Source organism: Mercenaria mercenaria, chromosome 11, assembly GCF_021730395.1.
Source record: "Mercenaria mercenaria strain notata chromosome 11, MADL_Memer_1, whole genome shotgun sequence".
NCBI lineage: Eukaryota > Metazoa > Mollusca > Bivalvia > Venerida > Veneridae > Mercenaria > Mercenaria mercenaria.
In genome coordinates this window covers 47,086,194-47,230,372 of record NC_069371.1, presented here as the reverse complement: position 1 = coordinate 47,230,372, position 144,179 = coordinate 47,086,194, and the positions used below count along the sequence as shown (strand labels likewise).

Sequence of the window (144,179 nt, the reverse complement as noted above, 5' to 3'; positions counted from 1 at the left end):
AAGTATATTTTTACAGACAGAAAGGCCATTGAAAATGTTCCGAAGTTTATTTCAATTTTCAAGATAAATATGTTTGAATTTAGACTACATGTTAAACTTTGTACCATCAAAAAAGCCGCTGCAATGTTTGATGGTGTATCTTCTAGGGATAGTTCCGAACGCCATTAAAAGTTCATCTTCATCATTTTGATACTGTGAGTTTTCATAATGGAAATCATTTCATTTTACTAGTACAAAATTGAAAACTGCCAACAACAGCCGGTTTTAATTAATCAAATTGTTTAGAAAATAAAACTGTGAGTAATATTGAAAGATATATCGATAATATATTAAACAGAATATTTCAACTAATGAGTTTATGTAATGCATAAAATTAATGTAATGTCAATTTCGATGAGTTAAATTTTCAAAGAAATGTTGTTGGCAACAGTCTTACTTTGTACATGTACAATCTTTTGTCATATATTACACATCTTATTAAAAAGTCTAGCAAAACTTTTCTAATGTGCGAGGATAAAAGTTACGTTAAAAATAAACAAACGTGCTCAACTCAAATGCCTTGAACAGAGAATATCATTCTTAGTTGATGGAAATTAAATACAAAATATAGCTATTTTCCCTAAAAGACTGTCATCTGAAGATTCTAGTACTTTTCTGCCTAAACTGTCTATTTTTGATCAATATGATATGAATTATCTTAGCTTATAAAAGTTACCTATAACCTTCGAGTCGGAGTGATTAACTCCGCAAACTTCGAATAAATGTTTTCTTCCTCTCTGTTTTTCGAAAAGAGTTATATCCAGTTATGTCGCTAGCTAGCTTGTTTGTGGTTGTCGGATGGCACTATCTAGAAATTATGCCGTGCCTTAAAAAATGAAGTGGCGCGTTTGCGTCATTTTACATCTATTCAAACCGAAAAGTCATATTATTGATATTTCATGACCGCTAGTGAAAAGAAGTTTCAATGTCTGTACTCAAATATCCTACGTTTTGCGATTGGAATCTGTGTCTTGATTTTGCATAGTAAAGTTCTTATGAGTTATGTTCTTGTAGACCTAACTGCAGATAGGATTTGAGAACACTGATACAGTGATACTAGTCTTGGAAATGAAAAAGTACGCTATTAATCGTTATCTAGATAAGCAGGGAATTATTTTGTTGAAAATATCACTATAATTACGCAAACCATACTTTGTGAATGTCACAATGGTGTCAATTTTGTCGAATGCATTATGTACGACACGTTTTACCTGTTTAATCTTTTAAGTCAATACATTTAAGAAAAAATAAATAAATCAACCTTTGCTTTTTGCTTTCTACAGACATTATGTCGATTCTGTACCTGATAATAAAAGCACTGTCTGTAAATACGATTCCAGTGAAAAAAGAATCAATTTGAATACTAAAATTCCACAGACAAAATACAGATTCTTTCCTACATAGCTTATGAAACCAATTAAATGAATATTACGTACTTTGATCCGAAGTAAATGCGTTTACACAGTTTCTACTTGCTCTTGTGGATAAATGTGATACATTTAACATTATCTGCAAAAATCAAATTAAAATAAATTGGATTTCACCATTACTTTTAGAATCAAGACGTACAATGGAACAAAACCTGCCAGACAACTGCCAAGATTAACATTTGTGTTTGAGGCTCATTGAAAGTGAATTCGTAGCTTTCTTTCTAATTTTAATTTTAAAGATACAATGAATTGAATTTTTATCTGTTCGCTGGCAATTGTGAAAATTGTTTTCCATGTTATTTCCTTTTAATTAAGCATTTCTTAGCACGGCTTCGTCTTGTTTTAGTGCAAATTATTTTGAAAAGAAATTACCTAAATAAAACCCAAGAATATACACAATGTAGACGCAACAGGAATAGCAAAAAAAAAGCAGCTCATTGCAAACTTCATAAAGACGAAGAAAACGACAACATGTACAACATGTTAGGGAAAACAGAAGGTCGCCACCTCGGAACGATACAAAACATCACGTCAGAGTATAACGACATGGTGTATGTTTCTGCACTTAAATTTTACATTGTGTGTAGTATATAACAGCTATATTTAATGGACTACTATTTACCTCATGCATTCGACCTTTCCTGGTATATTTAAAAAAACACAAGGTACAGCTCCGATTAACCAGGTGCTACGTTAAGTCAGATAGAAACTTTTTCAAAGGATATTTCAAATTGGGACTTTAACATTTATTGAGATCCTACATCCCCACTTGCAGACGTGCACTCAACAAATCTGCATTTGCGCCGAATAAAAACAAAAGTCTAACCAGGGTGAACGATGGAATTATAGTAAAATAAAGATAATAATATGCGTCCTGTAGGTGCTACGATGAGGATCGAACTTAAAATATATTAATTAAGAACCTAAATAATGAAACGTTAAACAAACACACATATTTCTTGATAGAGTTTAAGTGGATTAGTCAATAAACTACTGTGTAAAATATCTCGGGTAGATACCAAAACACTTTGTAATTTGCAACGGTTACCATAATATATCAACGATCCACACAGGGGTATCAATTCAACATGTTGACAGACCAATATTAATTATGTATCATTTACATCATATCATGACAGAACAGTCGATAAAATATGACCAGTATTTAAATTACAGATCCTGAGATAGACATATAACAAACAGTGTGCTGATTTATCACGCAAGAATGATCCCTTGTTAAGTAGTTTGCGTTTGCACCGTCATAATTGACAGAGATCTTTAAACTTTTGCTGCCATATAATCCATAGACATTCATTGTAGTAGTGTCACGGAAATGATTGCATCGATTTGCATGCCATTTGCATCCAGACAGAATTGACAAGTGGATGTTCCAGAACAAACACAGAAATTACTTGTACATGACGCGAAATGCAAATAACATCTAGAACTTAAGAAAATTAAAAAATATATAATGTTCTGCTTATAAACATTCAGATGCAATCCGTCGAACAGTTCTAACTGGCTGCCATGTCCTTTAATCCAGCTGCCCAATCTCCCTTTGTAAAACAATAGCACGACATATTTAAAAGAAAAAGATGTAAACAAGACCTATCTGCATTTTGCAAAATAATCGTTTATATGTTTTAGCAATAAAAGGATGATAACATCACGTGTCTTACAATGACGTAAGCATAACTTCAACACGTCAATGTGTTTTTTTTTTTAAATTTACATGCTTACGCTATCATATTTTTTTTAATCGTTTATTCTAACATATTCGTTTAAAGAATTGCCGATTATCTATATTTTTACTTCTGCATTCACATGCAATTCCGTAATAATAAAATTAATCTTTTGAATTCTTTTCACAAATGTTCATGATGCATATTACTACAGTATTCCAGGAATCCACTGAAATATATGTAATAAAATATTGATATGATAAACAACACGTACACTTTTTACTTTCTGAAAACTGATATTAAAGTATATACATGTAGCTGAAGAAATGCCGTTGATTTCGGTTTATAGGGTTCAACATCAAGTACTAAGACAGAAAGGAGAGGAATGTTTATTATAGTAAACTTACATGTGTGTTGTAGGAAAGCCTTAAGCAAAATCAGATGGTGTTGAAAATTGATGTCTTCGTGCGTATGACCAAGCATAACATTTGATTGCGCCAAGATGCTAAGTAAAAGAGATTCGCAGCTTGTAGGCGCTCCTTAGAAAGCTGTATTTGGAAAGTCACCGGAAGGGCTTTAACATTTCTTTACAACAAAATAATACTGTTGTTTTGTGGTTGTAATTAGTCTGATGGAATATATCCTAGAAATAACTTTTAACGTCTCCATCATTGCACGCAAATTGTACGTGGGATATGTATTATTTTCCATTGATTCAGGAGACGCTGAATTGTCATTTGTCCACACACTTTGTTTCATGTCTTTTAAGTTATTCTGACAACAACAGATTAAGTATTATCGTAAGCTTGTTACATAATATATATTGAAGTCAGACATACTTTAAAAATTATTGGTTTTAATTACATTTAATCGTAATATATACCAATTCGCATTTAAGTATAGAAACACTATAAATACCATACAATTACTTTATCGACAAGACGTTGTAGTAGTAAACTGTAAAAAAGTATGTTTGTTAAATTCCCATGTAACATAAAATCGTCTTTAGGCTTCTCAGGAAAGTGTTCTGAAAATTGTATATAAGTATTGAAATCTTTAGCAATATAAGAAAATACCTTTATTTTTTATGCAACGCCTTTACACAGACACGTTGACGCCTACATTTCAAATGTGTTTGGCGGCAATGTCTCTTGCAGACGTATAAATAAAGATATACAGTTTAAGTTAGAATGCATTCATATCATAATAGTCCTGTTACTATCTTGTTGAAAGCATTTCTGTAGCTTCTTAACTTGACCGATTTCTTTAGTTGGTAATGCTGATAAATAGTATATTGCACTGTCTTTTATATCAGTTACACCAGTCGAACTGAGTTTATGTTTTTTTTGTGTGTCTTTTTTTATTGTTGATAATTTCTTTTGCAACGACACTGGTCTTGTTAATCAGATTTTATATTTAAATATTATTAATTTCAGTATTATTGTGTACACCCATTTTACAATTACTTTTCATTTTTCATGTATTCATTTTGATAAAAGTCGAATGTCATTGTCTAATAAACAATTTCAGTAGCCACACATCGATTGCTTAGGATTTATCAATAGAAATCAAAATGTAACTGTCTGTCGTCTCCACTTTTTGATGAATCATATTAACAGATATTCGATAAAGCTCAGAAATAAAAACAAAGAAAAATCAACAAATTAATGAGTTTCTGGCCTTGTTACGTGTTATCTTTGTTAAACAGACATGCTATGTAAAATACGTTACCACCATAAGCTTCAACATTTGTTAAGAATATTTAATGTATTCGTTTATTTTGTTTAGGTATAACTTTCATTATGGGGAATTCCAACAAAAACATCGAACAACTGTATAGACACATTAAAAAGTACGAATAATTTTACCACCATAATTTCCAGATATAAGCTAGCAGTCAGTTTATTCGAGGCAGGTTGGTCTTTATTGTGCCTTTCAATTCCTCGAAATGACAAATATCATTGTAGTAAGTTCTATCAAAATCTTCTTATGAAATAAATGGCATTTTCTTAAGCACTAAAATCGTGAAAACAATTAAAAAGAAACGTGATATAAAGTAGCAATCAGAGTAATTAGACTTATTATCTCAACTTTCTCATTAGCCAACAGGTTAATGTAGATTTTCCAAAGAGAAATTCTAACTGGTTGCAGAGATATTTAAGTAAATGATTTCCTATGAACTTGGACATGAGACACGAACATCCACTTACTCCTTAAACTCCCTAAACTCTTTTGTCGTCTAGTTCGAAGGCGATTATATTGAATAATCATTGTGTCCGTGTAGTAGGGAAAAGAGGAGTCACAAAAATTTGATTTTGTCCTAATATATTAAATTACAGGAACATTGATAACACATTCCACTACTAACAAGATGATTGTATTATGAAATTACAATCATGGTTATTAAAGCTTCTCTTTGGCAAATGTGTTTCTGTCCAGAGTACCATTTTATTCTTGGTTTCAATTCTTTCAACTCCAGTATATACTATCCTGCTAACAAAATTAATTTAAAGACCAAAAATAACGTAGTGACCTACTTTTCCCCAACATAAACTTCATGTCATGAAAACCAGTCCTATATTACTGATATAATACAGCTATACTACAAGGTGAAAAACAGCATTTTCGTAACTAGATACTTGTAATTATCATTTTCTTAAACTTTTGCACATCTTGTAAAATTACCATCATGGAAACACAAAAGAATACATTTTTTCTCTGACTGGTCTTTAAACAAGCGCATAATTTAACGAGTATGATAGGGAATATGATGGAACATAGTTACATGCAAGTTCACAGCATAAAGCAAATTTTCAATAGTTTGCATTTTTCTGAGCCTTTGATTAAGTATCATGTTTTTATTATCTTTTAGGTAAAGAACATGTTTATTATAAATTTATGTTAACTTCATGAGTTTGCTAATAAATATGATTTTTTTTTATTGTATTATGTAATAGTTTTGTTTCATAGTAAACACTTATTGAATGACTTGCCGGTCAATAGTCAAAACTGTTGCTCGAATTAGAAAGACGAGGGTCAATAGATTTGCTATTGACCTGCAAACCACGCAGTAAGTGTTTCATTACATGACTTCAGAAATTAATCTTTTCAGTTTGATTTTTAACTTTTCACTTACTAGCCAAGTAAACATGTTCTGAATATAGAAAAGTCATTTAGCTCAAAAATGGACAGGTGATTTTTATAAGGAGCCGTGTAATAATATTCAACAGCCGACAGAGATACATGATGTTTTTTCATCGAAAGTTACCATGTATTTTAATGACTGATCTTCCGTGAAATATGTTGTATTTATGTGAATAATCAATTGACATAAGACAAGTTAAACACAATTTCTTGCATTTTTGTTTTCTGGCAAGTTATAGTACAGTACAATGAATAAATCATATGCTCGGAATACCTCTTTAACGGATTTTTTTTAAAATATTTCTATAAAATGTATATCAGAGAAAACATTAACTTATTAAGAAGCTAATAATAAAACATCAAAGTCATTGAAGTATTTTTGATTCAGCCAATTCAATCATAGACCATAGAGCGAGTATTTTAATTGGCCGCTTCCTATGAATTGTACAAGGAGATCGCTACCAAGGTGCACGATGTTACACAAGGATAAACAAATTGTCACCTACGTCTTGATCAGTTTAAATAACGTAATTTATATGTGCCATACATTATGACTCTGTTGTCCTATTTTTTGTCAGTTGACCTTCCTTTTGTCTACAATAAATCAGGTTTTTTCAGTGGCACTAAATTGTATAGTTCGAGGACCGTTTAAAGCAGGACTACTTGTCTGCGGAAAGTGTGTAAAGATCGCAATCAAGTTCTTCAATACAAATAAACGTTTACCGTCAGACACAGTTTGAGCATATACATAAATAATGACATAAATGTTTTGCTTCAAGTTGATAAAATTAATGTCAAATAAAGCATCTTTTACAACCTGAAGGCTATAGACAGAAAGCATTTGAAAATGTTGTGAAGTTTATTTGAACTTTCTAGATAAATACATAAGGATCTAGACTATGTGTTTGTATTATCAAAGAAGCCGCGACAATGTTTTGATAGAATATCTCCTAGGGATAGCTCCGAAAGCCATTAAAAGTTCATCTACATTATTTTAATACAAGTCGAAAACTGTGAAATTTTATAATGGAAATCATTTCAGTTTACTAGAAGATTGATAAATGCCAACAACAGCCGGTTTAATCAAATTGTTTAGAAAGTACAATTGTGAGTTATATTGAAAGATACATCGATAGTGTACTAAATAAAATGTTTCAACCAATTAGTTTATGTAATGCATAATAAACAGCATAAATATGTGTCAATTTCGATGAGTTAAATTTTCAAAGAAATGTTGTTAGCTATAGTCATATACTGTACAAACAATTTGGCATATATTACACACCTTATTACAAAATATAGCTGTTCTAATGTGCGAGAGGAAAAGTTACGTTTAAAAATAAACAAACGCCATGAACAGAAAAAAGATATATTTAGTTGATGGTCTTTCTGTCAAATTTATCATGTTCGTTTTTTTCCAAAATACCTAATAATTTATTTGAGGTCTTATATCTTTATAGAAAAAAAAAACATTCAAAACGAAAATGGAAATTAAATACTAAATATAGCTATTTTCCCCTAAAAAGACATTTAAAAATTCTACTTCTTGTCTGCATAAACTTTCTATTTTTAACCAATATGATATAAATTATCTTAGCTTAATAAAGTTACCCATGATGAATAATTTCGTGGCAACAAAGTAAAATCTACAGATGTTTTACAATTTGCAATACTATCACCACTCCCCTTAAATGCAGATCCTCCTAGATTAACTCCGCTAACTTTGAATGGGCGTTTTATTCATCTCTGTTATTTCGAAAGCTGATGTGATTATAGAGTTATATCAAGTTATGTCGCTGTGGTTGTCGGATGGCACTATCTAGAAATCATGCCGTGCCTTTAAAAAGAAGTGGTGCGTTGCGTCATTTTACACCTATTTAAACCGAAAAGTCATAATATTATTGATATTTCATGGCCGCTACTGAAATGAAGTTTCCATGTCTGTACTCAGATATCCTACGTTTTTCGATTGCAATCTGTGTCTTCATTTTGTATAGTAAAGCACTTATGAGTTATGTTCTTGTAGACCTAACTTTTTGAGTACACTGATATAGTGATACTAGTCTTGGAAATGAAATCGTCTTCTAGCTAAGCAGGGAATCATTTTGTTGAAGACATCACCATAAATTACGTAAATGATACTTTGTGAATGTCACAATGGTGTCAGTTTTATCAAATGCATTATGTCCGACAAGTTTTATCTGTTTAATCTTTTAAGACAATACACTTAAGAAAAATAAATATCTCAACCTGTGCTTTTTGCTTTCTACAGACATTATGTCGATTTTGTACCTGATAATGAAAGCACTGTCTGTATATATGACTTCAGTGAAAAAAACAATTTGAATACTAAAATTCCACAGACAAAATATAGATTCTTTCCTACAGAGCTTATGAATTAACCGATAGAATGAATATTACGTTCTTTGATCCGAAGTAATTGCGTTTACACAGTTTCTTCGTGCTCTCGTGGATAACTGTGATACATTTAACATTATCTGCTAAAATCAAATTAAAATAAATTGGACTCCGCCATTACTTTCAGAATCCAGACGCACAATGAATTTAAACTGCCGATTGCCAAGATGAACATTTGTACTCGGAAGTGAATTCGTAGCTTTCTAATTTCAATTTTAAAGATACAATGAATTAAACTTTTATCTGTTCGCTGGCAATTGTGAAAATTGTTTTCCATGCTATTTTCCTTTTAGTTCAACATTTATTAGCATCGGCCGTCTGGTTTTGATACAAATTATTTTGAAAAGAAATTACCTAAATAAATACCAAGAACATTGACGCAACAGGAATATTTAGTTCGTTCCAAAAAGCAGGCCAATATGTAAAGGAAAACACTATGTCGCCGCCTCGGAATGATTCGTGACAAAACATCACGTCAGAGTATAACGACATGGTGCAAGTTTCTACACTTAAATTTTACATTGGTTGTAGTATATAACAGCTAAATTAAATGACTCTACGGTATTTAATGGACTACTATTCACCTTGTACATTCGACCTTTCCTGGTATATTTCAGATAAAATATATATATAACGCACGGTACAGCTCCGATTTACCATGTGCAACGTTAGGCCATATACAATGTAGCAACGTTTTTTGTAGGATCATTCTAATTGGGACCTTATCATTTATTGTCACTTATTGATACAAGCCCTACATCTCCACTTCCGTACCATACCCGTAGTTGAGCCCGTTACAAGAGTAATGTACCTCCTGTCGGTGCTACGAAAGAAGTAAGGATCGAACACAATGTATGCACTTGAAATGTATTAATTGAGATCCTAAATAATTATATGTTAAACAAACCATACTTCTTCATGATTGGGTTTAAGTGGATAGGTCAGTAAACGACTGTGTAAAAGATTTCGGGAAGATTTCAGAACACGTCTGTGACTAGCACCATAATATATAAAAAATCCCCAATTCAACATTTTTGAGTACATCAGCAAATTACCTAATGTTATTTATGTTCTGGATTAGCAAATTCGGTATATTGACCGAACTATATTAATTATGCATCATTCACATTATATAATGACATAAAAGTCGACATGATATGACATTTATTTAAATTACAGATCTTGTATTTGACAGATACCAAACAGTGTCCTGATTTATCACGCGAGAATAAACCCTTGTTAAGTAGTTTGCGTTTGCAGTTGCACTATCATAATTGACAGAGATCTTTAAACTTTTGCTGCCGTATAATCAAGAGACATTCAATGCAGAAGTACAACGGAAATGATTACAACGATTTGCATGCCATTTGCATCGAGACAGAATTGACAAGTGATCGTTCCATAACAAAAGCAGAAAAAGACTTGTAAAACACGTTACAACATGACACGAAATGCAAATAGTTGAACCGTATGACATGTAGTATTTAAATAAAATTACTGAATATTTTAATCAATCCGTTTTTTTTCTGGCTTCCAAATCCTCTGATCTGGCTACCCAATATCTCTATGTGAGATGAGATAGAAAAATATGTATAGAAATCCTATCCTCAATTTGCAAAACAATCAATTATAGGTTTTAGTAATTAAAATACGATAACAAAACATCACGTGTCTTATCATGCCGTAAGCACACCTTCAAGACTTCAAAGTGTTCCTGAAATAATAAAAGTTACATGCTTCGGTTAGAGTCATTCCTTACGCCATTGCCTTTATTTTAATATAAAAGGAATTTCCGATTATTTATCATTTGTTTCCTTCCACATTCAAGTATAATGCCGTAAAAGGTAAATTGATATTTTGATATTTTTCACAACATGTTCCAGATACATTTCATTTCACTATATAGTGCGTTTCATTTGACTCTGGCTTATGCAAATAATGGTAATCTCAAAAAAACGAGCAAAATAGGTAGAGTGGTTACAGTATAAGGTAGATGACCAGTGAATAAGAAATCAGGTTGCCGATTATACTACGTCACAAAACCCCGTCCCGACATGGTCGATTAAAGTGGGCTATGATATTACTCGAACTGACTGTAAGGTCCTGGCAAAATCCCTGTATAATGTTTACTAATGGCTTGAACTACTGAACACTCGAACAAATTTTGCCGGTCCCGTCAAATTCGAGCAAACGAAGTTTGACTGTATTCCAAAAAACCAACTGAAAGGTGATGTTATGAAATAGTGATACTATGGACAACATATACAGTTTTTACTTTCGGAAAATTGATATTAATATATATGTCAACGGTTTATAAATGATTAAGTCGGTCCAAGGCATATGATTTCAGTTTCAAACATTCAGTTCTCATATACAGGTATCAGGTATACTATTGATAAACTAATGGTCTGGGACAGTTCTCTAAAATTGTCATGAGTTAAAAAGATTTAAACTATATCCCATGGTGTTTAAAATTGATGTCTTCGTGAGTATGACTTAACATATCATTTGAATCACAATGTTACCCAGTTGATTTATAGTAAAGGGTTTAGATAGAAACTGAACAGAAACTTGGAATATGCATGCACACAAGCGAGGCAGGTACATTACTCTGTGCCGAAATGTTAAAAGCGCATTACACAATAAAAGATAATTCACAGGTTGCAGACGCTCCTTAGAAAGCTAAATTTGGAACGTCGCCGGAAAGGTTTTAACGTTTCTGTAATACTATTTGTCTACAACAAAATGATACAATCGTTCTATGGTTGTAATTATCGTGATGTCTGATAGAATCTATTCTAGAAATAGCTTTTAACGTCTCCTTTATTGCGCACAAATTATACTTGTTATATGCTTTATTTTTCATTGATTCTGGAGACGTTGAGCTTACACTAGTCTATATGTTTGTTTGTTAATAAACTACCTGTTTCTATATCTATATTTTGTTTTATTATTTTACTTTGAAAACTGCATATTCAGTAAAACCGTACGTACGTTATGTTGGAGTCAGACTCAGAACAGTGAAAATTATTGGTTTGAATTTGAGATCCCTTTTAAAAATACATTTCGGTAAAGTGTTAGTATTATATTAGATAATAGAATTCATTCCACTCCGCAACTAAATATTAAAAAAATACTACCACAAAACTATTTCTTTAAGCGTCTAAGAAAATGTAACTGAAAGTTATATATAATGACTGAAGACTTTCGTCATATTAGAAATGCGTTATGATTTTTATACAACGTGATTAATTACACAGAGCAACCTTTGTTTTTGTCTTGCTTTTGTTGGGTTTAACGTCGCACTGACCCCAAAAAAGTTCATATGGCGGACTTCCAGCTTTGATTGTGGAGGAATACCCCAGGTGCCCTACCGTGCATTATTTCATTACGGGCGGGCACCATGGTAGAACCATCGACCTTCCGTACGCTAGCCGGATAACTTCCGCACATGAAGAATCAAAGCCTTTGATACACATTCGATTGAGCAGACGTACATGTATTAATAAACATATTTTCGACCGTTTCATATGTGAGATATGATACTCTGCTTAATGGTTTATTTGTTCCACTGAAACTATCTAAATTTATCTTGAACATGTCGAACATATTTCCTATTGTTCACTTGCTTTTTTTGGTATCGTTACTGGGCAGCATTCTTTATTAAATGAAACTTAGAACTTAGAGTGAAACACAGGCGAAATAGTAGATAAAAAATATCGTTTTGATTTTTTTTCCGTACTGGATGTTTCTTTATTTTACTGACTACTTATTCAACGAAAACTTTCTTTCTTTGACGATACAAATAGGCATTTGTCATTACCTACGTATGCTAGGTTTAGAAAATACATGTTCGATGATATACAATGTCATATTGTATTTTAAATTATTTTTACCATGGATAAGATAAGATAATTAGAATGTCTGGGGCCACTGATCGCTATAAAATGTAATGTTTTACTCCTATTTCTTACATATTTATTTAAGTTTTACTATTGGTCAGAGTAAGATGCTCATATTTCTGTTGGACAATTTGGGTTGCATTTTTGCCTGCTCTTTTCTCCTGACCTGTTTCAACTGAAATCGCAGGCATGTCGCTCTTATTCTTAGTGGTAATATCATTTCTCTGAAGAGACAAATAATGAAAACATGTTGGAGATGCCAATATTTATAACCATCTGAAAAATGGTTTGCCCATACCATGACTGCCGCACTGCAATGGTGCGGCGGCTGTAGGGTTGCCCCGCGATGATTGTTCAATATCCGTGCGATTTCACGGGTTCTGCAGCAAGCGGCAAATTTGTGGCAGCTATGCGAGGGCCGGTCGAAGGTCCCACGAGTCTACAATCCCGAGGCGGTTTCTTTTGGGCACCATGCGCGAGGCTTCCTAACGATGTCAATGCGGAACTGTGTAATGCCACCTGCGACATGTCTACGAGCTTATGATGTTATCAAATATGTAGAACTTTTCGCTATACAAAATCGTTGCGGCCGCGGAGCTCGTGAAACCATACGATATTCGCAGTGTATCCTCCTGCCTCCGCACGGGAAGGAGGTTATGGGCAGTCTGAGGTCTCTGCAGACGCATCGTAGGCCAAGTCTGAACTAGGTATTAGCCCGATATGACTAAGGCTTGAAGTATTGTGTTCGGTTCTAATTTCATTTTTTTCTGAATTGAGACCGTCATTCTGCACTAACACAACTGAACCGATACCGAGGCGGAGCACTCGTAACTATACTTTGCAAGCTAAATTTAACTGTATATGTTCATTGTAACAGAGCGACAGTCGCTCGATAATTAAAAGGTTTGTAATATCGTGTGTGGTTCTCATGATTTTGTCCGAGACTAAATTTGAATTTTGTGTTATATTACTACATAATTGTCACTAAATGTACGTTTATATCATAGACAATATTACCCGATATTACTTTAAATAGTAATATCTTGTACGTTTCTAACTTCGATTAGTGTAAAATTGCATTTTTATCAAAATAAAGACCTTTATCTTGTCTTAACCACTGAACCGATTCGGCAATGAAGCACCCCAAACTGAAGTTCAGAAGTTTAATCGATAGACTTTTTTACCAGATATTACTCTGATTTGTAATATCTTGCTCCGTTCTATTTCCGATTTTTGTATAAAAACATTCCAGTTGTGATCTCCATCCTGCCCTAAGCTCTGAGCCTATTCGGCAGTAATGCACCTCTTATTGAAGTTCTGAAGCCTAAATGAATAAGAAAGAGTTTTGTCACATTAGCCTGATAATACTAAGGCTTGTACTATCGTACGCGGTTCTAACTTTGACCGGTGTAAAATTTTAATATTTGTCCAAATTGAGAGCGTCATATTGCCCTAACTACTGAACCGATAAGCATATAAACAATTTTAATCGAAGTTGAAAAGCTTAATTAACAGAGATACTTTCATTGCAATCAAGCAACAAGTCTTCAGAAAAATTAGCCCGATATTACTATGGGTTGATATATCAGGTGTTGTTCTGACTTTGTCTGAGATGTATGGATGACTTCAGAGTTGAGACGTTCATACTTTGTACATATGGTGTTACCGTAAATAGAGAAAGAAAGACGTTAGACACAGTGGCCTGATATTACAGAGTTTAGTAATATTGTGTGGAGTCATTAGTTTGTCCGGTTCTAAATTTCAAGTTTTGTCCAAATTGAGACCGTTCTCCGTATGACCATGATTACTAAGGTTTGTAATATCGCGTGCGATTTCACTATTGAGACCATCTTCTGTACCAACACAACTTAACCGATACCGAGGCAAAACACACCTAACTGGACTTTGCAATGTGAATTCAAATATATATTTTCGTTCTAATTTTGTTAGTTTTGTCAGATGCTAAATTCGTGTATTACGTTCTATTGCAATATAATTGTCACTCTATATACATGTATGTGTAAACTATGTTACCACATATAACTTTGACTTTTAGTATATCTTGTGCGTTTCTAACTTTGTTTTGAAAAAAAAAATCATTTTTATTTAAATTGTCACCTTCATCCTGTCCTAACCATTGAACCGACTTGCCAATGAAGCACTTCCAATTTAAGCTAAGAAGCTTAATAAACAAGTTCATTTTCATTGTAACTGAGCAAGAAAGATTATTGTTACATAAGGCCGATATTACTTAGGCTCGTAATACCTGTGCAGTTCCATGATAGAGACAGCCATCCTGCCCTTAGACAACTGAACCGTTGTCAAGGCAAAACACATGTAATTGTACTTCGCAAGCTGAATTCAAATGTATATTTTCACTGTTTTAAAGAGACAAGGACTTCAGTCATAGTGACCCAATATTATAAATGCAGGTAATCTTGTCATCTTTCCTAACAGAACTGAATCGTAACACTTAAAATTATACTTTGCAAGCTGAATTTAAATATATATGTTTCATTGTAATGGAGCAAGAAAGACTTATGTCACATTGACGGATATGAAATAGTGTGTGTTGCTCCTTTTCCTGTGTAAAATTTCAATTCTGTCTAAATTTGATCGTTCATTCTTCTCTTACCACAGAACCGACTCGGTAGTAATGCACCTCTAATTGAAGTTCAGAAGCGTAATAAACAAGTAAATTTTCATATTGTAATTGAACAAAAAATACTTAAGACACATTTGCCCGATATTACTTAAGCTTGTTATGTTGTGTGCTGTTATTTAGTCTGTTGCAAAATTTCATTTTTTTTTTTTCAAATTGGAAACGTCCTCCATCTTACTAAGGCTTGTTATATCGTGTGCGGTACAACAACTGAGTCATCCTGCCCTAACATAACTGAATCGATGCAGAGGCGTAATTATACTTCGCAAGGCTGATTTTAATGTATATTTTCATTGCAATATAGCAACAATGAATTCAGTCACAGCGGGCCGATATCATTTATATAATTTAAGGCTTGTAATATCGTGTGTGTTTCTCTTTTTGTCTGATGCTAAATTAGAAATTATTGTTATATTACTACATGATTGTCACTATATTTATACAAGCGCCTCGTGGGATCCACGTCTGGCAAAATCTACTTGAGCTTAATAAAACTTGGCAGGTCAAGGTTATGATACAGTTACGCTTTATCATTGCTTTCCATAGTGTTCTATTGACATGTGTCTTGATATAAACGTATTATGTAGGCTTGTTATATTATGCGTGGTTCTCATTTACTCCAGTGCTATTTTCTTCTCTCTTATGTTTGACAGTTATTCTGCTCTCACCATTGAACCAATTCGGCAATGCTGATTTTAGTTCACAAGCTTAAAACATATATATTTTCATTATAAAGAAAGCTAAACTCCATACTGCCGTAACCACTGAACCAATAAGCAGATTAGCAATTTTAATTTGACTTCACAAGCCGAATATACAGAAGAATGGACGCAGTGGTCCAGTGGTAACACTGTTTGACTACGAACCTAGGGCCCTTCTTCTCCAACTAGAAATTACTAACATCGGGATGAGTCCCGTTTATTGGTGCTTTATACCTTACACTTTGAGCGTCGTCTGTATCTTGCACTATCCTCCTACTTATGTTACTTACAGTCTTCTACTAGAGAAGTCGCCTATATAAGTTACCGGTTGCGGCTATAAATAAACTCATACAAATATACAGATACATTTTCATTGTTATAGATCTCAAAAGACTTCAGTCACAGTGACTCGATATTACTAAGACTTGTAGTAGTGTAAGTAGTTCTTCCTTTGTCCAGTGATAAATTTTAATGTTCGTCCAAACTGTGACCGTCATTGTCATTCTCCTCGAACCACTGTACCATCGAAGCACTTGTAAACGTTAGGCATCTTAAGATAGTAATTCAAGCTTTTCAAGTTAGGTTGAATTATAGAAACGAAATGTCAATTGAGTAGCTTTACTGTCCAACCGTTTAATACATGTGTCTGTTTAATACTAATAAAGGTAACTGCCACGGCAAGTTCAACCGTATTTGAGACGAAATCATTTTTTTTTCTTACTATGTTACATTTTTGGGACTACTGCAGACAGTTTTACTTTGCCTTAGTTAATGTAGAAAAAGCTTTTTTTACCCCTAAACATAATAAAACAAGAAAATATCTATTAAACCGATGGATGCACGATAAGCATGTATTGGACTTAACTGTATAGGATACCGATAGTCTGACTCTATTGCAAAAGCTGAATCAAGCCAGCATGGTGAAATTGTTACATGACAAGAGGTAGTGTGCGCTCGATTCTAACTACTATTGTCTTCTGCATTATTGTTGACCTTCTACAATGTACCGGGTATTTGTTACTCTGTCATCGGTTAGTTCACAGAGCCGTGTTAAAGCTAAAATCAGTAATCCACGATTCGGATATTCCCATCTTCATCTACATCCAGCGAAAGTTCATATACTTTTTTTTTATCCATAGTAATCTGATTTGCATTCCTGATTGAACAGAAGCGCCACTTTTCAATACGCAACATATGTAACATTAAATATGCCTTTTCGTAGCATACAGGGACATATCATTAGGCAGCATGCGTCACATTCTGATTTGTTTGTGTTCTCTTTAATTATGCTAAAAGATCTCATTTTGTCTTTGTAGCTTTACATGGTCAATAAAATCGAAACACCGCACCTTAATTGAATGTTTAGGTCACGACAATCGATATGAAGGCAATAATATAATGATCAATTTTACAAACTACATGATTTTTTTTTATCCAAAGAAATACAAAATGTACTTAGAAATATTACGGTAATAAATTATATATATACAGTAATATTATTTAACTGAATTTTTCTGTCAAATCTTTTCGGAAGATCGACTTGTCAATTTAATACGAAAACTGGTGCTTTCAACTAAAGGAATTCTTACAAATATAACGATAGTAAATACTATATGTACATTTGAAATTTGTCTGCCGGATCTTTTAAGATCGATTCGATTTCAAATACGAAAACTAGCGCTTGCCAAATTAGTTTTGCGGACCGCTATATGAATTGCGACACTGTTACAAGATTTATGTACATCACTGTCTAAAATTTGGCTTGCTATATCAGGCGCTAGCCAACTTCATTTTGAGGACAGCCCATATATTTACATTACCATGTACAATCTATCTTGCACTGCCATTGCATGATTATAATCACATTCATATTCCTTTTAGGACTCCGACTGGTATAAAGATTTCGACGTCAATAAAGGCTTTTAAAAGTGTAAAATTCTAAAAACGAGTACAAATCAGGTCCGAAAATTAAAGAGCAGTACATCTTTATTATATATTGCACGTATGACCAAATCTTTATATCGTAAGATACAGGATGAGACTATAAATGCATTAGGTGTTACGTTGACTAACATTTCGGTCACATGGCATAATCACTATAATTATACTGTATAAAATATCAATTATGTACATGTAACTGTACCTTCTTTGAGTTAAGCTGATAAAATCTATGGCCTGGGCTCCCAGTGTCAGGACCACAGATCACTACGACTTTCAAAAATCAAAAAGCTTCATGATATGGAAGTCGTTCGAAGCTAAATGCTCTTGACAAATGTATGAAACTTTTAAATCCAGACAAGCGGTGCAACCTCAATATTTTATAAAATTCGCATATCAAATTAGAACTTCTTCTGTGTGTTTCAATAGTGGGGTACTGGTTAGGAACCAAGGCAATCCTTGCGTGGATCAGTGCTACACACTGGGCACGTTAAAGAACCAGGCTGTCTATTCGCAACGAGCTAGGCTAAGTTAGCCGGACAAGCCTTATCTGATTTCTGATCTCTCTGTTGTGGGGGCTTTATCTCTCTCTGTCCCTCTGGTCAGACCGCTCTGTGTACTAGTAGAGGATGAATTATGCGCCCTGTGTGGCTGCATTTGAACTATGTAAAGCGCCTTTGAACGTGAAATTGTTCATGAAAAGGGCGCTATATAAATCTGGTATAATAAATAAATAAACATTATCTATGGTATTCACTGATTGAGGATTAGCACCACCATATCAATATACAACATATTTTAACATTAATATAGATACATCTTCACAGTATTCAGGGACATGTCAATATGCAACATACAAAACATTCTAATTTGTTTCTGTTATCTTTCTTGCGTTCTAAGATCATATTCCTTAACGTTTGGCTATGTCTACCTGACAAAGGAGAGTCATTTAAATCGACTCTCAGTATCTTGATTATATGTTAAGGCCAAGGCTAGGGAAGTGTCAGGGAATCGATTCATCCATTCGATAATTCTATAAAAAATTCCTCCAGTTTAATCCAATCCTTACAAATATAACTCTAAGAAATAATATAACATTTGAAATTCCCCTTCAAGATCTGTGCTGAAGGTCGACTTTACAGAAAATACGGAAGCTAGCGCTTGCCAATTTCATTTTTGCGGAACGCTGTCTGAACTGCGGTAATGTTTTAACATTAACGTATATGACAGTCTACAATCTGGCTCGTATTTCTCTTCATAGTAATCCGATTTTTGCTCAATATGGGTCTTCTTAAGTTAAATTCTAAAAACTATACATATCAGGTCCTTAAATGTTGTAAAGAGCAGTTTATATTAGCTGCATGTTATCCGTAAGAAACATATTATAAATAGATCAGATGTAGTAATGGAATCATTAGATTCAGTGCTGATTCAGAATTTGGTGACGAGGCAAAATCACTGTATAAATCAAATATCAATGTATGAAACTTTACTTTCATCGTGGTAAGACGATAAAATCTGTGACCTGGTTTCCTGGATGGCGTCAGGACTTCAAGTCAACACGCTTTAGCAAAATCAGAAAGCTTTATCATATAGATGTAACTTGAAAGCTAACATGACGCCCTTGACAACAGTTTGAAACATATTGCATTTAAATCCAGACAGCTTCAAAATATGGTGAAAATGAATGAAATGTCCGTCCTAGCGGTGCACGACGGAATCTTCTAAAACTAGTATATCAAATTAGAACCTTTTTCTGTTTGTTTAAATTGAATGTCTTAACTCATATGTTACAACTATGATACGGCATATTAGAGCACACCTCGTAGCATGCTGGATCATGTCAATATGCAATATGCGAACATTCTGATTTGTTTGTGTTCTCTTACGTTCCGTTTTAAGAACAAGTTGCGACTTTGTACCTTCATTTTGGTTCATATTTATCTGCAGAAAGATGGTCATTTAAATCGAATCTGGGTAGCTTAGTTAAATATTACTGTCATTAATATTTCTATGAACAATCAGGTAATTGACTTCGATACATTAATTGACATCGATGCATTCGATACTTTTAATTTTTCATCTAACGCAACGCTACAGATATAACCTTAATAAAAATGTATGCACATTTGAGATTTCTCTGCCAAATTTTTTGCGAAGATTAACTTAACCAAAAGTATAAAACTTGCGCTTACCAATTTCATTTTGCGGAATGTTTTCTAAAATTCGGCAAAGTTACAACATGTAAGTACATCACTGTCTGTAATTTCAAATTGGTTTGTTTTCTCTTCAAAGTAATCTGATTCTCATTCCTTTCTAGTTTCGGGCAGGCGTTTTGATATTTGGCTCCACGTAAGTCCTTCAATGAGTGAAATTCCTAAAACTATACATATTAGGTCCTTAAAAGTTTTACAGAATAGTTTATATTTGTGGCATATTATTCGTACATATCATAGTATGATAGTATGACAGATGTCGGATGTAGTAATGAAATAATTAAAGTGTTGATTAACACTTTGATCACAATGCGAAATCACTGTTTTATATCAAATATCAATGTATATCATGGTAAGGGACGGACGGGGATCTGGGTTCCTTGACGGCGTCAGGACCAACTCTAACGTTAAACAAAATCAGACAGTTTCATGATATGGAAACTATTCAAAAGCTAACGTGGCGCCCTTGAGAACAGTATGAAACATCATGATATGTATGCTGTTTAAAAGCTAACGTGACGCCCTTGACAATAGTATAAAACATTTTGCATGAAATAGTTGTGGTTATCCTGTTATACCTCACCGATTATCGTCGCTTTTACTGTGTAAAGTCGCATTAAGCCCATATTTTTAACCTGTTATTGCCTTTAAATCATTGAAAAGAAGTGCGAAAAGATCTTATAACTTTATCATCATATACAGATTGATTATTTTCGCGTCTCTTAATTCTAAGTGTGACCTTGACCTTTGAAATAGGAACCAGGGGTTTGCGCATGGCACACCGTCACATCGAGGTTAACATTCATGCCAAATATAGATTGCTCAATGCATATCAAAGTTATTGTCCGGACAAATAGATCCGGACGGACGCACGCACGCATGCACGAACGCACTTACTAACGCATATACACCGAACAGCCATTTGGACGACGATGTATTCGCCTTCCACAAGCGGGTTTGGCAAACATGATGGGTTAAATTCGTTGTGTCTATTTCATTAGTACAATCACAGTCCTGACATTTCTTATTTACAGTATTTGAATAATTATAGAAACAAAAAAAAGAAAAATCAGTTCGGACCATCTTGACATGGCTGCTGGTCATATCATTACAAATGTGTGTGATATTTAATCTAAACAGTTTATCCATTTTCATGTTTCGTCATTGCGTTGATGACCAATATGGACACTGATGACAAATACCGCTGCAATGCAACCTGATCTTAAGAACTTTAAATGCAACACGCGCTTAAGCTTCCCATCAAATAGGCCTTGAGTTATTTGGCGATTGTTTCTGTCTGTTTTGTTTTTAATCGGTTCAATGTTTTCACATGATTACTCTTTTAAATCTTTTACTGTGAAGTTTTCAGCGCTTTTGTCTTGCGCTGAGGGGAGTCTATGCACTACATATAGAAAATAGAATAATCAATGTGCGTGTATGAAAGTAAAGATTATGCACAAGAAGTTAGTTTTATCTGTATGTATTAATTTCAAGGAACAGTTGGTTTTAGTTAAAATTATTAGTATAGTAAATGAATATAAAGGTATGGTCACTTGCACTGATATGAACCTTTTCATGACAGATAATGTTTAGCAATGAAAGGACAATTAAAGAGATTTTGCTATCATACTGTGTTAACATTAAAAGCTGGATGCTTTAAACAATTTGCTGTTAACGTATGTTTTAAATTAAAACGGCACGGTTGCACTCGTGAGCCACATCTTGTTTAATATACAGTATTTTGGGCTGGGCCTGTTTTCTTAATAATCATAAAAGAATCTGCTTTATTATATGTTCTAAAATAACCCAAATTTCATTGGCCGAAACCGCTCATCGTCTTTCAAAATATATTTCATGTTTAATGGTTAGTGTTTTCCCCCTTAAACATGACATTCTGAAAATAGAATGGAAGTTTCTTTCAAACATTTAATATGTTGCAACAAATATTTGTTACTTATTCATAAACCTGAACCCATATAATAAAACAGTTATTGACTCTTGAACCATTGGATATGTTGTGATATTCACCGGAAGAGGGTATGTTGACCTCGGCATTGGCCGAAACCGCTCATGACCTTTCAAAATATATTTCATGTTAAATGGTCAGTGGGTTTTCCCCATTAAACATGACTTTCTAAATATAGAATAGAAGTTATAAACAGTTATTATTACTTTCAAACATTAAATTTGTTGCAACAAATATTTGTTATTATTCATAAACCTTAACCCATATTATAAAACAGTAATTGACCGTTGAACCTTGGATATGTTGTGATATTCACCGGAAGAGGGCAATATTATCCTCTTCCGGTAAATATCACATCATATCAAATGGCTCAACAAGAGTCAGTATTTGTATAGTATTTTATAGCCAACATGTTACCAATTAAGCATGTTAAGTCTATAGAACTATGTACAGTCTTAAAATATTTGAAAGAAAATTTAATGATTACTAGTAACAATGCTAACGATTTGCCACGCGATGTTAGGGTAGTCAGTTCTACATCTGAAGGAATAAATTTCCCAGAGAAATGTGTTTAGTACATTGACAATACTAAAATCAATGTGTATATCTGATGTTTTCTTTTGACATCAGACTATATAACATGTCATTGTTTGACATTTATTCTGAATACTGATCTGATCTAATACATACCAAAAGTGATCTGTTTATGAGGCTAGAATAATAAAACAACGCACATTAATAAATTAATTTGTTGTTTGTGATTTAGTGTCATTATTGAGTAGGAGCTTTAAACTGTTGCTTTCATGTAGTCAGGAGATATTTACTGTCACACTACAGTCTGAACGGTTGAAGCAACTTGCGCGTTATTTGCATCCAGTTGTAGAATATATTAACCTACGGAAATAACAGCATTAAAACAAGCTGAAATAAAAAATGATCAAGTAAACCACATAACGTCGTATAGACTTATTAAGACAGACAAAATTTAAAATACTAAAGTTATTTCTATGGAATGAGCTAAACTTTTTGTTTGCCCTGACATTTTGTCAACATACAAAGGCTATCGTAAAACTTCCGTTCCAAAACTTACAACTTTCAAAAGGTTGGGTTGTCATCTGTATGACCATAACAGGATGAAAAGAATCTAATCGTTTTTTTTTATCAAAACTAGTACTAACTGTTGACACTTCAGTAACATCTATAAAGATATCCTCCGGTAGCATAGAACGTAATAAAATGTACATGTTTCAGCTGAAATTGTAGTACATGTTATAACTCTAGAAAACACTTGCTATGAATTGGCAGGGGCGGAGGAGGGTGCGGGTGGATGTCCTGAACACAAGTATCTGTGCTGTCAACTGTAAGTTAATATTGTTTAGCATTGTAACACGAACTGATCATATGCGGCGATCATAAAACATGTTTCGTTACAAATTCAGCATGTTTTAAGAATACACTTCTCTATTAATGCTCTGAATACTACAAGATTGGAAAGACAGAAACTGACACTGGGAACACCTCTTTGCGCTTGAAACCAGCTTTGTATTCTGCATGCCCTTGGATCCAAAGAAATACAAAACGCTCATGTTCTGACGTCAGAATATAATATATATATATAAATTATATATATATATAGATATTTCGAGACAGGACTTCCATAGCGACGTGTTAGACGCATGATGCGGTTTACAGAAAAATAACAAGCGTATTATGGCCGATATCTTAAAGTATGTTACATGTATTTAAATAAACTATTATAATATAAAACGTCAAATATGTGATAGAAAACACATTTAAATCAAAGCCGCCTAAATCCCAAAAACTACAATAATAAACATCTGAAAAAAGACAATTTTTTATGTATTTCAAAATCGTGTCTGTGTGTGTAATTATGTAGAATATATGGATGCACTTATTTAGTAAAAGCAAGTCCTGAGATTCTATCGGCGGATTAGTTTAGCTTTCGGTTATCATGGTGCATTTCCTTGTTTTTGAAAAAGCTTTAGATCTAATTTCTATTGAATGTTTTACATTTTTAACGAAATGTATATATTTTTATAAATGGCAATAATTGTCAGAATGCACAATTACCGTTCAACATATTGCTAAATACACTTAATTTAGTGTAGTATTCATATGGGAAAGTACGATGTATTTTTTCAATTAACAAATACAGTGAATATGCAGGTCACATTGTGGCATGACCGAAAACATATAACATAGACTGACGCAGAAGGCACGGGGTTGACAAATAAAAAGGAAATACATAAATTTTAATTGTCTTAAAGCGAAAGAATTTTTTGTCTCAGTACCGTTTCATAGTGATCAGTGACCAGGTGTAGTAATTATTCGGTTCACTGGTCTCCGCCAGCCTGTGGTAGAGACAGAGCGGGTATCTATTCGCATGGAGTTGTCCCATAGAAGGACAATTGATCGGTTTATAAAAGTTATCTTTTTCTCATGTTAGTTGTCTGTAACTGTATCATTGACAGAATGGTTGCAGCCGCTTTGATTGATATCAGGGGTGGATAGGTAGGTGCTTAACAGTAAAGCTGAGTCGACTTTTATTTCCAATTGTCAGTTTCTCTCCTACCCATCTTCTAGTAATATTGATAGTAAAGGGTAATTGTTTTTAAAACATACTGAAATTGTGATGAATTATGTTTTAATAGTATGATAACCACATATGGTCTGTTTGTGCTAAAATGCTGAAATATACGTATAAGTGTCTGTGACAAGAAGGTTGTTCTGAATCTTGCCGACATTGCCTAAGGTCGTCAGTAATGTATTTCCGATCGGTTTTTCTAAATGAAGCCAAACACCTTTCACAGTTTCCTTTTAAAACTTGACAGACTTTGCCTAAGTCAATTGCACTTTGCTTAGCCTCTAAGGCCAGTTTTGTCGCAAAATCAAGTCAAGCATTTGTCACTTTGAAAGATTTTGATGGATTGCGCAGAATAGTATTCAGACATATTACAAATTACACAAGTATGTTTTTCGCATTTTGATGCGCAGCATTGTCTTTTGCATTTTCGTTGAGATTGTAAGATTTTACAAACTTGTAATTTCGAATTCAAAATGATAACATAGTTATATTAGTTTGAAAAGAAATGTATACAATGTAAAAAGGTTTCGATAGTTGGAGACTGGCTGCGTTCTTTTTTTCGAACGTTGTTTTTCGTAGCTTTGTCATTGCTGTGTGTACATGCTGGACGTTAAATGCATTAGGTGACATCAGCTTATTAATATGTTAAAGCTTTGACAGCAAGCATCTGCAGAAAAGCGCGCATGCGTTTTCGTCCAACCTACTTTCAGACAGAAGTTTTAATACCATCGCATGGTTTCCGTCTTGCCTTGCACTTTTAATTTTAAAAGCTAATTCATACTGTTTCAGTGTATAATGGTCTTCAAAAAGAGGAAGTTAAAGAAGTGTTTTTACTCTTACTATATTCATGGATGATCGATGTGGAAGAGTTGAACTGTTTAAACATGTCCATGTTTAAATCTAACAATGCCCGAGATTCCTCATATTAATATACTTAGTTGATTGCATGGCAGAGTCACTGGCCTTACGAGATATGCTTTGATATAAACATTATTATTACTGTTTTATCAGCATTGAGCTTGAGCATGCTACAATGCATCCTTGATACGTCCTCGATATTGAGCCGTACCATGAGAAAACCAACATAGTACATTTTCGACCAGCATGGATCCAGACCAGCCTGCGCATCTGTTGCTGAATAGACTGTGTAAAATGGTTTTGTTTCTTAACAATTATATAGATATGACTAGATTTTTTTAATTATTACTTTATACAATTCATATTTAGGATCAATATGTTCTTAATTTACTGTATAATGATATTTCGATTGAGGAAATAAATCACTACTTTATATTCATATTTTTGGCGGTATTTTACTTTTGACGACCATTTTGATTACACGGTAACATACAATATATGTCAATAAATAAAGTATGCAACCCATACAGATCTTACAGTGTAAATATTTAGCGTTATTGTCGGTTATTCTAGACGTATTTTGCATGATAACAGATTAAATTTGGATTTGGGCCGCCAAGTCGACCATATTGGATATTACAGCAACTTCGTTTCGTTTTGGTATTCAGATAACACTCATTTCTATTTGCTTTTAACACAGATAGCACGATTTGATGAAATTAAGTCACCATATGGCTGCACTACTAAGGAGAATCGAGGTACTCTCGAAACGATAGTAAAGAGCTGCACAGATTTCACGTTTTATATACTCAAGTTTTCGATGGTATTTCAGAAAGCAAGAGCGGCAATAAAAATACAACTAACGACTCGACGAAAAAAGAGAAAGCAAATGTAAAAGTAGCTCTGCCCTGAACTATGGCGGATGATTTGTACCATCGCCCCACCGAACGTCCCTATGGCGCTTCGACAAACGTCGCCCCGCCGAACGTTGCCCCGTCGAATGTTGCCTCGAAAACGTCGCCCCGGCGAACGTCTCCCCGCCAAATGTCGTCCTTTTGCCTTCCGGATTGACACGATAATATTAATTAAATTGGAGATAAAATGTAGTAATTATGGTGGCTGATTTATGCCTTTTCGATATTTCTTTCTTGTCTGGTGACAAAATACATTTGTTTAAAGTCAGATATCATAGTTTTCCTTTTGCCTTCAATCCAATGCTACTTTAGTAGCTGAATGATATTAAGAAGAAAAAAAACTCTGTTGCTTGTGCCTTTGTGAAACGTTTTTCTTTTTATTCAATTTTTCGGTTCTCTAATTTTTCTATAGAATAAACAATACGTATAAATAGTTACTACAGGCAGATGATTTGTTTTCCTTCAGAACATAAGACGTCCTGCAATTTTATTTTTACATTTGAATAAAAGGAAAAGCATCAGCAAAATGCCATTCAAACACACTGTATTCCAGACGTGAAAAATATTTAACGACTGTAGAAAATGAATATATGTTAAAACAGTGTACAAAGTTTAAAAAGAAAACAGATCGCTTTAAGATTTTTAAAACATACTGTCTACAAGAGTTGCATAAAATCAAAAGAATTAATGAACTATCGCATTATCCGCGTATAAAGTTCGAAACCTTGCATATAAAGGATGCACCTTGATTAAAATAACTCATACCGTATTGTTATCAAATCGATGCTTCGATTTGTTCAATTTTCATGTTCTGTGGCCTCTTCTTGTTCCTGAAAAAAATAAGCAACACATTTATTACTGATGTGAACAATATTTGAAGAGAACAACTACAATTATTAATCAGAAGTTTAGGCTACGTAAACTTAAATTTAGTTTTGAGGCATATTCAAAAATGTATATAAATTATTTTAGATAGCCATACTTATATTACCTTATTGAATGGCTTGCTGATCAGGCCTCGAGAGAATAATTTTGACTATTAACAGCTATTCAAATGGTACACGGGCACATGTCTAAATAACAATTTTATATTGCCATAAATGCCATTTTAAACGTACAGTAAGGTATACAAATGAAAACTATTAATCAGATTTTAATTATATGATGAAACAGATACGTTTTGAAAAAAGTATTATATACACCAGTGAGTCCAAACTTTTATACGTTTGGTATACACATCTTATCCAGGGTTTGTTTTAGTACAAAACGTCCGTAATGTAAACCGAACATTTAAACTGGTGGTTCTTTAACGCTTCTGTATTAGGTAAAATGATACTATTTACATAGTATAAATTATACAGTATATCACCGAGTGTTTATATCGTAAAGTGTTAAACGGGGTCGTAACAGTGTTGTTTGTTTTATATGGATTTAACTTGTATATATATGTAACAGATCTTTAAACTTCAATAGGTATTTATATTTTAAATTTCATTGTTGTCAGCGTCGTGATACATAATAATGTTCGGCAGACCGTGCAGTTGTACATAACTGTATGAGTCAGCAAGGATAGAGTCAGTCGCTAAATGATAATTTACGAAGACCAAAGTTGTCATTTCAAATTTGAATCGTTTAAATTCATACGACTTTAGATATCCGTTACACGTTTATCACACACCTTTAGATCGATAGCATTACATATGCGGACGTACGATAATGTAAAAAAAAAGCTATTGTCATTAATATGTCGTATATGTTTCATGCGTGTAAACATCTAACGTTTAAGGTTTGTTTTTTTGAAACCTAGATTCCGGTGATATGATGAGTGAAGAAAAGGAGCCGTTGCTGAGGAGTGACGGAAATGATGGATCAGTAAAATACACCATATCTGATGCAGATCCTATTCTCTCCTATCCTGAAACATACAGCGAAGGACCAAGCAATGCAGTCAAAACGGTTTACAGGTGATGTTATATCAACAAGATTTTTTTCTTTTTAATAAGTATATCATACGGTCTAAGTTATAAAATGTTACCTGCATTTACTGTATTTTATAAACCACTAAAATATAGTAATCGGTTGACCGTAAAGTTTTGTCGGTATATTTACGTGTATTAGCAGTTACGCTGAGTAAAGTAGTCCTACATTTTAACTTTTATCTCTTTTTATTTTGTACTTCGATCTTTACAATCTAACTTTCAGTGATTAACTTCACACGATAGGAAAAGTAGCACAAAGTACAATTGTATCACTTTTATCTATCGAGCTACAGAACATCTGATTCATTTATTTACTGAATATGAAATCTTAAAGCAAATATGTATAAATTTCAGTAGTAAAGTCACTTTACCCTCACATATTAAGACTTTTTATTTCCAACATCAATATACTGTAATAGAAAAAAACTCTGGAAGAAATGTGTACACAGTAAGCTAATGCATGTTTTACATACCCAACAGAACATTTGGCAACAAAGGTCTTTGAATAAAAACAAAGACTGATATTTCATATAAATCGATTCGAACAAAATTAGAACAGAAATTACAAAAAAATGCCATCAAATATTTACAACGTCCATTAAAACCTTGTATCTTATTAATAAATTAAATGACATGCAATACTTAATAGTCGTTCTTAACAAATCTGGCAGTTTTTTCCCGTGGAAGTGCACATAATTGTTTTGTGTAAAAACAGCATGCCACCAGATCGTTCGACAAAAAAATATTTTTAGTTATCTTGAAATAAATGCTATATTTCTTAAGAAGGCTTTAAATTTAATTACTGACAAAGTTTATGTTGCAGAAACACATGAGAATTTGCTGTTTTTAGTACTTTTTGCGATGAAAATCGAAAGCGTTTGTCACGCTTTTACTCTAGGTAAACTGTCTCCATTATATATATCTATATTTTGAAGTCATTATTCACTACTTCAGCTATAGCGCTATTGGTTGCGACGACGGAAAAATGTCTTTATTGCCGCGGCGGTCCGGGGTTCGATTCCCGACGCGGTCATCTTTTTTTTTTGATTTTGGAACTTTTAAAATATGTTAGAAACAAAAATTCATATTCTAATGTGCATAATATGACCAAACTTCAATTTGAAAGAAAGATTATTTTTTAGCCAAATCTGGAGGCATGCTGCTTTAAAACTGTAGTCAATATATAGTACTGTTAAGATATGAATAATCTTGAAACTATTATGTTTAAATAGACTTTATGCAGTAATTGTTCATATTTTCATGTTCGATATTCATATTTGTGTCTACGAAGAATGTAATTTAAAGTACTGTTCAAATACAATTTTTTACTATTATGTTTACATAGACTGTATTTAGGATTTGTTCGTATTTGAAATTTGTGTCTACGTAGAATGTAATTTATAGTACTGTTCAATATAAATAAACTTATTACTATTATATATACATACTAGGCTTTATTTTAGGATTTATTTTTTTTTTCATATTTTAAATTTGTGTCTACGTAATGTAATTGTTTCTTTCAAACTAATGCACTAATATTTTATTTATGCATCAGTCTAAATAAAATTCACGTACTCATATCCCTATGGAATAGCCGAACTAACCAAAACCCATGAAATATTATGCCCAAGAAATTTAGAAATCTAATTTACCGTATTTGAATTGGAGGCCTTTTCGCTTATTACAGCATACGCGTACATCATGAAATGATATAACGGCAAACCATTTAAAAAGCGTTTAATTATGTCACATCATAAAAATTTTTTAGTATTTCTGGTTCACGTTTTGATGTTAGCCGAGCAAAATTAAGCGTTGACAGGTAAATATTTCAAGCTATTTTCTGGCGATTCACAGGAGCAATGTTATAACAATTGTTGATATAACCACTAGGTTATATGAATTGTAATTTGAAATGTTTCTATCCTGTCTGAATTATGCTTTGTAATTTAGAATCTTCACTCTTACAGAGAAAGAACAAGAAGTACGGTGGATAGCCAAGAGACTGTTACTCTGTCCTGGGAAAATATAAACCTTCAGGCTAAAAAGGGTTCTAAACAGATACTTAGAAATGGTAACTATAGTAGAATAGATACATAATTGTTCTAGAGTTTCTTCAATTTAATACGAGCCGTGCCATGAGAAAACCAACATAGTGGGTTTGCAACCAGCATGGATCCAGACAAGCCTGCGCATCCGCGCAGTCTGGTCAGGATCCATGCTGTTCGCTTTCAAAGCCTATTGGAATTAGAGAAACTGTTATCGAACAGCATGGATCCTGACGACTGCGCGGATGCGCAGGCTGGTCTGGATCAATGCTGGTCGCAATCCCACTATGTTGGTTTTCTCATGGCACGGCTCATATGTATATGAATTGCGGATCATGTTTACAATGCCTTTCGTAAAAATATAACTGCTATGTTACTGTAATAGCTAAGTGCCTTCCAGGGTAATCAAACTGTTCTTGTTTCTGACTAGCAATCAATGGTTTTTAATGTACGTCTGTATTTGATGTATTTTAGTGTAAGTTCATTGAGCATCTTCCAGGGTCATCTAATTGTTCTTGACCGGCAATCAAGTGATCGCCTGAGAAAAGATTTATAATGTATGTGTATCGTTTATGTATTTTAGTGTATGGCCATTGAGTATCTTCCACGGTCATCTAACCGTCCTTGTTTCTGGCTGTCAATCAAATGATAACCAGAGAAAGGATTATGTCTATATTTTATGTTTTAGTGTATGGTCATTGAGTATCTTCATCGGTTATATAACTGTCTTTATTTCTGGCTGGCGATCAAATGATTGCATGAGAAAAGGTTTATAATGTATGTCTATCGTTTAAATATCTTAGTGTATGGTCATTGAGTATCTTCCACAGTCATCTAACCGTCATTGTTTCTGGCTTCAATCAAATGCTTGCCTCCTTAAAGATTTATGATGTATGTCTATCATTTATTCATTTTAGTGTATGGCCATGTGAAGCCAGGGACGCTCGTTGCTATTATTGGTGCCAGGTAAGAAAATGTCCAACCTAAGTAAGAATTGACGGGATTCCTTTCCTTTGTTTGTTTCAGATTTGGATGGGATTAGAGTAAAGGGTGTAGGTGTAAAAGTATTTTGGTTGGGTGAAAATGAAGCAATTTCCAAACTTATGAGTTTTAAGGGGACACTTAATTTGTAATTTAAAAGAAAATTGATAGTATCACTCTGAAATACAAAATCAGTGAGATGACAGAAGTAAAAGATCTGTGACAAGCAGAACTGCCTTAATTTCTACATACCCTCTGTGGCTATCACATTCTTGATGCGAACTACGTAGGTGTTTCAAAGTGTGTGTGGGTCGAATATCTTTAAGCTTACTTTGAACAGCCCATATTAAGATGTTAACTACATTACTCAAAAATTCCTTTTTATATTAACAGTTTTCTTCTAATTCGTTGATCCAATCTTGAATACATTATTGGTAAGCTCTCTCTCTCGCTCTCTCTTTCTGAAGCAACAATATCGTCATTTAATGACTATCGTAGCATTATCCAACGTTGTTACTTTGCTTTTCATGAGAAACTTAAATCGCACTGTTTTTTATGCCAATTTGAGATATCTTAGCTCTACAATAATGCAACTTAAGGGTAACGAGACTTAACACACTTTGTATGCATGAGCTGAATGTAAGGAAATGCATTTGAACAGTAAATATACATCCATGTTTCTGAAAAGCACAAGAAGGTTGAACAGTCAATACTGTGCAAGAAGGGTGTGTGAACGTTTCTAACACCGGCGCTCACTTCTTTTAAAATGTATCTTACTGCATGAACATGATAAAGGGAAATCCATTCAAGTGTAACTGTCAATTTATGGAGATAGTCGAACAATTTCACTTGATTGGTTACTAATTGAATAGCTTTAAATGTGAAATATGTTACTATTATCCTGTTTTGACAATTACTTTAAGTGGTAACAGTATAAATGTATTTGGCCTAAGGAGGCAAAATGTTGACTTTATAAAAGTAGCATAAGACCAATAACAATAAAAAGGTATGCCAATATTTTAGAAATATTCAAATTATGACTTGCCTTCATGACACAAGAACTGGAATATCTGTGGAGCGCGATTTACAGAAAACAAGCTAACCTAATATTGACAAAAGCATTATAAAATTACAACAGGTTTACTCGTGACATTTATTTCTTAAGTTTTGTAGTAAATGAGGCAACAGAACCCTTCTAAATTTACTGAGGTGTCTTCTTTTTAACGGATATGCAAGACAACTCTGTTTAATACACTTTCAACTTCTATTCGCTCTATTCTGTGTAGTGGATAAGGCATAACAACTCTGCTAAATTAACGTATTTTATTCGTTTTGTGCTTTGTAGAGGAATAGGCAAGACAACTCTGCTAAATACACTAACGTATTTGATTCGTTTTATGCTTTGTGGAGGAATAGGCTAGACAACTCGCTAAGTACACTAACGTCTCAGATTCGTTTTGTGCTTTGTAGAGGAATAGGCAAGACAACTCGGCTAAATACACTCTAACGTCTTAGATTCGTTTCGTTCTTTGTAAAGGAATAGGCAAGACAACTTTGCTAAATAAACGTATTTGATTCGTTTTGTGCTTTGTAGAGAAATAGGCAAAACAACTCTGCTAAATACACTGACGTATTTGATTCGTTTTATGCTTTTTGGAGGAATAGGCTAGACAACTCGCTAAGTACACTAATGTCTTAGATTCGTTTTGTGCTTTGTAGAGGAATGGGCAAGACAACTCTGCTAAATAAACTAACGTCTTAGATTCGTTTTGTGCTCTGTAGAGGAATAGGCAAGAAAACTTTGCTCATTACGCTAACGTATTTGATTCGTTTTGTGCTTTGTAGAGGAATAGGCAAGACAACTCTGCTAAGTACACTAACGTATTTGATTCGTTTTGTGTTTTGTAGAGGAATAGGCAAGACAACTCTGCTAAGTACACTAACGTATTTGATTCGTTTTGTGCTTTGTAGAGGAATAGGCAAGACAACTCTGCTAAATACACTAACGTCTTAGATTCGTTTCGTGCTTTGTAGAGCAATAGGCAAGACAACTCTTCTAAGTACACTAACGTATTAGATTCGTTTTGTGCTTTGTACATGAATAGGCAAGACAACTCTGCTAAATTAACGTATTTGATTCGTTTTGTGCTTTGTAGAGGAATAGGCAAGACAACTGTGCTAAATACACTAACGTATTTGATTCGTTTTGTGCTTTCCAGAGGAAAAGGCAAGACAACTCTGCTAAAGACACTAACGTATTTGATTCGATGTGTGCTTTTGTACAAGAATAGGCAAGACAACTCTGCTAAATACACTTTAACGTCTTAGAGTCGTTTTGTTCTTTGTACAGGAATAGGCAAGACAACTTTGCTAAATACACTCTAACGTCTTAGATTGTTTTGTGCTTTGTATAGGAATAGGCTAGACAACTCTGCTAAACACACTAACGGCTTTGATTCGTTTTATACTTTGTAGTGGATCTGGCAAGACAACTCTACTAAATGTACTAACGTCAAGAATAGACAGTTCAACATTAACATATTCAGGCGACATTAGAGTAAATGGTGCAAGAATAGGCACTGGGATCCGAAACATCTCTGCCTATGTTCAACAGGACGATCTATTTATAGCGACAATGACAGTTAAAGAACATCTCGTTTTCAGGGTATGTCCTCTCTTTTAATTAAAATATTTCTCTACATAAATTTCGTCAGTTTATACATTAATTATAGGGTTCACTTCCTTATCAAGCTATTTATCAGATTTTACACCCAGGAAACAATATGTTTTCTATAGTGTTTCCAAGACAATATTTATACTAATATGTATAATGTCTTGAAAATTTTAACAATATCTGCATATGCTTCCTAAACATTTTCCCTGATACTTATTAGGCCCCAAACATAATGTGGACTAATGTAGTATTATGTACCAGAAGATATATTCTAAAGTTTGAAATATATGTTGTTTCTTTAATTCACAGTTACTGCAAATGAGATATATACTAGAAACTACACCGTATATAAAACCTTTTAAAAAGTCAACTATGTTATCAGTGTAATATGATTAAATTGTACACCTGTCAGTTTGCGCCAGAACCTTAAAAACTTTCAAACCACGTCGAATTCTGATACTTAGTGTATTTGACCTTTTATTTAATAATAATCTAAAGCTTTAATAAATTAAATCCTCTTCCGTGCCATGTTTAAGCATAGTTTTTATTCTATACCTATATAAATTCTGTCAAAAATATAGCTTGTATTTCACAAATATATATGAGCAGGCAGAAACAAAGTCCGTACTGTACCTTTTGTATTGTATGTTGCCGGATTACTTTCATTTAATATGCATTACCTGACAGTTCAAAAAAATAGTGCACATAAGAACCATGCTCAGTTCTTTTTGAAGTCGATAAACTTTAAAGAGTTCGTTCGTTAACAAAAGTTGAATGTGTCTAATAGAAGAGTTATTATAACAGTAGTCAGATCTGGGGTTTGAATATTCGGACCCCAGATCGAGCTACAATTATGATAACCCTGTTATATTATGAGCATGCACTTTTGTCATGACTTGAAGTTCAGTTTGATTTCCTGTCCAATAAGACATTTTAAATGTATTTTGTATTTATACCACATGGTTTAACGCAATGCGTCCAGAAAATAATATATTTTTTACTACAAACACTTATATAAACTTTAGCTATTATTACGTTAAACTTTGTGCTTAATCTGAAATACTTGTAGTGCTCTATTTTTTCTAAATGTTCTTTATGTTTATGTAAGGCGTTACTACGAATGGATAAAAATTTGTCTAAAGCTAGAAGACTGGAACGGGTAGACGAAGTCATAAAAGAGCTAGGTCTCCAAAAATGCCAAAATAATCTCATAGGAAATCCAGGCAGAATAAAAGGAATATCTGGAGGAGAAATGAGAAGGCTGTCGTTTGCATCTGAGGTACATTTTTGATGGCTGAGCGGAACACCGTCATGACTGCTTTATTTGATTTAAGACAATTTTTAGTTCATATATGAATATTATTACTAATTATATATAAGTATGTTTCGAAAGGTTTTTTTTTCGATATGAAGCGCTGATTGTTTTTACAGTTATTACATTTTTAAATGTTCTTGTCAAAAAGGTCAAAGAATATGAAATATGTACATGTAGTTTATCTCTGTATAAAAGCGTTAACTGTTAGATACGATCGGTTCAACTTTCTGTTGCCCTAGCATATTATCAAATATGTTTTTGTTTTGTTTATGTAAGCTGTTGCTCTGTTTTGATAACAATTTTGTTTTCACAAAAAAACACAGATCTTGACCAATCCTCCACTTCTGTTCTGTGACGAAGCTACCTCTGGGCTTGATTCTTTCATGGCCGAAAATATTGTTCAAACACTCAAGACCATGGCTAATAAGGGGAAAACGGTTCTCTGTACCATCCATCAGCCATCATCAGATGTATTCTCTTTATTTCATTAGTATGTCAATTTTTCAATAATCTACTTTGCTAAATGTAGGACCAGAGCAAAATCGTACGTAATACTTCATGTTATTGTTGTAAAATTGTTTAGGTGGTATCTGTCTAATCTTATAAGAACATCTTTTGTATGCGTGGAACATAACGACGTAAACAAATATCAGACACCGTTTAACAAAACGTCCATGCCCCCGTGCAACGGGTAAGCGAACCTGATTATACAATTAACGTAAATGGACATAATAATATCAACAATAACAATGCTGTAGAAAAGGAGAATACACATCTTAAAGTTTTACAACAAATAAATTAAATTTTGGAGTGTTGCCTGCTTAATGGTATTTTAAAACAATAAAAATAATAATAATAAATAAAAAAATTGTTTTCAGTGTTTTGGTGATGGCTGAGGGACGAGTTGCTTTTATGGGAGAAACAGAGGAAGCGCTCAAGTTCTATGAGAGGTTGGGTATTTCTGTATTAAAAAGTCAGCCTGTTACTCTAAATATTTGTCCGGCTACTGGATTCTTAACCAGTGTTTCTGTTTATATGAAACGTTTTACAACTAATAGCTATTTGTACTGAAATATGATCACTTTTTCTTGTATTATGCACATAATAATAAATACTTCATCGTAAAAAAAGCATTTCAGTCTATGGTAAAGACCGTGCATAATTTGTTTGAAATTAAGTAGACACTATTCTTTGCAGCACTTCTTCGTGCTAATCGATAGGAATAAAAACCTGAGTTTTTCATCTGTTTCCTTTAATATTTCTGAAGTACAAACATTAATTTGATTATGTTACATAAATTATATATTTTTCAATTCCAGTGCTGGATATGTTTGTCCAAAGAACTTTAACCCGGCCGATTTCTATATTTTGACCATGGCAGTAGTACCGGGAAAAGAAACAGAACGTCAACATAGAATTGAGGTAATCGTCCTGCAGTTTTCCACTTGCCGCGGTTTTGCAGTAACTGTTGTTGATTGTATTTTTTGTTAGGAGTCTATTTACTATACACTGTTTTTTTCTGGAGGTGAAGTTGACTAATTTTTGTTTGTGATAGCTATAAAGAACGTGGTAAATGTTATCCGGCTAAAATATCATTTATTACACAACCCTTATCAGATTTCAAGTCTATAGTTTGTGCTAATGACCAGTCTACAGTTAAGCTAAATTTGTTTGGATAACTTAAAAGCTTGAAGAGAATATTTAAAACTGTTGTTCTAGCATAACATGTGGTGAATAGCTTGCCTTTCACTATGTGTACAGTATCATTTCAAAATGTGTATTGAAATAAGCGAAGAGGTAAAAGCCTAAAATTCAAACACTTGAAAATTATTTAATTTCGTAGGCGTGGAATTTGTGGTTTTTGTCATTACTATTATTTCATGAGGATTTGAATTTGTGAATTTAAGGAGAATAGGATTTTTTTTTCATTCAGGATTTCACAGCCACGAAATCCACGAAATTAATCTACCACGAATATTAATGATTTAGCAATATTTAGATGAGACAACATGCGGTGTTTGACTATGAATAGATGTTTTGACGATACTTTTTTTGTACTCCACAGTATGTTGTGTTCTTTATACTCAATTTTTATTCAGGAAATATGTGACAATTTTGATGGTACTGATTATGCTAAACAAATCTTCAATGACAACACATATATGAAGGAGAATCAAACAGATTCGGGTGTGATAGTAAGTTATTCAAACATAATATACATGTATATAGCTATATTTTGAGAGATTAAACTTAAAATGTTAGTGGGTCCTACTAGAGCCATGACCACGCCTTCTCATATGACACCATTACTGTATTTTCCATGAACCGAACTGAAGAGTACAAGTCTTAGAGTGGTTGAAATAAGCCGTACGCTTTCATTACAATAGATCTTAAAAGATTAGAATGAAAATGATTACATCAGATATGCGCAACTTAATAATTTCAAGCAAAATGTGGAACATAACATGAGGTCTGGCAGTAATTAACCTTTAGCCTGCTGGCAGCAAGTGATTCTGCCTTTGCGACCAGTGCAGGCCAAGATCAGCCTGCACGATTCAGTCAGTAAATTTTCAGTAAACACTCTTTCAAATAATAAATCTTTTTTTTTTTTGTTACTGCCCATATTGAATGATGGACCAGTCCATTTTAGAAATTTAGCAGGCTAAAGGTTAAGCTTTTTAAATGACTTTTGATATGCCTAACATTATATAAGTTAGTTTTGGATAGCAATCCAACGTTTTCATATATTTAATTGTTTCAAACTATGATGCAGTGAAGTGAAATCTGATCTACAGTAATAATACTAAATACATGTATAACGTTTTTAATATCGAGCTACAGAATACAACTTCTTTCTTATATTGTCAACAACGTCTTATTTAATCTGTGTCTCAGAACGGGTATAGCCCTGGCTGGAAAATATTACTACACATAAATTAATAATTTCTGCATAAAATATGAAAAAAAAAATCAGTAAATGCTTTTTTTCAATTAATTCTATTAAAACTCTTACAGTATGACGAAGCCACAAGTCATTCATCCAGGTTTGTTTGTTTATTATAATTTCCAACGGGGTCGTGTAAATAGCAAACTTGCTACTAAAATTCACAAACAACTGATGCAAACTCTCAAGTACACTGTGAAGTTCTACATGTATATACTGTAATACTTAAAATTACCTAATGTCCTATTCATCTATGTATTTTAACCTTATCCTCATGTCCCCATGTTTGTTCTGTTATAGTTTTCTTAATATAGGGGCTTCTTCTTTAACTGTGGAAATAAGTCCAGTATGTTTTTTCTATATTGTATTGCCCCGAGCTAGCCATCAGATAAAAATGTGCTATTTTAGAGGCTTAAAATTTACTTGCAGTATTTATAAATAAAATAACCATGCAAATGTGGAGCCAGGCTAACGTTTTGCATGCACTTCTTATTCTGCTGTCATTCTCTGAAGACTGACCTTTTACTCTTTACGTAAACATTCTAATACTTGTACGAATAAAAGATGACATTTAATTTAACGAAATGAAAATAATAATTTGCAATTTACAGGTACGAGGCCTCGTGGTGTCAACAGTTTCAGGCGGTTTTTATGAGATCCTTGAGAACGGTATTCAGGGAACCGATGGTGACACGGGTCAGGGTCGCACAAACTATAGTATGTAGTTTTGGTACAGAGCTAAATGCTGTGCTCTTTGAAATAGTTTCATTTGATCCTAATTTCATTAACATGAAATAACTTTTGAACCACAGTTGATCTTATTTCGTCAGACATGTCAGTCGAAACATATTGAAACTTTTATAGAAGGAGTCGGATCGCTTTCCAAAGGGAATGGCTTATGCGTAGTTTCTAAGATATGATATTTTTGCTAATTCAATGTCGTTTAAGGTTGTGTTAGATTAACAATGATACAATATTTGCTACAGGTATTACGTGAGTTTAACAATGATACATTTGTTGCAGGTAATTGCAGTTGTGCTAGGTCTCATTTACCTTCGGTTAGACGTTAGCCAGACAGGCGTTCAGGACATCAATGGTGTCCTCTTCCTTCTCCTCATGAACATGACTTTCTCAAACGTTTTCGGTGTCTTGAATGTAAGCTTGTTTCCTTGTAGAGTTTCTGGATAATTTTGCTGTATCGATATGGCTTCGGCTACCGCGTTTGTTTCATTTATTGATTATAATACAGCATAGGAATCAGAGAGGCACGGCTACAATCATGTTTTAAAAATATTTTTGCGCAGCTTCTTTTGCGGGCTGCTCTTGTGTCGAAGTTGGTGGAGTGGACGGTTTGTTATTGCTGAGCGCCTTTCGTCATCCTGGCTATGATTGAAATATTCTATATTCAAAACGTTTCAGTCTTAAAACGTCGATGAAGATCGAACATTATTTGCTTATATAATTTTTACAGGTTTTCAGCGCTACTGTTTGAATATTTATGCGAGAAAGATGTTCATCCAAATTACTGAAATTCGATGGTTCTGCTCATTTGTCCGTCTATGTTCAAACTTATGCGTAGAAATACATCAGGTGGCGTCACCTATCATTGCAATACTATATTAAGCGCCAACAAATGATCAAACAAGTATTTACAAAGGCCTCCTATGTACTTACAATGATACAGTAGCAGTTACAACCAACATTGTCACTTTTTTCAGGCATTTCCATTAGAGACACCAATATTTTTCCGGGAGTATGGCATAGGTCTTTACAGAGTAGATATTTACTTTTTATGCAAGTCATTTTCTGAGGTACGTTGTAAAGAACTTTTGTGTTTTACAATTAAAGTTCTTGCTATTCAAGCTAAGTAAGGTTTTATTGTTTGACTGCAGGGATTGCATGTATCTTAGACGTTTTGCTTTTCTCTGTGCTGTGATATTAAGTAAATAAATGGACGGAATACCTTAAGTAATTTTCAAAGAGTCGTTTGCTGTTCATAAAACAAAGATGGCCTCTAAAATTAATTGTAATAACAATACTTAGAAATAATGTTTAAAGAACTGTTATACTTCCTGTATGGGCTCACGTTTTCAACTAATCAGTCATGTGCAATAGTTGAGAGAAATTTAACCATGAAAAAAAAATTAAAATTGGCATAATGTAACCACTTATTTATTTTGTTTATTATTTTACAGCTACCTACGTTCATCATTATTCCGATTGTGTTCTGTGCAATAACTTACTGGATGGTAGGCAAGTATATTTGAAACCAGTACATTAACATGACTGTACATAGTAAAGTATTTCAATACCAAGGGGAGATAATGCTAAAGTATTAGATAATAAGTAGCAATTTCAATAAAATGATTTTATTGAGTTTGTCGCTAAACCATATCAGTTATTTTGACTGACTTAATGGCTTGTAATAAAATATGCATTTATGATAACGATATTTGATATATTGTATATTTCAGGACTGTATTCCACCTTTAGTGCTTTTTTGTTTTTCACTGGTGTGATGCTATTAGTTTCAAATATTTCAGTTTCGTTCGGTAAGGGTCTTACTCTTGTTGTTGTTGTTATATAATAAATGATCGAAAACGATATTCAACAATAAACGTTTTGCTTGTTGTTGTAGGGTGTGAAGCTTTTTACGACTGGTCGACACTTTACCAGTGCTTAATAATAAGATTTCTCAAACTTAATCAAATCAAACAATATTTTCAAAAACAATAAACCTTTTATTTTGGAAGAGAAAACAAAAAAAATAAAATAACGGGTTCGTTAGGTTATAATTTACATTGTGTTGTGAAAATGCGTCTTGTTTTCTGAGCAGTATTTAAGCCATATACATGTATCACATAACATTTAGCAAAGATTATTAACGTTATATACAGGATTGTTGTGAACAAGAAAATAAAACCCTTGCTTATATGAAAAAAAAGAAGAAAGAGCACGTAACAAAGAATTAGAAATATGGTGGGCCGGTGGTCTAGTGGTAACACGCTTAACTGTCAATCCAGTGGTCCGGGATTCGAATTACGGTCCAGGCACTGGAAATTTCTGAGATGCTCTTGAGTGTTTCGTACCTAACTTGTAGGCCTGTACTGGTTCTTCCCATGAAAGACGGCTTCGCATGTATCGGTGCTATACACCGGGCACGGTAAAGAACCATATTGTCTATTCGCAAAGAGATAGGCTAAGTTAGCCGGACAAGTCTGTATCTAGAAAGGATTTCTCTCTATCTGTCTGTTCGCAAAGAGCTAGGCTAAGTTAGCCGGACAAGTCTGGATCTAGAAAGGATTTCTCTGTATCTGTTCTGGGGGCTTTATCTCACGCTGTCCCTCTGGTCAGGTTGCTCTGTGTCTGTACTAGTAGAGGATGAATTTCGCACCCTTTGTGGCTGCGTTTGGTATATGTAAAGCGCCTTTGAACGTGTTTATCATGAAAAGGGCGCTATATAAACCAGGTATAATAATAATAATAATAATAATAATGATAATAATGATTAATAACCAAAACGAAAAATAACAGTCAAGGAGAATTAAACTGATTTTGAGATCGGACACTTACTCGTAATATCATTAACTTAAAAAAATTACCATAACGGTAAAAAGAAATTGAATTGCTCATACAATTAGATAACCTGAATTTGTGTATGATTTTCAGGCTATATTGTTTCAACAAGTGCGAACTCCGTTACAACTGCATTGGCCCTTGCTCCACCTCTTATGATTCCGTTGATAATGTTTGGCGGCTTCTTCTTAAACAAAGAGTAAGTATAAATAAATATCGATTAAATTCAACTGTTAACAGAAACAAGTAAAACATGTCAGAGTTTTAATGGTACATTTTATATTCATTTTCTTATGTTTTATTAATGATGGACAATATATCGATAGAATCAAACTGATCGTTGGCGATTGATTGTTTAGGCTGCGATATCTCTAACATTATTACATGGTTAATATTATTTGTTAAACTCACCGGATATTTATCTTTATTATATACCTATATAAATTCTGTCAAAAATTCTGTATTTCACAAGTAAATATGAACAGGCCGAAAAAAGTATGTATTGTACCTTTTGTATTGCCGCATTACTTTCATTTAATATGCATGACCTGACACAGTTATATAAATAGCGCACACAAAAACTTCACTGACTTTATTTTAACATCTATAAACATCGACGATTTCGTTCGATAACAAAAATCAAACAAAAAAGCGGGGGTATATAATAAAAGGGTCATTACAACAATAGCTAGATCTGGGATCTGGCAAAATCCACTCGAGCCGAATACAGCACCCTAGATCAAGCTACTATTATAATGTCCTTATTGTATTTCATGAATTACATTATATTATGGAAATGTAAAATATGTAATAGAAAGAGCATTGAAACTCGAGGGTAAACGATTTGTACGAGGGGGCCTAGCCCCCGAGTATAAATTGTTCACCCGAGAGTTTTAAAGTTCTTTCTGTTTTGTATCATAGCCATCCATATATGGTAGTTGTAGGCGTTGCCATATACAGCAGTTCAGTGTATACTTAAAATCCTTGCTTTACAAATGTGTAAAGCCCAGGTAAAATAAACCAATGCGAGAGTAGAAAATCAATAAGATACACTTCGCTGTGTACTGTTTCAGACATGCTGGCATACTTTCCTACCCAACAGTGCGGTAACTAGCGTGCGGGTATTAAATACCTGCACACTTTTAGTTACCGCACCCTGTACTCAGTGTATACGATTTACCTGCACCAAATTTGTTAAGAAAAAACACCGAGCTATGATACAAGAAAATATGATCCAACGTAGCTACATGTACAATACATACTTTTGTATGCAAAGACAGGTTACAGCTATCTAAATATATCAAATTAAATGTGTATGTTGCATCTTATAAAAAAAGTCTGTCACTTTCGTTTTATTACAGCTCAGTCCCGGTGTACTTCATTTGGTTAGAATACTTATCATGGTTCAAATATGCAAATGAGCTGATAGCTATTAACCAATGGGAAGACGTTGACACAATACGTAAGTATACTTGTACTGACTTTGCTTAAGAAATCAATAGTTTAGAGATAATAGACATTGATTTTGCAATATCGCAAAAATAACATTTTTGTAATAGGATTTGTAACAATTTCATTACATGCAGTTACATATAAGTTTAAAAATTCAACGTTTTTAACTGTAAGTTTGAGGTCTTTTATTCCATCCGTGTTATAGTAACTTCATAATTTATGAAAAAGAAACTTGAAGCATCTTTTCTCATTGATAAAAGAACTGTTTTGTGAGGTTGTGGGACAACTTTAGAATTCTCCAAAGAGGCCGGTAGGGCAAGAGCGACAGTTCTTAATGTCAAAACTGATACCTAAGGACAAGAGTTTAGTTTTAATTGCACCAAAACACATTTGTAACGTTTTCTTACAATAGCAATTTCTGTAGAATGCCAAAAAAACTCACATATAGTTCTGAAAAAAATGTGTCAAATGTTGATAAATCAAGCAACTCTTTACGGGATCGTAGTCCATCAAATTGCTTTGTTATTTTTTTTCTAACAGAATTTCAGTTATGCTAACGGTGGACAGTTAACCTAACCAGCGCTCCTGGATTTTGTTCCATTTTTACATGTTCACTGCAAGTAACTGCAAACTTCACATGAATCAGAGGTGGCGGACGTAAGTTTTCGGACACATTGTATTTCACCACATGGTCAGGGAGAACACACGCCTCGCCCTGGATTCTCACGACTCCACGATCCGTAGATCTGGGCTCTCCCTTTTGAGTTAATTGTGGACGATGCCGTTCCGCGTATCTCTGCTACGCATTAAACATTTGGCAATGAAATATATTGAGGCCGATAACAAAATAAATAAACAAATGGAGAGTAGCCTCTTATGAGCGTTTTTGATAATTTACAATAATAAATGGCAAGTATGGTTAAGTTAGGCTACTAGTGCTTTGCAGTGTATGCTGGTAATGTCGTGGGCGTAAACCCATTTTCCGCCATCCTGTTGTGAGTAACAGTATCAGTGTTGGACTCGGATATATTTAATAAAGTGTATTAGTTAGTGACACACGTTTAAAAGTTGAAATGTCTCGTGTTATTTTCGAAATTAATTCGACGAAACTTACGTTTGTTATTATTGTCGTTAGATACTCGTCAAATACTGTCTAAAATGTACATATTTGATCTTTATAAGAAACTGTATTATTCTAAAAGTCATAGAAAAGGTCTACGTCCAGATAATGTATAGATTGATAAAGAAGTTTGCAATGTTTTGAAATAAGGAAGATAAGAAAGTTACGAATCAATTAATGATTATGCAAAAATATGTTTTTACTTTAATACACAATGATATATGCAGAATTAAATTTATGTTTACAACGCAGTTATTAAGACATGATATGATAAAACAATAATGAAATATACGAAGTGACTATAACCTGGAACAACTGATACGTCATAGACCTTCCTGCTATAACACGGATAGCGTTACAAAGAATCAAGAGATATCACAAAACTCGCAGAATTAGCCTGAAGCAATAACGCGTTGAAATATATTATAATATTAAGTACTGACTTAAACAAAAATGACAACAATTATTTTGATATAAAAACGAAACACGCGGAATAAATTTTAAGCAAAAAATGCTGTTATTAAGTTATACAACGATATTTCAAGAGCTTTTTAAAGCAATATTTGCAGAATCAACATTGAGCCGTTACCGTACGCAGTTATTTATCTATACACTGTATATTATTTAGATATATACAATTATACATGTAGAATAACAAGATAAACTGTATTGTGAGCAGTAACCTGTTTTAGCAACAACGTAATTATCAAAACATACAATGTTATAAACATGCAGCAATTTATTTATTCCGATAAACATATATAATGATATGCATGCACAATCAACTTACAGGAAAAACGCAAAATGAAGAACAAAACTCATGGAACAGTGTAATTATTTAGATACATCGTGGTATGCAGAATCAACTTTAAGCTGTAGTGCAATTACTTACATACATAATGGTATATGCAGAATCAACTTTAAGTTGTAGCACAATTACTTAGATACATAATGGACTTAGATACATAATGGACTTAGATACATATTAATGGTATACGCAGAATCAACTTTAAGCTGTAGCGCAATTCTTTAGATACATAATGGTATACGCAGAATCAACTTTAAGCTGTAGCGCAATTCTTTAGATACATAATGGTATATGCAGAATCAACTTTAAGCTGTAGCGCAATTATTTAGATACATAATGGTATACGCAGAATCAACTTTAAGCTGTAGCGCAATTATTTAGATACATAATAGTATACGCAGAATCAACTTTAAGCTGTAGCGCAATTACTTAGATACATAATGGTATAATTATGCAGAATCAACTTTAAGCTTTAGCGCAATTATTTAGATACATAATGGTATACGCAGAATCAACTTTAAACTGTAGCGCAATTACATAGATACATAATGGTATACGCAGAATCAACTTTAAGCTGTAGCATAATTATTTAGATACATAATGGTATATGCAGAATCAACTTTAAGCTTTAGCGCAATTATTTAGATACATAATGGTATACGCAGAATCAACTTTAAGCTGTAGCGCAATTATTTAGATACATAATGGTATATGCAGAATCAACTTCAAGCTGTAGCCCAATTATTTAGAATCAACTTTAAGCTGTAGCGCAATTATTTAGATACATAATGGTATATGCAGAATCAACTTTAAGCTGTAGCGCAATTCTTTAGACAATAATGGTGTATGCAGAATCATCTTTAAGCTGTAGCGCAATTCTTTAGATAAACTTAAGGATGCTATATATGCATGCAGAAATCATCAGATAATAGTGCAAATGTTGAGTAAATTCAATATTTCACTTTTATAATTAGGCATGTTATATGCACAAAATGATATTCAACGAATAAAACCACGACTTACATTGATTGTAAACATAGTAAACGCTTTGTAGATACAGAGTTATCATTTTCTTTTGTTGATTCCAACCAGCTGACTTTCATAATGTTTGTAATTTTACACAGGTGACTGCCTGTTATGAAGTAATGCCCTTAGGTACACCTGGGGTCCAATCTGACTAAAGTACATCTCCAGTTAATGCTACACACATTGGCTCTGAAGACGTGCTATTGATAGCCTCGTTCTGACGACCCTTCCGCTAGCCAATCAGAGACTTACTTACAATATTTTGTATGTGAAAGTAGAAGTTTAAAAAATCTATATTCAGCCTGGGTTTTTCATATCTACAATTCTTATGACGTCCACATCGCGACTACGCCCTCGTGTTTTGAGAGAAATCATATGTCATGGTACGGACTTGGTCACGTAAGGTGTCAGACAGCCGGTTAGCTTAGTCGGTAAGGCACTCGCCCTGTAAGCGAGGGGTCCCGGGTACGCGCCCCGGAGTGATTGCACATTTTTCTCACCCTTTGACATTCGATGTTATTTTGATGGTTCAGCCAAATGCTTGTTGAAACAAGTCGTCTGATTGGTTCAAATAAAAATAGATTTGCGAAAATAAAAATAGCAATATCGGAAATCCAAAATATAAAGAAGACGAATGTGAATGGGTCATTCTCAGATCTTCGTTTAGAAGATTAAGTACTTTAGTCAGATTGACATGGGGTCTACCTCAACCGTCAAAAGCTAGAAAGTCGCCATATGACCTATGTAAGTGAAAGTGTGGCGGTAAACACACAAAAAAAGATTGAACACTTTGTTACTGGAGAAAATAGTATGTTTAGTTTCATTTTTGCATGGAATTCTGACATTTAACCACCAGATACGATTGTTTTTTTGTTTTTTACATGAGCATGCTTTAACTTCCAGCTTGCACAAACAACACAGGCTCAGCTTCAGGTGATGATGCAAAACCAGGTCCTAAACGGTGCTTATACGACAGTGGCCAAGATGTTATAGATTATTTAAACTTTGATAAGGTAACAAAATTGAGTCAGAATAAATTTATTGATAAAGTGTGCGCAACTGTAAATGTGGTTGTTCTATTAATTAAACCATCCTAATGTAAAACGAACATCGTTTTTAGTATCTCAAGGGAAGATTCTGTTATCTTGATCATTAACCTACTGACCCCTACAATTGCATAATCTAATGACAACATATTATCATCGTATGAAGTTCTTTAGAATGTAGGCTGAAACAGTCACTAGTTATTGAGAGGAAAACAAAAAGCCTGCAAAGGGACCACCATACCAGTAAACTGACCAAAAATGATATGTTCCATCTTATTTTTGATGAGGAAAGAAAATGCGATATAAAGACTTGAAGTGTTTTCTTTAACATGTATCATGCACCAGGAAAACATTGAAAAGTTAGCGTTATATATTTTAAAAACAGCAGCTTTAAAACCCGGCACAATATAATAGCTTTTAGAAAGGTCATGTATTTGCTTAGCTACATAAATACATGTACACAAAGAGATGCATACTATATTTGGTAATGGTAGATTAGTTCTGTTACTAATAGATACTTTCTCAACTTCAAAAAGTGACGTAAAACATGACGCTCATACGTACAGGGTAACACTAGTCTTTTTCACAGATCCTTGCTTACCTCAGCTCTATTATTACTCCCCTACATACAAGAGTTAATGCCCTTGTCACTCCTTAAGGCAGAGCTATTCCATAGATACGCCAAGTCCTATAGATTACCCATTCATTGATATTTAATATACATGTAGTAAATAAAAAAGATCAGAGACTGGTAGCTAATTAAGAGCTACATAGAATACCTATAATAAATGTTTTTAATTATATCATCATTCTTTGAAGTACTGATCTTCAATTTCTGATATTTTCCAGGACAATTTATGGCTTGATCTGGGTGTGCTGATCGGCATGATGTTTGCATATAGACTTGTTGCTTATATCATTCTGTTGTTAAAAGCAAGACTCTCTGTAAAATACAAGAAGGTGAAAGATGATCCAAAGCAGACAAATGACAAAGAGAAACCTGTATTTTACTGACATTGTACCTGTTCTATATCACAAAAACAGTTATAAAACCTGATACCATGACATTTGCAGAAGTCTAGTGTGAATAGAAAATTATAAATAAAAGCGTAAGACATAAAAGCCCTTCATTTGCTTACATGCGTACGACTATTCTTAAACATAATCTTGTTATTATTGGATTTTCAAGGAAACGGTTGAATGTTGTATAATATGTCAATGTCCGTCAATGTACGTACATCTGTGACTTGTTATATAGCAATGTCTATACTTATAAATCATGATCTTAGCAGTTTGTGTAATCAATAGGCATTTAAGGTAGTCGTAAATATCTTTACATATAGTCCATGATTTGAGATAACAAGATACGCCTCGAACATTCGACTCAGAATTAGCCATGTTTGTACTCCAATTACTAATAATAATCATGCTAACTTTCATTTATTGTAAGTGTCTTCTAATTTAAGTACACTTCTTACCTTACTTTTTTTCTTTGTTTTTGCGACTATTTTGATTAAATGTCATACTTTAGTTTCTGCAAGGAAGAAGAAATTTTAGGTACTGCTGTTGACAATCCTGAAAAAATAACTGTTACACTTTTTTTTAATGAATATCGGCATTATACCATTAAGCATTCTGAATCGTTTTACTCCGTTTTATCCAGTGACTGACGTTAAATTTCTTGTAAATACTTAATTTATTCTTATTTTATATCGTTCATTATTGAAATTTATGAAAAATAAATTCTTTGTTAAAGTTGAAAGGGATTTTGTCTTATCTTGAAGGTTTGAATTTTCTAAGCTAAAAATCTATGTTGAATATAATTCTTGCGCACGTGGCACTGCATATTACAAAAAAGTCTAAACAGTGCCTGTGACTAGATAACGTCATCCCACCTGTAACGTCTCCCAGGTCTTGTGGGCTTACCGATTTTCTGTACCTAAAATGAAGTTTTCAGCTGTGAACATGGAAATGGTATCTCGAACATAACACTTTACACGTATCTGGTAATTGTGTATCAATATTTTATGGACTCTATAAGCACTATCAACTTTAAACAAAATTGCACTAGATCAATAACGAGTGTTTTTGTTTCCTTTGCCTATATTGAGTTTTTGTATTTGTATGAATTGTCCGACTCTGAACTAATAAGACCTATGTGATGTCAAAATGAATTCGAGAAAAATTCTTCCAATGCATACAACCTAAATGAACAAGAAATTGTAACAAAGATACCGATATTCCCCATTATGGTCAATTTACACGCAAACCTTTGTATTTTTAATCATTTATTTAAATTTTAATTTGATGAAGAGCATTAAATATATTAAAACTGTATTAAAATCTATTGAAGAAAGGCAGAGAACCGGAATTTACAGCCTGAATTTGACCTAAGGGCAAACGGCATTTTCCTTATGCGCGACAAATGATCTCTACTCAAGGAACGTATTTGGAAAGTGCATCAAAATTATGTGGTAGTCAGGGGAGTCATGGACCAGATACGTAACGAACCATGTAAATTTTTGAGCAACAAGTTTAACATCGTGTCTGGTGCTCGTGGGAGAGGCACATAACCTTGCCTTGGAGTAATGTGAAAATGTGCAGAGCATTCTTGGTCCACTTTATGTAGAAAACCAGATATTTTCTCGTTAGCCTTGTTACTGGTGGTACGGAATTTAATTCCGATGTTATACTGTTAAGTTGGTCTACTACTAGCTAGATAGACATATTCTGCATTATATTCCTGCATCTTGTTCCCTTTATAAATTTAACATATTCGATTCTACTGCATGTATTTTCATCTGATGCATCTATATCTGGTAACTTTGTTGAAATTTTATATGCATCTGTACAACGGTCAGACAATATTATAGGATCTAGAATTTCTAAACAGTTAAATAACATCATATATTTTCATTTGTTAATACATAAGCAACTTAATTTTCTTTTCCAAAACGCCCTTTCCTGATGCAATGGCAATATTGCTTACAAAAGTCTAAAAGTAACGTACCATTCAAATTACTAACGAAATTCTGTGATGCTCTAGGGTTGCGACCCGACCTCTAACGACAATCTTTGCTGGGTAGGCAAGTTTTGCATGATGGTCATGCACCTCCCTTTCTTTGCGGAAACGGTCCAAAAGAGTTTTGTTCTCGCACTGGCGAGTTCTTTTGGATATTCCCTATCGATGCCATATCGTGTGATTTAAGCTTGCTGTAGAATGTACTCTGCATCCACATAGTCACGAAAAGCAACCATTTTGGGACGCCTAGGAGTTTCTTTGGTATATCTTACCATATTAAGGAAGCCATGTTGGTGTACACGATGGACAAAATAATTCCGAAGATTGAGATCTTAATTATCGCAAGAAGTTCATAAGTATCTATCATTCACACCTAATACGTCTAATTTCTGAAATATTATGTTTAATTTGTCATCAGTATTTACAAAAAGAAAGGAAGGTTCACTATTTCAAGTCATATACGAACTACCAGTTTTGTCTAATTACATGTTTCTTGATTGATTCCTAAGGTAATAGATATCGAATGTCCTACTTCCGAAACCACTGAGCTATTCTTGTGTTTGTCCATCTCGATCTAAGGAATTGTAACCAATCACTCTCTGTTAGTTCGACTTCATTCTTAGAATATTGAGCCGTTATTATATGTTAAAAGACAAGACCCGACCCGTCTAATTCTTGAATCAGTCTATCAACCTTTCTGCTTTGCTCTGTTGTCAGTATATCTTGCCAATTTCCTGACCGACCTGAAATACATTCATTCTTACAGACAGGTATAAGACTTGGTAAATAAAATGTTCAAAGCACCGTCACTAAACATTTTAAACGTAAATAATTAGACGTCAGCATCATTGCATCTTACAGATAAATGGATCTGTACTAACTCGTAAAAAGGAATACCAGTACTTCCAACCTAGTGGTGAATTAATTTTCCAAAATAATAAAAGGGGTCTTATATACAATATATAGTTGTACGAATATATCTAAGAAGTTAATAGCTGCCACCGGCGACCCTCTTAGAAGAAAGTAATCACTCCAGATACGGAAAATACCCAGTCAAATGCATTTGATGTAAAGCACACGTGCATGGTACTGTAATCAAACAGTAATGTAAATAATTTCAGTTGTAACAATGTTAGAGTTACCTGTGTTAATAAACCTTCCTTTCGCATGGTCATTTACAGTTTTTATGTCTCTAAAATAATCAAAATTCACCATGGGGTTTTCACGCATGTTTTCAACCTGACAGTGTTCGGTAATCCTTTGAATATCTTCCTCGGTGAGCTTTCGTCCAAGAAATTCAGCAATTCTTCTAATAGCAGCAGGTTTGTCCTTCAAATGGAACGTAACACTTTAAAGGTATAAACCAACAATATATTTACAGGTATAAACCAACGATATTAGGTTATGAACAAAAGTAAATGTATAAATATGTGTCCTGATAATCAGAGCCAAGAATGTAATATTCATGAACAAACGATATGTTATATTATTTCACACCTATATATTTTCAACAAATCGAAAACGTTTGTTTACATCACGTGACGACACAATAAAAGTCAGTATCGTACTGTACGATTTAATATGCATTTATGGTCTGAACTGGACTGAACTGTTTTGATATCTGTCTTCTGGACTGTTTCGTCAGGCCCTTAAGGGTGTTTCTCTTGTTGCTCTGTCTTCTGAAAAGGCATTGAGTACATACGTTTTTGTTTCTTAAGGTTTGCTTTTTATATATTTATACACGAGCATTTTTGTGTTTTACATGCCATGCCTTTTTGTTTCCATTACGTGTGTTAGAGATTTACCTGGAGGGGATTACTTTTATTTACACTGTCCCGTGTCTTTGGAACATGATGGGGGTAAGAGTGAGGTTGGGTGCGCACCATAAACCGGTTTAAGCTCCCCAGAGGTGTTTTTGCCACTGACCGTTCCAAGGCGGTGCCCCACTGTGTTCCTTTGTTTCTTCGTTTCGTCCTGGTGTGTTGGCTTTGTGTGTGCGCGCGTGTGTGTGCGTGTGTGTTTGTGGTGTGCACGTCTGCGTGCTGTGGTTTTGGTTTTGGGGAGGCTGCGTTTTTGGTACGTGGCATCCCAGTTTGATATTTGTCTATGTTTCTTAAGAATATAATGGCAACATTAGAAACCTATGTACAATACAAGAAAACCATATCTTTTTCGAATTGGACTCGAGTCCCTAAACTCCATATTTTATTCCGTATTTGACGGGACAACTCGTCCAATTCCATACCCTTCCGAGTCATTTGGAGTTACTTTCCTTGGATAGAGTGTTTTGTCTGGCACTGCTTAGAAAACTGTTAACAAATGATGAAATACAGGAGTTTTTAACTGAAATGTCGTACAAAATACGAAAAGGAAAACAGACAATAGCATAAACACATTTTACCAATGGATAGAGGAATATTTACCGAGTAAAACACGAAATACCACCCCCACAATTAAATCAAATACTGAGAACATTTTTCGTAAAGATCAGGAAACAAAACGGTTGACAGTATGAGCCTGACAGTATCAAAGCAATTCAAAACAGTTTGATAGGTACCTCACAGAGAAAGACTATGATGTCAGTCTACTTAAAGAACACGAATTTTAAGTCAGTAGAGTTGTTTTGACAGCCAAACGTAAACAACAACAACACGAAGGATATGGAAGGAAACCAAACTGAGCGCAAGCGTTGACAGAGGAAGAAGAAGAGGTTGGTAATTTTAAATCCAATGTATTCTTCATAAATATTTAAACAAACCTTATGCTAGAGCCTTTCTCAGCGGGGATTTTATTTGCATTGTGTTGTTTAACTTGTTGAAAATAAGGTAAGCGCGAGGTTGGCATGCCCTAAACGCGTTTAAATCCCCAGTTTCCTTTATATAGGTTACTGACCGTTCCAAGGCGGCGCCCCTATTTTCAACTGGTTGTTTTGTCTGTCTTGTATTTTCTGTTGCGTATGTTTTCTTATTTGTTGTAAGCGTTTTCCTTCGCCTCACTCCCTCTATTGCCCTCTCCTTTCCCTTGCATTTACGCTACTTTTTGCAAGGCCCCCCTTTACTTTTAGTAAGTTTTCGTAGCTTCCCTTTGTTTTGGCAGCCGAATCCTAAGACGGTGTTTGATTGTTTTTTCCTACTTGTGTGAGTGCGTTTGTATGCTTGTGAGTCTATAACGGTGGCCTACTGTTTTCTTATGTGTTGTTTATTCGTTTTTCTATGTTATTCAGTTGATCGCAGTTGTGTGTATATGAATGTTTTTTTTTGGTTGGATTAACGTCGCATCGACACATGATAGGCGCCTTTCCAGCTTTAATGGCGGAGGAAGACCCCAGGTGCCCCTCCGTGAATTATTTCATCACGAGCGGGCACCCTGTGTAGAACCACCGACCTTCCGTAAGCCAGCTGGATGCCTTCCTTGCATGAAGAATTCAACGCCCCGAGTGAAGCTTGAACCCACATCGATGAGGGGCAAGTGATTTGAAGTCAGCGACCTTAACCGCTCGGCCACGGAGGCCCTTGGTACATGAGTGTCTGCGCTATTGTGGTTTACGTTGTAGTGCGACTGTTTTTAAAGAACTTGGCATTCCCTTGTATATTCGTCCTTGTTCAACTTTTCCCTTTGGGTTCCTCCCCCCCCCCCCCCACCCCCATCCCCCTTGACCCCATTTCGCCCCTGACCATTTCCTTCCCTTCCATCAATATTTAGCATCAATTAATATGTACTTGTTGGATGTTTGATGCAACCCGTCTGAAATATTTTTTCCATTATAGCTTCTTTTTGTTATGGGCCTACTATGCAAATGGGGCTGTGTTTTTGGTGCTCTGTGCTTCCGAGAAATCTACCCTTACCTTTTATCTTTTATATTTCAATACAATACAATATTTAGATATAAACAGTATATTTTGAAGCAAAGTCTGACCTTGTTTAGGAATGTGCAAATGCTCTGTAAACCTACTAAATCAGTTCACTCACAAGAGACCAACACCTTTGCTTGATTTTGAATCACCCTTTTATCTTGGTATTCTGAATGATAACCAGATGAAACAACACACATGGAACAAAAACTTTCTCCTTGGAGAACATTCTCTTGGTGAGATCATGAAAACCATGTATACAGATGCTGGTCTAACAACAAGACTCACCAGTCATTTCGCAGGAAAACGACAGTAAAGCGCATTAGAGAAGCAGACATCGAAAGTTATGATAGCATACAGTTAACATGTCACAAGAACATTCAATCAGTAAACAATTATTTAGATGTTTCATTAAATAAACAGAAACGCATGTCGAAAATACTAGTTCAGTCAAACAAGCCAGTGGTGGAGCAAACTACGCCGTTTACAGCAACAGCTGCCACAATTAGTGAAGTGTCTTATACACCACATATCTCTACAATGTCTGGTCTAGGTAACCAGTATGACTTTGAACCCGAGGATGGCTCTGATGACGTTATTGCATAAATTGAAGATTATGAATTGTAAAATTTTACCACCAGTATCAAAGAGCCAACAAAGATCACTGCACATTAAACTTTACTCTCAACTTTACCCGCTAATTTGGAGACCAGTCTCAGACTATTACTCAGATGTTTTAGGGTGTTCAGTTCATTTTTTCCTATTTTCGTTGTCTGTGACAACCTTGTTCTTTTAAATTATCGGGAAAATAAAATCCAGGACACTTGTTAACTTTTTTCTAATGTTAAATGTACACAATATGTCCAAACATTTAAAAATGCTTTACATAGAATGCTTATACTGACTTATTAGTGTTCTGATAATTCATTGTTTTCAAAGTTGAACATAATACAGTTTTGTTATATCACGAAAGTATACACACATATATATGATATAATTTTGATGTACAAGAGCAAATTCTCAAATTGTCAATTAAATTAATTATGTACATAATAGTTTTTTTCAGCCGTTTGTCATTATTTATTATGGTGTGAAATAAAGAGGTAATTTAACAGTGTTGAGTACAATACTGAATTCAATTGGACTCGTACACAGCAGTAATAATTCATATTTGGATTAGTACTGCTGTGTACTCGTCCAATAGAATTCAGTAATGTCCTCAACACTGTTAAATAACCTTACAATACTCATTGATAATAGTTTTGAGCCTCAACCCGACACGTCATGGATGACCTCGGTATATGTACATACTTTGTATTTACAATTTTTATTTTTTATGCTATTATAGTAGGCTTTAGTTTTCTTTATTCGAATGAAAATGTATATCAAGATAACCTTTGTTCTACAAATATACACGTTCTAGATGTGTATCAATGATCAACGGGGTAATTTTGATATTGAGTTACACATATTAAGTATATTGTGTATTATGTACTCAATTATTCATTTTACGAAAACATTGAAGTACTGCTCGGAGATATTCGGTATATAAACAGAAAACTAATTACTTTTATCACGTCTTCATATCTAACAAAGAGGACATTCTTTTCGTCTCGCCGCTCCCAGTACTCTAATACATGCCGTGGCCACGGACAGGCATAGCCTAAAACATATAAAGAGAAATAATTTAACATGAGATAAAAGAAAGAACAAAATAAAACATGGCTCCAGTCGCACTAGGTCATCCTCTCGTCGAACAAAAGCATTCACGTTCAAACGGTTTGCTCCAATCAAGGGAACTGATCAAAAGGCGAATCATTTTATAAAGGCAGACGAAAGAATTAGGGTTCCTGTGCACCTTAAGTTCTAACATTTTATGAAATGTCCACAAGATGATATTTGAGTTCCCTGCAAGAATAAGAAATATTATAAGGGGAAATAAAAAAAAAATGGAGAAATAATACGACTCCCGGATAATGAACTTCTACTCAGTGGTCTCTGTAACTGCATGATTTATTAGCAGAATTTATTGAACATATCTTGAGTAGGCTTTAATTATGGACAATATAATGAAAAGATAAGGGTTGGGTTGGGAGTGGGAGAGAATAGAAAAAGAGATGGGGGCATATATTTGGTTTATTTACAACAAGATTATGACTTTGCTTTCGATTGTTGATAACAATATGTTACCTAGTAAAGCGACAACGTATCCTTATCCTTTTACACTGTTCTACAAGTTTGGATCAAACTATTTTTACAATGTAGAATTGGAATAAATCATGATCTTTTAAAAGTTCAGATTATACTATGGACTTAAAGACTGGTTACTTAATAGACAGTTTTGAAATTGTTGGATTTTTGTCCACAGTAGATTTGAATGAAACGTTTCAAAGTTGTGGAACACCATGCTGTTTATTATCAGGTCTGATAAAAGATGTATTTGTTTATGATTAAGAGCTCCGCAATCATCAAAAGGTCTTTGAAAGCATTAGTTTTGAATATTTCACGTATCACATTTTTGTTATTATTTATTTTTTATCTTTAGAAAAAACAACGTTGCCGCTTTTATAAATTACAAACAGGATGATTTTCCTTTCCGGTTTTTTAAGTCGAAAGTTTATTCTATCTTATTCTGATAAATGACGTTCCGCCAGGACGGATTGGATTTTTATTTTGTCAAACGTGCAGAATTATCTTACCTTACTCCAGTAACATAGTCATAATTGTTCACAAATAATTCTCAGTTTAAAACATGTCAAAACAAAAGAAAATTAACACTAAAGAACACAAAACCTTTGTAATTGTCGACTTCCATAGATAAAATATAGATAGAAAATATAAAAGGTTTTAGGTCTAACGCGATACAAATTTTGTAATGTATGGCTGGCGACTTGTTGTTGAGGGAAATCAGAGACGCGCCTCTGGTCATTATGTAAGACACTGGCCATGTCTAGTAGAACCTCCGCCCTACCATAACCATAAGTCAGCTGGATTGCTTCGTCATATGAAGCAATTTAACATTCTGTGCGAGTTTTCGATTCTACGGAGTTGACTGGCAAGTGAGTTGAGGACAGCGACCATAAGCACTCAGCTAAAGAGGCTAAATAATTAACGTATCTAAGATACAACAAAAACGAGGATCTGAAAAGGATATTCAAGGAACCAAGGAATGTCTTATCTATGGAAGTAACCGCTAGGTATACGGTGTCACACCTGTTCCATTGACGATCGTATCAAGAAATGAATCGAACGTAGTCTCATCTTCAGCCAGCAGGTCACACCACTGCATGATACGGAATAACGATATTACCACGTCTTTAGGGTGTCTGACAACAGAAATAGTCTACAAAATATCGAAAGCAAAAAATGTGTGTACATTTCGTAAAATAATGATTAAGTGACATGTATGCGGGGTATTTAATAAGCTAACACCGCTAAAATAGCATTGTTATATTCAGAAAGCTGCACACACGAATTTAAAAACATTCGTTTTTACATGTTTTAATCCGAAACAAATATATAACAAGTAGAATTTAAACGAACCAATCACCGCCACAATAAATCACGTAAAATACGGCAACGCGCTTAGCTGTACAAACGAGCGTTTACATGCTAACAACAAGTCCACCAACCTATAACATTAGTTTTGATGCATCTTTATATTTACACCCGAATTGTACAAAACATTCTTACTGGTTCAAAAATTGAATATATACATAAATCTCTGTTATCATGCCAGACAAATTAGTCTTTTTAACTGTTTGTTTGTTTGTTTTGGGTTTAACGCCGTTTTTTCAACAGTATTTCAGTCATGTAACGGCGGACAGTTAACCTAACCAGTGTTCCTGGATTCTGTACCAGTACAAACCTGTTCTCCGCAAGTAACTGCCAACTTCCCCACATGAATCAGAGGTGGAGGACTAATGATTTCAGACACAATGTCGTTTATCAAATAATCACGGAGAACATACGCCCCGCCCGAGGATCGAACTCACGACCCCGCGATTCGTAGACCAACTCTCTTACCTACTGAGCTAAGCGGGCGGGTTCTTTTTAACTGATTGGAAAAAGAAAAGCTATATATTCTCTCTGTGAAAGCTGAATCTCGCGGATACAATGAATTTATAGTGTGTTTTAAGGAATATAATCAAAGAAGAGTTGACTTTCCCATACGTGAATTCTGCGAGGACACAAGATTGTATTATAAATTATTATAGGCAGAGAGAATTTATACGAACCAGTCACTAAGGCATAAGAATATTTTGCAAGGAATGTATAATGTCATGTATACTGGTGCCGTTCCGGCACATACTAATCAAAAACAAAATATTGTGAGGTACTGGTTATGGATGTATAAAAATATTTGCATACCATGATTCATCTTTAAAAATCTTTATGGATATTAGAATATAGACTAATTCTTCAATCATACACCTTCAAAATCAGAAACATAGAATATTTTCAACCATGATACACATACTACCCATTAAGAAGACGTTTCCCGTTTGCCAGTTTGCAGTCGTTTACTTGTGAATCACTCAAACACCTGTTTGCCCTTTGTGACCTCGGTACATGTCTTTGAAGCTTACCCGACATTTCATCGGGAGTTGCGCGTGTACATTTCAGTATGGACGGAGTTTATCGATAGGCATGTTGCAAACACTCGGTTAGGCCCAAATCAAAATTTTGTTTGTTTTCCGCTTTTTTTGTTTTTAATTCTCTTCATTAAAATATTTCTCTATCAGCCTGTCGAATTTGTAGTCTTGCTATTGCTTTAAAATTCATAGAGTGCCCTTATTCGGTAAAAGTTTTACGTGGCTTCTGTTTTCTCAATACAATTTCTGGAATAAAAGATGTAACAGAATCGTGCTACTGGTTTGTTTTACTGTCTCATGCACTAATGTAATAGTCGACTAAGTCCGTTTATTTGACTTGGACATGCGCACTCGTGTACAATAAACGTGCGTATGCCATGTAGAAAAGCACAATGCCGTGAAATAACATCTACTTTATTATTATTGTGATTTTATTTCATTATATCCAGCAACAGAAACAAAAACCAAATTCGAATTAATGCAAATCAAGTATGTCATTTTGCGCTGTGTTGAAAAGACAACGTTAGTGGTCATGGCAGCGAAATGGAGAAAAAAACACTGTCGGAAATATCGCCAGTTTTAATCTGTGAAAATTTTATAACAGACCGTTGAAAAATGAAGGGTGGCGCATTCTATAATAAACGAGGAAAACATATTATGCTTTCCAACATATAGTTGTTATCGGTAATATGTCATATGTCATTTGTTAACTTACGACATTGGTAGGGGCCTCCGTGGCCGAGTGGTTAAGGTCGCTGACTTCAAATCACTTGCCCCTCATCGTTGTGGGTTCGAGCCTCACTCGGGGCGTTGAATTCTTCATGTGAGGAAGCCAACCAGCTGGCTTACAGAAGGTCGGTGGTTCTACCCAGGTGCCCGCTCGTGATGAAATAATGCACGGAGGGGCACCTGGGGTCTTCCTCCACCATTAAAGCTGGAAAGTCGCCATATGACCTATCATGTGTCGGTGCCACGTTAAATCCAACAACAACAAAAAATTTACGACATTGACAGAAAGGTATCAGTGTCTGATTTTTGGAAGTGTCACATACATAGCGAATCATATTTTATGTGGAATGTGTTCACAAATATTTCAACGTTAAAAAACCCTTAACTGCAATTTTTACACGTCACATGTTTTCTCTGTAAAGACGTTACGAACAAATTGGACGTAACTGTTGTGCATTGGGAATTGTACCTATTTTTCAGTCGAATCTTCCCATTGCCAAAGCCAGTTTGCATCTCAAACAGCTTTTTTAGGTTGCTAAACATGTCATAATGGTAAGCTTATTTAAAGCTAATGGTGTGTAAATGATTGCAGAGATATCCCTTTTTCCGCATTCGAAATACTTTTGACAAGATCAGTGTGCGACTTTTGTCAAAAATTCGATTTATACTTTAATCAAAACACAAGTAAGACTTTTTTGAACGTGGAAAATTAATATTTCTTATGCTTTTTCTGAACAGTTTCTGTCTTATTATTCATAACAATCGTCAATATTAAAAATCGTATGTCCAACATATATCACCAATTGGTATTTTTCGCGTTATATCCATATTTAATAAAAGTGTTTTAAAAAACCTGTTTTGCCGAGACATGCACCACACGACATCCTTATACTTAGTGTTATGGAACTGCTTGAAATTTAAGAATGAATCGGGACTATTGTTCGAGGAATCGCCAGTCTTTTCGGCGTCATGACATACATGTACTTTTAAAAGTCAAGATGCCCTTGACGGAAAATAATTCTTTCAAAATTGTATTTTGTTGAAACAGTGTCTTATACATTATCTACAATAACGCCATTCTGCTTTTTATTATTAAGAACGACACACTTTCTTAATGTCTCGTAAAACACGTGTTTTGGCGGGAAAGTTCAACGTGCGTTACATGATGTACATTATGTTGACGTTACATTTTCGTGTAAATAGAAATGTTGAACTTTCATACTGCATTTGAACAGTTGTCTTAAATTAGAAACCAATAGATAAAACAAACAACTAATTTTTGATTGGCCTACACGCTTGTCATTGTAAGAGTAAACGACAGCTGGCGACTGTGACGTATAATACTGCGGCGATATCAAACTATCGGTTTTTTGTTTGAAGCTGTTCAAAGTGAAACGCGGGAAAACTGTCAAACGGGAAAGGTCTTCTTAACGGGTAGTAAACAATTATATTCTTGAAGATTATTAAAAGTGTATCATGATTGAAATTGGTCTATGTTTCAGAAGTTTTACCCTTATATAATCTTTATACGCTTAAAATCTTATTTCAACAGTGTAACAATTAAAATAATTCAAGAATCTAGTGTTAAAAGTTTAGCAAAGTAACCTCGATTAAACTTCTCTCTGTAAAAATTTGGTATTATTTATTTCAACTACAGGATCTTTCTCTTTGTCAACTTTTTGTATTTTTATCAGACTTTTACACTACAATTGTAGGGCATTTTAGTGCATTTGCGTGTGGCACTCTTTTCTGCGTATCTAGGATTTATTAGTAGCAAAACTTGGGGTCATTATAGCCATGCAAACAGGGCGAATAGTACTTTTTATAAGTACTGCCATAAGGATACATAAATAAAAACCGTTTAATAAAACATTACATTTTTAAACAGGGTTCTTTCCACTTTCTAGAAAAGTATTAAAGCTACGATTAAGCAAGCAAAATATAAAATACAACATTATGCTATCAGTCAGTTGGTTGTTGTTGTTGTTGTTGTTGTTAGTCGCTAGTCATTTAATTTAATGGATACTACATGGTTAAGATCGCGGACATCAAATCCCTTAACCCCTGATTGTTAATATATATAAAAGACATAACACTGACATTTTTAAAGAATGTCGATAAGGTTTTCTGAACTAAAATACATGTAATTCAGTAACCTAAAAGGCCAATATAATAATATATAATTACCAATAATGATAAAGAAAGAAGACTATCACACTGTGCGTTGGCTGCCAAATACATGAATATCGTATGACTTTGAACCGGTGTCATAGATGGGTATAAATTTAATTATTGTAATTATTTGATCCTTATAGCTTTTTATGTTCTACATTTTTGCAACCATTGAGTATTTGATAAATATATGATATCTGAAAATAGCGTAATAATTATTATGTGGAACAAATTGTAATAATTATTATGCCAAACAAACTACGTCTGCAGTGTCATTCATCTCAGATAAATGGCTTTTCAACAGCTTGTCAATTTGCAGATTTACTCAACCAACATTTTATTTCTTTTTGACATACTGTACTGTAAGAGTCTTATGTTTCGCGGGTTGTTGTTTTTTTCGCGATTTTCGTATTTCCGAAATTTTCGCGAGATTTTGAATTCGCGATTCGCGACATTGGCCTTCTCCGCCAAAATTAAGACAGAAAATTAGCGAGACAGATGAATTCGCAAAAATGTCGCGAAAATAAAAGCCTCGCGAATAAAATAGACTTTTCCAGTACATGTGTTGTATTATTTTTTAATACAGACATTTGCCTGTTTGTTTCAAGAATATTTCAAAATAAATAATTAAAAAGTAAGATAATGAAAGACATTGCAAAAATGTACCTTTTATGAACTACAAATTAAGACAACCGGTAATTTCAACGCACGTTGAATCTAAACTGAACTGATTAATATGAATCATTTTGCTATTATAATATAAACAGTGCTTATTAGGTATGCATTGGAACTAAAACTAAATAAATTTCAAGAAGGCACTATCTATTTCAGATTTATGTGTAGCTAACTGCATCAATGTACACAGTCTGAAAAAAAAGTATCTAAAATATCATTTTCTAAAAAAATATTTGATTTGAGCATCCTTGGTAAAATATTTGAAAAACAGAATGGAGACAATTCTGCTTGTAGGCTTACATGAATATGTTCAATGTATCTCATGCAAACCTCTAGGCATGAAACAATCAGGCCTAATTGCTGCAAGGCTCATCACTTTCAAAAGAACATTATGTAAAGATCGAATCATTTAATGCCCATGGAGAAAATTTGACATTTTTGTGGTGAAATTTGTCAACAAACAGACGATTGTTTTTAAAAGTTGAAACCCACAGAATTTCACAAGGTAAAATATGTTTCTGAGAGCTATTTCTGGAAAGAGAACACTTTCTGCTACCCATATATATTTGTCAAAGAAAGGGAAAAATATCTAGAACTATGTGAAAATCAACGAAAACTATTTCAAGGCGGTTAGATGCATGACTGTGTTATCCTGTATAGAAGGTTACATAGATAACTTACTTTTCCATTGCATTGATATAACATGGACAGGGTTATGATTGACAAAATGTGTTCACTCAACAATTTCATTCACTAAACAGATTGTTCCCTTTGTGTAAATGTTATGGTAAGTCTCTATTTAAGGAACTTGTTAATAATGTGTTTATTACAAACTTCGGTTATCTCGAGGAGTTCGGAATAACCGGAGTGTACTGTATTTTGAAAAAAAGTTAAGACACACTCACCATTCCTTTGCCCTTCTTTAGTTGTTCGGGAAGAAGAAAATAATGAAGATGAGTTCTTATCAGTCTCGGAGATTCCATTTGTTCGATGTATTTAAGACCTTAATCATGGTAATAAATATAAATTAAAAAGTTTATGTATAGATGTATGATAAATAAATTATAGTCATAAACACGGTATATAAAGCAGAAAGCCGAACATAAAACATGCAAATTAAGAAATAAAGTATGATTTAAGTAGTTAAGAAATAAGCTTAAACTTATGACCAGTGAAGAATAAGTTTGAATGCTACTTTTGGAGGAGGCGGACCTTTGTACTTGCAGCTAAATAATTACAGAACTGAATGCCAGACTGACTTTACATAACCTTCATTGTCATAACTAAACATTTATCAGAGGATCGCAAAAATGCTAGCGTGGATACAAATAACTTTTGTTAAATGAACCATATTTTCGCAGTAGAAAATGCCTGAGACTTCAGGACATGCTCGATCCCTAGCACGGCGAGTTGTCGTAAAAGGCGGTACGTCTGAACTCATTCGTCCTCAGACTCTCATTCTGGTCACTTGCGAGGAATTTGTTGTGTTTTTTTCTGGTGCTTTTCAATACTGCTAACATTTTAAAGTTAATAGCACTTTTCTATCTGATGACTTAACCACACAGTCTACGAATAAAGATAAAAAACTTAAAATTTCACCATAAAACCACAATCAAACCTTTATAGTAAGGATATCGATCATCCTTGATGTCTACAATTGGACTCCTTTCTTGGAAATGCACTGCTTTTGCTGTATCAAAATCTAACGTCTGTACGAGATACACCATTTCCTGTGTCATAGTCGTTCCTGTAAATTTTAACACGTGCGACACTACTTAAGTTTGTTCTTCCAGTGATAAGGAATGCAAAGTCTCCATCCCTCAAGTAATTTAAGCGTAAGGAAAATATGATAGCGGTATGTCATTCGGTTGTGGCTATCTTCCCGACAAGTGTTTCTTAATGCATTTGCTATCCAGGCAAAATTCCACCGTGTCTTTGAGTTAAAAAAGGCCAAGATTTGATAAATTTTAGCAGTCTTGAGTTATCTCCTATGAATAAAACAAAGGGCCTTGACACATACTAGGCTACGAGTTGCAGTTTTTAAAGTTAACATGCTGTTGGCTATATATATACACACAAGCTTTAGGGGTGATACATTCTTACAGAAAAACCCGAATTAGGCCTGTTTGCTTTTAAACTATTACAAGCACCTATTAGAAACATTATCCATATTTCAAAAAAAAAAGTACATTTCTGTGATCAGAATATGGTAACAGCAGTCGGATAGAAGACTTGGCACTTTAACCCTTACCGTGCTAAATTTCTATAATGAACTTGCTCATCTTTCAATTTGAACAGTACCATTAACTGTTAAAAGGGTGCTTACCAAAAAAGATATTGACTAAATGGCGAACAGTGCAGACCATGATCAGACTGCACGGATGTCAGGCTGCTCTTTGTCTGCACTGGTCGCAAATGCAGAATCAATCGTGTCCAGCATGATGAGGGTTAATGATTTATGTAACATGCGACGTCAATTGAAATATGGTATTATGCAAATCACAACTTCGGACTTTTTATATGAGAAAGCTGTCGTTCTTTTCCTTAACCTTCTATGACGTTTTCCGGTTTTAATTCAAATGGAGAATGACTTCAATTAAAATGCATTTATGATTATAACTACCGATTATTTCACTGTTAAGGAACAGTATAAAGAAAAAATACTTGGTGAATTTTACTGTATTTCATGTATAAAAGTCAATAGCCGAATGAAATGTAATGGAACACTTAATGAATGACTTGCCAGTCAATTTTCAAGCATAGACATCACAACAATTTTAATGTCGTATCAAGCCGACGTCTTACACAATTTAAGATCAAAACACTTGAAAAGCTCCATTTTTGGTCCATAAATACACATATCGACCTCAATAAAAGGCAGTAACTGTCTATTGTTACATTACACATCCATTTAATACATAAATGCTATATCGATGTTACATAACAAAATATATGTCGTATTGTTCATGCTGTGTAGAAAAGCAAGATCGTTGCACAGATTACAAGAGTATAAACCGTACTGATTACATAAAAAATTCATATTACATATCGATACATAACATGATATATGTCGTATTTGATTTTGTTACATGAAATATTTATATAATAATAATCATGGAATAAATGCGGAATAATTACATGTAATGTCTGGCAAACCTGATCTCGGAAATGTACAGATCCAAACATCATCCTCTCTAGTCTCCATTTTCTCGATCTTCTCAATTTCATCCGTCATCATCGTTACTCCTTTGTAAACTTTTCGTTAAATATAAAGTCTTGGTTTTTTCTTTTTGTTCCGCCATATTCAGTCTGAAACACGTCACGTGGTTAAAGTAATGGATTTTAGGTATAGCAGGGTGACAGACGGGTGAGACCATTTAAAAAGACGAGACAACCAGTAAGTTGCATTGATTTTCACTGAGACCTTAAGTGAGCACATTTTAAAACAAATATTAAGATGAAAGATTCTAATTTATATTAGATATATTGAAAGCTAAAATGTTAAAGTTATGATAATATTATTAAGTGACTGTCATATTAATGAAAGGTTTTATAAAACATCATTTAGTACATTTTAGCATTTATCATTGCAATGGTTATTGAATAGTACTTATAAAATACTACATTTCACAATTTAAGAGCTGTCAAGTGTGAATGGAGGAGACTTAGGCTTGCACACCATATGTCTGTCTGTCTGGATAATCATGATCTTTTGACAACAACAAAATATTCCAGATATCTTCATAAATTGTTGTATGTAGTTATAGGACAGTAACTGGCATAGACAGAACTTAAGATTTAAAAGACAGAAAAACAATATAAAGTCTAGACACTGATTTCTAAGTCCTTCAAATGAATAACAAGAGCTCCGCAGGGTTATGTGGATCGGGGACACAAAGATACAGTATCAAGAAACAGAATGATAGAAAAAAAGATGCATAAGGGTGGAGGTGTCGGGTATTGGGAGCAGGATGTGGATGAGAGATACCAAGGTGCAATATAGAGAAAAAGAACTGAAAGTAAAAACGGAGGGTTGGGTATCCCTGTGACCTTGGCGAGCAATTAATCCAAAATCAATAAGGATCCTCCTCAGGTGGTAATTAGTCAATGTGTAAAGTTTGAAAGCTAATGCTGTTGTAGCACTTAATGTTTACGAGTCCGGAATCCCATCGCAGTGACCTTGACTTGACTTGATGAAACAAAAGTCTAAAGACACTCCTCAAGTGGTGCCTGATAATCCTGTAAAGTTTGAAAGCTGTAGCCATGATTTTACGCTGTGACTTACAGCCCGGAAGCGAATATCAAATACCAGAACTTAAGTCAGGTGATTTTTGTGATCGTTATACTATATAACTTAGTCCAGAAACCGTTTTCAGTCTCCGCGTCACTATGACCTTTGACCGGCTGCCCCCCCCCCCCCCCCCCCCCCCCCCCCCACACAAAAAAAAAAAACAAACAATTATTATTTGGATTTTCTTTCAAGTGGTGATTAGTTATCCTTTAGTTGCAACATTTTGTTATTTAGATTTCGGAAACTGAAATGTTGACGGACGGACAGACGGAAGGACATCGCTTGTCCATCGTGCCATTTTTTCAATTTTTCAATACGGTAGTTTAAAAATTAATGGATAGATGTGAACTTCTTGCTTAAATATATCAATTTTGAGAATTTTTATACCTGAAATTGCAAAGAATGACAACCCTCGTCTCAGATGCATGTATTTGGTACTTACAAGCACAGATATATCAAAACTGAGCTTACTTCCCTTCCGGGTGGAAAATGAAAACGGGTTTACCCTTAATATTGTCAATTCATATACATTGTTCTGCTGGAAAACTTCAGTCTAATTGACAGATATTTATTCTATATTGTGTCAATTGAACAAGTCTGAGGTTTTCAGACTCTGCAAATGAGTACTAGGTGGTTCCATCCAATAAACGACAGCTTTTTAATGACAGAAATGTTAGTTCTGAAGGTTAGAGACTGCGAAATAATATACCTTTAAGTATTGCGCTGTCTTACATCCTTAGACATTTTAAGACAAATCTGAAAGCACTTAATTATACCAGAGATTTTTATGCATTGCTTAGGACATAACAGTTACGTATTGTTATTCAGGAAGTATCCAACAGATTGAACTATTTTACGGTGAAATAAACATCAGTAAGGTAAGAATAGAAATTTTATTAAACTTTCGTACTTACCTGATGAGATTGAAATATTTTTTGGCTACCTGTATTTTATGATAAGATATACTTTGTGTAGTATGAAATTTAGTTTATTATATGCTAGCACATGTTACAAAATACCATTGTCTACTTTTAACAACAATTTAATGATATAACGTGCGCAACTGTTCAACAGGATTAATCCAGGTGTTATATGATTATATTGAAATACACAACTAACATTCACGGTCGAATACCCGAACAAAGACGTATAATATCAATATGCACTTACACTACCTAAATAGTAAGAAGCCGAAGTAACAAGATTCAATATTTACTTTATGTTATTGAAATTGAAATTCAAGAGCGCGAGTCTAATACTTCAACACCTTTCTCCGTGAATAATGCTTTTGTCCCCTCCCGAGTACACTCTTTAGTTTAATACGGATTTTCAGCAGTGTAAGGATTACATGGAAACAAAACCATTCTGTTCTGATGCTTACCTGTTTACCGCAATTACTATTCAGCTTCTCCACCTATCAGTGAGTAATGGACGAATAACTTCAAAAGTGATGATTTCAGAGAAATCGTTATCGAAAACTATCCTCGAACAAAACACACTTTTAGATAAACGTGACCTTTTTCGTCTTTTTGGACCGAATCCGGTAACCATTTTAGGATTTTATATTAATTTGTACATCTTCAGTTTCGTTTTACTCGGCGAATATGTGGAATGGTCTATTGATCAAAATGCATTCTGGTTTGTTTTCGGTTGTGTTTCCGTTTTGGTTCAGTTAATAAGTGAAATGGCATTTAAACTGACAGAAAGTATAACAGTTACTACCATATCAAAATCAGCTAACCTGTCATTTCTAATAATATCCATTAGTTTCACTAAAATATTAGATATCTTTTCTAATAAATTAGAATCATTTCTTCTGCATGCAAGTCTAATACACACAAGAAATTTTGAAATAAAGCTTCTGAAGCAGCCACAGATAAAACAAACCCAAATTGGAGATGATATCTCACTGATTAAAAAACAGCAATTATAATAAATTGAAACTATATCAATCTTCTTTAATTTGTAGAAATACTCTGGACATCTAATTCCAAGTTAAATTTGAAAAGATTTATCAGAATTGTATATTATTTATAATCTTTTGCATTCAAAACTTTTTTCTGTATTAAGTTAACGGTGATTGTAAATCTTGCGCGCCTGCGCCAACAAAGTCATTAAAATTTACAAGATACATAGCAATACCTTGAAACTGCTATCAAAAACACATATATATAAGCACAGCAAGTAGGTCAGTAACCTGTATGAAGTTCCTTTGGAAGCATAGAATGCAACAAAATAAAATAACAGCAGACGCGGACAAGACCAGTTGATCTTAAATAATCTAATAAAAATTGAAACCATCTATAATATTTGATTCTATTTTATCTGTATACTGTAAATATGAAAATGGGACGTCAATACTTTACTAATCTATATATACAGATACCATACAGATATTCAAGTCAATGTTATTTTCAATGTCCTGATCCCAACGGGACTCGAGCGAACACTTCCGGCTTGACCGGCCAACATTTTATTAACGTAAAACTAATTTAAGTTTACGGATCGCACAATGAAAAGCATACGCTTGAACGGAAGTTGAACAGTTGGTCAAGGAAGTGTGGTCCAGTGGTAACACTGTCTTTCTACGGAACGAAGGGTCGTGAGTTCGAACTACTGCTCCTCCAACTCAAATTACTGACATTGGGATAGGCTCCATCGATGCTTTACATATGACCCACTATAGAACCAGGGATTATTATCAAACATGTATTTCACTTCTGCACCACTGTACATACATTTGGTTCTGAATTAGCATATTATCTCTAAAACACTAAAATGAATCATATTTGAATGATCTTAGCTACATGATTAATTTATGTGTTATTGATACAATAGATATATACTACATATTATGACAATATTTGTGTTCCCTACAGACAATCGTAATTAGAGAACGGACATCGTTTCCGATAGGTTAGCCCAGTAGTTAAAAATGAATCTATGAATCGTGCGGTCTCAAGTTCAACATCGATATCTGCATTAGCGATTGTTTTCTGTGACGATGACACAAAAGAAATCGCATTTTTAAAGAAGCTTTACAAATGGAAAGAATGAAATGTGTCATTGTGTGTGAAAGAATTCGTTCATGTAAGGAAATTAGTAGTTGCGGAGAACTGGCCATAGTTTCCTAAATTGAAATTCAGGGGTTTCCGGGAGGATGGCAAGGGGTGCGAGGGAGGTGGGGAGTAATAGTATAATACACAAGAAATTAAAAATAGTATCATCACAAGAATCAAGCGCATGAGTTTAAATTAAAAAAAAGGATGTTGAGCTGTTAAATGATTAAGTATATCAAAAATAATCTAAACACATGCTATGTCATTTAGTTGTTGTTTTTTTTTCTTCAATTTGAGAACACCGGAAAATGTGATAAGGATATTGGCCTTAATCTTAACGGGGCATGTGTCATACAATATTGACATTCTTGTTCTAAACGTGCTGCTCATATTAGATATACAAACAAGATTTGAAAATATAGTGAATATCATGAATATCATTAGGTGATAGCTACCTAAGAAGAATGGGAAATATTATTTGAATATCTTCAGGTAAGTAAATAAATTCACTCTAAGTTATAAATGTTTTATTTCAAACATTTAACCATCATAAACATTCATTTATTATAGTAAAAGTTACTATATTGCAATGAACAGGCGGAATTGATAATCAATAGATGTCATAACATCCAAAAGCAACAATAATATACTAAGATATTGAAACGTTGCTTAAATTGCAAATGGCGGCTTATATGATAACGTTCTTCATTGTCCGTGTTATTCATACTTTTATGAAGAATAAGTACATTTAGGAAATGAATTAATTTTTTTCGGAGTTCATGCCAAATGAACGACAGAAAATGATCGGCCAATCTTAAATCCTAGAGTGTCGTTCATTTCGCATGAACTCCAAAACAAATTAACAAATTAATTCATTTCTTATATTAAAATTATATTTTCTTTCCATTTGTAAAGCTTCTTTAAAAATACGATTCTTTTGGTATTATATGAGTAAACAATAATCTTTCGGTGTAACAGGGATCCATAGAGATTGTTGAATCAATGAAAGTGTCTGCAATATATGTCAAAAGACAAGACCCGATCCGTCTAGTGCTTGAATGAGTCTGTCAACCTTCTCATTTTGTTCTGGTGTAAGTTTATCTTGCCAAGTTCCTGACTGACCTGAAATGCATTGAACATCAAAATAAGGAATGAGTATTGGTAACTTAAAATAACATAGAAAAAATTATTCACAGGATACACATCACAAAAAAAACTTTTCAATCGCGAGTTTTTATCGCTCAACGTTTTTAGCTCGACTATTCATAGAAAAGTAGAGCTATTGGACTCGCCCATGCGTCGGCGTCGGCGTCGGCGTCGGCGTCCGCGTCCCGATTTGGTTAAGTTTTTGTATGTAAGCTGGTATCTCAGCAACCACCAATGGGAATGGATTGAAACTTCACACACTTATTCACTGTGATAAACTGACCTACATTGCACAGGTTCCATAACTGTATGCTTTTTTACAAAATTATGCCCCTTTTTCGACTTAGAAATTTTTGGTTAAGGTTTTGTATGTAAGCTGGTATCTCAGTAACTCTAATTTGCTTTTTTACAAAATTATGCCCCTTTTTCTACATAGAATTTTTTGGTTAAGGTTTTGTATGTAAGCTGGTATCTCAGTACTCTCTAATTGGAATGGATTGAAACTTCACACACTTATTCACTGTCATGATCTGACATGCACAAAGCAGGTCCCATAACTTTATTTTGCTTTTTTTTTAAATTATGCCCCTTTTTCGACTTAGACATTTTTGGTTAAGGTTTTGTATGTAAGCTGGTATCTCAGTAACCACTTGTGGGAATGGACTGAAACTTCACACACTTATTTACTGTGATAAACTGACTTACATTGCACAGGTTCCATAACTCTATTTTGCTTTTTTTCAAAATAATGCCCCTTTTTCAACTTAGGAGTTTTTGGTTAAATTCTTATATGTAAGCTGGTATCTCAAACTTCACACACTTGTCCACTGTCATGAGCTGATAAGCACTATGCAGGTTCCATAACCCTATTTTGCTTTTTTACTAAATTATGTCCCTTTTTCGGCTTCCGTATTCATTCAATCGACAAGGCTGTTGAATAGTCGAGCGCTGCTGTCCTCCGACAGCTCTTGTTTTTAGTTGCAGTTGTTAGTTTTCAGCCCTAGATGCGAATATGCCAGTGTCAAATATAATAAAGGTAATTATCAAAATCGAAGATCCTGCTTTCCTTCAAAATAACATTCATTGCGGATTTTCTGCTTTGGTGCTCTGAAAGTACATTGTAAAAAATTCCAACAAACATACTGACCTTAACAGAATATATAAGTGGACAAATGCTTTATGTGCAAGGCACCATGCATTGTTGGATTCCTGCTTGACGCCTAGCTTTTTGCCACCAGGCTATATATAGCAACAGTTTGGAAACTTGCTCTATATTTTCTCGGACCTAGGTTTCACTATACGCTGTGTATGACTTACATAGTCTTATAAATGGCAGATATCGCTTACGGGTTTTAGGAAATTACAGCATACAAATATATGATTACTATATCCTTTTTCTCTTTCGAGTGTATGTGTTTAGGTGATTTCTGCTTAATCTAAGCCATATGGTTTTCGACCCTCTTGCAAAATGTCAAATAACTGACATCTGTTACCTAACTTGCTACAAAATAATGGCTCTGAGCTATCATGTGCCAGATAACGTTTTCCTGGCCAGCATATTGACAAATGAAAGAAGGAATGCCGGGGCTTCCTAATCGTTGGTTATTAAATTTTCCAAGACAATCAGAGGGGCCTTATATTCAACATAACATTAATATAAATGAGTGTATATCTGAGACATTTAGAGCTGACATTGTTTGCTCATAAGGGCGACTCCCCAAGAATAACGTACAGTTTTCGAGGTAAAGAAAATTACATGCTTAGCATGTTTGATGTTAAACAGCTTATCCGAAAGAATGATAATAATTACAGTTGGAGCAATGTTGGCGTTACCTGTGTTGATGAACCTTCCTTCCGCATCATCATTTACGGATTTTATGTCTCTAAAGTAGGCTAAATTCACGGTGGGATTTTCACGCATGTTTTCAACCTTACAGTGCTCGGTTATCCTCTGAACATCTTCCTCGGTTAGCTTTCGTCCAAGAAAGTCAGCAATCTGTCTGATAGCAGCAGGTTTATCCTTTAAATGGAACGTAACATTTTAGATTGTATTCTAGAGGATATATGGTAGAGGTAAAAGTAATGTCCCGATAATCAGACCAAAAAAGTACTATTAATTAACGAACAAACAATATGTAATACATATTATGCTTTGATAGTATACAGTTTCCAGTCTCAACATTTAACATAGATGTAATTACTAACAAAATGTATAAAATTGTACCACGGTAAAGTTTTTGCATTTTCGCTATATTTGAAGTGTAGGTAATTTTGATATTGTAAATGTTTCCTATGTTTACAAAAAAGATGAACTTCTTATCGGAGACATAAACAGAAAACGAATTACTTTTATCACGTCTTCATATCTAAGAAAGAGGACATTCTTGTCGTCTCGCCGCTCCCAGTACTCTAATACATGCCGTGGCCACGGACAAGCATAGCCTAAAACATATAAAGGGACATACTTTAGTACGGGATAAAAAAGGAACAAAATAAAACAAAGCTTATCTTCCGGTGATTATCACATCATATCCAATGGCTCAAGAGTCAATAACTGTTTTATTATATGGGTTCAGATTTAAGAATAAGTAGCAAATATTTGTTGCAACATATAGAGCCTCCTCCCTTATGATTCAATATTGCACAATTATTGACTCTTGAGCCATTAGCCTCGTTCAATATTGCCCTCTTCCGGTGAATATCACAATCATATCAAACGGTTCAAGAGTCAATAACTGCTTTATTATATAGGTTCAGGTTTATAAATAAGCAACAAATATTTGTTGCAACATATATTATAATGTTTGAAAGTAACAAACAATAACCTCTATTCAACAGTCAATAATTTTATAATATTGAATCATAAGGGAGATAATTCTATATGTTAAATAAGTAAAGTATTTATTCACAGTTCCCTTTCACCACGCACTGATATGATATTATACATTTTCCCTTCTGAAAGTGTTAGAATATGGTAAAGCTGACTCAAACTCACAGCGGTAAGAGGCAAGTAATTTGACGAAAGCCACAATAACCATTCAACACTGAGGCTAAATAAATTTAGTTGTGACACAACAAGCGAGGAGCTGATGAGCAATATAAGGGACAAAAGAATGCACTTTCTACGGAAGGACTTGTCTAACCTGTTCCGTTCACGAATGTATCAACAAACTGATCAAACGTAGTCTCATCCTCAGCAAGTTGGTCACCCCAGTGCATGAGACGATAGAATGATATCACCACGTCTTTAGGATTTCTGACCATGTAGATAATCTAAAAATAAATAATGTCTGTTTTTCTATAGTTATATATTACAAGTACAGGAGGATTTTGTGTAGATTATTATTGCTGTTCCAACACTGTAATTTTCAAAAAAAACTTCAAGCATGGACATTTAGACATTCAATTATGTAAGCTATATCTAAAAGTATGGTTTGAATGTTGATGTCTGTTTGTGCTGTTTTGTTTTCTTTGTTGTTGTTTTCTAATACGTTCAAGCATAGCTTTTGCATATTGCATACGTAATGCTAAAAGCTATGTACATATTGTTTTTGGTGCCTTTCCGTTTGTAAAGGCCTCTGAACTGTTTTGTCTTACTGAAATATGCTCTAGATACAGCTATGGTGCTAAATAGTTTCTGACTGAAGCTTTGTTTACATTTTTAGTGCATGCATACATTAAACGAGAGGGCTACGACGGCCCATTATCGCTCACCTGAGTACCATTGCTCAAAATGATAAGATCAAGTTTTGACATATTTCATATAGGCATAACATTAAATATCATCAGGATAAACAGTCCCTTTTGACCTATGGGTCACATATTACTCAGGGCCAATCTCCATACCAAGTTTGAGTGTTCTAGGCTCAAATGTTGCCATTTTTGTACTAGCATGACTTTTCCTTACCCTGGAAGGCTTAAATAAAATTTAAAACCAATCTCATTGGATGCTGCTAAGGTATATTCATTTACATAAAATAAAGGGAGGTTATTTGTCACAAATTTAGTCAAAAGTATCTACCCTGATTGTCCGAGTCCATTTGATGGCATAAATGACATTTCAAATCATTATCTTCATTGGTTACTGAGACACACCCATCTTAATTTGAAACAAAGGGAGGTAATTTGACATAAATCAGTCTATAGTTATCTACCCTTATTGTAGTCCTACTAATGACAATAATGAAATTTCAAATGAGTTCTTTAAATACTTACTGAGATAAATCCATTTGTTTTAATCATGCATTGGAATATGCATGTAGAAGATACAGAGTACAAGCTTTTACAAAAATATATTAGAAAAGTATTCACATTGATAAAATTAATGTTATATCAAGAGTTATCTAACATGGATATCTCTTACCATGGAATACATAAATAACGTTTCAAACCAATTTCATTAGAAGCTGCTAAGGTGTATTCATTTTGATAAAAATAAAGGTAGGTAATTTGTCATTAATTCAGTCAATATGCTTCATTGATTTTCCAAGTCCATCTGATGGCATAAATGAAGTTTCAGATAAGTATCTCATTAGTCACGGAGACATGCCCATTTTAATTAGAAATAAAGGGAGGTAATTTGATATAAAATCAGTCCATAGTTATCTACCCTGATTGTCTCAGTCTAATTAATGACAATAATGAAATTTCAAATGAGTCCTTTAAGTCTTCTTCTTCTTCTTGTCGTTCGCATCTACACTTTCAGACCAGTAGCCTCGATGAAACTTGTGGTTTGCCTAAGATCCTCAATGCCTCCATACAGTTTCTGGTGGATTGAGGTATCTATTGGCCAAGTCGCAGCTCGCTCCTGGTCGTGCCTTTTGCATCTCTGAAGTATAAGCTCCGCAGTCTGATCTTCTTCACCACATGGACAAGTTGGCGATGATGTCAGTCTGTATTTCTTGTACATGTGAGCATTAAGCTTGTTGTGCCCTGAGCGGAGCCTGACCATCATCACTTGTTCAGACCGATCAAGGAGATGAAAAGCATCTTCCTCCATCCTTGGTCTCGTTAGTGCCTTGATGATGGTGACTTTCTCCTTGTAACTCACAGGTACTGTTGTCCTTTAAGTACTTACTGATATAAATCTATTTTGATATAAGTTAGAGGAGGTAAAAAAATAACTCGGGACCCTATGACTGAGTCTGACAGATTCGTCATGGAATCAAAGATTTATTGTTTTTGGAGATGTTTTGCAAGTTTGTATCGAATCAAGCCATTAAATTAAATGAAGACTCTTAATGGCTGCAAAAGCGAGAGTAGCAAATTTTGGACATATAAGGGGCCATAACTCTGGATTCCATGATGAGATCTGGACAGTTTTCGAAAGAAACCGAAATATTATGCCAATACAACTTGTGTTCAAGTTTATTTAAAGTTGGTCCTGTTCACAAGCCAAATATTTTAAATTTTAGCTCTCTATAAGGGGCCATAATTCTGCAAGCTACGACGTGATATGGCCAGTTTTTGTAAGGAACCGAGATATTATGCCAAAACAAGTTGTGTGCAAGTTTGATTAAAGTTGATTGCAACATTTGGTCTCTATCGTGTTCACAAGACAAAAATAGTAATGTTTGACCCTTTAAGGGGCCATAACTTTAAAACCCATGATGGATGGAATCTGGCCAGTTTTTGAAAGGAACCGAGATATTATGCCAAAATTGTTGTTTGCAAGTTTTATTAAAACTGATTGCGAACTGGACGACGGACGGACGATGGACGGACGGACGATGGACGAAGGGCGAACACAAAAGCTCACCTTGTCACTACGTGACAGTTCAGTTGAGCTAAAATGTTAGGACTTGAATCCTTAAAACAAGGATATAAGACAACACCCATTGAAATAAAGTTATTTCAACTTCTAGGTAATTTATAACACCTTTAGTAAAAGACACAATATAATACACAATATCATGTTATCTGCCAGTTGCCACCAATGAAATTATAAAACCTGCTCCATGACCATGTGGTTAAGGTCACTGATATCCAACCTTGTATCAAAGCAAACGGAAGTATACTCACCCTTCCTTTGCCCTTCTGTAGTTGTTCGGGAAGAAGAAAATGATGAAGATGAGTTTTTATAAATCTCGGAGACTTCATTTGTTCAATGTATTTGAGTCCTAAATCGTAAAACAACATAATTAACAAGCTGAAGTAAAGGATACATATATTTTTTAGTAAAAAAAGTGGTCATTGCAAATTTAAACGAGCCGAAAAAAAACAAAAAGAAACCACTAAACTAACAAGAAAACATCCAAAATTAGACATACGGTGTTATTTTATTATTGTAATGAATAAATATCTCTTGTTTCATACTTACAATGGACCATAAAGTTATCTTTAGACACAGAGTTAAGCTTAAGGGGAACGAGGAAAAGCTGTGAATTTTACTTCTGAAGACGTTTGATCATTGTTCTCGTTGCTAAATAGTGAAAAATGTGAACCCCTGACTGGCTGCACATATTTCTTCTTTATATATCAGAATATTTATTTGCACAAAATATACAAAGAGCAGAAAAATACTAACGTCGGCCAATATATCTTTTGCTAAATGAATTATATACGCAATAAAAGTACACGAGGCTACTTAATGTGCACTATGCTCATGAGCGGAGACTGTTGTCCGGAAAAGAAAGCTAACAGACAAAGTTTGTCCGAATTAATTCTGATCATTGCAGTAGAGCTGTGGGTAACTTGCGAAAAATGTTATTTCTGCTTCAGGACATATAAATTATTGTTATGGCTTACTTATCTCCATTGGTCTAAATTAATACTTTAATTCGTATACTGTTGAAATGTGATTTATAGCCCATCTCTAATTAAAAGAAAATGAAAAATTTGGTATTTAAATCCGATTTGTAAATGTATCTGCTTTGGCAACCTAAACCCACAGAAAAACGAATAACTCACCTTTATAGTAAGGGTACCTGTCATCCTTTACGTCTATAATTGGAAATCTTTCCTGGATTTGTACTGCTTTAGCTGTATCAAAGTCTAAAGTCTGTATGAGATACACCATTTCTTGTGTCATAGTCGTTCCTGTATAATGTAACATCAAAATAGCTTGATGCAAGTGATGAGGAACACAATGTCTCGGTATCTATAGCTATTGAAACATGTCAGGTTTGTCCGTCGGCTATTTCCTGTATCGAATCGATTTGTAAGGTTAGCGCCAGATAATCTTTTATCATTTCTTAGAAATATTTTTCTCAATTTCCATTTTTTCACTTCTATATCAGCAAAATTTCATCTTAACCTTGATTGCCAATGTTTTGAGGTAAAAAGAGTGCATGCCCCAGGGGTTATCTCCCGTGAGCGTAGATCACGTGGTGATAAGTTAACACTTACCACGCAAGCGGAAGTAGAAGAACGATTTACTGTTGCATTATACGCAGTGCTGTTGCATGTCATTGAAATAATGTCTGTAACAAGCCACCCGGACGAGGGCAATAGTTTAGACTATTGATTTGAAGTCTATTCAGTAAGTGTCTTATGAAATGGATTCAGATTTTTTTTTGTACATTTGACACAGAGAAATTTAGAGCTGAATTGCAGATCGGTCAGAAACAGAAAAACTTTGGACCTAGGATTTATACAAAGATTCTAACACGACCAGCAAATAACCTACATACATGTAGAGCAAAGTCTCTCTGGGGTTATTTTTCAATAACCCACGCGCGTGCAATGACGTCAGCCGATCCAGGTGTGTAGCACGGTCGTAAAAAGCAGTTACCATTTTGTTATCTCACCGTTGATACTTAAATAGCCGAGTTATAATCTAAGTAATAAGTTTCCAGGTGTGATTTTTCGTACTAGAATAACCTGACTTTTTCGTTCTTATGCGAAACGATATATCACTCAGGCCTTCTTGATATTTTATTACGCATAAAAACTCAAAACACGTTTTATTCTATGATAAACCACATTTGGGAACTTATTATTTCTTAAAGAATGGTAATGATTCTTATTATAGCTTTCGTTATTGTGTTATCATATGTAATATATTTTATAGAAAAGCTATCTAGTCACATTAATAATCATAAAAGTTGTATCGATACTTAGGAGGAGCGAATATCAAGTGTTGTCATACAGAGCTGACGTGACAATTTTGTGATATCATGTAAAATGTCGTACACAATTCAAGACAAAAACAATGGCAACATAACTGGTTGGAATTGTTAATCTTTTCAAATAACTTGCGAGTTGCATTCCATGATAAAGCATTTTTTAACCGTCGATATAATGAATTTATAGGCCTTGTTAAAGTATCAAATAACGTCAAACCTCACTACAAGGTCAGTCACTGTATATAATTACAAGTCATATTTTACATACCTGATCTTGGGAATGTGCAGACCCAGATGTCATTTTCTCTCGTCTCCATTTTCTCAATTTCCTCAACTTCATTTTCCATCATTGTTACTCCTTTGTAAACTTTTCGTTTAAGAAAAAGTCTGGGTTTTGTAGCTTCTTCTTTCTGTTCCGCCATGTTCAATCAATCTGAAGCTCGGCAAAGACTTTATGAAGTAACAGGGTCGAGGACGGGGCTAAGATACAGCATATAAATTAAAACCTGTAAGTCCCAGACAAAGCAGATTGGTACAATTTAAATCCTGGAGGCAGCCATTAAGTGATGTTAATTTTCACTGACGCATATAAAACCAAGTATTAAGAGGAAAGTTTCTTTAAAAAAGAAGAATGCTAAATCATTAAAATTATATATTATATATGTATTATTATAAACTATAGTCTTAATTTCTAGAAACAGCATGTGGTCTTAACCGAATACATGTACATCAATTACTACTGTGTATATTATCAAATGTTTAGACGTTAAACACGTTGATATACATTTAATTTATTTATGCATACATGTATATATTATGTTAAAAACCATCATGGAATACAAAAATTTGGCTTGTTTTAGTTATAACTTCGACGCTGTTAAATGTTTCTTTTAAATTTGAATGTGTACATTTGTCCTATCCTTAAGCACGTGGCTTGATCAAGATGTATATGTTTCTATGAATCGCAGCATGTTAATTCACATTATTTATAATCCTTTTCTGGTTATTTTTATCGTACTGCGAATTCTGTACCAAAGTACAAAGCAAAGGTATATATGAAATATAGTATCTGAATATATCTAATAAGTGACATACCTGCTACAACATCAATGTGCATATGCACGTATGCAAGTTTATACTTCCTTTACTTTGTAGCACAGTCAAGATAAAACGCGGTCAGCGGTTATCGTTATTTTATCAAGACTTTAAAATTGTCCTCTTACCTTGCACTATTATACTATCGTAAGATATATTTTTTTTTGTTTTTCGTCCGATTATAAGAGGACGCGAATAACTGTATCTGACTTATTTATTTAGTATATAAAACACAAGATGAAGGTATATGCAAGCATGTATACATCACAGGGTGAGAAAAATGTGCAGCCAGACCGGAACTCGAACCCGGAGCCTCGGAATACTGTTCCAATGCTCTACCGACTGAGCTATACCCAGCCACTTGCACACTTTCTCCCCATTTTACTATTCAAGTTCTATTTTTTTCTTCTATAAATTAACGGTGTACGTTTTGACAGTGTGGTCCACCTTCAAATTTTCTTCATTTTTTTTTTCGCACGGGAATCTGACGTCCCTTTTATTTGGCATTGTCATAACAACCTACTTTCACTTCAGTTTAACAAATATTCATCATCGCAGGGGGTGTGGAGGTGGGGGATTACAAGCGGAACACTACTTTAAAGTTTTGTTGTTGTTGTTTGTTGTTTTTTTCATAAAGAGATCGATGAATAAATTGATGTTGATCGTTTTCTGAAACAACAGCACGCACATCAGTCTTCTCACGGTTGTGAGCCGACAATATCGAAGCAGAACACGGTAAACATTATGCGGTTACATTTTGCTTGCAGTATCGTAAATATCATTATCATTTATTATCCATGTCAAGGTCTTACTTCAGGTTTATTGTGCGTTTTAATCGACCTGGCGGGGCGGTTTTTCGCGACGGTCCACTGCATTTTTGTGCAGGATATGTATAATTCAACGTCAGTTACGGAGGCGTGACTTATCCGCTATCCTCGGTGTTTACCGCAGTTCTATTATGTGCTTTAAGGTGCAGAACTCGCCTCGGTGCATAAAGTTGATCTATAGTATATTCGGCAATCTGAATTCTTATTCACTTGCTACCTACATTATATTGTAATTTATGTAGCGTTGAATGTTAGTCAACAATTATACAGCTCTACCAATATTGCTCGTTTCTTGAGATTTCCATTATTTGCATAAGTCAGAGATTAAGTCTGCAACCCCAGGTCGAAAAAAACATACAATATAGATAATCATAAAAATATGACGGGGACCCGTTTCATGAAACCTACTTATTACAAAGCTTGAACTTATAATTATAATGATATAACTTAGGACGAAAAGAGTGGAGAAACTATTTCATGAAATCTGTATTAACTAGAAGTAATATAAAAACAAGTTTATAATAATAAATCTAAAGATTTAGGTTTAAAATTATACAGTAACCGCCTGTGTTTCTATTTCATAATTGAGCCGTGCCATGAGAAAACCAACATAGTGTTTACGACCAGCATGGATCCAGACCAGTCTGCGCATCCGCGCAGTCTGGTCAGGATCCATGCTGTTCGCTTTCAAAGCCTATTGCATTTATAGAAACGGTTAGCGAACAGCATGGATCCTGACCAGACTGCGCGGATGCGCAGGCTTGTCTGGATTCATGCTGGTCGCAAACCCACTATGTTGGTTTTCTCATGGCACGGCTCAATTATATTTGTACGAGAACCCATAAGCTGTAGACAATTTTTAACGTAATGATGAAAGATGATGGTCATGATCATAATAATAATAATAATAATAATAATAATCATAACGTGTCTGCTTAAATATATTCAATGAATTAATCAATTGCTAGTTTCATGAAAACCGTCCTATATTATTTTCAACTTTGTTCGCCTAAACTGTGTGAATCTTTTTGTTCTAATTTTTATACCGTAGTTACAGAAAACAATGATAAAAATATACATATACTCGTTCCCGGAAGGTATGAATTCGGGTATTCAGGGATGACAGCATTTGATCAAATTTTAGAATTTTTCGTCATGTCAATACAAATTGTGAAAGTGCAGTTAGTTTAACCTTATCTTGTTAAGCTTATGCAGGCAGTTGCGACTTTATACATTTATGCGAACGTGCAGAGAATCTATATTCGTAACATAATACTTACTTTCCACATGTAAGTCGATTTTTACCTGTAGATTTAGCTTATATACGAATTAAAATGAAACAGGTAGTCTATCATTTACGCGTACTCGTACACGTATGGAATTCCAACCAATGTACTAAAGCTCTATTGTAACGGTAAAGTATCATTCAAAGTGCAAAACGCTCATGTGGTCTCTAAAACTTGTCTTGAATATTATTCCTAGTGCAGTTTTTGAATAGCATACTGTAAAATATGCACTAGTTTCAGTGATCTATATGCACTAGTTTATTATACATGCAGTGATCTAAATATCAGGTTTCTCTTTATTAATGTTTATGTGCAGTTGAATGATAACAATTTAACTTTAACAGAAGGGTGTAGGACACCATACTACGTTAGTTGTAATCAGTTGGATTTTGTCTTATATCAATTGTAATCATATGAATTTAACTGTTTTAAACAAGCGACTGATATGAACTGTAGACAAATGTAATCAACAATCAAAGAATTGGATAGCAAAAATGGCAAGTCCTGTGTCGCCTAAAGGAAACACGAAACCGAGAATACAACTTGTTAGAAAAGTTTACAAAGGAATTTTAATGTTTGAAAATGAAATCGAGGAAATTCAACACATGGATACGAGAGAAGATGATATCTGGGTTATCACTTATCCAAGGTCAGGTACGAACAGTGTTTTATTACTCAGTTAGTTTATACAGTAGTAAATAAATTTGGCATATGTTCTATATAAAATTAACAATCTTCTGAGGGTTGTAACAAATAGTCAGGTCCATTTTAAAAAGGATTGCAAACCGTATGTTCTTAAATCATCTATTTACCACAAATGAACACCAAGAAAAGTATTTGCCATGTATCTTCTAAGAGAGATTTTTGTGTCGCAGGTCAACACAATGAAATATCTTCAAAACTGACAGCTAACATGTGGGTTTGATCACACGTGTAATTAGGTTTGTTTACATTTCTTAAAATGCAAAAAAAGACATCTCCTTGAAAATGCTACCAAAATGTCAGGTATAGGTCCATAATGAAATAAAAATATGAACATGCCACTTTAAGTGGGAAAACAATGGACGATTATTTCTTTCCGCAATTATACGACTAGTCCGGAAATGCTGCTTGATTACCTATTTAATATTTTTGGACCTGTAAACTCAAAGGTATATTTTCGTATATATAAACAATCACAATCAGTCGCATTGCATGCCATACTCAAAGCTGGAAAAAAATAAGATGATAAATATGAAAGAAACAACGAAAACAGGAGAGAAGAGTGCATGATCATTAAGTGTCAATGATGCCAGCCCGGATACGTACAGATCTCAGTTTGTATTTTATCAGTTAAAACGTAACATCACTTCGCTTTTATCCAGAAAAGTGTAGTGTATGCTATAATACTTAATGGGCAGTGTTAATATAAAATTTTGTGTTCACCTATACAATAGATACGGAATTAAAAACCCTAATCACATCCCCTTTTAAAAAATCGAGGTAATTTCTTAATATTTTTTAAACATCCCACATCAACATAAATGTTGAATTCCATGCGCGTTTTAGGGGTCTTAGGTAAGTATTTCCGGTAAAAATATCTCTTTTTTTTTTTAAAGGTGGAGGGTTTTCGTTATATTTTCAAGGTCAAAAGGTCAAGGTAAAGTCCACCATGACTCAATTCATCACAAAATATTCTTTTTGTAAATCGTTAGATTGAGATTAATTTTAATACCGTTTTGCGTTTGATGTGTACATATCCAACGTATTTTTGTACTACATTTTTCAAACCACCAAACTGCGTTGAGCGTGACTCATTTTGGTAGTAACCACTTAAAATTTGCCGAATTCTGGTAGTGACTACCAAAATGTGTTGCTACCGTTTTGATGTACAATATTGCTACATATTACAAAGATTATCATTTAAATTTATAGTTTATTACTCCGCTCATTCTTACTGGATGGGATCGTGACAGTATCTAAAACTGCAACGGACATTTTGAGGAATATAACCAATTTTTCGTATATAGAGTCCTATGTAACTTTACCTTGGTGTTTCAATAGCTCTGTCTCTCTGGCACGATACTTGGTCCGTACAACTATTTATCAATAATTTATCTAAGATTTTGAAATGCTTAATATCTAGTTTACAGATTTTGTCATGAATTACTTCGATAAAACAATAAATAACAAACTGAATTATGCTAGAATGTTGAAAAATCAGAGTTATGTGAATTGCTCTATACAAAACTCTCCAGAACACAACAACTTTAAATCAATAGTCAAGTACATTAATTAGATATATAGTTATGTTTCGAAATAATTGCGTCACTGAAACACATCTAAAACTGCATCTAAACTCTTACCTTATCCTAAATGCTACGCATGTGAACATTCGAACCGTGTGCAACTAGTTTTTTTTTTTGTTATCGTTTTTGAAATCTTCGTCAATGTTTAATCTTATGCATGACTTCTGCATCCGTATTTTAACAGGTTTTTGATAAATTATCTTCCCGCACATTACATATATTTCAGGTTTTCTCACGCGAAACGTATTTTTTTTATCTAGTAAACGTAAACAACATTGCAAATTCAAACTGCGTATATTGCTAAATGTAATATCGGTATCCAGATTTGGATATATATTGATTTTAATGTAACACCAAGAGTGTTATATTTTAAAATTAGTATTATTTTTCTTTTTAATTTCTTACTACGACCGATCATTTTTGTTCTCCTGCTGTTCTTGATTTGCCAATAAAACACGTATCATTTAAAACTTGAACAGCAGAGTGAGACGGGTTATTAGTGCAAATGAAATTTTCCGACATGCCCAAATTGAGTACATCGAGGTTTAGTGGACATACATAGTGTTATGCTGGTATGTTTGTATAAACGAACGTTCGGTCGTTGCTGTAGACAATTGCATGCGCAATAGATTTGTAAGGTATAGCTACGCACCGACACTAATTTAGCTCATACGGGATCTATTAAGTTTTGATGGTGGAGGAAGACCTCAGGTGCCCCTCCGTGAATTATTTCATCACGGGCGGCCACCTAAGTAGAACCACCGACCTCCAGTAAGCCAGCTCGATGGCTTCCTTACATGATATGCACAATAGATCTCTTTTTGGACAGAGTATCGCAACTTGGTGTTTTTGGCAAAATGATTCCCTAAATCTAAAACATCTAATTAGATTACATGTATCTTAAATGTAAGTTATTGGCTAGACTCCTTGTACTAGTAATAAATATTTAAACTGTTTTAGCTTAACATGCAGTTTATCTTATTTTTAACATATTGCATGGTACAGTTAATTTATGTTTTGAACTATATGATGTAATTGTTCATATTTTTAAATATAGTATAGCTTTGAGATATCGTATGTAGCTTGTATCCGCTTGTATCTTTCTGTGTTCACGAGGTGTCTATTTTTTTTTATTAAGAGTAAGCCATCAAGCTGGCTTTGTGAACAGTGCATGGCTTTATCCAGCTACCAGTTCATCGTTAAGAGGCACCCGGGGTTTTCTTCTCAACATTAAACACTGTTAAATGCTAGCTAGTTCTTTAGAGACATCAACACGAGCTTATAAAATATTGCAAGTTTACTTTAATTGACAATCTTATGCGTTTCAGGATGGCGTTACCTGCTTCTTTCCCTCAGCATTAATACACTTCTTCACATACATTGTTAGAATGTTTCTACTCAAGTATGCCCTATGGGCATTTTCGTTCTTGTGAGATATATCATTGCAAAATTTCTTCTACAGAATACTGAAACCAAGTGATACCCAATATACCCATGTTTAATCAAGATCATATGACATGGTGGCGAACACCTTTACAATTTCAGTTAAAAATATACGATATTTGAAATAATTAATAAAATGTTATCGACACTAGTTGTTATGTCTATACTCACTATTTGAGGTTTGTTCACTTTTGTGCTATTTCTTACAGTTATTGATTCTACTCATGTGTGTTCGTTTATCCGTTCGTTTTGTCCTCGCTGTCAGTTTGTGTACTTGTACGTGTGTGCTCTATTTTAGGATCTTGCTGTATTTTCTCTGCTCTGTGCTTCCATGAAACCTATTCTTACTTTTTACGTTTTTTCTATATTCACGAATTAAGAAAAAAAAAAATGGAAAACACTAATCGGTTTAACACTTAGAAAACGAAATTGATAATCTCATTCAGACTTTATTGTTCAAATGAAAAACTTTATTAACTAGCCATTTAACCGCCTTAGGCTTTTCATTTTATTACATTTTTAGCATTTAAAGCCGTTTCGTTTTCACTGCACCGAAATTGAATTATACGCATATGCGTGTAGGCGTGTGCCCGGGTACGCCCCTGTCTGAACCATGGCTTATCTTATTTCAAAAGTGCGCACACATTAAGTATGTGATATGTTTGGTTGGACGATCTGACTGTGCATAGAACGTTAATGTGTTATATCGTTGGAAATATTAGTAACAATGACTCATGTTATTGTTGTTGTTGATGATGATGCTGCTGCTGCTGATGATACTGTTTCCATTGATTATCATACGTTGTTACATTTCTATTGACTGCCCTAGTATGTGTGCATTTCAAGAAACATTTCATGATACAAAAAATTACGTTTACAAACACTTTTGGAAAAGTACATAACTGTTATTTTATGTTTAGTTTCGTACGCAGTTGTCTCCACTTTCACAGACATTTTACATAATCAACGTTCCACTGAAACAATAAAAAAGTGGGAAAAGGAAGGAAACAAAATTCAGTAATCTACATGATATACAAGTTGTTTAATTAGCTCAGTTAATACCGGATTGTTCCACTCCACGAAACAAACCGAGATTTCAATGCTTTACAAAAGCCATGTTACAAATAGATACATACAATCGTTCATACAAAAAAAAATCAGATGCTTTTTATTTCCTGTAACTTTGGAATATTACGAATGGTTTCACTTTCATTGACAGAAGTTGTAATATGTTCGTATAACCGATTTGGTTCTTAGTTGATCTGTTGTGGTTTATAATTTATAAGGATATTTTTTATAGATTGAATGGAAAAGTGATCTTTAAAATTTAAATCTTAGATTTTTACTGAAGAAACAAATGCGTATAAGTGCAAGTAAATAAAAGAAAATTAATTGTTAAACAAGAAAGAAAAATGTCGTGACGTGTTTGAGAATCGAACATGGGAAATAGATATATGTCCAAACAGATGATGTTGTCGGCTTTGCTAGTGATGTACCAGAATTAGTTTGATTATAGCTGTTTTCCATGATGATTTAGTGCAATTAACTTCACTATATCTTATAAGCAACATGTGATGGATACTGTATTTGAACGGATATTTGCGCTTTAACAAAATACATTAGTGGTTTTTTTTCTGTGATCAAGGGAAACAACTTTAAAACTTTAATGGAAATATATCTTCCGCAGTTGTCGTTACTTTGTTCGCTGTTTTTGTTTCTCTTTATTTCTTGTTTTCGAAAGAATTAAACTATAATGATTATGTAGATAAAGCAGGAGAGAGACGGTTAGGGTGCCATGACAAAGCAAACAACAACGAAGAATTACATTTTGGAATTAGTTCTTTTCCATGTCGACATAACCGATGTATGCTATAAGGAAACATTGGCATGTTTCGGCGCTATATGTAAATTGGAATTTAAAAACAATATACTCCAAACATCAAATAATTCGGTCGACCTTGCATGAATTACGAACATCCATAATCTAAATAGTTATATTGAAAATGCGGTTACTGGAAAATTCATCCACGATGAGCAATGAGGTTATTTACGATATTGTATAAATTCAAAATATAGATGACGTTACTTTTAGCCGCTGAATTCACCATAAAAAGTAATTAAAAGACATGTATTGTACATATATTGTACATTGTAAAAGTATGTGTTTTACGTACATGGTCGAAACGAGTGTTTTGTGAAAATCATAGAACTTGGTTTGATGGAGCCCATTTTAGTTTTTGGTCTTACACACCACACTGAAGATCGTAAATAACTGAAAATTTCGAATCCGATTTTAACACTCAGTCTAAAGGCGTTGCCTCTCCCAAAAGGGTTAAATTTCATTGCGTAAATTCGTTGACTGCATGTATTGCAGTCCTCTTGTTACTCAGACATGTTTAAGAAATGTCAATTATTAACATTTGAATTTTTTATATAAATCTTATGATGTCATGTCTCTGTCTGTAACGGATTTTTTTCTGCTGCATGTAAAGCGAATGCATATTTGAAATTCTATCATACGATGAAATACACACGATATGCACATGTATATCGCTTTAAAATTTGCATATCTAAATATCTTTTTAGTAACATAATCAGGCCTCATATCTGTTAAAATATGTCCTATTGCCACTTCATAAATTTTCTGTTTCGTATAAATATTCAGCGTTTAAATTTGGATGATATCATACCGATTGTCATTGTAACTTATCAGCTCAACCTTTCATGATTAAGAGGTGTCAACAAAAATATTTAAGTCCCGTTGATATGATTCATGACTATAATACTGTATCCAGTTTGCAGTAAAAATGATAACAGTCAATTACTGTTTCACATGGACAGTTTATGTAAACAACAGCCACCTGCATTAAATGCTGCAGGCATGCACAATACTACGGACAAATTATCCTAGTATAAAGTCTGTCTTAGTGATTTCAAATTTGGTAGTTTGCAGATTTAAAGTTTCATTCATGAAATTTAATTTTTTGTTTGTTTTTAGAAACATAATAGTTCGTCCGTGCGTATGTAACATTCAGTGAAATATTGCATGCAAGCATTGCTAAATTATAGTCTAAGATAATATTTTATGTTCTTTATTGTTATTTAGTGTTAATTTATTCTTTATAAAACATGCCATACTTAATGAATAGCTTGTATTTGTTGTGTTGTATTACATAATACTTATTGCATATCCTGTATTTGTTAAATTGTATTACATATGTATTACACCACGTTTTAGACTTCATAATATAATTTCATGTAACACTTATACTGAATCTCCTATTGTGATTTCAGATTTAACCTCAGATATTTACTTTCGTATTGGAACAATATCAGCATAAACTGTTTTGCGCATGTTGTTAAGAGTTTCGTGTTTTGTTCTATTCTTCTTTAGTTTAACTTGTCGATATACTTGTTCTATCAAGAGTTTTTTTTTCACGGGATATATATATGCCACAATACTCGTCTGTAATTCTTGTTTAGTATGCTGCCATTTAACTTGTGGATGACTTTGTCTTGCCTGACGATACTTGGTTTAATTTCTGATGAAAGACTTATATTGTTATAATAGCTTAAATAAATTGTATACAATTAATATAAAAATAAACTTTGGTTTCCGTTTCCCGGAATATTTTATCAAATTTAAATACTGCTGTTATTTTACCTAAACAAAACCAGATGATATATTAGTATTCGAGAGTGTAAAAGAACTGAAATTTCAGGCACATTTAAAAAAGACTTTACTGTATATTTCAGGTACTACATTAACACAAGAAATGGTATATCTCATTCAAACACTAGACTTTGACACAGCAAATAAAGTACAGTTAGATGAACGATTTCCAATGGTTGAAGTTAAAGACGACAGATTCCCCTATTATAAAGGTAAGTGTATAATTGAGCCACGCCATGTGACTACCAACATGATAGTGCATTTGCGACCAGCATGGATCCAGACCAGCCTGCGCATCAACACAGACAGGTTAGGATCCATGCTGTTCGCTTTAAAAGCCTACTGCAATGAGAGAAACCGTTAGCGCACAGCATGAAACTTAACCAGACTGCGCGGATGCGTAAGCTGTTTTGGATCCATGCTGGTCGCAAATGCACTATGTTGGTTTTCTCACGGTGCGGCTCATATACATTATGAGGTAGTAAATACCATACTTTACACATATCATAATGTTTTGTGTATGTCTATTATGAAATACAAAATACCATTAATTTTCACATGTATAATTATTCGCTTATCACATTCATATATTAATGACTTTAACAGATTAAATATGTTTAAACCAAACATCGCTCCTGTAAAAGCTGTGGCTGAACAGGATGCGCGGTTGTCGGTAAAAGATATAGCCAGTTGTATAGGCATATCAGAAGGCAGTGTGCAAACAATTCTGAAAAAGAGTTTGGACCTAAAAAAGGTTTGCGGGATGTGAGTACCTGATTTGCTCACTGAGGAACAAAAGAAATAACGCCTTGAATGTGCCCGAGAACTTTTGAAAACATACAAAAGCTGTGAATGTCGGGCTATTTCTAACTTGCTAACAGGTGACGAAACTTGGGTGCACGTGTTTAAGGAAGAATGGCTAATAATAAGCAATGGAAGCGAAAAGATCAAAAATGCCCTTGTATTGCCAACAGAACCATAAGTTCGAAATGATGTCGTACGCAACTTTCTTCAACTCTAGAAAGCCAGTCGTTCAAGTGCATTGTCCACCTGGTATACAGTCACTGGGCGATTCTAATAGAACTCGGTACTGAAGAAAGTGAAAAAGTTTTACAATAAGACACGTCCAAGCAAAACATGGTCAGGTTTTATGCACAATAATACCTCCTCTCACAAGATTGTTAAGTCTTTTTTGTTTCTGTAAAGCCGGAAGTTGTTAACCATCCGCCTATTCACTTGACTTGAGTCCTTGTGACGTTTCTTATTTCAAAGGCTTAAGAAAATGCTTTCTTGAAAGAAATATAAGTCCAGAAGATCTCTTGGCAGCGCCATTTATCAGTGCTTCCAACAGATACCAAAAGAAGACTATTTACAAATGTATCTTTTTTCGCGATTGGGTATAAAAGGCGGAATACTTTGAAGTTTTGTAATAAAATTAATTTTTATAAAAGGTAGAACTTAAGAAATACAAACCCAGTGACAGAACATTTTGCAGGACCCTCCTATTAGATAGAAACTACTATTATTTTTCACATGTCATAATCTTTTATGAGGTAGAAAATAACATTTTATTTCGTATGTCATAGTGGTTAACGTATGTCTGTTATGAGGTAGAGAATAACATTATTTTTCACATGTATAATGGTTAGTGTATGTCTTTTATGCGGTAGAAAATAACATTTTATTTTACAGGTTATGATGGTTATAGTATATACCTGTAATGAGGTAGAAAATAACATTTTATTTCACATTTCATAATGGTTAGCGTATGTTTGTTATGAGGTAGAAAACAACATTTAATTTCACAGGTCACAATATATGTATGTGTATGTATGTTGTGAGATTGAAAATACCTTTATTTTGCACATATGTATATAGATGTGAGCTTACATGTGTATGCCTATTATGAGGTAGTAAATCACCAACTCTTCTCACCTAGTATAGAGGTGAGCGTATATCTGTTACATGTATGAGGTAGTAAATCCTATTGTGTCCCAATATTATAAAGATGAGTGTATGCCGATTATGAGGTTGGTTGTAAATAAAATACTTCCTCTCCCGTTTTATGCCTGTTGAGAAGTAATAAATGCCACTACTTCTCACATATTATATAGGATAGTGTATAGTAACAATCAATCCTTCTTTGCCATACATAACCACATATTATGACAAACACTGTTTACTGCAAAAAATATTTTGGTTCACATGTATTCAAATGTTACTCTTATACGAACTATTCCTAATGCCATTAAGTAAAGACAATATATTAAAAAGTTTTTTCTTTGTTGGCTTTGTTCAATGTGCCGTAGGACTCTATTTTTCCATTTGTCTAATTTATATATAGTAAATAATGTTAATGTTTGTTTTTCCAGTAACTTTCTTCGTACTTATATTCCTCATAATTTTCTAGGACTGAAATTCATTGAAGACATGAAGTCACCCCGAATGATCAAAAGTCATCTTCACCATTTCCTATTGCCAACACAGCTACAAAATGGAAAGGGAAGGGTAATTTATTCGGCAACTTATTAAACAATTGTCTTTTTTCTAACACGACCCGGTTTTATTTCCTATTTTACAAAGAAGACTGAAAATAGTTGGGCATTATTATGCAACAACTCGCTGTTCGATTCATTGATTACGTCATAACGTTGGACGTCATACAGCGGTGCACTGAAAAGAAACTCACACAAAACAGGCAAATATTTGATGGAAGCACGTGGCTATACTTGAAAACATTTAATAATCGGAATAATTTTGAAGAATCGAAATAAGCAGTGATTTGCACTTTGATTAAATCATTGTTATTTAGATGGGTATTATTATATCACTCGGACAGCGCCATCCTGACATGATTCCTTCGCAACTGAACTCCAAACTATGATTTTTTTTCAACTACAAATCACTGTATGGGATATGTTATTTCTGAAATGTCAAAAGAAATAACATGATATTGCGTTGCAAATTTTATGTATTACAAATACATCTTATCAACATTTTAGAACCTTATAAAAAAGGAGTGCATTCAAACCACTTTATATACCATTTGAAAGAATTTTTGTTTGCAAGAGCAATGAGTACATTCTTATATAATTCTCTCGACATATGTGTTTTGAAACAGGCAGTTTCAGGGCGGTGCCCCGCAACATTCCTTAATTTGTTCATTTCGTCCTCGTTGTCTATATATTATGTAATTTGTCTAAGTACTTCTGTGTATATCTTTATCATGTTTTCACGGGCTGTGTTATTGTAACGTGACTTTTCCGACAGGATATTTATCCTTTTAATTAGTACTTCAATTATAGTTGGCATGTTTACTAAATGTATTTATACTTCATGTGCATATTTTTGCTTCGTCTCTTTAGATAATATATATGGCGCGTAATCCCAAGGATGTTGTCACATCTTTTTATCGGCTTATGCAGTGGGGAGACCAGCTTGTTGAAGGAGATAAAACTTTCAACCAGTTTGTTGATGCTTTTGTGGAAGGAAAAGGTTTTGATATAAACTAATTACACTATCCTGTACCAATGGAACAAAACAGGAGTAAAGAAAGAGTTTTGATGTACACCAGTAACCGGTTTAAATTCACAAATCTTTTATTTGCTGCTGATCGTTTCAAGTTGAAGGCAGTTCCAAACCGTTTTCCTTTATCAAATATTTTTTCCCTGTTGCCCAATTGTTTAACTTTGCTTTTGTGCTAATAAATTTACATAGACTTCGTGTCGATACGTTACCCTAGTATTAATGTTAAACAATTAAAATAAATGCACGATAATCTATTTAGTTTACTTCTTAGCTTAAATGCGCTTTTATCCAGGTCGATATATTTGGAACTAGATGTGTGTCAATAGGACACTGGTGTCCCCACTTCCTGTCACTGTACATGGTTTCATGATTCTAGGTGAAATATTTTTAAAGATATATGCAAGCCAACACTTACTTTTAAGCACTATTTCACAAAGTCGATATTCTTATTATGTTTCATGACCCTTTAAGGCCATACGAAATAAACATTAATTCTTATGCCTTTTCATGCACAATTGTGACTAAGTCAAGTGTCATAACCCTCTTCTGACTGAATAAAACCCAGTTGCACAATTTCACTTGCTGAATAGTATTCCTGTAATGCTTTATAAATCTTATATAAAGTTAAACACTTTTTGAGATACTTGCAACATAAACGTTTAGATTTTAAGGATATTTTTACTAAGTCAAAGCCAATAACTCTGGTCTGGCTGTAAGAAATCCTAATTAAAACACCAGGTGCACAACTTGATATGCCTAAACTCAATCCTGTGAGGTTTGATAACCCTTCTGAGAAATGCACGACACAATTTCGAACGGATGGACGGACTTACTTACTTATAAGGGCAAAATAAAGTGCCAGCCCCACACTTAACAAAAAAGTGGTGGCCGGGATGGGATGGGGTGCACAATAACGTGTTATGTGTAGCTTAAGTCGTTCTATTTTAAATCACGTCTTTTGCATGAAAAATAGTCTGGATGCCGACTAGATAATGTTTATTTTTTTAAAGATCTAAATTTTTAATTTTTATTTTTACACTCTCAGCAAAGATCAGTTGAATAGTTTCAGGCGTTACCTCCTATGAACAAAACATAGGGTCTGAAAACAGGCAATGTGAAAAACAGTTTTTGTGTCCTTCCCCATGCCCATCCCATTTTTATTTTTTATTTTTTTTTCGTGGGGGGCGGGGGGCACTTAGAGTTGCCCCTCTCCGTCCTCCGTCCGAATTATATCTCATATATCTCAAAAAGTATTTGACTCAGAATCATCAAACCTCACAGGATTGTTATTTAGCACGGGAAGTTGTGCATCAGTGGTGTTAATTTGGATCTCATACAGCCAGACAGGAGTTATGGCCCATGACTTAGTCAAAAAGTGTCATTACACGGGCCTTAGTTTATGTTGCACGTATCGCAAAAGGTATTTGACCCAGTGTTAAAGGAATATCATTCAGCATGTAAAGTTGTGCACATATCTCAAAAAGTGTTTGACGTATGGTCATAAGACATTCAAGCATTATTCAGTATGTGAAGTTATTCACTTTTTTATGATTTCTGTCAGTCAGACCAGAGGGAAGAACCTTGCTAGTCAAAAATATACATGAATTGAATACAAGTCATGAAACCATGTATAGTGACAGGAGTTTGGGCATCTGTGTACTATTGACACATATCTAGTTCAATATACATTAATTATATGACACGAGTGCTTAATAACAAAAAACTGTGCACAACAAATTTGATCTTAATTCTTGTATTCTAACTTGTAATATGTAAAAAATATCTACAGTCAGAAGTTGTCCTCCTTTTAAACACTTAATTATGTACATCCAAATTATTCCTGTACGCAACTGATTTTTCTAGCTATGTTGCATTAATGATGTTATAAAATTTACCTGAATTTTATCTTTATTTTCAGGGTATGCATGTCCTTGGCCGCGACATGTTTTGGAATACTGGGAGAGGCGAAATGAAAAAAATATTTTGTTTTTGAAGTATGAAGATGTAGTCAGGGTATACAGAATATAACTTAGCTTTTGTGAACATAAAAGACACAGTATATGCTTTGATGATTATGTATTAAAATGTAACACATGAAAATTTGATAAAGCTTAGAATTCTCAAGAATAGTTTCTTTTGTCAGATGTGTGTTTTAAAATGGAAATATTTGACGTTTTTTTCATGAAGTAAATCCGTTTTAGAAAAAAAGCAGTTTTTATATAATTACTTAAAACAGACGCCGTTTACCGAACAACCGGTTATCACCAACGTATTTCTAATACCCTAACTTCAAATACCATGGTAAAAATATCAACAAAATAGAGTATACATCGCGTATGCTTAAGTAAGATCATACTTTGTCTCTTCAATATTGTAATCCATAAAGCGTAAAAATGTCTGTTTTCTAGTAGTTATACGTAGAAGCTAGTATAATAGTATTCCCATATAATTCTAAGTTGTATTAGTAAAAATGTATCCTTCATTCAGGATTTACCTGCTGCCATTAGAACTGTAGCAGCGTTTCTGGGTCGTTCGTTGACAGATGAGGACGTTGCTAGAATAGCGAACCATTGTCATGTGGACAAGATGAGGAACAACGACAAGGTCAATATGTCATACTGGAGAGACATAAAATATGTGGATGATAATTCCGAAGGTGGCTTTATTAATAAAGGTATGACCAGTTTTGTATTTTCTTACCATTTCAAATTAAATTAAGGATCTGTTTTGCCAGTAAATATAATATAAGGGTAAAATTGAAATCGGTAATACAATACATATTTTACATGTTCTAATAAATAGTGCTAAAACTTAAGCGGAAGTATAAAATTACGTTGAACGTTTATTTATTGATTGGTCCAAATGCACGGGAACTCCAAGATGACAAATGTGCTATCCCATGGACACGAACTAGAGCTATTACATCATTGAAAGGAATCAGTATCTCGTTTCCAAGACAGATTTAACTCGTGGCCTCAAGATGTTATTTCCTGCCCATACGTTAAAATTTCGGAGCCTCGATATGACAAAGAAAGCACACTTCACCTCGGAGCTTCTATAGTTTTACTTATGCCATGAAAAACAGCATTTGCCGGCTTCTTGTAGGTGCAAGATGGTACATAAAAAACTATAGAAAGGTAGTCAAATCTTTAAGACGATCCTTTTGAATTTTACAACTATTGGTAAGTAAAATTACAGAACACTTTTTTGTCTGAGTCTGTTCATGGAAGGTAATGAAATGTGAAACACTCCTCACGACTTTCCACACAGGCTAGCATACTAGCAAAACTCGTCTAATACATATTTCACATACATTGAATGAACCCTATGTTCTAAATGATCGGAAATAATACCAGCACTTGTGCTATCTCTGCATGTCTGAATAGAGCTTCAAACAGCAAATTGCAAACTACACTGTCTAACAGATATTATAAACTATCGTTTGTAGGTCGGCCAGGAGTTTGGCGTGAAGTTCTGACACAAGACCATATTGATAAAATTGATACGTTACTACAAGAATTGGACGGCTCCGGGCTAGAACTTGAGCAAATGTAATGTTTGTTTGACGTAGTTGAAGAACATTGGAACATTCTATTGTTTTAAGCGAAGTCTATCAAAAGCTGAAGCACATTGAAATATAAAACATGTTCAGTATATAATTTTTATATTAAGCAAATGATTTGCTGTTGTTGTTGCTGCTGCTGGTGGTGGTGCTGCTGCTGCTGTGTTTGTTGCTGTTGTTGTTATGTACATAATATATTATATTCAAAGGCAACAACTGGAGGTAACTCAAAGCATTTTGCAAGAACAAAAATAGGATTTGTTATCATTGAAGTGCATGATACTTTTTAAACTTTCAAAACTAAGCATAACATAAAATTCCAATAAGTGACGACACCTTTAGTAATGGAATATATTCTTATATACGCCCAATTATCCCAGTCAAACTATTTTCTATAGAAATCTGCTTCCAAATTAAATATTCTATGAATCCAAGCAACTTCTTAAGCTCTAAACTCGCTGTATATAGAACCACAGTTAGACCCTTTCTCTGAAAACATGCAATGAGCAACCTCACTTGTTGAACTGAATAAAACGACAACTCCTGAAAGATTACAAGTGTCGATGAACACAATCCTTTCTGGAATACGTTTATGGGAAGTTAAGGGTCTTATTAACAAACTATTGAGTTTTTTTTCCTTCACTAAAGCCTAAAATCTTTGTCCGCCTAACTGGCAAGTACAATAGACGAACCCCTGGATCCCCTAGTAGTTATGAGGACTTGACTTTGTCTAGTCATGATGTTGTAAATATTTCCTAGGCTGAAGGGCAAACTATTTTCCTACTATTTTGGGTAATATTCTCGAAGACTACACTACCTGTCACAAAGTGAGAGAGAAACCATAGTAATTTCCCGGTAATATAAAGAAGAATCTCGATTTGCTTGTCTGAATATCATACACGTAACTTAACCAATATGAAATGGGGCAAGTGATCCATATATATGAGCTGCGCCATGAGAATACCAACATAGTGGCTCTGCGACCAGCTTGGATTCAGACAGGCCTGCACATCTGTGCAGTCTGGTCAGGGTCCATGTTGTTCGCTTTCAAAGCCTATTGCAGTTAGAGAAACTGTTAGCGAACAGCATGGATCCTAACCAGACTGCGCGGATGCGCATGGCTGAACTGGAACCATGCTGGTTTTCTCGCGGCGCGGCTCAAATATTCTTTCAATTCATTAATAACAATCCCTGCAAAATATCAAATCGTTCTTGGCTATTTAGCTTGCAAACTGAGAGGATGCCTATACTCCACCCATCATCTAAGTAAATAATGTTTATAATGCCTTTAGATCTCCAATATTTGACCAGAGTTGTTAAAGGTTTGGTAACAGATATGTCCAAAGGCATGCAAGTATAAATGTAAAAATTTCCTTGCCATATATTTTCCAACTGCCCGTAATTTCGAACTCCTTGTGTATATTATCTTCATAGCAGCCGCTGCGGAAGTCAGATTTAAACATAAGATGTTCTTGCATACAAAATTGAATAGCCTCGTTGCATCCTTCCAATTTCATTTTGAATTTCTGAATAAACATGTTATAGGTCTTCTTTCCCAGAAGAATTGACAGAGAACGTATAAAGGGCTATTACAAAATAAGAAGTATCTTTAAAAATGATACACGGCGGCATTATTCAATGCAAACTCTAAACTACGAAACGTGCATGCACTCTGCATTTTTACATGCGATCGGATATTTATAAATAGTTTTTAAAGTAAAATTTCGATGTTTGTTTATGTACAACATATTTTGCCAAACACACATTTAAGATCATAATTATATTAATTATGATCTAGGAAACTTTGACAAAAAATAAGACTAAAAATGAGGGACCGAAATGTGTATGTGTGACCAGAAATGACCAGTTTTGAGATCGTCAAGTGATACGAATTGACCAAAAATGGAGACGAGCTGGCTGTAACTTGTTATCAGGGCGGCAGAGTCGAACTCTGTCGCAGGGGATTCAGGTATATGACGTTTTACAAGTCATTTCCACAGCAGCTTTGCTACGGATTATACTGTCTAACAAAACAGCTCAGAGCACCTGCACATCCTCTAAGAAAATACGAACACCTGTGGAATTTTTCATCCACCAATCATAATTTACAGTTTATCAAATGACCTTCCCCCCATATATAAACAGGAAGTAAAGATGAAATCAATACCGGCCTAGGGCAGGAAAAAAAAAATGATTAGTTGAACCTCTCTTATACAATCTTCTCCTAGTAAACACGTACTGTTTTTGAACCAAAAAAAAAATGCAACGAAGAAGCATCATTCTTTAACAAAATATATGCAGGACCGGACTCATGTAGCATTTATCAATCTAGAATCTAGAACAACAGATTTTATTTGTAATTTAGTCCCCCCCCCCCCCCCCCCCCCCCACACACACACACCGTTCCATCATATTATAAAATTAAATGTCGGAAGAAGCTTTCTTGATGAAATACTGGAATCTAAATCTAAATTGAATACAGTCACACCTGTCTATAAAGACCACCCTTGGGAGAGCCGAAATGTGGTCTTTATTGGGAGGTGGTCTTTATTCACAGGTTGAAATACACTGTCAACGTTAAAATGGGAGACAAAACATGTGGTCCTTAGAGCCAGGTGGTCTCTGTTCAGAGGTGGTCTTTAACACAAGGTTGACTGTATGCATGTATGTTTGTTTTCCATTGTGATAATTGGTGAACGTTCTTCGTCACTCATAATGATACAAATAACACAAACCACCTTCCCAGCAAACAAAAGACGTCTTCAAGACATCTTTATTTGGTTGTTTTATTGTCACGAAGTCTGTGACCAGAAAAAATACGTCTTTATTTGGTTGTTTTATGGTCACGACGTATGAGACCAGAAAAAGACGTCTTTATTTGGTTGTTTTATGGTCACGACGTATGAGACCAGAAAAAGACGTCTTTATAATATGTCGTTAGACGTCTTTTAAGACGTTTTAAAGCCGTCATAAAAACGTCTTTGTCTATGAGGAAATGCAAGTTTTCGTTCTTCTAAGCTGCAATAACATTTACAAAATAAACTGTTAGAAAAAAAAAACTTTGATATTAGATATACCGGTACGTTTGATCGAAAGTTCGATCATTTCCTTACTTCATAATAGAACGGACGGGTATAACATTTTTATTTTATTTTCAAAATATGTATTTACTAGGGTTCCAAATTTCATGAAAATGAGCTAAAACTTGTAATTGGTATTTTTTTGCACTTCAGAAAATATTCCAAATTGTTAGTAAATTTGGGTTATTGTCTAGTTATTTTCTAGTTTGTGTCATTACTTTTAATAATAATGTACATACACTTTAAAATATTCAGGAAAGAGATAGCATAATGATTAAACTAGATTTATAATACATGCTTGTAACCATGGTAACTAACGGTCCGTCTCTCTCTACACGTGTTATCTCCGAGTCTCGCCTGTATCCTGGTAATGGTTTACACATGATTCAGATTGACAGCGGTTTAAGCTGTAAGATATAACAAGTTTATTCATCATATACAGAAAGGTGATGCAGAAGAAGTGGGTACAATACTTTAAACATTTTTATAACTTAATAATTATATTCATCAAACATATATTTAAAAGAGAGATGTATTTATGAAAAATCTGTTTTAACACCATTAGCTTTTTTTAAAAATCTGCATTTTTCTTAAAAATATCTCATACTTACGAAGTCAGAGGATAATTTAATCAGAAAATGTTAAATGTTTCCATTAACTGTTTTATCACTACTTTATTTATCAAAACTGTTTTTGCATTTTTTATTTAATTTAGGGGAAAATGATGAATGATAATTATAAAACACTCGAATTTAATATATTTCAGGTGATACCAGGTCTGGTGGTTTTGCGGTGATGAAGATTTTGAGAACTAAGCTATTAAAATTGCGACTCAGTTATTGGATTACCTATTGGACATGCTGATTACAAGTGCTAGATAAGCAAAAAATCAATTTCTAAGATACTAGTTCATTATTCGTTGGATTATGGTTGAAATTCACATTTCAAAAAGATGATGCTTTACTTTTTCTTTCATAAAGACATCATTATAGTGCACGACAAATATGTCTTTTCAGAGACGTCATAAAGACGTCCTTAAGAGACGTCATCGCATCTTTCAAACATAACCGAAAAAAGATAGAAACAGAAAAGACGTCTCCAAATAAGACATCTTTAAGACGTCTCTAAAAGACGTGAACGCACCTTCAAAAACAACCAAAAAAGACGTCATAAAGACGTCTCATAAAGACGTCATATCACCCAAAATAGATGTCTTTTGTTTGCTGGGTTACTGTCAGTAACGTCCTTCGACTGAATACCTATACATACCGCGCAATACGTTTTATTCGTGTTTATTGAAACTGACTTGTATATCAAAAGGAAATTAAATTTAAAACACGCGGTACTGTATATCTAAACAAAGGTGCCGTGGGTCATATATGACGGCCTCGATCCGTTTAGAGATATCAGCTGAAAAAGTGTCCTGATATAATCTAATAATTTGTTTAATGTTCTGTATCGGATGCTATCTTTTGAGTAAACATTCTTGACCGATTGCACCGACGAAGATCAAAAATCAAGGTCACCATACACATTTATCTTTGTTGTACAGGTACATGTGCAAACTGTTTGCCCTTCAAGTTTTTAAAAGAAAACGCGTGCGTATTTTTGTAATAATACAGCTAGGTTGCACATACTATTAGGATAATTCTATTTTTAAACCAGGAAGTTAACAATGGCAGAACAGACAAATGAGGCTTCTGAAGAAAAACCTCGTATTCAGCTAGGAAGAAAGCAGTATAAGGGAATATGGATGTTTGACAATGAAATAGAAGAAATTGAGACAATGGACACAAGAGAGGACGATATCTGGGTCTGCACATTCCCGAGATCAGGTGAAATTATATCTCAGTTTTGTAGCCTTCATTTCATTACATTTGTATCAACATGCACTGCTATGTTCACATTTTAATATCATGTGATATTTTTTTTTAGTCGATTTCAGTTCATGCTAACTTGAAAACGAAAGCCGTATTTTGATTCGTAGATAGTCAGGGGTCACGCGCAGAGGTCATCCCGTCTAAATGTATGCGCGTGGACTGTTATTTTTTTTTTTTTTTTTTTGCTATTGGGGAGTCAATTTTCAGCATTTTCTTACAAATTGGAATTACCTGGGCTTTAGTACGGCATGTCAGCTTTTCATCTACGAAAAGATATTTGAGCCCGGGATAAACATAAATCCCACAGGGGTCCGTAACTGACCGAGGGTAAATTGATAATTTTGGAACTTCATCAAATCGCTCAAAAGGTCGTTTTAGAGTGTCAGTATATGTATCGGATGTAAGATATAACCGTATTTGTGAGAGCTGCAGACCTAGACATTTCAGAAATATTTTCAAAATAAATTTCGTGTAATAAATGTTGATTCTACGGAAGCGTGAAAGGGCCATCAGACGCTAATACGTTTTATTACGTTAATAATTCAATGCTTTCCCGTACTTTTCTGACACAAGACTTTTTAGGGTTTTGGTGCGTGGATTACAAATTACAAATAATATTTATTCCTTCACCACTTGTACATAATTTTATCTTAATATTTTAATCTCTGTTCATTGTACTACTTACTGTTTATACCAATATAAGAATTATTTGTTCATAGTAAGTTATTTTGATTCATATCGTTCACTAAGTCTTCACTGTCTATGTAAGAATGAATGTTTACATTATTATGCTTGAGGACCATATGTTAGACTGGCTATAACCAAATATGTTATCCTCTTTAAAACATATTATTATTATTATTATTATTATTTTTATTATTATTATTATTATTATTATCATTATTATTATTATATTGTTGTTGTCTTTGATGCGTCGCATTTATAACGTTGACATCAACAACAGCCGGGGTTTTAAAAATAAAATACGTGCATACTAGCGGACTTTTAATTCGGCGTAAGAATGTTCTTTTTGTTTAAAAGATTCATATTACTATAGTAATATTTCCGCCCTTAGGTGAAACAAACCTTTCCATTGATTTTCATTAAAAGTCCCGGTATTATTTTTTTGCCACGATAACACTTGAAAGTTTACTTGTTTAAAGACCCACCACAGAAGAACTTTAATCTGTTCTGTTTCAGCGGTAGTAATTGTACATGATAGCAAAAAATACAAAATACGTTTCTTATGCTTCTGGAAGAAATACTGGGAAATAAGTGAAAAATATATTTGATTATTACACAAAGAAAAATATCAAATATATTTTTGACTGTACTACTCTGTAATTCCTTCAGACATATAAGAGTAGTTTTAAGCATATAGAAGCCAATTAATGCTTCCTTAGTTTTTAGGTTCCGCCTCGCATTAACCGCGTATTAACAGAAATAGAAATAGCATAATTTAGCATGGTTCGGACTTACCAGCAGTTGCATCCGATATCATAGTGAAAGGATCTGTTCTGTAAATCTTCTTGCACTAAATTTGAAGATTTTCGAGTCCATTCATATACTAGTATCTCCCAGTAAAACAGTATATTGCCAGGCTGGTAAACAAATATCCCATTTTCACATTCATTACACATGTCGGCAGCAGTACGTTCTCTTCGACTGTCCAATTCTTACTACAATATCCGCATCCACTATGCCCCTCGTACTTGACTGACACATGAACATTGATTTCCTGTAAACTGTTCAACATACAATGCGATTGTTTAAAATTTTACGGCTTTAAAAATTGTCGTATAAAGAAAAAGAGACGATTTTATCCTGATTTTTTGGTAGAACATATTTTTTGGTAGAACATATTCCTGTCAAATGTTTATTGCGGATATATATCGGCACATTTTTTTTCGCAGTGGAATTTGATCATTTGTGCTTCTGGGGCTACCAGCGAGGAACATGAAACTGGACAAAATGAAACGTGCCCGCACTTTTTGTCTTAGTAAAATAAAAAGAAAATGTGTTTGTTTGTGTGTAAGATGAACTAAAAAGTCTTTCGAACCTGTACGAAATTTTACAACTGTAAAAGAACTGTATATTTGTTCAAAATAACAGTCATGCTTATTCCAAATTTACACCTGTAGATTTTATATAACAACATTGATTTTACAGCTGTAGATTTCAATTTACAGCTGTCGAACGACTGTAAAACAGTTCGAAATATGCAAATGAGCTACACCTGTAAAAAAAAAAAAGTTACAGCTGTAAAAATGAAAAAAGTTACAGCTGTAAAAATGCCCAAAAGTTACAGCTGTAGAAATATTATAGGTGTTGAAAAAGAGAGCATTATTTTAAGGGACGAAAGTAGAGGTGCAAAAAGTTTTAGGATGAATTGCAATTCTCTAGATAAGGTAGCAATTACTATGAAAATGGCAAAATAAATTATCTAGTACGTAAAGTGTATGTGGTATGATTACAGTATAGCAACTGCAAAATTCAAGAGTATAGGATACAAAGTAGGACATATGCAGATCTTGTTTATAAAACTTTCTTTGTCAGTCACGAAAACATATATGACAATCTTGTAATTATTTCATTTAAACTTATCGGCTTCAAGTATAGAGTAAATTGTTAATGTATGTACTTATACATGTCCTTTTACAACTACAATAGACAATTAAACATCTGTACTTACTCTATACCGCTTTAAATTCCAGAATTTTACAAGATGTGATGTCTGTGTGAATTGCAGTTATATCCCGCCAAAATGCATTAAAGATGGCTGACAATAATAACTCATGTTTCCCTCCAAAAATGTTACAGCTGTAATTTTGAGACATGACCATTTTACAGCTGTAACTTTCAACAGTAAAATTTTTACAGCTGTAAACTGAGACCTTCATATTTTACACCTGAAAATTTCAACTGTATTTCTGATAATTTTCCCACTTACAGGTCTTTTACAGTTGTAATTTCAAAATACAGGTCTTTTACAGACGTTTTACAGCTGTAAAACAGGTCCTTTTTTCGTACAGGAAGCCCACTCGATTAGATAAAATTATTTTTTACACAAAAACCCTATATCTACTTGGATTTTACAGTTTAACAAAATTCTTAGTAACATTTTTGAGGACAAGATTTTTGTTTACTATCAAAATGTTTATTGCATTAGTGAGAAACAGATAATTACGTTTAGACCACACTTTGTTTCTACAATCATGTATAAAAGATCTTAGTTACCTGTTTTTTTATATACTGTAATAAAGGGACTGAATTTAAAAATATTCAAGACAATTCGATTCGTAGATAAAGGTGTGAAAGCACGATGACCTCGAAATGTTATAACCTAGTATATCTGCATCAAAACTGTATTTAATCTATTAAAATGATTTTCATTCGAGAAACGGTAAGTCACTAGGTTGTGTCTTTTAACGCATCATGGTTTTAAAATATCTGTGCACTGAAAGCACTGAAATTGGATTATCTACAATGATGTTGTCGGAAAATATTTCTACTGCATGTATTTTTTGATCTCAACATGTCTGAAATAATACAAGTGTATTTCAGGTACAACTCTAACACAGGAGATTACGTTTCTTGTGCAGACAATGGATTTTGATAAAGCCAGATCTGTTCAGTTAGATGACAGATTCCCTATTATAGAAGTTAAGGATGACAGATTTCCGTATTACCGAGGTAAGCCTCGTTTTAGTGTTAAAACAATATTTTATGTATTTTATTGTGAAGTAAAATAATTTACGTGGGTAGTACCCGTAACAGCAATCGCTTTCAGTGCTTAGATTCATTTAGCAGTCTGAATCCAGTGAAGTTATTCTTACAGCTTTGTTTTCTCACATACTCGAATAAACAATGAGCCAGACAATCAGACTCCTTGAAGTTGCAATTTTACATCAAAATACTGCACCTGGCGTTAACTCGTGAAAAATAGTTCTATCTTACACTGAAACATCAAATATCTTCTACGTAGATAAATAATTTGCTTATTCTGCTCGTATTTTAAAACCAGTTATTAATATCCTTTTTCAAGTTGTTGTCATGCAATTTCATGTTAATATATTATAACGTGGTCTTATTGCCTATGTCTTGGTTTCTATTAGGTATAAAGTTTATCGAAGAAATGCCTTCACCAAGAATGATAAAATGCCATCTGCATCACTTCCTACTACCAGAACAACTACAGAAAGGGAAAGGACGTGTAAGCTAAACTGCTTCCATAGTACCGCTAGAAATACAAATAACTTTTAAATAATATTTACTGGATTAACCTTTAGCCCGCTTAATTTCTATAATGGAATGGTTCATCATTCAAACTGGGCAATAACATTTATTATTTAAAAGTGTGTTTGCTGAAAATTTACTGACTGAATAGCGAACAGTGCAGATCATGATCAGCCTGCACATCCGTAGTCTGCACTGGTCGCAAACTTTAAGGCAGAAATATTCGCCGCCAGTAGGTTAAAGGTTAAGAAGATATATTAGTTACTGTAAATGAACAACACTGAAAAAATTATATTTCATGTGCAAATGAATATCGATAAATACTCCATAAGTTCAACCAACGAGAACGGACATGGTATAGAGAGAACGAGGATATGTACTCATAAAAGCAGAAAATCTTATACATCATTTTATCAGATGTTAAATGCACGTTAATTTTTTCAAATCTCTATTTATCTTTTCTCTTCTAGATTTCATACATAATACTACCGTGCAGCCATTGCATTGTTTACATGTTTACCTTCATTTTTAGATTATATACGTTGCCCGGAATCCAAAAGATATTGTAACTTCCTTTTACCGCCTCATGCAGTGGGGTGATGGACTAAATCAAACTGATGGTACATGGGATCTATTTGTTGATGCTTTTGTCACGGGCACGGGTACGTTTTTTTGTGTGTGTGTATGCCTTCTTATTTATCTAGCTCAGCTTCATATTATCTCTAATATAAATGTTGTTTCATCTCTTTGTGAAATTAAAAGATTTATTAAAATTCATGATGTTGAAAGTAATTGTGCTTCTCGGACATCTCAGAATTTTAGCAACTATAAGCAGAGATATTTAATGTGGCTAAAACATGTAGTTTTATTTTCTTCCATTTTGTCCACGTTTCTATACTGGGACTACAGCTTACTTTGTATATGCACCAACATTACCAAGAGTAATTAATTATCACAGTTTTCCCCTTTCAATTCAATGCTCTACTTCAGGACACAATGGATCTTGGTCCCGTCATGTTCTTGAGTTTTGGAATCGACGAAATGATCCTAATGTTCTTTTCTTGAAATATGAAGACCTCGTCAAGGTATGAATAATTAGAACGTGTTTTAAAATTTCTTATCTCTGAAATGTCGACTTGTCCTGTTTGCAGCATGAATGTACGATTACACGACAACTCGACAAGAAAGATATTTGCAGATTTGTAATGACTTCCTAACGCGACAACGACGGTTTCCAAACAAAATAATCTCGACAGATGTGAAGTGTTTAGTGCGCAGGGTAATAACAATGTCGTTCTGGTGTCTTTTTCTGCCGTGCTGCCATGTCGGCAGGACAATGGCACTACAATATGACAACTTGAAAGGGTTCATACAAAATAACGGCAAAAAAGACGACAGACTGTCTCGCAAATTTATTGTCGAATTTTATTGGTGGGTAGGAAGATGTTGTTTGAGCGACTTTCATTTATGTAGTTGACATGTCATTGCCAAGCTAGCTCAACCGAACGATAGAACGACGTATTTAATAATCTCACTTTGTCGTGTTTTCCTCTTTGAGTAGACATACGCACAGCTATTACACATAACACTGGTGTTATATTCAGGATCATGGTCAAAAGGAAGTGTTGTATTAATTTATAGCTCGTTTTAATTTTGTAGGATATGCCGAAAGCTGTCAGGAAAATTGCTGATTTTTTAGATAGGCAAATTACCGATGATGATGTGGCTAGGATATGTGACCACTGCCACGTTGACAACATGCGTAAGAATGACAAAGTTAATATGTCATACTGGAGGGATATCAAAAAGGTTTTCGATGATACAGATGGTGGATTTATCAACAAAGGTAACCGTTGAACCTTAAGAAACATCAGAAACATTGTCAGAACTTACTAGATGTCCCAGTCATTTGATGTTGGAGAGGACGAGATATGTTAATTCCAATACTCTGTTGAAATTCTTCTATTAATTACTCGATTTACTTGCTTTCTACATAAAATATATATAAAGTTTTCGAATTGCAATGTTCAGTTTTACAGTTTTTTATGCACTTAAACATCTAGGTCTGGTTGGTTTGGTACTGCAGTATTTGGACATTTGGAATCCTACTGTGTCATGGATATATACAAATGTATTATAATAAAAATGTAAACGTTTGCTCGTGTAGAAGTATGATACCTCATCCTCTTGATTATTATTGATGCTTAAAGATGGCCAGCCTGGCTTGGGTCATTTCGTGGATTTGTTTGGAACCATTTGGAGTAAAACTATACAATTATTTGATTTTCAGGATCAGTTGAGTAGGAAAAGATAAACTTTTTGCCTCCATACCAACCTAGAACTTTTCAAACATTAGACTTAGTGTATAATTGATAAACGTATTTTCATTTAATGATTTTTAGCATATCAACAAAGTAAACGTGACATAATTAAAAAAAAAAGATAAAATATTGTAGAAGTCTGCAATCAGTTACTCATACTCACTAATTAATGATGAAATGGTATTTTGTAATCATTACATTTTTTTCAGGTAAAGCTGGAGCATGGAAGGAGCTGCTTACACCTGATAAAGTGGAAAAGATTAATGGATTGCTAAAAGAAATAGAAGGATCTGGACTGACTTTTGATGAAGAATAAGCAGTGTCACGAGCACTGTTTGTGTTAAATGCTAAATGTCACAAGACCAGCGTTTACATTGCACATAGCAAGCTGCATTAGACAAGGACTTCACAGATTTATTAGTACTCTGCCAATTTCATCACATATTGACAAATAAAAGCATTTGTAGTGCCATTTTACACTAAATGCAATATATTATATGCTGGAGACGTTACTACATTTTACCGTTCCACGTTTTATACCTAATAGATTCAATAAATACTCAAATTTGTTTCTGTATAATAAACATGAAAAACTAAAAGAGATGTTTTGGATAAGTTTATATATATGTAGATTGATTCAGTTATTTTTTGTGGTTATAAATGCGTTTATTTAAGGCGTAATTGAAGACCCTAAACTTCCTGTGCTCATATTAATAATATTGTTATACCGCATCTATATAGCACTCTTTTCATGCACATGTACACGTTCAAAAGTGCTTAACAGACTAAAATGTAAACAATTACACATTCAACACAAACAGAGATGCATTTTCACATTAACAAAATCAATGAATGTAAAACATATAGATCAAACAAGACAAACATATATACATATTTAAAGGTACTTAAGTGACCCTTTCTACGCTGTCGTATGAAAAGAAAAATGTATTGGTCAGTTTAGGAAATGTATAAAGAAGTTGTTTTTAGTAGGCTTTTGAAAGCAGCCAGCGTGTCAGCCTCCCTGATCTTGACGGGACGGTAGTTCCAAAGCTTGGAAGCAGTGAACGAAAAGATAAATTTAGATTTGGTTTATAGATAGACTTATAGATTATTCCAAAATGTATATCACATAGTTTCATAACACATGCTGAAATACGTACAAAGCGCAGCTACACAAGGGCGCATTACAAAGGACATTCTATTTTGTTTGTCAGCTAGTCTAAGACATAGTCATCTCAGCGATTGGACCCAATTCATTGTTCAAGATACTAAAGGCGTAGGCACTTCCCTGGGTCATATAACTCGTATCTTGACAAACACTTCGGGATGATAAAGATATAGAAGACAGTAGAGTAACAGCTTATGACTAACATTTAATGAAAGAAGCTCATTTCTGTTAGCATGACCTATAATAGAGACAAAGTTTATAGCCACTTTAGCATGATAGAGACACTGTTCTTAACTAGCTGAGGATGACAGAGGCCCAATTTTATTGCTAGCTAAGGGTAAATGGCTAGCTTAAGTTGTCTTACTATACGTTATCTCTTATTTAAAAATAATGTACATAAATAGATGTTTAAAAGCAATAAACAATTGTAGATCTTCAGACAGTCAGTTAAGAAGTTACCTTTAGCCAGCAAATGCAACAGAGGTCACCAGTCCATGCCGCCTACATTTGAAACAAAATCAAATTACCTACCTCTTAAGGTTAAACAGCACTGGAGGTTCTATTAAAATCATGCCTGTTGTGATATGTTATACGCCTCGAGTTTTCCCAGGGGAACCCATTTAACCACTACACCCCTTATAAGAGTGAATGACGCCTCCCATACCTTTCCCGACATGGCGTTACACGCCTCGACTGCGAGGGCTTTACCAACAACTTGTGCCACTTCCCCTCCACTCCCCCTCCATTTTCCACCGTTTGCGGGATTCCCCAACCTCCCACGCCTGGAATTATCTACAGTTCAGATGATTTGTCACCTTTTAATCATTTCGAAATATTTTTTCATCTGCCTTTCTTTTCCCTTAAATATAACATAAATGATCGCGGAAAGCTTTGACTTAAAATTCACAAATATGCATACACATTACTGTTTTAAATTTGCTACCCATTTTTGTCAATTAATTAAAGGGTCGCATATAACTGCCTCGATCCATTTTAGACATTAGCAGAAATAGTTCGACGCACGTACTGAACACGTTCCATTTGCAGTTGACAGTTTCCATACTGTCAAGTTGTGACATAAACTAGCCCAATTGGGAATCAAATACGTTTTGTCATGAAATTTTGAATTAGTATTTTCTTTACCTGTGACATCATTCTGAGGATATATCAATTTCTCACCAGTCTGTTACAATGGGAATGAAGTATTGCGAGTTTGTTCATGAAAAGGGGACTGGTGCTATTTCATAATTATACAAAACGAAACTTGCAGGTCAACAAGTTCTGTGTCAGCTAGCGAAATTTCTTTAAGCATATCGGACATTTTGGTGTATCGAGTTTGAGATAAGATTATGAAAATAAAATAGTGGAACCTTTGGAATGAAATTGTTATAGCGGAATTCCGCTAAGGCGTAGACTTCTGCTTATACATCACTTGACTTGGAAGCAGACGAAACAGTTTATTTGACTCGATAGCGTAATTCCGCTAACGAACATTTAACATAGATTATATGAGTTAACGGAATTTTCTAAGACAATACTAAGCTGGTCAAACATTATAAAAATAGAAGTTAAGGTTTACTGTTTCAATGTAAATACTGTAGCAATGATTGAACTCTTCCACTCGTTTATACTACATAATTTTATTACACGTATTTGTATTGTAGACAGATAACGTAGCGATAGAATACTAAAAATCATTACGAATACCTGTGTCTACCCCGCATTACGCTCAGGTGTGGAGCAAATCAAACTTAATGAAACATTACGAATCAGTTAAATGAACTGGATATTATTTTCGGCTATCTAAAAAGTAGACATTTGAAATTTTTATAAGCTGGCATTTTTATGAAAACGTTCAGTACCAGGAACTATTATGTTCTTTTCTTTAGATAACATGTGTAACTATAAAAAGTCAGGATAATAAATGCAAAATTACTTCTAAATAATTTGCTATCAACAAAGAATCTACAATGTCTTTTATTTCTAGTTGTGATTTAAAAAAAAAAATATTGCATTGTGCAATCGTCTACATTCCGATGAACAAAGTCCAACATGTTTTTGTTGTTGTTTTTGTTGTTGTTTTTTTTTAAAAATATGGAAATTTACTCCTGTCGATTACATTGTCTTCCCAAGCCCAGTCAACAGTATATTAATGCAATATTTACATGCTGGTATATAATGTATTAAATGTAAACGGAACAATTATAAGTGCCTAAGCTGCACTGAATACGCTTATTTTCTACAAATTATATGCATAAAGATAGATACAATATTTTTATTTGTACACAGACAAATTGGAGTATAACTATCATATATCTGTTTTATTTATCCATTCTTTTACGTTTATTGGCAACAAACAACATCCTTACAATATATGACCTATTGAATGCACGAAAGTACCAAAAAAGCTGTATTTTTCCAGTATTTGGACGGTTCAATATTTCCATGTTAAACATACGATAAAACCCGAATCGCGTGAAAATGTTCGGAATGTAATTATAAATCGGATGAAGTAGGCGCTCTATCTACAGCGTTTGATTATGGATGGACAGATTAGTAAGCTTTACAATGAAACTCTCGTTAATACATGAAACATAATTCTTAGCATATATCCATGTACACAAAAGAAATATTTACGCACAAGAAACAGTGTCTGTAAATAAAGATAAAATCCAGAAATTACATAAATTATACAGCACCACCGAAATATGTTTAACACAAAACATGAGTCATGAGTTGAATATTAAAACGATTAACTGGTGCATTTTTCAGACGTTGGTATCATTTGAAACCATACAAATTCTTATTGATACACTGTCTTCTATATCTTATCTGTAAAGTTTTACATATTAACACTTCAAAATGCGGTCAGGTTAAATCAAATAGTACAAATTAAATCCGTAATATATTCCACTATAGAAAATCCTGAAAATGATTCTTTGTAGACTAAAACTAAAAACATTGATGATTTAATAGTGCCTGTTTAGAATTCAACTGTTACGCACGCAATGAGTTTTAGAATAACACAATGTACTTAATTATCTTCCGTTTTTCTTCAATCAACTCAATTCTAGCAGTAATTTATAATATTTCCTCTGACCTTATGTACTTGTGTAGCTAAGATTCCACAGGGATCAAATACTCTACTAGGGTCAGTCAGGTGATTCACCTGGATGGAACAAACTGACCGTTTCTTGACCTCACTCGCATTCATGTATTTTAAGGAAGCTCCTCCTACAATTCGTGTGTAGGGCCTACACCAGACTAGCTTATGAAGTACTGTTCTACTTGTACGTGGACAAATATTTATGTTTTCCATTATTGAAGCAGTGAAAGTTGTTTCAACCAGCGCCCTTTAAAGGATTTCGAGTAGGGTTAAATTCGGCGATAGACTGGCCATTTGACCGATGATAAAGAATTCGTCATTGAATTTTAGTTTTACATATTTTTTCTTTGATTCTGTGTAACAGAGAAAAATGCCAGTATATTTTAAAAATTTTCTCAATGAACGGATTGTAATATGATATTAGAAATATGCTTTAGACTGGCTATATTCACAATTTTAAAACAAACGTTTTGAAAAATATTATACAACGGTCTAGGAGTTAGTCTAAATTGACATTTGCGAAGACATATTTTCGGGTGTAAATAATGTCATGATATTGGTCCGTAGGACATTTAGACAGAAACGGTTAATGGAGGAGCAAATGAGAGGGCAAGGCAGATATCCAAACAAATGTATTCTTACAATACATTTTTCTCCCATTCCATGGCATACATGACAATATGAGGCACACTATTATAAAAATACATAGTGAGGTATGATGTTCAACGTGTCAAAGATTGACGACTTTTTCATCCGAGGATTTTTTTCTCACTTCAGTTTCCCATTAAAAAAGTAGGTAACGTAAGATGAAAATGTATGATGAGAGCTAAATCCTTAGGCCCCGTCTACACCAAAGCTTATCTTCCCTTATTTTTCTGCCAACTGCTTCATTCTTTCAAGTATTAATAGGTTTGTAACATAAACATTAGTAATAATTATTCACTTAGACAGCCAATCGACTCCGTTATATTTACTTGAAATCACCCATAAAATTTCGATTACACCATGGCAATATAACTACCATTAACGCTCCCACTAGAGCCTTCAATGACTCCATTGTAAGGCAATGGTACAGAAATACCCCGACTAAATTTATATCCTGGCTGTTCTTTTCAGAGCATCTCAAATAACTACTGTTACCATTCTGGAAATTCATCAAATAAAAGGTTTTATATTTGATTTTTTAATATATGTCATATATATTAATTCTCTCTTATTTTCTTTTGTCTATTTGGGCATTAACGCTTTCTTACTGGCTATGAAATAATGGTATTTTTATCACAAGCCTAACTTTGTAACGATTGCCGGTATGCGGCCCGTTGTCGATTTACATTCGTGAAAATAGTAAACTGTAAAACTTGAAGACAGTTCGTTCAAATGTAACTTTCTGATAAAGTGATTTGCTTGATTTTACCAGATATATTTGTCGACGCTCGACGATTTACAACACTTTCCTTTAAATATATAATCAGCATGAAAATAGTATACCGGATCCTTTTATCTGAAATTACTATTTTACACTAATTAATTTAAAGGTGAATCCTGAAACACACTATACCAATTTAGACATCAGTCTCCAGATCTCATTTATACGAGATCGCGAGTTGAGCGGAGAGCCGAGCCTGTTCTATCCAAATAATGCTGAGCATATTATTGGATCACATCTTTGGTACGCGACCAGGGATCGAATCCGCGACCTTCCGCACCGAAAGCGGGCGATCTTACATTAGACAAAATTAATTCACTAAAATGATCTTGCTGTTACACTATGTAAATTTAGATGCATGAATCATAAATTACCTATAGAAAAAGGAAGATTTTATAATATTGCCAGAGAACAAAGAATCTGTCAGTTATGTGATAATAGCCTGTTAGGCGATGAATTTCATTACTTCTTTAATTGTACATTCTTTAATAAAGTTAGAAAAAAAAATATATTGATGGCTACTATTTTAAAAGTCCTAATGCTTTTAAATTTTTCAAACTTATGAATTTTGAAGACAGAATGAAGTTAATTGGCAGTGTTTTGTAAAAACATAATGTCTAATGTCTTAAAGCTTGTTTTAGATAATTTGCTAATTTTGAGGTGATGGGCCCGTATTCAAACTTGGTAATAACCGAGTGTTTTCTTGTTCTTATCCGACGTGGCATTATTTAGGTGCAGCTTATTTAGTGAGTTTATAGTTTGCCAATTGTGTTTCCGGGCCCACTACCTTAACAACATTTCTCATCCTCAACTTTACTTAATTGGCAGTTTTTCTGTAAATATGAGCAGTGCCATGAGCAAATCAACATAGTGGCTTTGCGACCAGCATGGATCCAGACCAGTCTGCGCATCCGCGCACTCTGGTCAGGATTCATGCTGTTCTGTTTCAAAGCCTATTGCTTTACTAGCACTTTTTTACTACTCGAATACATTCCGCATTAAATGAGACGGTTTTCATGTTTATAAACCCCACATGGCAAGTTTTGCAGATCAAAACCGAAAGCATGCGTTTATTTTGCGGACAATAGCAAATAATTATGTGCTTTTTTAGGGTAGCAGACCACAACTGACTGGCATTTCACAAGGAACTATTCAAACCCCTATTTTCTTTTCATTTTTGTCGTTAATTTATGATAAAAAAATCATTAAAATAAGGTGTGGGAAAAAATGACGTTCTATTAAGATACGCAAAGACGACCTGAAGTTGTTTTTATACGAGACAAAATTACTGACCTTAACCTTTAAGAACAGTCTGTGAATTTTGTGACTTTTTTTAAAATTTATTGTCAGACTATGAGCCTTTTATTAAGAGATATATAATTCAATCTGTTGAAATGTTTCGCTTACAAGAAATTTTTTGTATTCATTGTTTGGAAATGTGAAAAATATTTGACGTCGTAGATTTACGTTATTAACTTTGAGGATGCTGGCGCCTGGGTTTTATATACAAAGAAAAAACTTTGAGATGGTAAGAAAGTTACGGTGTAAAAGTAACTTTCATCAAGGATACGCCGTTTTTCAGCCTTTCAACGGTGTGCAATGCACCGCAATATCAGTTATAGCTTTTTAAGTCTGTTTTCAAATCCAATGTTCAAAATATTAGCCAACAGCTCTCCGGCGACTTGATGCTCTGCATCAAAATTTTACTTGTTATTCTTGAAAGAATTATTTCATATTTCAGCTGCTTGTCAAAATGCTGAGAATGTGTTCCTTGGAAGGAACCTTATAATCAAGTTTCTTTCCTCCACAACGGAGATTTTCGGACTTTGTCGTAGTTTTCCATACATGATTCCTTTTGTAGCGTCGTCCCGCCGAGGCGGGCTCAAATCGGAGAAGCAAATGTTTCAAATTATTCCAGGCTTATGCTGATATAAGAGCTTTTATGAAATAATCTTATGCGGCGTATAACGGATTAAGTGATATATGCTGTATCGCTTCTATCATTTCTTTTTGCATAATTATAAAAGCGGATGAAGCACTACAGTGACTTATACTTTGCACACGCTAAATAGTTGGACGATTGAAGTTACGTTATCATGTTTTGATAATCATTATAAGAGCTCGGCGAGGGTTTGCACGTCTCGTGAATTATTTAGAAGAGCGTTATATATATTATAGATTAAATATGGAAGCCTTCTACAAGCGCCTGCAAATCGGCAAATTATAACTATGTGATTTGACGTCCATATTGCTACGTTCTTATGAAAACGAACATGATTTGTTTTATAATATAAATTATACAATGTCATATAGATACGTGAAAAGGTTTGATACATACTGACACACGTTAAATATAACATGTATCTTTCAAGTGAACAATGTTTTTAAAAACAGTAGCGTAATTTGTTGATATGTCAATCATATTCTTACGTTCATTTCGCATAATGTCCGAAAAAATAATTTCATTTCTTAAATAATATAAAATAGGAATACAGGGCGTTTGGAACAAGGGCATACATACGTCCTATTCTTTACTTGCCACAACGGCCTGTAAAAACTATAGTCAATTAAAGGGAATTATAACACTCATTATGAGCAGAAAATAAACTTTTTTTCCAATTATGAGGTCATTGATAGTTCGTGCTCATATCTAATATCTATGCAGTTCCAGTCCCACTAAATTTGCGCTAAATGGTATTAATATGCATTCACTTAGCTCCTGATATTTGAAGATAGAAAAAAGTAAAACATATTTCAGTCTGGATTCCAAGGTTAGAGTAGATGTTGTAAATGTTATGCAGTGGTATCACCATACACTTGAAGGAGAAGCAGTGGTGTTTTTTTTATTATTGGATAAGGTGTCGGCCGCTCAATTCAGGGGTCATAGGTTCGAGCCTTACTGGGTTCCACTGGGGTCACGATCATGACTTCTCATATGACACCAGGACTGGCTTATATTGGAAGCAGACTCGAGTTAGTTCAAATAAGCTTAAAGCTTACATCATAGTCGAGCTAAAACACATTAATATAAAAACATACACATGAAAATAATGTGTTGTCATTCACACACGGAAAAAACATATTTCTCCCATCACTTATCATGCAGAAATAATAATATGCCACAAATTAAGGCCCATAACTCAAGGGAAAATCACTGAACCATTCCCATGATATACAAAAGGCTATATACCAATAAAAGAACTTCTTCTTTGTTTCTTATTAATTCAGCTACTTCAAAACAATTTTGTTACAGTTTCTAGATTTTCACTCGGTCGTAGCTTAGTTTCCACAAGATACCCATACGTACATTCCACAAGATATCCATACATTTGCTTCAAGAAAACGAAAAGGAAAAGGGGTGTTTAATAGTATGCAGTGACTTTTTTGAATGCAAGCCAACTGAACTCAAGTACCCCCATATTTCCGCATTTCAGAAAGCGGTCCGCAGAATAAACACCCAACTTTCGTTTTCAAGTAAACTGTCTTAATTTATGTATAATTCATTCCACGAGCGAAATAGTGCCAGTTTGGCCCCGATTTACGCACAAATGCACGACAATTGGAAAACTAAGGATCTATTTATTAGAGACTTCTTTCGACAACATTAAATCAATATATCTTCTTAATTAACAACAAAACTTTCTTTTCTAATAGATAATCATATGAAAATACTTTTCGCGTTGTAAAACTATTGTAATATAGTAAACACTTCTACACACTTGAAACAAAATTTGTAATAAAATTAAACTATTGCTTATATATCTAAGGTTTACATAAGTATAATTTTCTCCACTGACATGAATGTTCAAGAAATAACATTTCATGATTTGAAATATTAAAATACTGCTGATACAGATTATCACGGATTTAAGTTCATATGCGCACTTTTGTGGACTTAAATACTTGTACAAATTACAATCAGGATTGATAAAAAATGAATCAAATCATATTCTTTGTTTTAAAAAAACCCATCAATTCTTCGTTCCATATTTTATGATATCACGAAGTTTTACGTGTCTTGGCGAAATGCATGTATTTACGTATGTTTGTAGCAGTATGTCAGGTACTGCTACCCGTAAAATTCACTATTTGCAGTACTTCTGCAAACTATGGTAAGAATATAACACGTACTAATTAGTTTCTTTTTGCAATTTTCTAATAAATATCAACAATAGAAAACCATGTATTAACATGTCTCTTTTCATTGTTTAAACGGTTGATATGATATAATTGAATTTACGGTTGGTGTTTATGTAATTCAAATTCTAATCACGTTTAAAAAGAGCGGATGAATGAACTGAACCAATCAAGCGCTATCCGTTTAATTCTCGAATTCAAATTCTTGGCCCTTACTGATGTACCAGGTTTCACGTAAAATATGTTTTTAAAATTACCTCAGGAGTTATTTGACGACTTAAGGACAGACAGACATGCGAATGACCGTACTAACAGAGAAAAATGTTTAACATGGATATTTTCAATATGATGATGTATCAATGTTCATAATAAAACCGTCAGTAGCTTGTATGTTATGAAAGAGCCGACTTTAGAGACTTTAATTATTTTTTTGCTATGGTCACACTTTAAACATAGCAACACAATAAAAAACGCGCGCGTTCTCTTATATTTGCCCTGTTACTGTATCAATGCCAATTAACACTTATAAAGCTAATTTAGTGGAAGGCGGCACTCCCAATCTCCGTACGTCAATTGAAAAAAATCCTTACTGCCATGTCAAAAGTTCTAACTACATTTCTAAAACTGTACTTAAGCCTAGAACTTTTGAAATCTGTTTGCAAATAATACGTGAAAAACATGCACACATTTGATAATAAATACTTACGACATGAAACGCACGTGCATTGTTTTCCCGGCCAAATGTAATACAGAGTGCATTAGCAATGAAGTCATTTAAGTCTCAGACTTCAGGACCAGAAAAGATGATATTCAAACCCAAATGTAATGCAAAAGAAATGTGATGTAATGAAAAAGAAATGTAAAAGTTTAACTAACTCTGTTATTTAAAAGTTTGTTTTTGCCCGTAATGCGTCTTCAATGTTGACTTTTTCATTTATATCTGAACCGTATTTGACTATATCAGAGACCAAAATACAATTCTGAAGTTTACAGGAAACGAAGTTTAGAAAAATAAAAACTTCAGTAAATTCTTAAAACATCAGTGCTGTTATAATAAACATCTGTACCACGAAGCTAAAAACAGATTTCCATGAAACATTCAACTTTTGCATATGCACTAAGGAAACGTTTGCTAAACCCAAATCTTGTTAAATCCGAGATGATATATATATGTATATGAAGTCCCCATTTTTTAAATGAATTCAGGAAATTTGAGACAATAACTTTTCCGTTATAAATGGTTATTGGCTATAATACATCGTCTGAAACAGCAAGAAAGGGGGTTAGAAACGATAATAAACCAGTTAAACTGACCGTCGGACCATCTGACCTTGTCTTGATGCTGATCTTATCATTTATCTCAATAAAACGATCATTTCTGCTGTAAAATGGCAATTTAGACATCGAGCCAGTATTAAGACTAATGAACAACAGATGTCAATAAACTATCGAGGCTCTGTACTGAATACCAGGCGTCAATTTTTCGACAATATTTTTTTCTTGCACAACTTACTCTACAAGTATCATATTCTATTTTACTTCATCGAGCTAAAACATAAACAAGAATGTGTTTTACCAGTTATATGCGCACTGAACATATATTCATACGCTGTTTAATATCATTAACATTACGTTAGGTTGTATTTAATATTTATGAATAGTGTCCCACTCTTGAAACTTTCGAAACCAGTGAATCAGGAAATATTTAATAGACTATTTTTCATTATTTGTTGTACGTCAAAACTGCAATTTGATAAGAACAAATATTTTGCTTTAGAATTTGTGAAATTTGTAAGAACTCAGACTTTTAGATATTGTTAATTGTCAGTTATGTTTTTGTTAATTTTTGACGACAAAAACATTATTTTGTTATAATTGCTGTGAAGTTTAAAAAATGGATAAATGATCATCAAATCTCAAAACTTAAGTAGATCTACATCTAGAACGTTGAAAGTTTGATATGTTATATTAACACTATTTTCTTTTCCTTATTTTTTTCTTTATCTTATAGTGAATACATTGTAACCTAGAAATAATCTTCGGAATCTCTGAGCTATAATTATAAATAAAGTATGTAAGATTCCTCAGGATGGGAGATAGAGGTCATAATCATTGTCTAATTTACGTGATCTTGTTCATGACAATAACTAAGACTTAATTTTATAAAATCAGAAATATAATTTACTTTACATTCTAGTATAAACTTCTAAAATGGATCGTGAAAGTCAAAGTAATTACATAGAGGATATTTGTTTGTTTTGAGTGAATATGAAATATATCTCACTGAGAAGTGAGAAAATTTCAAATATTTTCACGAGCGCGTAGCGCGAGTGAAAATGTGAAAATTTTCTCACTTCGAGAACATGTGAATGGAACCAATTGTTTACCATGGGTTAAAGCTGTGAAAAAGTTTCTAGACGAATTAGGTTTTGGGTATATTTTCTATCAGAACGATATCGATGGCCAGCTATTTCCTATGTTAAAACAACGATTGAAAGACTCAAGAATGGCGTGCCTCCATAGACAGCTGTACAAAACTAGAGTATTATAGAAAAAGTAAAACATCATTTGGTTTTGAAAATTATTTGACTTTTTGCGAAAATGATCACCTAAGGAGATTAATCACATGTTTTCGTTTATCATCTCATCATTTAGCTATAGAAACAGGGAGATATAATGGTGTAGAAAGAAATAATAGAACATGTCAAAATTGTACCAATTTAGTTGAAACTGAGTACCATTTTATTATGTGTTGTCCTAAATATAGAGAGCTAAGAAAAATGTTTTTACCAAAATATTGTATGAATTGGCCAACAATTGAAAAGTTTATTACACTTATGAAAACAAAAAATCAGAGAACCATTGTTAAGTTTGGAAAATTTTTAAAAGCTGCATATAAGCTTAGAAATAACACAGATTAATAAGTATTTATCATTTTCCTTGCCTATCACGTTCAAAATAGATCGTGGTGACAAGTAAATTTCGGTATTTCCTTACACTATTTTAATAGTTTATGACGTCATAATAGTGCCAGTACTGTTTGACGTCACCAAAGTGCACGCTGTTTTAGACAACGTTTTTAAAACCCCTATGGAAAGACAGGAATATTCATCCCTGGCGCATGCTCAATCAAATCTACACTTTCCCAATTAGGTAGGCAAGGAGCTCCACCTTTCGAAGAAAAGAATAAATGAAAAAGCTTCCGTGCGTCAGAATCGCGTCATTAATGTTTTGGTTAAAGTTTTGCGTGTAAGTTCATATCTCCGATACTGCTGCATGCATTCGGTGGAAAGTTCACACATGTCTTTTATGTCATTATGTGAGGTCACTGGCCAAGTACCATAACTGTTACCTGTATATTAGCAGATTTATGCTCCTTTTTATACGCCCGTTTGAAAAACGGGACGTATTATGGGAACGCCCCTGGCGGGCGGGCGGATGGGCGGGCGAGCGGGCGGGCGGCGTCCACAGACTTTGTCCGGAGCATATCTTCTACATGCATAGGGGGATTTTTATGAAACTTGGCACAGTTGTTCACCATCATAAGACGGAGTGTCGTGCGCATAAAAACCAGGTCCCTAAGTCAAAGGTCAAGGTCACACTTAGAGGTCAAAGGTCAAATTCAAGAATGACTTTGTCCGGAGCATATCTTCTTCATGCATGGAAGGATTTTGATGTAGCTTGGCACAGTTGTTCACCATAATGAGAGGGAGTGTCATGCGCAAGAACCAGGTCCCTAGGTCTAAGGTCAAGGTCACATTTAGAGGTCAAAGGATACAAGAATGACTTTGTCCGGAGCATATCTTCTTTATGCATGAAAGGACTTTGATGTAGCTTGGCACAATTGTTCACCATCATGAGACGGAGAATCATGCGCAAAAACCAGGTCCCTAGGGGTAAGGTCAAGGTCACACTTAGAGGTCAAGGATACAAGAATGAAAACTTTGTCCGGAGCATTTCTCTTCATGCATTGAGGGATTTTGATACAACTTGGCACAAATGTTCACAAGCATGAGACGGAGTGTCATGCGCAAGAACCAGGTCCCTAGGTCTAAGGTCAAGGTCACACTTAGAGGCCAAAGGTCAGATACAAGAATGACTTTGTCCGGAGCATTTCTACTTCATGCATGGAGGGATTTTGATGTAACTTGGCACAATTGTACACCATCATGAGACGTGTCATGCACTGGTTCCTTCTTTTGAATTACTTCCCTTTGCTATTACTATAAATAGCTTATATTGTAACTTTTTCATTACAAGTCGTAGGGAAAAATCAAGACCACTTTTCTGTAGTACAACATGCATGTTTGATCCAATTCTGAGGTGTATTTTGAGCTATCTCTACCTGGTAAGGATTTTTGCGTGGACTTGTAATTTTTTTTTTGATTTTTTTTTGTCTCTCTTTAACGATTAACTTCCCTTAGCTGTTACTATAAATACATTACATTGTAACTTTTTTATAATTGATCGTAGGGAAAAACCAAGACCACTTTTCTGTGGTACAACATTGATGTTACTTTCAAATTTTGGGTGTATTTTAAGGTATCTGTACCTGGTAAGGATTTTTTTTGTGGACTTAGAAAAATAAAAGAATTACAATAATTTCTAAAAATAATATTTGCTGTGACGGGCGTATATTGTGACATTCTAGCACTCTTGTTATACTTAGAAAATAAATGAAGTTAAAGTTTTGCGTGTGAGTACATATCTCTGTAACTAATAACGATATTTAATTGAAACTTCACACATGTCTTTAATGCCATTAGATTTATGTAAGACCACTGACTATGTTTTATAACTCTGACCTACATTTTAGCAGTATTTTGCCCTTGTTTGTACTTAGAATATTCTGGTTAAAGTTTTGCATGCAAGCACATATCTCTGTAACTACAAGATATACTTATAGTATCGCGATATTTACATACTGATGAGAGTATGTTCCAATATCCACCAATTTTATGACAAGATTATTTTTAATGCAGCTTTCAAAAGAAAATACTGGAAAAGCAAATGGTATCATATCCTCGCTTTTAACTTAGTGCCTAATCAAATTATATTGGTATTGAACGCATACAAGAACGTAGTCTACTGCTGTAGATTCTAATTTATCTATAAATCTTTCTTCTCCACTTCCTTACAACATGCTTTTTGGTTGATCACTACTACAAAATAAACGGGAAATGATCCTACCGATCCTTCTACCGTAAAATGCGATGTACAGATCGAGATTTATACTTAGTCTATCGAATTAAAAAATGTGTACAGAGCGTCTGACTATGGACTTTTTTGGAAGAATACGCCTTTTCCTTGTGCCGAATAAGTGTCCGCATAACTTGTCTGAACCGTAATGTCTTGCTTATTATTACAAATACGGGCAGTGTTGTTGTTTATTTTTATTCCAAAATCTTCCTTTAAATTGATAGAGAACCGATCCTGGGCGAAACTACGAAAATCGAGATCGATCCCTCTACGGTAACATGCGATATACCGAATGAGACATTTACTATCGACTTGAAAATTGTGTACCACGGTCCTTACCATCATCAAGCAGTTCTTTTCAAATGTTAGGGGGTGAGTTGAAGTCCGATCGATTCCCGATTAACGCAGTGCTTTGTTTTCATATTACTGTGACATGATTGTTTTCTTTTTTAAAGGTCCAGTAACACTTATAAATAACTTACAAAAGATTATTTTTTGTTAATACTGTAACATTTCAGTTAAAAAAAACAACTTTACTCTAAAACATGTTACAATATATTATTGTGACATTTTAGTTGTTTCTACACGGAAAACAGTTAATAGAAGACATTTCTCTTTTTTGCAATATCATTGAATAAAAATACTATGCTATATTTCTGTTGTATAATTTCAACTTAAAAAAGCAGCACTACAATTATCTTATCGGCCAAATTCGTCAGAAAGATTAAATTTCTTGTTAAAAGAAATGCTACTTGTGATCATTACATCCAAAGTGCTACTGGACCTTTAAACTATCTATTATTGTAACTCCAAAATGGACTGCTAATTGTGTTTAACATTCACTGATTCACATGCTATACTTAAATTTCAAGTGTGTTAAATTTCCTTAGCATTTCATTCAAAATACATTTTAAGTAATACATCAGTTGTATTTTTTTCCTGGAGCAATCTGTTATTCTCGTGCAATTAAACCAATTAACAAATAAACTGACCTAATGTTCATCTCAATGTCAAAAGCTGACCGTGGAGAAGGGTGCTGGTAATTTGATAGGGCTATTTAAGCCAATCTACAGATGCTATCTGTAACTCTCTAGAATTCCATGTTGTTATAACTTCGCGCTCTGATCTGAAATTCTGTGAGAGACATTTTAGTAGGAGTAGTAGCCTGGCTCCCTGGCTGCATGGTTATTTTTTATATAAATACTGCAAGCAAAATAAGAAAATCTTAAGCCTCTAAAATAGCACATTTTTATCTGAAGGCTGAACCATACCTATGTTTGGAGCCAGGGGCAATAAAAATGTCAATGTAAAAACAACCTGCTGAAGTTACTTTCCTCTTAATGAATAAACATATATATGTAAATAAGAACAAACATACGAACAGGAGCCAGTCTATAGGAGTAGCTACATTTTAGCCGTCCTGTGACAAAGTGAGCTCTAACCGTCATAAATCATGTCAGTTGAAGAGTATTTATGTACACAAACCTGGGAAAGGTTGACCGTGGCTTCGTTGGTCAATATCCTGCAATTTACAGCCTGCTTCCGGCGATGATTTAGGATCAAAGTTACACACTTATATACTAGATTAATGGAAATAAGTAACGCGCACCCAAACTTCAACGTAATAGTGTGAAAATGAAATAATTTGGATACAAGGTGAGTTATAAAAATGTTAAAAATTCATGTAATTTTCTAAATATTTGAGTTTGAAATGTTAATGTATTACACTACGTTTTATTTTGTGTCGTGCATCTGTGAATTAACGTCATTCAAATCTGGTTAGTATAAAAGCAAATCAACTTAATTTTTGTTGAACAAGTATTAGGACATATTTATTTTTTATTCAGTATTCTAGAATTTCCCAGTAATATGAGTCCATTGTACCACATATAATTAATACATGTATTCTGTAGAGACGTTTGACAATACTGTACATTTATATTATGTTGTCTAGGTTTTCAAAATCAGAAACGAAGCAAGAAGAACTTTTCTGAGGCTTAAGTGTTGAAGTTCAGTTGTGATTGTCATGCCCTAGGATAAGCTAATGGATTGATGGAGAAGTATATTGATTCTGTTTCATTGCACTTTTTAAAAAAAAATTACAAATATTTCATTTTCTACAGATTTTTATGACATGTGTTTAACGAGTAAATTTAGTAGTTCTGAAACTTATTAATTCTCGCTGCTTACATTTTTTTTATTTCTGGTTTTGAACAATATTATACCTAAAGCGATTACTTTACTAAATACACACATTATTAATACTTATCACAAAACACCTAACTTTATTTACAACTCATAAATCAGCTATTGCGTTTCCCACACATATTTTACTTGAGTCTGAAAATTATTTAATATTACATGGTCATTTATTTTTTCTGCGAAATATGTATTTTTCAAATTTGTTATTTGCAGTCTGCACTGTATATTTGTTTGATTTTTTTTTTGCCGTTTTCAACAGTATTTCATATAAGTAGAACTTCACATATAAGTTTAATTTTATTTTTAAACTTTCCTAGTCAAGTTTCTATTTAAAAAAAAACAACAACAAAAAATGAAAAATTACATAAGAGACTATCGAATTCTTTTACTCGGCCCGCCACTTTGTAGACATTTAATTGATTATTCTGAATGGCTGCATTTGTTTAAATAGGAAATTTCGCGCCAATGTCTGTTTTCCGTTTATTTTTTAAAATGTTGCGCATTTTTTTTTCAGGAACGTCTGGATTCAGATACAGAAAGTAACATGGTAGACATGTACATATTTAAAGCAAGTGGAAACCTTTAAAGTAAGTAAAATATGTTATATATCTTTATTTCTTTTTTAAATAGTTGGAATGTTTGGACAAAAGGTTATATAATTTCATAATACTTTAAGTTATTACCTTGGCGTTAGAAATGTACATAAATTCTAGATAAATCAATTATGTCTTAAAGACAACATCTGAACACTAACAGGCTCTATAAAGACTGCGTGTTTTTTGTTTTTTTTTTGCTGACAAAATGTATTTTACCTGTCAAAAAAGAATTCTCATGAGTGAAATTTACATTTCTTTTTAGAGTATTATATGTTAGTAGAAGTGCACCATATGATGTAAGACCTTTTCTTTTGATAATACAAAGAAAATTCTATAGCACAATTGACATACTTAATATGCACGTAAATTTAACGAAAAGTTAGTATTTAAAATATCGGTATGTTTAAAAATGCACTCCTCAGAAGTGCTGATTTTCATACGTGTGTATTTTTATATTGTTTTTAGAGAACGAACAACTAAACTAAGAATTATGTGCACATCATAGGATATTGACGTCAATGGAAACAAAATGTTTGTACTAGTTGATCGCAGGAATATTGATGAAAAAGTTAAAAGGTATGGATATAACGATAGATGATTCTAAATTAGATTATTACAACTTGTTACTACATGTACGTTAATATCATGAAACCCTAATTCATAATGATATTGTATAAACATTTGATGAGATTTGTCTAGATACGAGAGGAAAATGAAAGCAGTTTTAAGGGAAAAAACAAGTTTAAATGTTAGTTTAAATTAGAAAGAGTTTAGATAAGTTTAGCGGTTAATTTATGTTAGAAATGGAAAAAAATGAAAAAAATAAAGAATGACTAGAATGTTGAATTAAAATCTAACAACTCACAATGAACTTACTGCAACTTTTAAGCGAAATCAAATGCTAGATTCTTTTAATATAATTTTCTTATAAATAAGATATTTCTTATCTTAATTCACCTGGAAATAAATAGTTAATTTGTTTTTCAATGTAATTTCGATAACAGGATTAGGTACGCTTATTGGGAATGGGCATTATCACTCCGGGAGAACTACGTTCCAACGTAAGTCATGTCTCAACGATATCACGTGACATATCTCAACGAAGTTTGGTTACGGTATCGCTCTATATGACAGGGCTTACATAATTTTCATATATAATAACTACTTTGGTTATATTTACCTGTGTCTTGACATGAACATGTTTTCAGATTCTAAAAGTAATCGCATAAATTGAATAAAACATTTAGATTTAATAAACAGTCGTCTGTTATTGAGAAAAAGGAAGCATTTTGCTATTTAACAGAATAAAAAAATATATACTACACTTTTTACAAAAGCAATAATTACAGACAGTCAATGAGTCGATTAAAAGCAGTGCCAGTTTTAAGCTTAGAAATGTATTTCTGCAACTGCTTTATCATAAACACGCAATATTTATTTGATATAATGTTCCTCACTCTAACCGATGATGTTACTAACTCTAAACGCGACACAAGTAAGCGTTACTGACACTCATCGAAGTCTTGCGGCTTAAAACATTGCTTTTCGAGTAAAATATACCAGAAACCAAGATATCTTTGTCCAAATGAAAGCAATATGTACGAGGTGGCGCGGAGTTCACTTATACTATCGAATGCGCACACCTTAATTATTATAAAGTCTGTAAAACGATTTTTTGAAGAACAGGAGGCAACTAAGCAACATGACGTGAGTATGTAATTGTAGGTTATTAAATTTGTATATTGAAATATGAACGTGTTCTGCAGCAGACATATAAGAATATTGCGCGACTTAATGAAGAATGAATGCATATTTCTCGATGCAAATCTAAAAACCTTTTACAATTACTACACGTGTATTATTCATTATATCAATGATATAAATTTTGTTCTTTAGCCCGAGTGGAACTGAAAATGTCCTAGTGAAAGAACTTAAAAACGTGACGAAATCCATGAAACTGACGTCACAATTGGCGACACACATCCGATATGAAACTGGAATATCAATATTTATAGGTTAATAACTTTGTATGTGAATATATGCCTTGTTCTGCAGCGGTACTTTAGGAAGGCAATATTATCCGTGAAAGAACAAGTGCATATACTTACATACAAAATTGATAACATTTTTATTATATACCCACTTCCAAATGATTACTTTATGTCTTAATTATCGTTTTGTTACGAAAAACGGAAAATACCAGAATTTCTTCGAAAATGTAACAAATAATTCAAACTGACGTGCATTAATATTTTCCGCGAAATTGACCTCAGCTTGTTGTCGCAACGTGCGCGTGGACACCATGGACGTCACACGATTCTTTCTATTACAACGTTTAGAAAACATCCACGTCCGATATGAAAGCGTTCCATGTCAATATGTATCGGTTCATCAGTGTAATTACCTGTTTATTACATGTGTACCTATAATATTGTAAGAAAAGTTTAAAGTGCAATGTTTATTGGTACTAGCATTTACTGCAGCTTTTCAGTTACTATATTATTTGTATAAGAGGCTATATATTGTATAAAATCAAATGCCTTGATAGTTTTCCTTTCTTACATAGTTTAGGGTTGGGAAAAAAAAAACATTTCACGAAGAATTACTAATAGGTTAATGTATGACTGGGTTGTGCTTTCTTGCCATAATGGCACGCCTATATGGCTTTAGCCCGAGGGCTATTATGAAACTATGTGTACCAGTATGGCTATAAGGCACAATCAGCCGTTTATTGACCTTTTTATTATAAACCTTCGCTTCATATATATCTTGGTATTTTCATTTCACATATTTTCAAAAACTTAAAAGCATTATTTGTATTGCTTTTTATCATTAGTGCCATAAATATTTGACAATCGATCTGAAAATGATTCAGCGCCCTTTCAATCGCCATAATAATGTTGCCACATGACGTCAACATGTAAAGAATGTAAACATTGAAATGCATAACATGTATGCACTTTTTTCAAAACTGAATGTATGAGTAATGGTTCAGCAGAACACAGCTATTGTGAAGGAGCCACCGACAATGCTTACAACATTCCATGGACTTTGATATAAATGAAAGTATTTCTATAGCGAACACCTAAACATAATTGTTTCTATTGTACAGCAATAACTTTACGTTTTAACTTTCATGCTGAAACTTTATATGAATTTATGCACCCATTTCAAATTAACTCCAGCCTGCGTATGGCTATAATTAATGTGTAAAATGATAACGACAAATACATTTGTCATACTGATTAAATTGTTGTACCTTGCTCAGACGTCATCCAGTCATTTATGAAAGTGCCAAGAAATGTTCTCGACGTAAAGATAAGATGTACATAAGAATTTTCTAAAAGTTAAAACGGTAAGTATATTGTTTAGACTTCGCAACACTGTATGTGAGACGTTGTCACATATTGTCTGTTATCGTTGCGGCCTTGCAACATTTATGTAGCTTACATAAGTTTATTTGTAACTAGCTCGTTGTATCTTCCAAAATGCTCCAAAAAGCTAATATAGCTTCCACACTTCAAATTCATCTTTTCAGTTATGAAAACGTAGAATCAATGCTTCATTGCACATAATATTAAATGAATCAACAAGGTCATACGGAGCGACACCGCAACGAAATCGTTGAGATATGTCACATGATATCGTTGAGACATGACTTACGTCGGAACGTAGTTCTCCCGGAGTGATTATGTTTGGTGCATTCCTTGTTGTAATACCTGGTTTTAATTATGGGGAGCTTATAAAGGCAGAAAAAAATAAGAGGTGATCAAAATTGTAAATATTAATGTAACATTAATTAGTGATATGTAATATGGAAGTAATATGGTTACTGCTTCCGCTAACCACCCCCTGTCCGTCTTATGACTTGATCTAAATGTTTTGCTGTTAGCTGGCTCTTTCAGTAGGTAGAGCGCAGATTCAGGGTAAGCAGGGTGGTCCGTTCGATCCCAAGGTGAGAGGGGTATATGTTCATCGGAGTAATTTGATAAAAGACAGTAGGGTTGGTAAAATGTGAAATCTGTCTCCTGTAGCTCTGTATAGATCGGAAACTATATCTTTTAGTTGTTAATAGTAACCTTAGAACAAATGTTACATAAATGTATTTACAGACATTCAGTAATAGGGATGAAGTGGAGGCCTTATCAATAAACAAAGAGTCCCCAGTTCTGGAAATGGTACAGCGCTGAGAGTATTTTGAAAGTTAAGAAAGGTTGGTAATTGTTATTGCATTAATTCATTTCTTATTGCCTGAATCTGTGAAATATCCGCATTTTAGCTCACCTGTCACGAAGTGACAAGGTGAGCTTTTGTGGTCGCCTGGCGTCCGGCGTCCGTCAGTCCGTCCGTCCGTGCGTAAACTTTGCTTGTGACCACTCTAGAGGTTACATTTTTCAATGAATCTTCATGAAAGTTGTTCAAAATGTTCATCTTGGTGATATCTAGGTCAAGTTTGAAACTGGGTCAACTGGGGTAAAAAACTAGGTAAGTAGGTCTAAAAACAGGAAAACGTTGTGACCTCTCTAGAGGCCATACTTTTAAATGGATCTCCATGAAAGTTAGTCAAAATGTTCACCTTGATAATATCTAGGTCACGTTTGAAACTGGGTCACGTGCCATCAAAAACTAGGTCAGTAGGTCAAATAATAGAAAAACCTTGTGACCTTTCTAGAGGCAATATTTTTCATGGGATCTGTATGAAATAAAATTTGGTTGAATGTTCATTTTAATGATATCTAAGTCAAGTTTGAAACTGGGTCAACTGCGGTCAGAAGCTAGGTCATTAGGTCTAAAAATAGAAAAACATTGTGACCTCTCTTTTCAATGGATCTTCATAAAAGTTGGTCTGAATATTCATCTTTATGATATCTAGGTCAAGTTCGAAACTGGGACAACTGCGGTCAAAAACTAGGTCAGTAGGTCTAATAGTAGAAAAACCTTTTGACCTCTATAGAGGTCATATTTTTCATGGGATCTGTATGAAATGAAATTTGGCTTGAATGTTCATCTTAATGATATCTAAGTCAAGTTTGAAACTGGGTCAACTGCGGTCAAAAACTAGGTCAGTAGGTCTAAAAGTAGAAAAACATTGTGACCTCCCTAGAGGCCGTACTTTTCAATGGATCTTCATGAAAATTGGTCAGAATGTTTACCTTGATGATATCTAGGTCAGCTTTGAAACTGGGTCACGTGCCTTCAAAAACTAGGTCAGTAGGTCAAATAATATAAAAACCTTGTGACCTCTCTAGAGGCCATATTTTTCATGGGATCTTTATGAAAGTTGATCAAAATGTTCATCGTAATAATATCTAGGTCAAATTTGAAACTGGGTCAACTGCGGTAAAAAACTAGGTCAGTAGTTCTAATAGTAGAAAAACCTTTTGACCACTCCAGAGGCCATATTTTTCAATTGATCTTCATGAAAATTTGTTTGAATGATCACCTTGATGATATCCAGATAAAGTTTGAAACTGGATCACGTGTAGTCAAAACTAGGTCAGTAGGTATAAAAATAGAAAAATATTGTGACCTCTCTAGAGGCCATACTTTCAAGAGATCTTCATGAAATTTGGTGAGAATGTTCCCCTTGATAATATCTAGGTCAGGTTCCAAACTGGTCCATGTGCCTTCAAAAACTAGGTCATTAGGTTCAATAATAGAAAATCCTTGTTTAATAAAAAATGCTGTGATAAATCCAGGATGACAGAAATGTGAAGTCTGCCCGGGTCGCGAACCTGAGCTGACCGGCTGCCTGACACATACTCTCTTTAACGTGACTAAGTCCGTACCTCGACCCCCCACCCCCACCCCCACCCAAGAAATTGTAAATTCGTCCTCGAATTCAAAAAGAACAAAATATTGAAACGTTGCAAGACTGTCCAAGCAAACATGATAAAGACCCACTTTCTGAGCAAATTGTCAAAAAGTATGACTTCAGTTAGGGACGTGAACTTTGGACCTACCGACTGGGCTAACTGGCTACTTAACACATATTCTCTCTAAACGTAACGTAACGTAAAGTAAATCCGTACCGATAAAATGATATATCGCCGATATTTTATTACAAAAATATATTTAGAATATTTGTTAATCGTGTCATGTTTTCCATAGGAAACTACTAAGATTTTTTTTTCAATTAAGCTTGGTCATCACGATTGATAGACCATACTTCCTATAATCATGCTGATTCTGTCCAGGCTGTACTATATTAAACTAGTACTTTCGTGTTACTTTCTTTTAAAATTGTTTCTTGTGCTTATCATTTACGGAGAAAACCAACGCAGTTTTGTTTAACATAATTATTGTTCATAAAGTGGTTTATACACAAAAACAAACAAACACGGGTTGTCATTTTATCTTCATTCTTTATATTTTACAATAAAGCAGCATTATTTTTCAGGTGAAATGTATAAAGTGAGATTTCATGAAGATGGTTCCTAGTAAGTCCGGAATATGGCTCGTATTCGAAGAAAAAATGTGATTGTTTGTAAAAGCAGTTTACAAGAAATATAGTTTGAGCTTTTAATCAAAATGTTGTTCTTTCTTTATATTCAACGGATGTTTTTTTGTAGTGCAAGTTAGCATAACCTTAAAAAGAGATGCAGGTAAACCTGTGTTAAAGACCACCTCTGAACAGAGGCCACCTGACTCTAAAGACCACATGTTTTGTTTCCAGTTTTAACATTTATTTAGCCTGTGACTACCTCCAAATAAAGACCACATTTTGGCTCTGCCTAGTCTTGTCTTTATAGACAGGTTTGAAAGTATACGTAAAAGTACACTCGAAGTTTTATCTAGCATTAGTGCAGTGACTGACCCATAAATTTTGGTCTGTCCGTTTGTCTCTCTGTATGTCACAAAGTTTAAATGTGCATATCATGTGAAACAGCAACGCGGATTCACACCAGTTCATTGTTTTGTGATCAGAGTTTTATAATACTTTATAATCTAATGGGCCCGCTTTTACCAAACTTTACATGACTGGCCAGTGCCTATAATTTTCATTGGAGTTATGGCCCTTAATTTGTCATATCTTACCCCGTATTGGCAAGCTCATTTTAAGCGATATCTATATACTAGCACGTGTTTATACCAAGCTGCGAAATCTCTATATTCATGTAGTTATCATGTACATTTTTTCGCTGAAGAAGTAAATGTAATAAATATACACTTTTATTTAATAATAATATATATCTATCCACAATTCAAGTGTAGACCTGTACCATTGAAAAGCATTACTGAGCAGACATATTTCATCCATTTACTTTCATAATCTACTAAAACAGATGTTATAAGCAATGTAATTGTACCCTGGCAGTGTAGTGGATATAATATCATAATAAGAGTATGGTTACAATACATTCCAGAACTCGAAAACTATTCGGTGTGATATAACTGTTGAAAAGCAGAGAGGGGCACGCGAAGTCTTACTCCACCAAAGAAGGCTGAAAAATCGCCATATGAACTTAATTTCTGCGATGTGACCAAACAAAGAATTAACTGGAAAAAAAAACAGAAATTAAATGGCGATTTTATCGCAAGAAAGTAAACAGTTAATAACTCCAAATATTCCCTATCAATTAATTTTCTTTCAAGGATGACGTGAACTAACGTGTTTTTTTTTTTTTTTTTTTGCAGCGTTTCAGCGGAATTACGCTATTCTCAAACTTGAAAATAATTTCCTCATTCAAAATGTTATACTTGTCCGATCCGCTTTTCATGTGTTGGAGTAAGCGAATTATTTTAACATACAATTATTCCCTAACTAGCAAACGTGTGCTATTTACACTTTATTCCAAGGGTTTAAATTCTATTCGCTCTTAGCGAAATTTCGTTAAGAGGAGGACGTTGCACTGCAAATATACTCTTTCCTCAGAATGCCTTAGCGAAATTACGCTATCTATAGATTGGATGAACCATAAACTTTATAGTATTGTTTGCGAGGAACAGTGTATAAACGTTGATGATTATTCTTGTCTAAGAAGAAAGTAACGAATTCCTTCGATACGTACATACATTAGAACTCTAAATGAAGTAGCAACAATCTCGATTTTAATGGTTAAGTTCTGCATTTTTATGGCAAATTGATAATATCGCTTAACGATGTTGTAAAAGTAAAGAAAACATTATTCCAAAATGTCAGGATAAAACGATTTGTATACCAAATTAGCATGTTTTTGACATAACTTGACAGTTTGGAAACTGTCAACTGCAAATGGAACGTGTTGTAGTCTTTTCTGATTTGTCAAATATATACCTGTATCGAACATCATCTCTTGACTGACTTGCACCAGCGGAGTTACATAATTATAGTCAAAGTCTAGGTCACCATTCACGTTTACCTCAGTTCTGCATTTACATCTGCATCGTTTCTACTTTTATTACATGTATTATGTAAATAAACAATTAGTAGCATTTTCATTTTAATTAAATAAAAGGTATGCAAAATTAGATAACAATTGGCTTTTTTTGGCGCATATGACGAGTAGGTGGAAAAGGCCTCAATGTGTAGCGATACTTTTGGAGGTTCAAATCTTCATTCCGTCCAAAAGTTGTGTTTTTTCACTTTGCATATTATTAACATACTTTATGTAAATTTATTTTCTCAAGTTTCTGATTCATTCTCCGTTATTGTTTTCGTATAAAATCAGCAACATTTTTAAGTAAATCAGAACTGAAGTTATTGCAGGGCAATGCTATTTAAAGTGAAATATTTATTAAAGATTGTCATAACTTAAAAACTTTGTTGTGCTTTAAAATATCACAGGAGAGCTTCAAAAGCACTACATTATATTTAAGGCGGGGGTGTATTTAATCGTGATGCGTGTTTGCGTGTTAATAATGACATATATATCAGTTAGCGAAGAAAGTGGACCTTGATTAACTGACTTCAGTTGCCTTTGTTAAACATAACTGATAAGTAAGAAATTAAATACAGTTTAAAAAATAAACATATGGGCCTGGGAATCGAACTCCCAACGATAATGTACGAAATGAGGCGCATAACTACTCGGCCAACGAGATCGGAAACTTTGTTAATGGACTTAATCCTATGTTATTCTTTAGTTTGTTTACATTTCTAAACGCTTTATACTACTGTGCGATACCTATATCATTAGCCTTCAAGCGTAACGCATATTTTTTTGTAATAATGACGCTCAGGTTTTAACTAAAATGAACATTTGATACATTTTAAACCACTCAAATAGCGAATACTAGTACATGATTAATAGGAAGTTCATTATGGCAGAACTAACCAGTGAAACTTCTGGAGAAAAGCCACGTATTCAGCCTAGACGGAAGCAGTATAAGGGAATATGGATGTTTGACAATGAAATAGAAGAAATTGAGACAATGGAGACAAGAGATGACGATATTTGGGTCTGCACATTCCCGAGATCAGGTGAATATTTCAGTTTTGTAACCTTTTTTTCATTACATTTATATCAAAATGTATTTGATGCGTGGCCGAGTGGTTTAAGTCGCTGGATTTGAATCATTGCCCCTTACCGATGTGGGCTCGAGCTTCACCCGGGGCGTTTAATTCGTTATGTGCGGGAGACAACCAGCTGCCTGACGGAATTTCAGTGGTTCTTCCAATGTGCCATTCCGCGAAATAATGCACGGACGTGCACCAGGGGTCTTCGTCCCCAAGAAAACATTGAATGTCGCCATATTACCTATAATTGTATCGGTGCAACGTTAAACCCTACAAAAAATATACATTTGTAACATTGACCTCAACAGTGTCCGGTATTATCAAAATGAAATACGTGCATAATAGTGGACTTTTAATGCGGCGTTCGAACGTTCTGTTCAAAACACTGTCAGTCAATGCGTAAAACAGTAGCATTTAAACATTTGCTGTGTAGGAAATTGACTACATTTTCATGGTAAATACCGTACTGTTTCAAACAGTAAAGTAATATATATATATATATATATTTTGTTTTGACATAATTACTTAACTTTTCTTGCCCATTTACTTCTAGCATCGATAAACTGTTAAAACACTGAATATTTCGTTCAAACAAAAAGGTGGGGTGTTACAGTAGATCTGGGATTTTATATTCGGCTGGATGGATTTTGCTTGCACGCGATGTGTTATCCGACCCGGCAATATTCACTCAAGCAGAGTACTGCGTTCCAGATCATACTAATGTAAATTTAACAGTTATAACAACCCTATTAGATCAATTACATATCATTCGTTTATAATATATAGTGACATTTCTCCGTTTAGGCGAAACAAAACTGCTTTCCTGAGATTTTCATTACAAGTCCGGGTTTTATTTTTTGCCACGAAAGCACTTTAATGAGATGTGTGAAGTGTATTTAAACCACCACATAAAAATAACTAACTTTTGTGTTTCATTGATGGTAATTATACACGACTTTTCTGAAAATTAGAAATACGGTATCTTCTTGGAATCACTTGCACCTCACCGATGTGGGTTTTAGCCTCACTCGGGGCGTTGAATTCTTCATTTGAGAAAGCTAGTTGGTGGTTCTATCAAGGTTCATACGCACCATGAAATAATGCACGGAGGGGCACCTTGGGGTCTTCCTCCACCACCAGAGCATGACATATAATAGTGTCGTTGCTACGTTAAACCCAACAAAAACAAAAATAAAAAACAAGTTCATGCTGACTTATTTTGTGGACAAGACCTGTGTGTTTACTATTGCAATGATTTATTGAATTAATGCGAAAAGTTAGTTCAATTTAGAACACACTTTGTTTCTATATTGTATACAATATTTCATTAAACTGTACATTTTAACATTTAAAAAATACTGAAAAAGATGGACTATATGAAAAAAAAAAATAAAACGACTATTCATAGATACAGTCAAACCTGTCTATAAAGACCACCCTTGGAAGAGCCAAGGTCTTTATTCGGAATTGGTCTTTATTCACAGGTTAAAGCACACTGTCAATGTTAAAATGGGAAACATCACATCTGGTATTTAGAGCCAGGTGACCTCTGTTCAGGGGTGGTCTTTAACACAGGTTTGACTGTAATCATAAAGATGTAAAAACAAGATATAGAATATCCACCTGTCATACTTTAGTACAGCTGCATCAAAACTTATTATCAACATGATTCTCTGTAAGGTCATTTTCCGGGAAAAAGTAAGTCAATGGGTTGTGGTGGGTCTTTAAACACATCATGATCTTGAAACATTTGAATCCTGAAAGGACTGAAATTAGCTTATCTACAATGGTGCTGTCGGAAAACAGTCTAACTGTATGTAAACTTTCATTTTAACATGACTAAAATAATACTAGTGTATTTCAGGTACAACTCTGATACAGGAGATTACGTTTCTTGTGCAGACAATGTATTTTGATAATTTAAAAGCCAGATCTGTTCAGTTAGATGACAGGTTCCCTATTATAGATGTCAAGGATGACAGATTTCCTTATTACCGAGGCAAGCTTCGTTCTTAGTGTTAAAATGATATTCTACGGTTAAGCTATAAGAGTAAAGTATGAAGTAACTGTGTGTAAATAATTTGCTTATTCCGCTAGTATTCTGTATTCAGACTGCGATATCCTGTTGCATGTTGCTGATATTTCATGTTATTATGACATTGATCTATGGCCTTTATTTTTGTTCTATTAGGTATAAAGTTTATACAAGCAATGCCTTCACCACGAATGATAAAATGCCATCTGCATCACTTCCTACTACCTAAACAACTACAGGAAGGGAAAGGATAATAGTAAGCTAAACTGCTACTGTAGCAGTGGCAGTAATAAAAGTAACACTTATATATATTGTACTCTGAGAACATCTATATGAACAGCACTGAATAATCAAAAAGAATATCAATAAATATTCCATAATTTCAGCCCCAGAGCTACAATATGGCATAGGAAAAACGTCTTCGGCGGGAGAGGAGTTTGGTGGGGAGTTGTTGAGTGTGGGGAGGAGTGGGATACTTACTTATCAAAGCAGACACTGTTATAGATACATCTATTTATGTGAAGTTTAATGCACATTCATATTGTTTCTTTTCAAATCTTTACAGTCATACATTTCTTCTGTGTCTATTTCATTTTAGATTCAATACATAATATTGCAGTGCCCCCATTGTTTATATGTTTATTTCTATTTTTAGATTATTTACGTGTCCCGGAATCCAAAAGATATTGTAACTTCTTTTTACCGTCTCATGCAGTGGGGTGATGGACTAAATGAAACTGATGGCACCTGGGATCTGTTTGCTGATGCCTTTGTCAAGGGCACGGGTAAGGTTTTATTAAGTGTGTGACTTTACGCAAAATGCCGATTGTTTTAATTTAGTTGTATACCGTTCATCTGATGACTCGCGGTACATAATAGTTTAAATACTACTATAATCAACTAAAACACTTACCAGACTAATCTTTGTTTGTTTCAATAAATTTTACTTGTTTTCCATCTGATGGCATGTAAAAATAACAACAATGTCATGAAAACAATAATTATTTTATATATGTCAACAAATATACAGTGTGCCACCATCTTTTGTCAATTTTACGTCATCATAAAACTCGTAGTAGAATGGTTTACAATTCAGATTTTTAAGGAAGGTTACAGTATGATAATTGTCCTGGTCCAAAAGCTGCATAATTGTATGCTTACTTTGTCAATCAATATAAATTGAAATAACAGTTTTATAAAAACAAATAACAAGCATTTGTAGTTTGTTCCACTAAACAAATTACTCATAAGGACAATGTTCAAAATAAAATGTGCTACCCCTTCTTAGCACTCTGACCTCACTACAGTGAGTTAAATGAACCAAGTGTCCACAATAGTCACATTGGCCCCATTTTAAAATAATTAGGCCGGGATAACCCCTTAACTGTGGTGGGAAATTTTTTCCACATACACAACACGGTTCCTCATCCTCTGCCTCATCACTTGAGGACCATGCAGTATCCAAGTTAATTGGACCACCTGTTTTTCCTGAAGTACCAGAGGTGGATGGTTTTGGGGAAAGCTGAACTTTTTTATTAGGGGTGAGTTTCTTTTGCTTTCTGTTACTTTTTATAGATTGTTCCTTTTCCAATTTAGCATTTGACCTTTTTGTATCTCATTAAGGGTCTCCAAATTTGTAGAGGACAATAAATTGCAATGAACTTTGAAAGGTGGGGACATTATTTTTAAAGTCTTTGAAATGTATTGTTAATTGTTCTGCTTGCTATGAAATTGTCTGCTAGGTCAAGGTTTACTTCCTGTATTGTATGAGTATATCTTTTTTTTTAGATTTGAGCAACAGGGCTTTAATATGTACCCCTGGGTTTGAGTGCATATACGACTTACATTCACGGTAATAGTAAGACTTTATTTGTCCGAATATGACTTTATCAAGAGGTTGTGTGAGGTGGCTCGAATGAGGGGGTAGCACAAATAGTTTTACACTGTGGTCTTGTGCCCAGTTTGTGAGTGTAAGCGAAAAATGGGACTTGTGCATTTCATACAGTATGAGAGTTTTAGGCAAGTCCTGACCCCTAAAAAGTCCTATATGCTTTGCAAAGTGTCCCGTCAGGTACGTTTCAAGAAACTCCCTGTTTACAAAACCACTCTCGGACATTCCTGCATCAGATCCCGGAGCAGCACCCTGTAACAGACTGTCATACCACTTCTTACCCGGAAATATGTACAATGGCGGCACATGGTTGCCGACCGCATTGGCAGCACCGTTTACTGTCATAGCACTATCTCGTCAAAATTAAATTAGTCAAGAAGCAAAGCGACATGGATGTAGGTCTGTTGATAAGCAATTTAGAGCAATTGCAAAGTATATTAAAACGGTCAACATCGAAAGATACACTTTTGAGAGCTTATGGAGTATTTCATTTAATGATACCATATCATATATAGCCTTCTGCACTTGACCTTTTGCAAAAAAGGTGATATCGTTTCCGGAACTCGAAGTTTTGCTATTTAGAGGAATGCGTTTCGGTCCCATATTAGCAGTGGTTATAGAACATAGTACTGCCAAAAAATAAGACTTGTAGAACATAATATATGTTCAAATAATTGAACTAAACTCGTCAGTTAACAATTTACTGATACTTTATGTTAACATATATGGAGAAAAATGAGCATTTTGCATTTGGCAATAAGCATTAACTACTTCACATCTAAAAGTCAAATAACTAAATGTTTCATTTATTAGTATTCGACATATAGGGCCCAGTTGTTCAAAACTTTAACAGATTGTTAAAACCCCAGTCACACATACGGCGCGGATAGCTGCGTCTAGCCACGGATAGAAACGTAGTAATCCGTATCGATCCGTACCTGAGCCGTACCTAAAAGTAGTAATCCGTATCAATCCGTACCAACACTTGGTCAAAACGTATTCAAGACTTATCCCAAACTTGCAAGTTTCTCCAACTTTTGAACATGCGCAAAAATTTTAAGCGATCCGTAGCCGTTTGAGCGTGACTTTAGTCCAACTTGGTTGAAACTTTTTCATCCGTAGTTAAACGTACTAAAACGTAGTTATCAGTACTGAAACATATCTTGACGCAGCTGAACGTAGTTATCCGAGGCTGCCCGTACTTAAGCGTAGTTCAACGTAGGTAGTTCACCGCAGACCCGTCCATGCGCTGGGCAAGTTGCCAGGCGCAGTAAAACGTAGTTCAACGTAGTACGCCGTACCTATCCGTACTTATTCGCGTGCTGTATTTTTTTTTTGTTCCAAGTTTCTCAAAACATTTTCCCGTACTAAGACGTACTGCTTTGTACGTATCCGTGTCTCCTCCCCCACAGACAAGTCCCATCCACACCGTACCTCAACGCACGGACATATCCGTATGTGTGACTGTAGCTTAAGCTAACAGTTTATTATCGAACTGTTAGAGTTAATTTTCGACATTTCAGACTACTTAGTAAAACAAATGTATGAGATAAGAATTATTAACACTGAAAAATATTTACAATAAAATCAAAACACCACACTATAACTTCCCACCACGTCTAGTATGTTGAGTCAAAATTTAACCGGTGGTTATTTTAACAGCCGGTTGAAGTTTCGAACAACTGGACCCAGGTCGTTGAAAAGTAAAGTTAAAGAATTTGACAATACACATTCATACTTACCATTAATTTTGACAATGAGCATTTAAAAATAACATTTGGTATTTTGCGTAAAGTAAAATTGATATGTACCATTTGGTTTTTAGCATTTAGCACGAAATATTTGCTTTTGGTATTTAGAATTTACATTAAATTTTAATCATTTTCGCAACTGGCAGTAGGTGAGAACACCACCCTTGCATATTAACAGACTATGTGAAATAGGACAATGCTATATTTGGCAATTATGTATATTATGTGTACAGTAAAAATGCACTTGAACGCTGGATAATTAAACTACAAACACATTCATTTATCTAACTCAGATTCATATTATCTCTGAAAAAGATGTTGTTTTGTCTGTTTGTTGTATTAACAATTTTATTATAATTCATGATTTAAACATATCAAATGCATATGTCCTACAAATACGACAACTGGGATTTACTTAATAAACATGTACCAATACACATGTAATTTTCATAGTTTGCACATATACAAGTTAAATGTTTTGCTTCAGGACACAATGGATCTTGGTCCCGTCATGTTCTTGAGTTGTGGAAAAGACGAAATGATCATAATGTGCTATTCTTGAAATATGAAGACATTATCAAGGTACAAATGATATGGAGGTTCATAGGAAAACAGTTATTTGACTAAAACTAATTATCCAAGTTATTTGTTTCATTTCTTAGGTCGTATTTAAATAAGGTTTCACGCATTTTAATCATGATACCTGATTTCTGCAATGTCGACTTGACTTGTTTGCAGGACGGACTAGCATATGACTACACGACAAACTTGACGAGAAAGATATTTGCAGATTTGTAATGTCTTGCTGTCGTGTCATCTCCTCGCCAACACGACAACGACGGTTTCCACGCAAATTAACATGAAATAAAGGCTCGAACACGACAGGTTGAGTTTTAGTGTACTTGGGTTTGTAAATGTCGTTCTGATGCCATTTTCTGTGGTGCTGTCATTTTGGCGGGACAATTAAACTGCAAAAGGAAAACTTGAAAGGGTTCATACAAAATAACGACAAAGGTTAACTACAGACTCGCAAATTTATTTGTCGAGTTTCATTGGCGGGTAGGAAAATGTCGATTGGGCGACTTTCATTTATCTGGCTGACATGTCATTGCCCCGCCAACTCGACAGAACGACATATTATATATTTTTCACTTTGTCGTGTTTGCCTCTTCGAGTAGACATGCGCACAGCTAGTACACATAGCACTAATGTATATTCAAGATCATGGACAGAATGAAGTATTGTATTATATTAAATTTTGTAGGATATGCCGAATACCGTCAGAAAAATTGCTGAATTTTTAGACAAGCAAATTACCGATGATGATGTGGCTAGGATATGTGACCACTGCCACGTTGACAACATGCGTAAAAATGACAAAGTTAATATGTCATACTGGAGGGATATCAAAAAGGTTTTCGATGATACAGACGGTGGATTTATCAACAAAGGTACACCTCCCCTTTTTTTAAATCCAGAAACAAATGGCAGACAATGCTTGTTGTCCTAACCGTTTGATATAAGAGAGGATGAGATATCTTAATCCCTATTCTCTGTTAAAGTTGTTTTAAGAATTACTCGATTTGCTTGTTTTCTACATAAATATATATACAGTTTTTGAATAGCTTGCAATGTTTGACTTTACAGCTTTTTTATGCACTTGAATATCCAAGTCTGATTAATATTGCAGTGTTCGGAAATTTGGAACCCCAGATGTTTCATATGATACATACACTTATAATAATTTTGAAAGTGTGCGCATTCGCAAAATAAAAGTATGGTATTTCAAATTCTCGGTTATTGGCATTACATTTACAGGTGGAAAATGTGACTTGGAGCATGTCGTGGATTTTTGTTTTGAATATTTTTTAAGTGAACCTTTTCTGTTTTTTTATTTTTTGGTTCATTTGAGTAATTAAACATAGAGGACGCTTATGGCAAGCCAATTGTCCAATAATTACGTGAACCCCGGTTCACGGTCGAAAAACTAGGATTAACGATCGATAAACTAGGTTTTTCGAACGTAAAACTAGGTTTTTCAAATACCAACCTATATTTTCGAGTGAAAACATCAGATACCGGGCGTAAACCATAGTTTACGCTCGTGAACCCAGGTTTACGTTCGATAAACTAGGTTTCTCGATTGAACTATGAATTTCGGTCGTTATCCTATGTTTACGACCGTAAACTTGGGTTTACGAACGTGAACCTACGTTTACGAGCGTGAACTATGGTTTACGACGTTATCCTATGTTTTCGCTCGAAAAAATAGGTTAGTATTTGAAAAACCTGGTTTTACGTTTGAAAAACCTGGTTTTATCGAACGTAAACCTAAGTTCACGCTCGTAAACCCAAGTTCACGTTCGTAAACATAGGTTCACGCTCGAAAATATAGGTTCAGGTCCGTAAACTATGGTTCACAGTCGTAAACATAGGTTCATGTCCGTAAACATAGGTTCATGGCCGTAAACCCATGTTCACGCCCGAAATTCATTGTTGATTCTATAATCCTAATATATCGACCGTAAACCATGGTTTACGTTTGATAAACTAGTTTTCTCGATTGAACTATGAGTTTCGGTCGTTATCCTATGTTTACGATCGTTATCCTATGTTTACGCTCGTAAACCCCGGTTCACGCTCGTAAACCATAGTTTACGAACGTGAACCTAGGTTTACGACCGTGAACTGGGGTTTTCAATCGTGAACCTACATTAATGAGCGTAAACTATGGTTCACGGCGTTATCCTATGTTTTCGCACGAAAATATAGGTTAGTATTCGAAAAAGAAAAACCTAGATTTACGTTCGAAAAACCTAGTTTATCGATCGTTAATCCTAGTTTTTCGACCGTGAACTAGGGTTCACGTAATTATTGGACAATTGGCTTGCCATATTGTTACAAATCGATAAATACGGTTTTACGAAGGTAAACTGTAGTTCACGGCCGTAAACCTAGGTTCA

The 144,179-nt window shown here is 34.0% G+C and overlaps 5 protein-coding genes and 1 long non-coding RNA gene across 9 annotated transcripts; 4 read left to right on the top strand and 2 right to left on the bottom strand.

The window, feature by feature from the left end:
- The first annotated feature begins 27,852 nt into the window (after positions 1-27,852).
- On the top strand, positions 27,853-49,203 carry LOC128546570 (protein white-like). Its single transcript, XM_053517367.1, has 20 exons — positions 27,853-27,948; positions 28,283-28,439; positions 30,422-30,525; positions 31,417-31,465; positions 33,956-34,145; positions 35,263-35,433; positions 35,793-35,959; positions 36,348-36,419; positions 36,789-36,891; positions 37,569-37,664; positions 38,485-38,513; positions 39,025-39,130; positions 39,437-39,568; positions 40,132-40,224; positions 40,609-40,666; positions 40,888-40,965; positions 42,083-42,188; positions 43,351-43,451; positions 47,299-47,408; positions 48,291-49,203. Exons 2-20 carry the CDS (start codon positions 28,294-28,296, stop codon positions 48,453-48,455), a joined length of 2,076 nt encoding a protein of 691 aa, XP_053373342.1. The 5' UTR covers positions 27,853-27,948; positions 28,283-28,293; the 3' UTR covers positions 48,456-49,203.
- LOC128546571 (amine sulfotransferase-like) lies at positions 49,197-65,786 on the bottom strand. The gene is made up of 7 exons (XM_053517368.1): positions 65,642-65,786; positions 64,104-64,232; positions 63,391-63,488; positions 57,528-57,657; positions 55,883-55,977; positions 51,606-51,792; positions 49,197-51,206 (listed from the first exon to the last, which is right to left on the bottom strand). The coding sequence occupies exons 1-7, from the start codon at positions 65,721-65,723 to the stop codon at positions 51,109-51,111; spliced, it is 819 nt and encodes a 272-aa protein (XP_053373343.1). The 5' UTR covers positions 65,724-65,786; the 3' UTR covers positions 49,197-51,108.
- Positions 65,787-69,134: 3,348 nt separating this feature from the next.
- On the bottom strand, positions 69,135-80,284 carry LOC128546569 (sulfotransferase 4A1-like). Of its 3 annotated transcripts, none has more exons than XM_053517365.1 (8): positions 80,143-80,284; positions 79,316-79,527; positions 77,891-78,019; positions 77,003-77,100; positions 74,125-74,254; positions 73,329-73,423; positions 72,815-73,001; positions 69,135-70,957 (listed from the first exon to the last, which is right to left on the bottom strand). In XM_053517365.1, exons 2-8 carry the CDS (start codon positions 79,467-79,469, stop codon positions 70,860-70,862), a joined length of 891 nt encoding a protein of 296 aa, XP_053373340.1. In that variant the 5' UTR covers positions 79,470-79,527; positions 80,143-80,284; the 3' UTR covers positions 69,135-70,859. The 3 variants fall into 3 exon arrangements, with proteins under 3 accessions (XP_053373340.1, XP_053373339.1, XP_053373341.1); XM_053517364.1 differs by having other exon boundaries at positions 79,316-79,553; positions 80,143-80,262; XM_053517366.1 differs by having other exon boundaries at positions 79,316-79,480; positions 80,143-80,239.
- A 2,226-nt stretch (positions 80,285-82,510) lies between these two features.
- Positions 82,511-108,865, top strand: LOC128546568 (sulfotransferase 1C1-like). Of its 2 annotated transcripts, none has more exons than XM_053517363.1 (14): positions 82,511-82,904; positions 89,743-89,871; positions 92,070-92,167; positions 93,025-93,154; positions 95,106-95,200; positions 95,675-95,861; positions 96,636-96,738; positions 101,495-101,664; positions 105,274-105,402; positions 105,825-105,922; positions 106,478-106,607; positions 106,936-107,030; positions 107,605-107,791; positions 108,476-108,865. In XM_053517363.1, exons 1-14 carry the CDS (start codon positions 82,838-82,840, stop codon positions 108,580-108,582), a joined length of 1,725 nt encoding a protein of 574 aa, XP_053373338.1. In that variant the 5' UTR covers positions 82,511-82,837; the 3' UTR covers positions 108,583-108,865. The 2 variants fall into 2 exon arrangements, with proteins under 2 accessions (XP_053373338.1, XP_053373336.1); XM_053517361.1 differs by having other exon boundaries at positions 82,512-82,909.
- Positions 108,866-125,031: 16,166 nt separating this feature from the next.
- LOC128546891 (uncharacterized) lies at positions 125,032-126,790 on the top strand. The gene is made up of 3 exons (XR_008366201.1): positions 125,032-125,362; positions 126,019-126,091; positions 126,566-126,790. It is a non-coding gene; the product is annotated as an uncharacterized LOC128546891 (long non-coding RNA).
- Positions 126,791-135,268: 8,478 nt separating this feature from the next.
- LOC128546567 (sulfotransferase 1B1-like) lies at positions 135,269-143,844 on the top strand. Its single transcript, XM_053517360.1, has 4 exons — positions 135,269-135,503; positions 137,404-138,359; positions 141,704-141,798; positions 142,481-143,844. The coding sequence occupies exons 2-4, from the start codon at positions 138,284-138,286 to the stop codon at positions 142,724-142,726; spliced, it is 417 nt and encodes a 138-aa protein (XP_053373335.1). The 5' UTR covers positions 135,269-135,503; positions 137,404-138,283; the 3' UTR covers positions 142,727-143,844.
- The last annotated feature ends 335 nt before the right edge of the window (positions 143,845-144,179 follow it).

What these genes read in the sequence shown, in the direction of transcription:
- LOC128546567 (XM_053517360.1), top strand. Translation starts at nt 138,284, where the DNA reads ATGCAGTGGGGTGATGGACTAAATGAAACTGATGGCACCTGGGATCTG. An exon ending in TGCCTTTGTCAAGGGCACGG is followed by an intron (nt 138,360 to 141,703) that starts GTAAGGTTTTAT and finishes GTTTTGCTTCAG; the next exon opens with GACACAATGGATCTTGGTCC. An exon ending in AATATGAAGACATTATCAAG is followed by an intron (nt 141,799 to 142,480) that starts GTACAAATGATA and finishes TAAATTTTGTAG; the next exon opens with GATATGCCGAATACCGTCAG.
- LOC128546571 (XM_053517368.1), bottom strand. Translation starts at nt 65,723, where the DNA reads ATGATGACGGATGAAATTGAGAAGATCGAGAAAATGGAGACTAGAGAG. An exon ending in CTGTACATTTCCGAGATCAG is followed by an intron (nt 64,233 to 65,641) that starts GTTTGCCAGACA and finishes TAAAATTTACAG; the next exon opens with GAACGACTATGACACAGGAA. An exon ending in AGGAAGGTTTATTAACACAG is followed by an intron (nt 51,207 to 51,605) that starts GTAACTCTAACA and finishes AATGTATTTCAG; the next exon opens with GTCGGTCAGGAAATTGGCAA.
- LOC128546570 (XM_053517367.1), top strand. Translation starts at nt 28,294, where the DNA reads ATGATGAGTGAAGAAAAGGAGCCGTTGCTGAGGAGTGACGGAAATGAT. An exon ending in AAGAACATCTCGTTTTCAGG is followed by an intron (nt 34,146 to 35,262) that starts GTATGTCCTCTC and finishes TGTTTATGTAAG; the next exon opens with GCGTTACTACGAATGGATAA. An exon ending in AACGTCAACATAGAATTGAG is followed by an intron (nt 36,892 to 37,568) that starts GTAATCGTCCTG and finishes ATTTTTATTCAG; the next exon opens with GAAATATGTGACAATTTTGA.
- LOC128546568 (XM_053517361.1), top strand. Translation starts at nt 82,750, where the DNA reads ATGGCAAGTCCTGTGTCGCCTAAAGGAAACACGAAACCGAGAATACAA. An exon ending in TGCTTTTGTCACGGGCACGG is followed by an intron (nt 106,608 to 106,935) that starts GTACGTTTTTTT and finishes GCTCTACTTCAG; the next exon opens with GACACAATGGATCTTGGTCC. An exon ending in AATATGAAGACCTCGTCAAG is followed by an intron (nt 107,031 to 107,604) that starts GTATGAATAATT and finishes TTAATTTTGTAG; the next exon opens with GATATGCCGAAAGCTGTCAG.
- LOC128546569 (XM_053517365.1), bottom strand. Translation starts at nt 79,469, where the DNA reads ATGGCGGAACAGAAAGAAGAAGCTACAAAACCCAGACTTTTTCTTAAA. An exon ending in CTGCACATTCCCAAGATCAG is followed by an intron (nt 78,020 to 79,315) that starts GTATGTAAAATA and finishes TACATTATACAG; the next exon opens with GAACGACTATGACACAAGAA. An exon ending in CAGGTACCCTTACTATAAAG is followed by an intron (nt 77,101 to 77,890) that starts GTGAGTTATTCG and finishes TTTACGATTTAG; the next exon opens with GACTCAAATACATTGAACAA.